The sequence below is a fragment of the Brachyistius frenatus genome, unplaced genomic scaffold (genome assembly GCF_029030835.1).
Source record: "Brachyistius frenatus isolate BFR_SWC_R1_liver_20210118 unplaced genomic scaffold, ASM2903083v1 Contig_81, whole genome shotgun sequence".
Classification (NCBI taxonomy): Eukaryota; Metazoa; Chordata; class Actinopteri; family Embiotocidae; genus Brachyistius; species Brachyistius frenatus.
The window spans coordinates 1,056,654-1,169,270 of NW_027210680.1; the positions used below are offsets into that span (position 1 = coordinate 1,056,654).

Consider the following 112,617-nt stretch of genomic DNA (forward strand, 5'->3'; position numbering starts at 1 on the left):
CTCATTTACAATCTTCTCAATGTATGTGCCCACGTTTGCCTAAAATTGTCCCTGATCGGGCAGAAATGTGTTACACAATCGGCCTGCTTTATTATGCTGCTGTAAGGGAAATTGTGCCGCACAGAAAAAGTATAATAATGCCATTTTCTTTTGCTCCTTTAGTTGGCTCATATTCATGAGCCTCACCTCTTGCCTTCTTCTTATAAAAGCAGCAGTGCAGCTGTGAGGAGATGTTAGCCTGGAGTTGTCCCACCTTGTTTTATTGAGCATCCGCTTTGTTTTTAAGTGGACGGCAGTATCACAACCTCGCTCAGTGGGCTGCAGCTACACATATAGACACGGTTACGTAACGAGAGCCACTGATAAACATGTGATCGGAATCGATGAGTGTACAGTAGCTCCGATCCTGCATCTGAGCCAGCAAATAAAGTCCCTGTGGGGTTAGAAGTGCGTGTGAAGCCCACACAGGAATAGGAAGAAGATTCATGCATCCCATCTGTCACAGCGGAAACAGTTTGAGGAAAAGTCGCTTTTTCCAACACGTTTTCTTCCTGAAGAGCCCCGTCTTCTTCTTTACCTGGATCATCTCAGGATAAGCAGCGTCGGATGTTTGTCAGATGGAGCTCCCGGACCAAGTTGGGAAGGCTGTTGGGTAAACAATAACAGTAACAGAAGCACGTGCCTGGTGGATGTCAAAGAGACATTGTTTTACTATAATATATCCCGGCCTGTGTAAACTAGTTTTAAAGTACACAGAGAAGCTCTGGAGTAGATCCAGAACATGTAAATTGATAACTGAAACAATGGTGAGCACAAATGACTTTAGCACAACTCTAATTCCCGAGTAGTTCCATAATCAGTTTACAGGTTGTTGTTTTTTTCTCTTTCTTTTTGTATACTATATTACAGGCTTATAGAAGAGACACTGTTTCGGAAATAGTCACACTTGGACAGCAGTATGTCTGTAATGTCCTGCCGTGGAAAAGAAAACACATCTGTCCGTCACCACGTCTCCTCATTGGAACAGAAACGTCAGAACAGTTTACACGGTGGTGTGGCTCTCCGCAGATCTCTGCCGGTCGGTTAGCGCGGGGACACGCCTGCAACAGACAAACACACATCCTTATTTGCACTGCATGAGTGTCAAGACAGCACTGGCTGCGCCACGGCGCAAACTCAAGTCTCCTGGGTCAAAATTAAGGTCTTTTTTTTTTTTTAAAGATCAGCGTAGTCGGACCCACGGAGAACAATTGGTGCATTTAATTTAGTGAGCTGGTCCACAAATGAGTTTTGCGCACACGCCCAACATATTTGGACTTCATGTTTAGCGACGTTTTGGTTGCAGCCGTCCCCCCCCCCCAGGGCCCATCACCCCAGGGCCAGGGCCCGTCACCACTATTAGAGGCACCTTACTCAATCCCCCTCGGCCTTGAGAGGTGTTCGCGCACGGCTGACATGTGAGATAAGGGTCTGGCGTCTCCAAATGAGATGGATTGGCGGGGCCGGTAATTATAAAGTGACGCGCAGTCCGGTGTTTTGACACCGGCACTTGCCTCGTTTTGTGTCCGCATACATACGCCACCTGTCCGGTGACGGTGACAGAGAAAACACCTGTGTGCGTCACAGCCGACGTTGGGAAACATCCAAGAAGCAGCAGCACATTTTGACAGGCAAGTTTTTGTTTTGTATCCGACGCAGTCCATGTTTCCTGTCTGACAATTTATTAGTTCCGGTGATTAAACTGCTACGTTACAGCATTTTATAAAACGATGTAAAACGCATCTAGAAATTCCAACTTTAACAACGATTAATATAAAACAATCTCGGTAAAATTTAGGAGGAAAATGATTAATTTTGAAAATAAATACACAAGACAAATAGATTCAAACAACAAACAAAACTTGTTGATGGTTACCACAGACGTAGACTTATTTTTTTTTTTTTTTTTAATAGAAATATAGGCCTGCTACTCGGAGAGCCTGTATTAAGATCCATAAATGATAACAGTAGACGTCTCTGCAGGGTTATTGTTTATTTCACGCATCTCTCTGCAGGTCCTTCTGCTGCCGCTCATTAAAAAGGGGTCGCTGCGGCTGCCATTTTTTTCCTCCTTCTGCATCAGATTGAGAGCGACTGAAAGATCGTTGTAAATTAAAGACGTCTCACTCTGATATATTTTCTATTTACAATTAATAATTGGTGTATTCTCAACGTCGCAAAGATTGAAACTACTTTTAGACAACGGGCCAGTCCATCCTTTCTCAGCAACTGTTACATCAGATAACTCTCTATGAAGTTAGTGTATTCACCTGTACAGACACTTAGACTAATATTAATCAATATTGAGCTACTTAAGAAAAAAAAGAAAGTTAAACTTTTTTTTATTTTTTATTTTTTTATCAGGCTATATGTTTGCATGCGCATAGAAATATAGGACACGGTCACGATGTAAGAGAAACTGGATGCAGCTGAAAACGCCGACAGCAAATGTTGACTTAAATCGAAAAGGAGCTTTTAAAAAAAAAAGAAAAAGGGGACGACACAATGTCAAGCGCTTTTCTTTCGCCGGTGAGTGCGTCGTCTTCTGTGAAGAATAGACGATCTTTGAGTCGCTGCTGGTTTTTGACAGCGGGGGGGGGGGGGAGAGAGCTGGTGAGGAGGAGAGGAGAGCAGAGAGGAGCCGTGTGGACCACAGCTTGCTTGTTGCAGCGGCTGAGGGGGGACGGACACACCAGCCGGGCACGGTACCTCAAACACACACACACACATATACACGCACACACACGCGCACACACACACCTTATCGTTTTCAGCAGCATCAACACACACACACACACTCAGAGACGGAGGAGGAAGCAGCAGCAGCAGCAGCAGCCGGGTTGCAGCAAACGGTGAGTTTAAACATTCATTTTTTTTTTTTTTTTTATTTCTAAAGATGAGGATTAAATATTCTCCCGGCAGTATCATCATCTGTCTCTTGAGAATAATGGTGCGGCGAACGTGTCGGATCGGAGCCTTTTCTATTTGCCACAGCGTCCCAGTGATGATGCTTTTCTAGGATGAACAGGTACAGATAATATAGCAATATGGAGGCGCCTGGAGCCGACTGTCGGTTTTTTTTTTTTTTTTTTTAATGTGGATTCTGCCGAGCATCAAAGACGGACCGTTGCAGTCTTGTGCACTCTCCGCACTGCATCTCGAGGAGCAACCTTCAAAGCAACCGGAGGGCGGGAGAGCAACGTCTCGTTGTATTGAATGGATTTGTGCGGCGGTGCATCAGGGGTTTTGTTTCCGCCGGCCGGCGCAGACAGGGCCCGCAGCGCTCGGCGGATCATTTGATGTCCGCTTGGTGATGCCGCCGGCTGTAACAGCTCGGCTCCTCCGGGTGTCATTTCAAGTGTTTGGATTTGAAGGAAGGGAGCACCGCTTTCAGGGCCTCGTTTTCATGTGCGAGATCTGGAGAAAAGAGACAAGGTTTCGCGAGGCTGCTGCTCTGCACCGATCATTGATTCTAACGCGCATAAAAATAAAAAAAATGACAGGCTTTCACAGGACAATTATTTGTGATATTTATATGACTTTCCCCCACCTCTAAATGTCATCTAATTCTAATCGGCTGGTTTTTTGTTTTTTTCTTCACAAAGAGACGCGTCTGAGTTTAAAGACACGATGGGAAAGACAATCTTTTTTCAGATTCGGTCACTAAAATGGACTTTGTGAGTTGAATTCATCATTTGTCACGGGAAAACCCCGTTTTTATGGGAACCGTCAAGCCCAGTTATGAGCATTTGCCGTTAAAGATGAGAGCCGTAACGATTAATTTAACCGATGAAGTCAATAAGTCAGACGACAGTAAATTGTCAGCAGGCAATTTCAGTCACTTATCGAGCAAAAATGGCCAAATTGGCTTCTGCTTTTAGCTTCTTATACGCGAGTGACGTGGACATTTTCAAACATTTCTGCTGTTTCGCAGACAAAAATCGCGTCAGTGAATTGTGAACACAACCACCGGGTTATAGTGACGGTCTCAGTTGCAGGTCAAGCGTGAGCTGTGACAGGGTATTTTATACTATTCAGCTGCGGGTGTGCTGTCATATTGATTGTTGCGACATATGGTACTCATCGTGGTTTTAAAGGTCTGTATTCGTGAGTTGGAGCAGCGGACACGTGTAAGTCTGCAGGGTTGGCTTGTGTCGCTCACTGAGAGAGAAATCGATAAGTCGTTTCATGCCGTGTTGATATTTGCAGTCAGCATCTGCTGTTGTTGTTGTTGTTGTTGTTGTTGTAACACTCGTTGTGTGACACAATATGACGGCGCGCTCTTGTCCTAACCCCCCCCCCCCCCCCCCCCAGTCATCCTCATCCAGTCCGGCTGCGACTCCCGAGCCGCTTCGCTTTCACTTCTACGTAGAACAAACTCTGCAGGCTTCTTGTTGCAGTCAATGGCAATGCAAATATCAGCCCGCTAACCTACATTTTGAAAGTCCCAGTCGGCATTTCAAGTTTGTATTCCTTTATTCAGGGGGAGGGGGACCGTAAGGAGCGCTGAAACTTCAAAGAAAGCACGTCTGACTCGAGCTGTCTCGCACGCTTTCGTTTCTTTTAAAATAGAAAAAGGTAACCAATAGATGCAGTTAATGGATCTTCTGTCAGAAGAAGAAAGAGAAAATAGATTTTAAGTGGTTGTAGCTTAGGCGTCTATCAGAGTCTTCTCTCTTACTGGGAAGGCAAAATTTACAGAGCACTTTTTTTTTCTTTTTTTTAAATTATTTGCTTTGTAACAGTAAAACTCCACACACACACACACACACACACACACACACACACACACACACACACACACACACACACACACACACACACACACACACACACACACACACACACACACACAAAAAAGGTCTTTTGATGAAATTTTTTTTGACAAGTCTCAAGGAAAAGCGTAGGGTATAAAAATGTCAATGAAATAATGGCTGAAGTCCATTAAGACACTTAAATAGAACAAGAGGACTGTTATTATAGTAACGCCTGTGTTTTTCTTACAGTGACAAGTCCAAATTTCTGCTGTTAAAAAAGTATTATATTCAAACATAATATGTCTGTCTGGCTTGTTTAAAGTGCTCATTTGACCAAGTACTCATTTATTTTTGATTTGGCTATAATTTAGTAGAGTAATTTTCTCCTGCATTTCATATTTGAAAAGAAATCAGAAATCAGATTGTAGCCCTGTGGCATGACAGGTGTTGCGTGCTGGCGCTGTGGGCGTCGTGACCACTGTCGGCCCGTGTCCCCCCCACCACCACCACCACCACCACCCCGTGAGACGCGAGACGACATGACTTCAAGTCTCCAGTGACAACTCCCCAGACTTGTCAGTGCAGAGGCAACACTGAGCCATTACTCACGGCAAATGCGGTGTCACCGTCGCTCTCCCATTCATCCACGGCCCATTAGCCGAGAAGTCAGGTGACGGAGCTCACGGTCGGTTTAGGTGCATTCTCATTCTGCCCAGCTGACGCCTTAAGTGGTGTCACAATCTCGAGGCACTCATTCACATTGCTTTCAGGCTGTACGGGGATCTGGGGGTGAGGTCAGATCTTTTATATTTCATGAAAACAAAACAAAAAACGTGTGACAGTGTAATCGCTGTCATCCTCTACAACTTGTTGCTTCATAGATTGAATAAGAGATGTCTGTTATGCCTACTTCAGCTTGTTTTTACTTGTAAATCTTATATTTACAACATTTTTACTTTCAAAAGCAGTATGAGATTTGAGGTACATTACCCCAAACATCTAAATTGGCAACTAACTAATTGTATGATGCCTTTTTTGTTTGTTTGCAATAGTGTTGCACATTTTTTTTGTATTTACATTATCAATAAATGAGTCCTCTTTATTTTATTCATGAATCACCTAGTAGTGGTTTGTTCTGTAAAATCTCAGAAAGTAGAGTTACTGTCTCCTAATGCCCGCTGCATTAAATATTATTTAACACAGAAGAGCTATGAATTTTTTACACTTGGGAACAATGAACCTGCAAACACTTGGCTTTTTGTCTTGGTTAAATAACTTAAGACAGTTAATCAGTTGTTAAAACGGCAAAGCAATGAAAGATTTTAGAGTTAAAGATGCACATACACAATTATTTTTAGAAAACTGCCGCTGCCAGAGACGGACGATATGAGATTTTTAGGTCAACACTGATCTTAGGGAATAAAACAATTCTGATATTAATGTAATAAAACGTGGCAATCATAGACTTATGACAAAGATATGTAATGGATGGAGGATATTTTACAGTTTAACATTAAAACTCATTGAAACGGTAACCTTCACTTGAAAGTTCCACCACCATGAAAACAAAACAAAACAAAAACCCAAATAGAAGAATTTTAAAATTACCCCAAGTATGTTTTTCTGCATTATTTTCTGTTAGGACAAGTTTTAATATTATTTAATATTAGCCAACATATACGCTGAAACCCGTAGGTGGGTTTCAGGTTTCGGCTCGTTGGCTTTAACGCCCGTGATATTATGAGGCAAGACATTATTTGTTTGTTGAAACATTGTATTCTCGACCGAAATTGTGGTTTGGATTCTCCAAACCCTGCACACCTTCAGGCACAGCAAGGAAACATTGCTTATTTTTGTGTCATTTATCCCCAGAGATCGATGGTTCAGTCCCCACGTAAGCAGGGAAGAATGCAGGTGCACATGTTAATAAAGTCATCAGGGGCAGCAATCCCGGGTTCCCGTCTCGGTCTAAATGAATAAACTCCTCCCAGATATTGCCGAGACCGCTCAGGAGGCTGCAGCCAAATGCACACAATTAGCACCGTGGATCCCGCCGTACACTTTGGGTTAACGGCTCCCTGCAGCGATGATGGGGCGGTGTTTGCGGGCGGGAGGAGGCACAAACACCAGCCCCCACCCTCGCCATGCCCCTCGGCTCGCAGCTGAACATGTTTGGGTGGCAGTTTTCATTAAGGAATAGGGACATATTAAATTAGCACGAGAGGCTGGAGATTGATTGAATTGGAAAATGGGAGTGAGGTGAAGCCGTGGCTCGAGTGCGAGATGCTGCTTCGGCTGGTAGATTTCTCAGAGAGCAGATGCTGTTGTTCTTCCTGCTTCCGTACGAGACGGATGGTTTTTTGTTGTTGTGTGCTTTTTTTTTTTTCCTTTTTGAGAAGATGATGTTTTTCATGGAAGAGAGGAGAGACCTCGTTTTTCACGACGAGGAGCCACGAGTACAGTAAATCAGCCGCGTTGTGTCGGACAGATGTGATTTCAGCAAGGCTGTTTAACGTCAGGTATCTTATCATCCAGATACTTTTCTACATCGGACACACTTCGCTGCACTCCAGTTTACATTGAATAATCCGAAACTGTAAATTCAAGGGAGTTTTTCTCTGCCAATGTGATTTGTTAAACAACAAACTGGAGCTTAAGCAGCAAATTCATGTGCAAATATTTTGATTATTGATTCATGTTTTTTTTTTTCAGGCAAATCCCCAAGCATTCTCTAATCTGATGGAACAACCAATTTGTTAATGTCCCCATCGACCTGGAAATTGTGATCGCAAATGATGATTGAAAAAATTTGATCACGACATTAATTGACAATAAAAGCAACATACAGTCCCACACAACATGTCACACGCAGTGTCTAAATATAAGGGTATTTACAGTTTATAGTTTATAGTCATGAATGTAGCTGTTTTGTCTACAATTGACTTGAGGGAGGGAAGGAGATGGAAAGGGACGGCTGCGTCCGTTGTCCGTCCACTACTGTACACCGTGTCAGTGTCACGTTTTGCCTTGCATTGGTGTGGAAAGTCCACGCACGCATGACCATGGTCGAAGAGTGAGGTCATCTCATGGAGGTTATGTGAACAGTTAATGTTGATTCCTTTAATGAATGTAAGTTGTTTACGGAACGTAACATTCTTAACGTATGTTCAGTAACTTATGTGACATGCATGTAGTTACTTGGGTAAAATGACTTATTGCCAGCCAAATGAGGAACTTTTCCTAACCCTGACCTTGTGGTTTGTGGCGCCTCAGTGGAAAGCATCTTACTTATCATGACCAGGTGTGGAAAAACAGTGGACTGACGAGTGTATGCCACGCTTTGGTGGGAAAGGAAAGGAAAGGAAAAATGGAGATGCGGGAAAAACGGGAAAGCAGAGGCCAAATAGGAAGGCATGATATTGGAGAATGAAGTGTGGAGAAGACAAGTGGAATTACTGAGCAGAAGGAAACCAGAGCTGCAGTGCAAAGTGAGGAAGGATGGAGAGGAGAAGAACGACGCGCTGCTGCGATCGCCAGCTGTGTCAGGACACATCGGAAGTAGAGCAAGAGACCGGTGATTAATAAAAGGAGACACGGCACGCTGCTCCTGAACTACTGGCACACTCGTACACATGCACTGACTCTTTAACCGTGGACTCAATGACACGGAAAAATTGCGGAAAAGGTAAATAATTACACTTTTCTTAGCTCATACACGTTTTTAGGGCTCTTATCAGGCTTTTTTTTTTTTCTTTTTTTCTTTTTAAAAATAGAGTGCCATCAGTCGGTGCGGGTCTGCTTATCGGCCGCAGATGACGAGTTGTGTGTGTGGATCAGGTGGGCAACAGATGGGAGAGTGGGTGAGAGCAGAGGAGTTGCCAGACTGGTAGTAGCTATCACTTGCTGAGTGTAAAAACGTGTCAGCATTTCTGTCTGAACGGCTGGTTTAATTTTATACACTGATCCATATGTAGGCAAAGATTATTTCTTTTCACTGCAGTTACATTTGAGCTACGTTAAAACCACTGAACAGCATAAGAAAAAGGCCACCCCCTCAAATTGAGGTCTTTTTATTCATGTTTTTTTTTATTTTTGAAGGGAGGACTTCACGGGCCACCATTTCCTTTTTATTACACACTTTTCACAGTTAATAAAGCTTTATTAAGAATCAAAATCAACCTCAACATTTGAATTATTTTAATGAAAGAAATACGATTTTAGCTCTTTAAAAGAGAGGGGGAAAAAAAAATCAAAATAGTTTTAAAACTATCGAGGCCATATGGTGATGCACTGTGCATGCTCTTACTTTTTAAACCAGTGTTGAAGAAACAAAGGAGGAGTTTTCAAATCCCAGTGGTGTGAGCTTATGTCATTGTACAGGAGGCTTAAGAATAATATTACCCCCATCCACCAGAATCTTTGTCACAGCTCTAAAATGATTAGTGAGGATTTAGGTCAAAGAAGCCATTAAAGAGCTGCTCTTATCACACCAAACAACCAATTGGATCAATGCACCGGCATCACATGACGGGTGTGAACCAACCCAGCCTTAACGGTGATTATTAAAGATGTTTTTACAGGGTATAATTGAATCAGTCAGCTATGACAGTTTTTTTTTTTTTTTTCTTCCACTTTGTATGCTGTTGTGGAGAACTGCATCTGCACTTTATAGACGAAAGCTGCATTTTGAGGTCGAATTTTTTTCCCCCTTAGCCCTGAGAAGAGCACGCTTTGATGGGAAATGTATCTTAAGGACTTCACGCATCATTTGTAGAGTGTGTAATTATGTATTGCTTTTTAAGCTGTTTCACTGGCCCGAGGCAGACGGTGTTCATACCATACCTACACAGGACCAAGATGGGTGTCATTTCCTACACCTTAGGGTGCGTTTTATTTCTCTACAGAACCTCAGTCTGGCGCCCAGTTGTTCAGGGGACACTTCGCGTTGATCATCTGCTAATCATCAATACGTGCACGAGATTGGAAAAGCGGCTCCAGTTCAATGGAGCCTGCATGTGTCCTCGATCCTACTCGTCTGACCCCAGTGCAGGCCGTTCTGAGGCCAGCCCGCCTTCAGTGAGAGTCCTCCGCGTACTGAAAGAATGTCTTTGTAGAAGAAGATAAACGGGGCAGCGAGCAGATGAGGAGGACTGAGAACAGACGCCGTTCTCAGTGTGGAAAAACCCATCTATCAGCATAAGATGCTCCTGTTAACTGATAAACCAATTAAAGACGGGCAGGCTGTAATATCTGGAGGCCTTAAAGAGAGAAAAAAAAAAACAGAGACATCTGCCATCTTTGTCATCTTTGAATACTTGAAACTTTAAATTTGATTTGAACTGAATGAGCTACATGCTCACATGGCCAAACTATGCAGCGTGAATGGAAACTCCCGCAAAGTTGGAAACAGCTCAGCTCTTGCATTGTCACCATAGGAGCGGATGTAGAAGCATTTTACATATCGTAACAAAATCTCTTCACACTGGAAATACAAGTGTGTTTGATAATAATTTGCCCTTCAGGTATAAACACTACATCAACCCATTTTAAAAGTACTTTTTCTATGTCAGCTGACCTGATGTAGACTCATGTGTATGACTTACTATAGGATAAGTAATTTCCTTTTTTATCCTTACTCAGCATCATTCGATGCTTCTGCATGTCTGCCCGTATAAGCCAATGGCATTTCACATCAGTAGGAAGGCTGCACCCTGCCACATTAGCTGCACTGTCTTCTCTGTCTCTTTCACCCTTCAAACTGCTGAGCTGGCTGGTTTTTGGGCTGCCGGATACTCTGTATACTCCCATCAGAGTGAGGCTGGGTTACTCACCTAGGCCTTTTGCTCCCTGACATAATGCATCCCTGGCTGCTGCTGCTGCTGCTTTTGTAGCACTTTAGGTTATTGCAGTTTGACATGCGATATGAGACACTTCCACTTTAACAGAAGGTGTAAGAGGACTCCTCTGTAGGTTTGTAATATTACAGTAAATATTACGTTTTGGTTGATTCTACCCGAGTTGATTTTTTTTCTCGGTTATGCTGTTGCACATCAGTTGAGCATGAATCAGGTTTTTTTTGTGGATCTCTGTGTTCACATTTGTCAACATCTTGACAGTCAGACAAGGACTGAAGCTTCCACCCACCTAACTGTAAAAACATTTTGATATTAACCATTTTGTTTGACCAATGTTTCTCTGACACAAAATATTGTAGAATCTTTCATATTTGAGATGATCAGCTTAAAACAAGTCTCCTGAAAATGACAGCTTTTGGATGCCACTGCACAATTGGGATACACAGTATGTTCATCTTAACTATTATTTGGTTGTAGATGGGATAAAAAAGTTCAGACACGGCACCCATGTCAACCAAAAACCATACTGGATTTAAATCTGGCCACTATCCCCCCTCACAGCAATCTCCTTGTGCAGTGATGCGCCGCCCCTCGTCCTCCTGCAACGTGTGGAACGCTCGCTGTGAGTCCCGATGTGTAAACGTATCACACACCATCTGCGATTTCTGCTCTATCTCCTCCTCTGTGTCTAAATGGTGAACTTTCAGCTTTAGATTCATTTTGCGGAATAGAAAAAAGTCACAGAGTCAAATCCAATTAGTAAGAGGTAGGGAGCAACAATTTTGCTGTTGTGAGTGAGAAAGTTGCCCATTTTCAATACACTGTGAGTGGGGGTGTCGTTTGCACCGAATGTTTTCCATCAAACGCCTCAGAACGTCGCAGTCGAACCCGGTGTTGACAGTCTGACCCTTGGGGAAGTATTCACGGCGCTCTTGTTTGCGCTCCTGACCTCATTCCCTCTCTTCGGTCTCGGACAGTGACGTTCTTCCGTCTTAAGACGTCAATGAAAGTCAAAACATGTCGCCTGGTTCATTGCTTCATTGCATGAGGCTTTCTGAAGCATTAAAGACTCTCTGTTGCCAATTACTTGAATTGGACACAAACTTCGATGTGTGCTCTCAGCTCAAGTTTCAGGTCCATTATGAAATCGCCAATGCACACATACCCGTGGTCACGAAAACATATGTAACACAGATGTTTATCATGCCAATGTTTATATCAAGGGAATTAATTTGGAATAGTTGTTCACGAAAATGATTACTTCCCCTGCTTCATGCACATTACTGTGCTGCACTCCGTTCCTATGCAACAGGAACAGTCTCTGAGCTTTTTAATTACACCTCAGAAACCATTTATGACTTGGAAGCAGGAAAATGATGTTACTTACAAATAATAATTCATTTTGTAGTTATCTCTCCTACTGAAGATATTGTGCTTAACATTTTTCTTAATAAGCAAACTGTTTCTTCTTGCACTTTCACCCAGATACTATAATGACATTGCTTTGAACCAGTAGCTATAGTTTTGTTGAGGCAGCTGTCTGATGTCTTTTTCCCTGTCTTGTGGAAATACATGGCAAATAACCCAGAGTGTGACAGTGTGGCATTTTATTTGTAATGTTTTTGGCATTATTGCCTTCATTTGATAGCTTAGTTATATAGATTGTTATGCAATTTTTTCCCCCCCCCCCTCCAGCTGATACCAATATGATTACATGTTTTGCTATGGAAATGCCATGAACACAAGCTTTTTGTTGCCGTAAAAGTGATGTGATAAAATATGACATTTGAACCCGTCCACATTCTTTAAATTGTAATTACTTCCATGCCTGGGAGGGATGCACACAACTCTGCATTACGCCTAGTTGCCCAGCTTTCTTTTCCCCTGTGTCCTCCCAGCTTTTTCCCACCGTATGCACACTGCTGGTATTGACCCTCAGCCCACTCCATCTCTCCTCCACTCTCCGCTCTGATCCATGACTCACAAAGCCCATTTAACCTTTACCCAGCTAAACACAAGCCAGCACTTGGTTTTTTTTTTACCCGCTGGCTGCAAGCACCAAATATCTCTTTTTTGCTGTTGTTTTTATGCAACTTTTGGGGAAGATGACTCCTGGATGACTGTGTTGTTTTGGTCTTTCTCATAAACCCACTTCATATTTTCAAATAGATGCAGCCCATATCTATGTACTTCATATTACTAGCAATATTTACCCATAAAGGGCAAAAAGAAAGAAGGAAGAGCCTCATAGGTTTTGATGACTGCACAAGCTTAGGAAACTCTTTTGCTTTGTTATATATTCATTTGAGCCAGTCATCCGTTACAGATATGTGTTATATTAGCTCGGAGTTATTCACCCCACAAAAGGTCCATTAACAGGTGGAAGAGCAGCTTCTTTGCTAAAATGGGTATCGCATACATTTCCCATGGTGGTTTCCTCTATGTACACACTTACATAACCAGGTAACACGAGCTATCAGGTGACGAGGGTGTGTCCTGTAACTGTTGGGTCACGTTAACTGTCAGTTTTTAGGTTAGCATACATTTAATACCGCCATTTTCTTTTTGTATTGTCCCATACTGTGTGTGTGTGTGTGTGTGTGTGTGTGTGTGTGTGTGTGTGTGTGTGTGTGTGTGTGTGTGTGTGTGTGTGTGTGTGTGTGTGTGTGTGTGTGTGTGTGTGACTTTCTTGAACACATGAATTGATTCATAAAAGTTTCAACCAGTTTAATTGTTTATTTGTACACATATCCTGATATATCACCTGATTTATTTTATAATACGTTGTATTTTCATGGTGTTAAATATGGCCCTGTCTTGATGTGAAGATCCCTACATCAATCTTTATCCGCCCTCAAAAGACACATTAGTTGAGGGAAGACATGACTGATGTATTTTGCGCCTCACATACAATCAATAGATCAAAAAGAATAGGACATACATCTCTTCTTTTGCACTGGAGGGCGGTCACATTGTGGACCACTATTCACTTCATAAATATTGCAGCAGCGACCAGTTTGCAAGTCATCTTTCTCTTTACCTCCATTCTCATCTTTTTCTGTGTCTCTTGTGTATAAATAGTGTAAGAAATACTTTTTAAATGATTGAAATAATATTAGGGAGAAAGACCAAGAAGCAGGCTGAAATATGGAACCACAATACAATCAGTAGTACTGTTGCAGTAAACAGCAGTGGGCTCATAATCTGTGGTGTTTTCTGTGGTGTTTTCTTGAGAGCATCAGAGCTGTTTAGTCAACTTGAGGGTAATTTTATTGGTCACTCTTCATTTGTTAAGTAGAGCTGAAACAGTGGGGTGAAATGTAATCTGCAATGATTTCAATAATGTATTCACCACTTCAGAAATTTAGGTAAACCTGATTCCAGCTTCTCAGATGTAAATATTTGTCCTTTTTTGCCCTTCTGCAATTTAACATCAATCATTTGTGTTTTGTTTCTGTTAGACAAAATTAATAATATTAAAAAGTAAATTGTGACATAATAATGGATTAATCAAGAAAATGAACAGCAGATTGATATTGGAAATCATCTTAATTCCTATTGTGACAATATTAAGCATGTCTGTCATTAATCATCATAGTATCATAATATAGTGCATTCATCCTGTGACAGGCAAATTGTATGTGTCACTTTTTATCATTTTGAAATTGCCACATAACATAATTTGTAATACAACTACAAAAGCACCTCTTGTACATAATGTGCAACACAGGGCTCATGCTACCTAGAAAGATTGACTAAGGTCCCTCCAGCTATGAATGATGATTCATGTTTGAATTATTGATATCCTCCCCTCAAATATAAATGCAAAAATATGTCTTTTATCTTCTTGCGTAGAAGCACTGACTCTGCTTTGGTGAATCAAAGCCGGGCCACAAAATACTATACTGATTGCTGAATTATTGAGTGTTTTTCCTATTTTGTCACTTGCACTTTAAATCCTCCATCATAGGGTCAAATTTGGGATGGCAGGGGATACGATGTCTTTGTTCTCTCGGTCAAATGGCGGAAGGATACGGGCTCAAATCAGGTTTTGGATTTGCTTGTTTTTCTTCCATCTTCTGACCAAGAAAATATTTTTTTCTCCATTGTCAATTTCCTTTTATGTTGTACTTTCAGTTTATTGGAATTTGGAAATTACTGACACAGTTTTTTTTTTTCTCAGTAACACCAAAGCATCTGCATGAACACACTAATTTATAATGTGGATCAAGTATCACAGGTCCATAAGTGTCAGGAAGTGAGGTCGTATTGACATCGAGATCATTGATCCTGGGATTAGTGTTGGGGACCTGGAGGGCGTCAGTGTTGCCGCAAGCAGAGCCCCCTGTTTTAGACAGTGGGTCACCGGGTCATTAACACAGGCAGGATAAAGCCGAGGGGGTTAACTCGGTTTGTCTTTATTTGCCCAAATCCCTGCAGTCAAAAGGAGGGGGGGTGTCAAATCTTACGTGAGCTAAATTATTTTCATGGTCAGTCATGTTTGAATGTTCAGGAGACACTCAGCTGCTAAATGTAACTCCAATCTATTGAAAAACTACAAACAATACACCAAGTAAATATTCAGTTTGTATATGGCAACATGGAAATAATAGTACTATGGAGACCATAGTGTAAATATTCACAATAAAAGGCATATCCTTTAAAAGACTAGTAAGTAGAATAGAGGACACATTAGCACAGTTGGAGTTGTAGACTGTCCCAATGTAAACCCTGGCCTGCTTTACTGTAAATTACACTCATTTGCTCAGACATCATCTGTTTTTAGAGTACCAAAGTGCTGACTGAGGTATTTGTATAGAGATCGCTACAGCCTCTCTTTTTTTTTTTTTTACAGCTGGGTTCGTGCCGTCTGGCCTGTCACGAGTGCAGCACCACTGGCCAACAAGGCAGCGGAGTCCTGTGGGCAGCGCTGAATAGCGTACGCTTGTGCGTATGCAACCAGAGATGGAGTGATAGTAAGCTGCTAGGGTCTGCTACTTTAGTTGTGGCATTACAGAGCCTGTCTTTATGTGGATATAAAAAGTTTGCCCCCGACTGTTATTGTTCCCGACTCAGATTTTCTACACCTTCATCTGTTTTAAGACGAGCTGTCAGACGAGAGCTGTAGTCATTTAGAGTTGTACTGGGGCTTGAAAGTGTTTTTGTTTTAATTTTCTCCAAGGAAGGAGAAGTCTCTATACATGCTAACATCAATGTTTTGTTGTCTACAGAAAGTACCTGCAGTCAGCTCAAGGACAGATCACCTTGCAGAGGTTGTGATTTATTTGAGTATTTATCACCTTAACAGGTTCGAATTTAGCGTCACACACATTCTGAAGGTTTGAGCCCAGAGAAAGAGAAAAACACAAGTTGCTTGTTCTGTATCAATATTCTTTGTCAGCACCCGAGCGCTCTTTAGATCTTCCATGTTGGCTGTTAACATAGCAGATGCTTTGTTATTGCTAACGGGATATTAACCACCACTTTGGCCTTTTGCTGCAGTACAACCAAACAGCATGCTTAATAGCAGGGCGATTAAATAGTAGAAACGGCTTAAAAAGAAACTACACCCGCAATAACATTTATTTATTCATTTGAAGGCAGCATGACAGGCCTAACATTGACACGTCACATTATAAAGCTGATTTATCAAATGTGTTCGCGAACCGATCCAGCAGATCACGAGCAACTTTAGCATTTATGTAAAGTCCTTAAATGGAGGTTAATTTATCTAAACTTGTTTTAAGTCAGACATATTTTATGTGATGTAGTTTTCTATCCAGACATCATTTTTTAAGGGAACGGAAATTTTTAAGAATATGGAAGAAGAATATAAACAGGGTGAATCTTGGAGTGTACTCACCGGAGATGAAGAAAGAAAAAAAGAGGTGCTGATTGTTGTAATTTGAAGAATGGGAAGTGATTGACAGGTGTAAATGAAACAGGACTTGAAATATAGATTTTTCTTTCTCTCCTAAAAGCCATGTTAGGGTGTGAAAGGATGGATATAGTCGGTTCAGCGAATGGTGTCAAATAATGAGGGAATTAGGACACACACTGAGAAACTTTCCTCAAAGGGTTTTTTTTATCTACGATGTCACAAATGAATCAAAATTAGCTCAACAACATAGCAATGTTTTTATCCAGATGGTTTTAAAATGGTATGAGTGTGGTATTGATATCCTGCAAACCTGTGAGTCTGTGAGTGTTTCAGCCCGATGTGGCTGATTTGTTTGTTTCGTCTGCTCGATTTGACTGCAGGTCAATGTCATGAATTTGTTTAATGGAAATCAAGTCAAAGGTAGGAAGCAAATAGTGTGTGTGTGTGTGTGTGTGTGTGTGTGTGTGTGTGTGTGTGTGTGTGTGTGTGTGTGTGCGCGCGCGCGCGCGTGCGTGCGTGCGTGTGTGCACTAATATATAAATACATGTGCGTGTCCAGTCCATGCTACAGTGATCCTACACACCGCAGTGAGGAAGCAACAATACTCCTGCGTTATATTGAACCATGACGGTATCCAAATAAGTCGTACCGAGCTCTTTCATTTGGCTGCTCAGGTGCGGCCGTGACTCATGACTGTCACGTAAGGCCTCAGGAACATTTGCACGTGGCTTCTATAGCTTCATTATCTGTTGTTGTTCCACAAAATATAGTCACATTAACAAAGCCGAGAGCGAAAGCCATGCGAGAGGCAAATGAGATTGTATTTGACCTAAAGACCCTTAAACAAATACAGCTCTTATAAATGCAAAAACAAAGCACACAAACAGGTTAACTCTTACATGAAAGTCGGCCCTTCCTGCATGCCGGTACTGTTTCAAATGGTGCTGCTGTTTTTTTTTCGTTCTTGTAGCCTCAAGTCCTTGTTCAGAAGTGGACTGTTAATGTCAAGTCGAGCCGGTCCGGTGGAGTACATGGTTTAGAGCTTTCACATTCAATGAGAGGCAACTGCAGACTGGAGTGAAATTAGTCGCTTTGTGTCAGACATGCACAGACACACAGATGATCCAAACTCCTGCAATCCTGCGCGGCCTACAGAGTCCCGCTGTTTTCACCGTCATTTGATGGGGCCTAAACACTTCAGGCTGTCCTACCTATAATGTTGTGCAGGGACTTTTATCACCGTTAACATCAAGTTAAATAAGTCAAATTTCAGAAAACACATGAATATAGTTATTGTTTTCTTTGCCAGATATATGTATGTTGGAGGAGATGCAGTTACTGGCCGTTTTTTTTGTTGACACCTTGCCCACCCAGTTCCACTGTCCAACAATACAAGTCGTAAAGAGGAGGTTGGTGCGGTTGACCGGGTGTCCAAAACACAGGACACTGACAGAGGAATGGGTTGTGTTGTGCGTCCCACATGTTGTCAGGTCTAAGATGCCTTTTTCAATATTTGCCAAAGATTACAATGTTTTCCTAACCTTTTCCGAGTGCTTGAGTGCCTTAAACATTAAATATTATGAGACAACATAAATGATAATATTTTAATGAGAAAGTAGCTATATTTTTTTAATATATCTGGTGTCCAATTTAGGTACTGTTTCAATTAGTTGTGCAAGATGGCTTTATTGAAATATTGGATATTAATTAAATGAAATATGATTTTCATATAATGGATTGAAAAAAATAATTCAGACCCTGTTATCCTATTTTATCTTTAAATCGACCCTCAATTTTTCCACAAGAAGTAGCTGTATCATGATATCAGATCAAATATACAGTGACAGGATTTTAGACATAATCCCCATCCCTAATCATGCGTTAGTTGTCAGGCGTGGATATTGTATTGTCCTAATGAACGTTTCTTCATTATGTTGACAGAATATGTAAGGCAGCTTTACATTTTTATACAAAACCTTTTTTTTTTTTACTGCAAATTGTCTTTGCAGGGATGACATGTCTGAAGTTTAAAACTACTGTCAGCAGACAACTTAGTTACAGTGCCATTATATAACAGGATGCGTCATTGATTATTAATGATGAACGCTTACTGATTTTTTTTTTTTTTATCAGATAGACGGACTATTGGTGAGAGAGGTTGCAGGCAAACTGTAATTCTAAATGAAAACCAAATGTAATCTGTAGTACTTTGTTCAGGCTGGAGATGAAGAGGTTTCTTGTCAAGGCCACAGACAATCTACACTGACACTCTTGTCCCCAGAAATAAAACATGCTATAGAAAGGTGTCCTAAATAGTCATCAAAGGAAACTGTACAAAAAAACCCACAAAAAAAAATCATACAAAAATATGGAATTGTAGTTGTCATAATTAGATACTCAGTCAGGCCTGGATCACAATCATATCTCTTTTGGCTTTAATTAAAAAGTCAATTCAAACAGAGGCTGAGCTGTCCCTGAACCAAGAGTATGTCTGGTAGGCTGTGTGATAATCTATCTCTGTGAAAAGGTTGTGAAAAAAAATTTGCATTTCCCTTTCTAATGTGGGGCACTGGAGTTCATACTGACATACAAACACCACACTTGACGGGCTGGCAGCAGAACATGGCCTCATCCATATCCACATATACACAAAAAGCTCCTTGAAAATAGGAAGCAAGATGAAACGCTGGCCCACATGTTTCCTGATATTTTCCAAAAATAGCAGATTCAGTAATGTCATCTCCTGCCATCACTCATATGCAGCTAAGATCTTTCATCTAAGAGTCCTCTGTTGCAGCATTGCTGCAGGACGCAACCAATCACGCAGCTGTGAGGTGCTTCTGTGTCTGGTGTGAGACTGTCAGCCGTAGTAAGAAGTAAGCTATGTATCAGTCTTCAGCCATTAAAAAAAAAAAAAAATCCCATTTCTTTAATCTCACTTGGTTACAGTCTCAGACAGATGTAACGAGTGTAATATGTGCACTCTTTCACAGAAAGCTTTTGTGCTAGCTCGTCGCTTCCTCGTCCCAGCTTCAAGCCTGAGAACAAGGTTTTTGTTAGGAGTCCTAAATTCATGAGATCACAGAGAAATCCCTCTCCGATGGTGTTACTAATATTAGGAGGCCTCAATCCTTTCTGCCTTCCTCTCTGTTGGGTCGAAGACATGCGGTCAATATTGGGCATCTCCCAGGCATCCTATAGGTCCATACCTTAGCTGTTTGCACACCCCTTGTCAATGGGGCTTTTGTTCTCATTCCCACTGTTCTCCTTCTCATCGCCCTCCACTCATTTCCCCCCTCATTGCTTTCCTCTGCATCTGTCTCCATCTTTGCTTTCACTTACATCCCTTTTGTGTAGTTGCCGGAGATAAGATGGTCTCCAGGGAGCCGGCTGCAAGAGTTTTTCAGCATGTTCCTGACATGTTGTGTCACTGACGGCCGAGTCGTGCTCCGTGAGGTTCTCCACGCTGACACGGGTTTGACCTTTGTACAGCCTGGTATCTTTTGTTGGGTATTGCTTCACATCTTTTTGCAGAAGGTGGTAGCGTACTGTTTTTTATATTTATATTTCAGATACTTTAGAGCCAATATATTTTTGTACAATAACCGCTGTTGAGCGGCTTTCTTTGGAAGTGTTCATAAAACTTATTTTCCTGTTTTGGGTTTACTTTTTAAATTCGCGATAGGGGAATCTGGACTGATCTTTGGGTGACCGGTTGGTTGAAAGATTGCTTACATGTTACGGGTTGTTGAAGGAGATATTTTTGTCGGCTGTCATATTTGCATGTTTCTGCTGTTCACACTGCGACATCTGATCTCATAGCGTCACGCAATTTTACCTGCAAAGCTCCAGAGCCTGTTGGCAACGTGTTCTTCTTCTCCTTATGCTGCTAAATGGCAGCTAGCGAACAGCTTTTGTGTGCATTACCACCACCTTCTGACGGGAGTGACGTATTACAAAATAAGGAACAATGATAATTACGGATACTCATGGATTTCTTTTATATTTAAAATACTATTCGAATGTTTAAACATGACGTATCCCTCGTATAACATGTACAGTATCAGTGAATAAATACATTCAGTTTGATATGCTGTTAGGCTGAGCAATATATCAACATCATAACACATATTGTGACATGAGACTAGGTATTGTCAGTCTTTGGATACTTTAATATTGTGACATGGCATTCATTTTTTTCTTTTCTGGGTCTTAGCGATGTCATTTCCTGAACTTATCAGACTGTTTTAACTGTGCTATTATTTGCCTTTACCCACTTAGTAACTAGATTCAAATGTTATATATATATATATAAAAAAAAATCCTATCAGCCAGCTGTAATGTGAAGGTATGTTTCCACAGACTTGTTCTTGATTGTACTTTTATTGAGATAAGATTAATATAACAGCTGTTATCTCTTGTGAAGTGCCACTGAGTTGTAAATGTTCTGTAAATGGAGCCCTATGTTGGGAGGGTCCTATATGTAGGAGTGCATGTTTGTGTTAAATTTGGTTTTATAGCCTTTGGGAGTCCCCCGCCCCCCACTCCACCCACCTCCCGGCACAGCTGGCAGAAATCTAGAAATTAACATAGAAATCAAACTCTCTGGCAGGCCTCTCTCTCACTGTGACTGATTGAACGTTGTCGGGCATCATGTGTGGAGGTATTTCATCTGCATTGATGGTGGCCAAACAGCACGTCTTTTTCAGTCATCTTGCAAATCACTTCTTTTTTTTCCCTACAGTCGGTGTGTTTGTTCTTCTGTTGCTCCAGACCTCCCACTCTTCAGCTCATCACTGTCATGTTTTGTCTCTCCCCCCCTCCTCCCCTCCCTTCCTCGCTCTCACTTTAATACACTCTTTCTGCTGTAGCTTTGAAAATGAGTCTGATGATTGGATCCAATCCCCAGAGAGCTCATACTTGGACATTTTTACAATATGCTCCCCTTCAGTAGGAGAAAGCTTAGCGGAGGATCAGCAGCAGAGGAATGCTACTTCCCACTGTTCCTTAATCTTGACTTTTCTTTCCTGCTCCGTTATCTGTGTGTCCGTGTGACATTCTTGATGACTCCATTGTGTGCACTGTATGGTGTTGAGTGGGAACAGCGAGGATGGGAGAAGTGTCTCTTTAACCTCTGGAGGGAAGAAAAAAACTTTCAGGAGGCAGTAAATCTCTCTGATTAAACCCAGCTCTCTTGGACTGCTCCTTTTGTGTAGGACTGGACTGTGTGTGCTGTCTGTCATCTGGAGGATGCTCCCAGACTGTTAAAATTAAAAAAAAAAACCAAAAAAAAAAACCTGGGTATAGTCATGGTAACCAACCCTCCCTCTTAGTCTGTCTCAACACACACACACAAACATTAAAAGGGAATGTGTGGTGGAGACTTCAAAAGCAGCTGGAAAGGCCAAGATGACACTGGCATGTGACATTTGTCAAAGTAACCAGACCTCAAGAAAGAGTGGATTTTCCCCTAATTTATCATTTTCATCAGCGTGGACGTCCTAAACTGTAAACTCTTTTCAGAGCTGTGAAAAGTACTTGGTATGCCAGTGCAAGAAGACAGTGAAGTCAGGAAGGCTTTGAAGTACTGCGTGACTTGAGTTTTAATTTTATTTGCTGATCTGAAGGTCCAACCCCTGAAAGCGTCAAACGGGAACTATCAAAGTGGAATATTCAGTATTGAATATCACGGACTGGTTAAACACAGCCATCAAAAACTGCAGCAGTTTCACACAAAACTGTGCATTTACTTATCGATGTCAGATTGGTGTGTTTTGGCTTTTTTTTTTTTTTAAATGCAAAAACATTTTTAATTTCTCTTTGCCCGAGGGAGTGATGTGTCTATACGACACAATGACACGGTGCACTAAACTCAACCTGGCAACCATTTTAATTAGGTCATTTGTCATTTTCTGTGACTATAGGAACATGTAGACAGATGTCGACACACACACACACACACACACACACACACACACACACACACACACACACACACACACACACACACACACACACACACACACACACACACACACACACACACACACACACACACACACACACACACACACACACAGAGAGAAATGAATAACCGAGGCCTGCCCAAAAGCCTCATCGTGCACAGATGGTATGTCTGATCCCGAACAAAACAAACCTTTAGGCTCCTACAGACAGACAGTTGTCGCTGCTGTCTACATATCTGACATCCAGTCACTGTGGATACGTGTCTGTTTTTCTTAAACTGAGAGGTGGATTTAAAAGCCTGCAAGCCTTTCTCTTTGTCGATGTGGGGCTGTTGGTGTAAAACAAAAATGTTGCCCATATACAGTAGCTTTTGTGTTTCCTGCTGTTTGTAAGGGTCAGCTGGTGTTTGGACATCAAACGTGACCAAGTCAGACTTCATCACTCGGGTTTAAGCAATACCTCGCACTACTTCCTCTGTCATGGGTGGGTGAGAACGGTCAGAGAAAATATGACAGAGCCTTTTAGACAGCTCCTGCTATTATTGTATTGGTAATAGTAGAGTTGGCACCAGGTTCCTAATTAACAAATGGGAGACATGGCTGTTTAAATGTAACTTTCCTTAACAATAAAGCCAGTAAGAGCATTAAAGGCTACAGAAGACAGCAGACAGGAAAGAAATTCTCACGTTATATAATGTTACAGCTACAGTACAAGATAAAAAAAATGATAATTGTTTGTTTCTCTTATTTGCAAAGACTTATGATCGTGTATGTGTTGTATGAGTGTATGTGTTTAACCTTCTTCTGAAAGGAGTAAATTAAGATTTCACTCTTGAGTTTAGGCCCTAATGAATTCATGATGATCATAAAATCACTGTGTTCATATACCAAAACTGCATATTGTATCTACTTGTAGAAATCCTGAGATTGGAATGTATTATGATGACTTTCAAGCATATTTTTATGCCTTTAAGCAGGTGTAACGACATTTTAGATCCAAAAAGTTGGAGGTCTACTTCGGACTTACTTCTAAATGTTCTGCATAAACCCTTTTCTGGCCATTTTCCAGCCCCACAATAACTCATGAACAGAAGGGGGAAGTCTTTACATTCTTGATCTTGATATTTCACATTTGGTCAGATACTCTATTGTTGACACTAATCTTGGGTGTTCACCATGAAACTTTGCTGATTGTATAAGTCTCTGCTGTCAGCTTGAAATTGATATCAAGAAATTTGGGATTACATGTTAGCTGCCAATGACCATCTCAAGCCACATTAAAAACGATGTCTGCCCGCATTTATTGGGGTTGTTACTAGTACATGTGTTTATTCTTATGCGTGTGTGTGTGTGTGTGTGTGTGTGTGTGTGTGTGTGTGTGTGTGTGTGTGTGTGTGTGTGTGTGTGTGTGTGTGTGTGTGTGTGTGTGTGTGTGTGTGTAATACTGTTTCAGAATCAGATGAAGTTGAGGTGGGTCGGGAGGCCAGGCGGTCAAAGCCGTGTGTGTTTATTGCGCTTTTCAGGCAGCTGCTACAGTCGCTGATTGTTGAGGCCCCTTCGCCTGAAGGATTACGACATACACACAAATTTCTATTCATGTCTGGGGTGAGTTATATTCTTTCACAGTCCCCCCTTTCTACCACCCACAAACCAAAAATATTCAAACACATGCAGCTCACTGGCTCCCCGTGGATCCATAAACTCAGGAAGCTAATTGAAACGGGAGATAGATAGTAAATCAAAGTAGTATTGCAGCAGGCCTTGGGACACGCAGCTTTCCTCATCACAAGTAATGATCACTCTGTCGGCAGTATAAGGACATACAGAGAAACGGTGGCCTTTATCTCCACAGCTTACGTTCCCATTCACACTGTTGTCATGGAGATATTTTAGTTTCTTGCCGAGATCTATTTTTACTTCCTGAATTCTTCTGAAGGTTAATCAAACAAATTCAAAACATTTGGTCAGTATGCACTGCTGTAATGTGACACTTTTGAGCGCAGTGCTTGCTAATTAACTCCTCTGCTGTCTTTTTGGACTAATAATACCAATAAGTTTTGTTCAAAATGCAGTCAATATGGGCTGGAATCAATATATTTCACTCTGTGTCTGTATACATCAAAAAGCTGGTAGCTTCACACTTTTAGCTGATGCATTTTTCAGCTCTCGCGGTGGTCAGTTACAAAAAAAAATGAACAGTCTTCCACACATTTTGTATATGTTGCATTGTGTCTCGTGAATTGTATTTGGTAGTACTGTTCACACACCTTTAACAGGTGCACCTGCTATTTGGATCACAGATGATGTAGTTTCTCTGTTTTGTTTCTAGTTTGCAGCTGATATCTGGACCTCTTTGGATAACATTTTATCCATATTTAGATCTTAGCGAAGTGTGGCCAGTGTTTGAATAGATACGAGTATGCCACCTTAGAAAAAGAGGGAGACCACATCATTTTTTGTGGCACAGATAAAGTTATCAATAAATAAAGGCTGCAAAAGGGGGAACAACTAACCCAGCGCTATCCAAAGGAACTGCTTACCGGCGCCTCTAAAGCTCACTATATTAACATGCAATGTCTTACTGATTTCATTTGTCAATCTGGCAAAATTGTCATTTTACACACCATATTTGTCCAGATTAAAACAAGATGCTAAGATAAACTAACATGCTGCAGGTCTTGGGTTGATCATCGTCTCGCATCAATAGACCCATCTCCACCGTGGAGAAATGATCTGGCTGCACCCATATATCATCCTGACATGGGGGGGGGGGGGGGGGTGGCTCTGACTTCGGACCAATCACAAATGTTAGAATACAGCGATGGTGCACTTGGTAATTATTGTTGGAGGGAACATTTGCACGTGGAGAGACGAGCCTTGGCATTAACACTGGCTAAATCCTCGACAACTGTAACACACAGGTAGGTAGGTAGGTAGGTAGGTAGGTAGGTAGGTATATACTTTATTAATCCCCGAGGGGAAATTTTTTCGCCACAACAGCATACATACAGGAGCAATAATAGAAACAATAGAATAAAATAATAATAGAATAGAATAATATAATAGAAAAGCAATAAAATAAAAAATATAAATATAAAATATAAAATGCACAGTACATACAGTATATATACAGTACATTAAATATCTATATATATTATATACAACAAACCAATAAACACAGTCAACATATATATATATATATATACATACGGTACAGTATATATCTATATATATATATATATAATATACATATAATATACAAGCAAGAGACCAAGAAACACAGTCAACAGTGTTATTGTACTGTGATGGATTTTGCCAGAGGTGAGTTATTGTAAAGTCTTATGGCAGTGGGCAGGAATGATCTCCTGTATCTGTCCTTGTGACAGCGGAGCTGGAGGAACCTTTTAGAGAAAGTGCTCCGCTGTCCCTGCAGCAGGTGGTTGAGAGGGTGGACAGGATTATCCAAGATGGACAATAGTTTGATCAGCGTCCTCCTCTCCACCACCTTTTCCAGACTATCTAGTTTGTAGCCGATGATGGAGCCGGCCTTCTTAACCAGCTTGTTGAGTTTGTTGGTGTCACCGGCTCCAATGCTGCTCCAATGCAGGTAGTGGAGGGGAAGGAAAATGTCGACTGAAATAGTCAACCAGTGGCACGTTTATAACAACATTTTACATCCGCTGAGTCAGGCCAGGCTGATAGTTCGCGTACGGGCATAAGAGCATCCCCCTGAAGGAAGTAATTACATGTGTTACCCATAATGTTGAACTACTGTATTTCTTTGAGAGAGACTGCATTCGTCGTTGCTGCATGGCAACCTTCTCTTGTCTCTTCTTTTGTCTCCATGGTAACGTCCTAGCGCATGGGGTCAGCTGTGCTGGGTTTTGCTCTTCTGCCACCTCCCAGCTCTCCTCCTCTCTCTTCTTATACCTTGTCTCCAGCCCCACTCCCCCCCCCCACTCTCCCCTTTCTGCGCTGTGATGATGAAGCGCTTTTAGATTTGCCACTTAATAATACATGTTTCTGGACCCTCCTCTTTATTTTTTCATGTTCTCTCTCTCTCTCTCTCTCTCTCTCTCTCTCTCTGACACTCTTGTTTCCATCGACCTCCTCTCTGCATCTCCTGCCACAGTTTTCTGATGTCTTGGTGCATTCCTGTCTCCATTCATTAACATCTCAGACCCCCCCCCCCCACCTCTCTCTCTCTTGCCTCATCTGTGTCTGCCCCCTCTTGTCTCAGTTCAGTTTGGTTCAGTTCTGCTGAGATAACATCAATGCAGCTGAGTTCAAATCAGATCTGTTCATGTTATATAATTCATTTAATTCAACCTGAAACAATATAGATTATTCAATCAGTACATTTTCATTTGACTTCAGTTCAGGTCGACTTAAATTCAGGGTCAATTTAATATTATGGGGCTGATATTGCACATTAAAAAAAATAATCTCCCCCTCTCCCTCTGTGTACATCGTTCTGCTTTCATGGTAACGGGTCATGGTGACGTGTTGGGCTGGGTCACTGGAGTTTCGCAGGGAGCTCAGTGGAGAATCCCCCCCCACCACCACCACCACCACCACCCTTTTTTACGTCACCTGATATATTCAAACAGCTCAACCACGGCCTATTAATGGCTACTCATATAAACCACCATCGTTCTCGTCTGAGCTAACTACTGTTTTAATGGCTTCACCTCTAAATGGACCGGCGTTCTTTGTCTGTCACATTTGTTTTGCTAATGTGAGATGAATAGAGAGTCTCTCTGGAGATTAGGATAATGCATTCGCGGTCACGAAGGGAAGCCTGTTGGGGGGGCACCATGTATGTCTGTGTCTGTCAGTGGGTAACCTTTCATTTGTGTGTTCCCTGCTGGAGGTAAAAGTAATAAAACTGACGGGGGGGGGGGGGTTGGTTATTGATTGAGGGGCCTCGTGTTCAGCCTGACACAGTCATTTACTGGCTATTCCCAGGCGGATGTGTCCATGTACTTGTGTGGTGCTTGTGTGTGACACTGGCCTTGTAAGATGAAGTAATTGAAGTCTGTTAGCTTTGAGGATTAAATAAATCCCTTTGTCAGTTTTTTTTTTTTTCATTACCTGCATTTGGTTGCTTTCATGAGAATAACTTGTTTTCAAAGGGATGCTGGTCCTTGTTTACGTAAATAAAAGCTGTGATAGACTTTGACTAGACATTTCTTAGCCAAATGAATTGTAATAACAAAATCACTGCTACATGAAGTCAGACTGGACATAATGTAGTTGTTGTATAGCTTTTATAATGTTTTGTTTTTCTTTCCTGGTGGACACTTTATTTGCTAATCCTTCATAATAGTCAAGAGTGTACACCGTTTTTCTAATCTTGGCTACAAACAACCCCATTCATGTATATTTTCCTCTTCTTTGTTGCAGGTTTGAAGATCCATCTGAAGACAGACAGCTGCTGAGATTTAATCCCCTCGGGTGAGTTAAAATTGTCTGAGTCTACTTTCAGTGCTCTGCGATTATCCTGTTTTTGGTAACACCCAATTTCTTTTGAAATGTTGATTTTGATACTGTTGTGTTCATTGGTATCAGCTCAGGGTACAACCAACACCATCTGCATACAGTACAAAGGCTTCAATGACAACAAAACCTGCTTATAAAGAGCCTTCTCTCATTCATAATGCCATTGCAGCTGGTTCATTGTTGCTTCTTAAGTTCTATGTGTTTACACTGATGATACCGAATGTGCCAGCCAGCTTTTCCTGCTGGGTTTTAAGGTTGTGATCAAATTCCTGACATGTTTTGTGTTTTAACACCAATTTTTCCTGATGTCTTGTCTGGTCTAGTGCATTTCATCTTGTGTATTATTAATGCATTTTATCTCGATAAAAAAAAGCTTCTGTTGTGTTATGTTCAGTATCACCCTGAGGGGATTATTACAATCTAGTTGGATTCAATTATCTACTAAATAGTCCCACATTAGATCTGTTTCTGACAGAGCTACAAAATATTGTTGTGTTTGCACATGAAATAACTTTTTGAGGACGTCCTAAGCTTTTCAAATTGTGGCTGTACTTCAAATAAGAAAGGTCAGTCAGCATGGATGAAAAGTGCTGAGTGTTGAAGCGTGACTCGCTGCTGGCAGTGACTGATTTATACCCTTTGCAGTCTTGGCTGTGGCCTGTTGTATCTGCAGTATGTTCAGTCAACAGTCAGTTAGATAGCCAAGAACTGTACATTAACGTTGTTGTAACTTCTGTGTGGCTGAGGTTGAAGTTGTTTAGGCTAGGTTTATTATGTGGATTTAAAAATAGGGAATTTTCATATTTACAACGACAGTCATTTTAAAATATAGAGTACTTCTGCACTCACATATACAAGTGTTGCTACGCACAGTGGTTATCCATGGATGTAAATCACACAATAAATATGTTATAAGGAATATAATATAAGGCATGCATTAACAAACACATGACCAGCCACTAACACACAGCACGCTGCATCCACCTTGTAGAAAAGCCATGAAACATATTTGTCAGCAGGGAGCAATAGTCGGAGTAAGTCGAGCACGCTCAGCAGCAGAGTATTACATAACACATCACTACAGTGTTTCTACCTTCCATTACTCTCATTGTTACCTGAACAGTCCCTGGAGAGCACTCTACTATATTACACTGAGCCATAATTTTAACAGTGAGTCATTATCACAGCAGTTTATTTTACTGAAAAGATGTCATGGAAAAGTGGTTTAAATTCAGTTAATGTAGGACGTGATGATGGATATCCTCTTCTCTCCCTGCCCTCCTCCAGCTTCCTCTCTCCTCCTGTCCACCCGTCTCGATGAGTAATCCTGATGAACAGATGGGTGGAAGAGAAAAAAAGAAGGGCATGCCAGCTTGTTGCGCTGCTATAACACTGTCAATCAGTCCCCTCCCCCTCTCACCTCCTGCCCCCCTTCCCATCTCGCCGTTTGTACTCTTGTCAACATTTCAGCCTCCTTTGCCTCAGTGTTCCTCTCCTCATTGTCTCTCCTTTCATCATTTTTATTCTGATATTTGGCTCTCCCAGCCCTGATGGCAGCTCATTCTCATACCAGAAACGACCCCTTCCAGAAAAAAAAACGCGTGAATTTCACGTGTGCAAAAACTCATGTCATCACACGTGACCACATGACACATGTGGAACATGTATCTTGCCCATAGGAAACATGCTTTTGGGACATTTTCATGGTGTAATGTGTGAAGCCCATTTAGATTCCCTAGCGAAAACCTTTCCACATATTTTCCCCATGTTACTATATGTTGCCACATGTGGTGATCATGTGTCATACACATGGGTCTCGTGTGGAAACGTGTGTGTTAACGGAGGAAGTCAGGTGACGTAATATGAAGAGTGACAAAGTCTGCGTATGGGGGCAAACACAGGACCCTGTGGTCATAGGACCCTAAGGTCAACGGTGGCCTATTTGAACATAAATGTATTTCACGCGGGTAACATAGTTTATGTCATGTACCTACGTATGATGTAAGATGCATGTGCACTGCTACATGTTATTGAGGTTGAAATCGACTGGTTGTGTGATTTTTGGTACGAGGCCGTGTTGCCGATTCTGTTTTCGGTTGGCCCATTGATCGGCCTGACAACGTGACTGTCCATATGACCATCCACCACCACCACGGCAACCACATACATGGGAAACTTAGCCATACAGGTTTAACAGTCCTGCCTCGAAGGATAAAACACAGTCGCATAGAAAAGCATAGAGCCACACACAGTAACTCATGTCACAGTAAAGCCCAGAGTCACGCACCAAGGCCACGTGCATCTCTCTGCTCGTCAATAACTTTTACCTGGCAATAACACCCGGGGAATACAAATGAGACTTGGCTTGTTTACAAGCCCAGCTGGATTTATGTGTCCACTGTCACATTGTCACACTGTATCAGAATGAGACTGACTATTGATTTCAGGTCCTTTTATTCGACATGCCCGCTGCATTTCAAACACACTTTTTTTTCCACAACTCGCACAGTCCCACCTGGGAGCTGCACACACCGCAAACGGTCTTCTTCAGCCGGTGCCTCGTACAGTGGATCTTTACCAGTGAGCTACGAATTGTCTCTATTTAAATATAATTCAGTTTTATTAGCATCTATTTAGGGTTTGAGAGTTAAAAAGCTGGCGCTGGTACACATTTTATACATATATGTAGAGTAGACCACTGGAGGTACTAGACTCGGTCAATTATGCACTGGCATAACAGGTGATGTCAGTTTGGAGACAAATACACTGGTTAGATAAGATGTCTGGATTTACTATGTTAAAATACATGACTGAAAAGACAGCAGTTGTTGGAGGAATGAACATTAGTAGGGCTGATTTATTTGTACAGAATTGTGTTAGGTTTAAAACATTTCACTGATTATTGGTCAACTCGGAGAGGATCTTATGTATGTTTGTGGCAATAATTGACATTTATAATCAATTTATGAATGCAGGGAGTATATATGCTGTAAATTGATTGGCTATCAAATTCTGTTGTTACATGTCAAGATTTTATGAGGGGTACTGAGCATCACTTGCTCTACCTGTCACGCACCATCACACACACACACACACACACACACACACACACACACACACACACACACACACACACACACACACACACACACACACACACACACACACACACACACACACACACACACACACACAGAAAGAAAATGACTTATGGATTGAGCCACAGCATGGCCCTCAGCTCTGGCTGAGCCCGTGGCTTTTGATGAGATAACCTTAGACAGGCGAGACATGCACTCAGATACACACACACACACACACACACACACACACACACACACACACACACACACACACACACACACACACACACACACACACACACACACACACACACAAATTCATGTGTGCACATGGGCGCGCACACACTAATTTGTGCACATGGGTACACACCTACCCAAACAAGCCGCGGGCAGCCAACAAACCGCCTGGCAAAATGTCCAAATGTCCATTTGTCCAGATATCACAGCGTTATAATTGGATGCAGCTAATTTTAATGGCAGCTATCGTCATGGATTTTAATAAGTTACACATGGACGAGTCCTCTGCTTTGTTTTAAAGCAATTATCATCTTCAAACCCATTTCCGGTTTTATCTTTTAACGTGTAAAAAAACAAGTTTTTTGTTATTGTGACCTCTTCCTTTTTGTTTTAAAATGCAGCAGTTTCTTGTAGTCCTTTGTCAGGCAGCGGGAATGAGACCTTCAGAGGTGTCCCAGCTTCCTATTTTCTCACCTTCTGAGAAAACTTTTTTTTTTTTTACAGGAACATGCCTGAAGCAAAGCTGTCAGGATTCACTCCATGCCAAGAAAGGACTGCTCACATTCCCTGAATAGAAAATAAGGGGAAAAGGAAATAACAATAAGACTCTTTTTTTTTTTTTTCCGGGGTCAAGTTATTCCTATCAGGGACTTTGGAGGGCTTGGGGAATCATGGGAATTCACTGCAGTAGGTTCAATTTTCAAGAAGTTATGGGGGAAAGGTCAGCAGATCATCAGCTCACACAACTTTCATACAGGAGCCATTTTACAATGTGGCATCCCTGTTGAATCATAGTTACGTGCTGTTCCCTGAAGCTTTAAATGTCAGTGTCAATGTCAGATGTATGATGTAATGATGCTCATACATCAGTATCATTAAATAACACTTTTAATCCCCAGCCAAACTATCCAACCAGTGTTCATCCCAGGTTGGGAGAAGGGTGGTAGAGCCGGGTCAGCTGATGCTCCCTGACCCATTCAGATGCACCACTGATGAGGGCACAAAATGTAATTTTAAGCCAAAACGAAGACAGCTGAGACCAAATGTCACATGTTTCAGCAGCTCGTGTGCCAAGTACATGTAATGACGATCAAATGTAATGCTTGTGGTGGTCAGTAATGCTACCAAATCACATTTCGGAGCCCTCAGATGTAGTTTAATGGGTTTTTTTTCATTGTTATTCACCTTCAATGAGAGCCTGGCTAAATGTTAAAAAGAAGGTTATGGATTAGGAAAACACAAATGAAAATATGACCATACTTCCAAAACCCCACCCACATCACACCACCAGTTTATTACTACATTTACATTTGCCATTTTGCACAAATTTGCTGACATATGTATATTTTATAGATATGCAAATTACACTGTCCCTTGCCTGTGATGAATCTTGTTTTTCGGATCGAGCAAAACTGGTTAGAAATGCATTTTCAAATTAATATTGTATGAGTTTGAAAAACCAGGTCATGTACATGTAAATAGTCTCCATCATTACAGAGGTACCCGGTGGCGCTGTGGTCACATCTTTTATTTCCGTAGGTGTCACCTTGTGCCCTAAAACACCCCCTGCCATTTCAGCATTATCCCAGTGGTAAACAACAAGGAAGAGGACAATAGCTCCCACGGGTCAGTGTTCGAGGTGTGGATGGGGGCAGCCGTGGCCCAGCGCATGCTGACCATCAGCACTTCACAAAGCCTCAGAGTAAAGCAGGCGCTGGGGGATTCTGCGGATGGTGCTAGAATAGCTGACCCTAAAAGGGAAGGCCCTATGTGTGTGTGTGTGTGTGTGTGTGTGTGTGTGTGTGTGTGTGTGTGTGTGTGTGTGTGTGTGTGAGATAGTTGTTGTGATCTGGTGGCTGTGGGTGATCCGGTTTGGGGGCTATTGGAGACAAAGGGCCTGCCAGTTTTGTCTTTTCATTGTAAAGAAGTGGTGTTAGCGGAGTGAAAGCGCCTCTTACATTAACTTCCAGTGTGGCAGACCAGCTTCTGATGGAGTCAGCAGTAAATCATGAGCCTCTCTAAAAGCAACTCTACCCTTTTGACGAGTTGCTGGTTCCGATTTTGACAAGAAAACCAAGGTAGAAGTAAGGCATGCTGGAGTGAGCAAGTTTATGTGGAGCATATAATATCTGCCCTGATTAAAAAAAATAATCAAGTATACAAACTGATCAGTGGAGGATTATCTTTGGTGCATGCTGTGTAAACATTTTCCTGGAAAGTAATACAGTAATCAGTAATACAAGTATACCATTACCTCACCCTCTATAGAAGCTATTGTATTTTTTACAATGAACTCCACACCTCAACCGTGCATTTGCCAGTGTCTAATATCTGTTTGACAGAAAACACACCTTCTCTAACACCCTGCATGGCTTCACTTTAGCTTTGTTTCCATTGCTCATATAAAGTCTCTACTTACCCTCCAAGTTAAGGAAAAGTGCAACCTTATCTGTCTTTTGTGCGAGGCGTAAATGTGTAAATGTAAACAATACTTAAGTCTATAAGACGATATGCTACACACGTGAATAGAATATCAAAGTGGATTTGTGCGGGAGTGCTACCTGTTGTTTTCTTCTTTCCACATCAAAAAGTCCAGTTGAGGCTTTGTCCCAAAGATCGGGCATTTTCTCACCTTTGTTAGTAGTAGATTGTCTGGCTGGTGTGTGTTTGTCGGGCAGGCAGAAATAGACAGAGCCAATAAAGTTATCAAATTGACAGATACAGAGACGGAGACTGAGAGTAGCTTGACGTTTCCTAGTCAGGGTCAGGCCTTTTCTAAGATGTTTACACAGAGGACTGGCCGCTTAGTGCGTCTCTCATGGTATGCGATACATCTGTCTGGTATTCGTTGGCTGTGCTTTCATTTTACATTCACTCTGCACAGACACTGGAAGAAGCATTTTTAAGTTCAAAGACTGCACCAAATGTCTTACAGCCTTGCAACTTTGTGAACGTAGCACAACAGATATAGAACATTTAGCTGCTTAAAAGTAGAATATCAAACTCAGGAAGTGATGGGGACAAAAATCTGAGTTTAAGGAGAATGAACGTAGGACTTTAATTCATCAGGTGGCCAGAAACATGAATCCAGTTTGTCATTTGAGTGTAAAAGTTGATTGTTTACACTGTTGCTAAGTGTGCAAAAGTTGACCAAAAAAAGTTCTGTTCAGTTTTTTTTTACTATAGCAGTACCGCTGGGTAATGCTTCTTTTATAAAAAAAAAAAAAAAAAAGAAAAAGGAATATTCCCTGATAGAGTGACACTACAGTAGGATACACTTTCCAGTGCAGGATCAGTTGTGAAAGTACAGCGAGACATTGAGGTAAATTTCTATCCTCAGGCACTTGCTGCACAAAGGCAATTGTTCAGTGTTGTAAGCAAATGATCTCTGTGTGGTCTGCACTGCTTTTGTATTCGCTTACAGGAAGTGGTCTCTCCTCCTTTTTATTTTTCCAATGTTTTTTCAGTAGCGCGATAGCTGGAGATTTTCGTCGCAGCTACCGGTATTATTTCAGTTTAGTTTTTGTCACGGTTTCATGGGCATTTTTGAAGAAGTTCACATGCGCATTCCTCTTCTGGAAACCCAGGACGGATGAACAAAATGCAATTTCTGCTTTCTCGAATACCAGCGGTTAAGTTGCAGTGGTTTGCGGTTGACGTTTTGGCTGCATTTCATTTCTACCTTCCGTTTCCACCTCACATTCTGGTGACCAGGTTATCGGAGACACTCAAATCACAAGAGGGCCACTGCAGTTCAGTACAGTGCGTCTCGATGCATGAACTGACTGGCTCCACAAAAGAGTGAAATATTGTCCTGAGAGACTGCAAGTTTTACTTTACAAACTGTCATACTGGTATCATTTCTGTATTAGTAGTGATGTATCCGTGTACTAAGTTGCAGACGAGGGAGCGTGCACGCCAGTCCAGCCTGGCTGAAAGCAGTCTGACTCAGTCTATTGTCTCAGAAATATCTCTGTCATCGTGATTTGATGTGACTGCAGATGATTGTGTGTCCCCCCCCCCCTCTAATTCTCTTCCTGCTTCCCTTGTCCTCCTCCCTCATCTGTCTAGTCAGGCTGTCGTCCCTCAGTGTGACTGAAGGCTATGCAGTGACCAACTTAGCAAGTTGCTTCTAGGTTTGCAAACTCAGAGGCAGAGAGACTGTTGGGTTTGTGTCAGCTTTCCTCATGTCATTTTATGTCATTTTAGAAATGTTGATGCTGAATACAGTGATCGCTTTTACCTAGGTTCATTTTAGTGAGTAAACCTGAGTTCAATGTCTTGGTCAAAAATACTGAATCCACACAAATGGCAAAAATTGGAACCGTTTGTTTTCGCAGGGTTTGAACCTGTCATCTCTCTGACAAGTCAGCATGTCACCCAAGGAGAAAGAAGGTTAAAAAAAAAAAAAATAGGCTCTCGTGTGTGCTGAATATCAAGCTACTCCTCGAAGCCAGTTAGCTTAGCACAATAGCTAGACGGGAAATGGTTATCAAATTAAGATAATTCATCTCAAGCTTCCCCAAACCTTTTCTTTAGGCTGCAATGTTTTTACTGTGAAGAGCTGCCACACGCACTCGCACGCAATCAGCTCGGTCAAAATACACAAAGCAAACGAGGGAATAGGTCTAGGCTGAAGGTCAGTGTGTGGTGTGCATAGCAATCGGCATACTGGTGGATTACATTTAGGAATGCACTTGGGGTGCAACCTCACCTGTGAATAAAATGGTTGTTTTTTTTTTTGTGCTCACGGTATATATGTTGTTGTGCTGCAGTGAAATATTGACTCACCTGTTAATGAAGACTCCGAGTATATCATTACAAACTCACACTATTAAGATTGAAAGGGTGACAGCAGTGTGAGGATATAGCGGTTTGCATTGACTTTTTGAGGGGTACATATATAAGATATCTGCCATCAGGATCCAATAAGATGTCCCTTTACAACATGTGCTGAAGACGTTCCTGTTCAGTCCGCAGGAAAAAAAAAAAAAAGAGTGTCAAATTCTCTAAATGCTCGAAATCTACTGTAACATGTACACACGAGTAAGATCGATGTGACAACCCGACTGCGTCACGCTCGTGGGCTTAGTTTAAGAAAGAGTTTCAAAACACAAAGTGACACATTGAAATAGAGGAGGGAAGACAGAAAGCGAGTGAAAGATCGAGGCAGGACGGAAAGGCAGAGCTTCAGGGGGACTCTTTTGACCTCTGGGCTTTGACCCCTGAGTCAGTAGGAAGAGGATGAGAGATGACCTGCCCAATAGCCAGATTCATCCCACTCACCCTCCTCCGTTGAGTCCTCTTTGTTGTCATCGTCTGTGGTTTTCTTGTTTGTAGCCTGTGAGAAAATGAGCAACGAGAAATCATTTTTTGCCCATTTAGCTTCAGGAAGAATGGAAGGCTGTGCACGTATGTGTGCGTAATTGCGCTTTTGGGACTATCTTTGGATGATATTGCTGCCAGACAAATGTCTTCCGCCACACTGCACAGTACAGCCTCACGGCGTCGCCTTTACCTCTGAAACATTTCACTCAACAGGCGCCGTAAACGCATGAACCTATTCGCCGTCGACCGTGCACCAAACAGGTATGAGAGAGTGTTTGTCCTCAACGCTTAAAGGTTAAAAGTTCACTTCTATAGCGCGTGATCAGGCAAACCGCGCGCTGTATTACCAACGTGAACATCTAAGCGATGGGCCAGTTAACAGCCAGTGACATTCAAGCTGTTGAAATATGGGCTGACATTTGCACACGGAAGCTAATTTGATGTACGTGTGCGTCTGTTTTCTGTTTGTGCTTATGCTTCGGGAGTCATCTGTGGGAGTTTCCTCTCTGGAGATGTTACCCAGGTCAAGACGTACAAACAGAAACACAGAACAGATGAATGAAGGGTTTTATTTTCATGTTGGAGATTTTGTTTTTTTTTTTTTTATGTAATAAAAAAATATATAAAAATAACTAGAAATTATAGAGAAATAATTTGCTTTAAAGGAATAGCTTAGGGAATACTTTTTGCTTTCCATCGAAGTTAGATGAGAAGTTATATGTCCACTAAATATACAGTTAGAACCAGCAGCTGGTAAAAAACGGCTGGCCTATTTAGTAACTTTCATTTGCGGTTCTTCTGCTGCCTTGCTGCCTTACTTCAGTGATGAGCTGACGTTACTGTTGGTTAGATTTTACAAATCTGCAGGCATCTACGAAGCGATGCTTCCTCATCATTCCTCTCAGTTGGTTTGGTATCATGAACATATCTATTCAGAAAGAGGCTCACTAGTCATATTCATTTTTAGTTGGCATAGAGAGCAGTTGTCTATCTTACTGACAGGGCAACGGAGCATATCCCCATGAAGTAAAGCACAAACGTTTGTGTTTACACACCGAAAGCTTTGAATGTAGCAGATCATTACAGATAAATTATGTCATGCTCAAATGTGTTCAAATAGGACGTGCGAAGAAGGTTGGTTGGGCGTTTCTTCAAAGACCAGCAAAGTAACTGATGTTCACAAATTACAACCTTATTTTTCTCTGAGGTTATATGATTTTTCTCCTCTGCTGGCTTCATCTCTATTTATTGTTGATTCTCTTCAATCACCATCATCTCATCCCTTCTCTTTTTGTAATGAGTGTGTTGAGCTTCACTGTGTCTTGGCCTGAGGACCAGCACAGCGCAATATGCCCTCTGTCACTGTGTGTGTGGGTGGGTGGGTGGGGGGTGGGGGGGATCTCTGTTGTAGCAGCAGGAAGCATTATTGTAATTAATCTGAAGATGGGCCATTCTATTTGCATAATCATATTTCCTTTTTCACAATGAGAGTAGAAGATTTTGCATGCATGGACTGCATCTAAAGCATTCAGTTGCGCGGCCTCCCCCTGTTTGTCTTTCCTCTCCATTAGGGAGCGTAATATCCAATAGGACATGTCAACGTAATTAGCTGTGTCCTGGGGTTGTATTAGCTCACACACTCTGCCGAGCTCAGCTGCATAAAATGTAACACACTGCTTTCTGAGCGTGTATTCATTACCATACTCTCCCTGTGTCCTCAGACATGCTCCCTCCCCTGCAGAGGGGAGATGCAGCAGTGAACCCCACAGTTTAACCTTCAGGTGTCTCTGAGGACTTGAATTAAAGTCCAGTTAAGTCATTGTGTTGTTTAAATATATTGCTGTTACTTTTATATTATAAGAAGGAAGAAAAAAAAAATGGTCTCAAAAATATCTGAATTGCTGTTTTATCTCAGTTAGCTTGAGGGGCGTGTCAGTATCTATGATTGACAGCAGCTGGCAGACTGACAGAATATGGGTGTTGCACCATAAGACAGAATAAACTGTTAATTAATTCATGTTAGCATCGAAGCCTGAAGTGAAACCAACTTTCAAACCCAGCAATGCCACAAAATGTGCCAAGCTTTTCCAAATAAGGCCCCACTGCTCTCTTTGCTGTATGAAACTACATGCTCTTCAAATTTCAACAAAATATATTCCATTTGAAGTTTAAACTATTGTAAAATGCACAACTTTTAACTGACAGATTTTTGGGCAAAATAATTTTGATGTATGCTGCCCACTAGAAAGCAAGAGTAATTCCTAAATGGTGGTGCTACGGCTTGGACCAATTGGGAAGCCACTGTTACGTCACCAATAGGTTTGTGAACTGATGTTTTGAGGCCTTTAGTCTGGCATTTTAGCAGTTGCCGTCTTCATTTTTCTTGGAGCCAGAAGTGGCCATATTTGGACAAGCTGGGAAGGAGCAAGAGGTGAATCTGACCCGCCCACCAAAACAGGCAACCGTACTGCACCTCAAACATGTCAATCAAACCAGGCACTTCAAACATACCTCTCTTTAAGGCCTGATATTTAATTAATTATGGAATTATTTTCAGAAGGACCACCAGAATGACTTATATTAAAAAAAAAAACTCATCAACTTCTCATGAAATACAAAGTCAATACATTTTTTTTGTACGAGTCTATTGGAGCCAGAGGTATTTTGAAGCCAGCCCCTCGTGACCCTCAGTGGTGTTTCACTTTAAGGCACTTAAGGCACTATGGGCTTCACCTTTCAGTCTGTGAGGCTACATCCATTGTTTTAGACAGTTTATGACTTGGACAGTAGACGTGGTGTACAGCTCATACAGCAAAGAAGAGATGAGCGGGCTCATGTTTGCAGCTCTGTTTCTGTCGGGTTTGTGGATGCTAGATTTAAATACTGTTTTGTGCCTCAGGCAAACATATTGACAATAGTCACTTGCCCAATCATAAAAATACTTTGGAAGATGCTAATTAAATGCTGACAAAACTGTCGGGCTCAGTGTGACCGTCTCCGGTACCTTGCCAATGACAGTACACATGTAACCAAAAATGTTTCATTTTATGTTATTTATCTCCCTGGATTAACAGAGGCCATAATGTATATTCTGTAAAAGAGACATTTGTCAAAAACTATTTATTTACAGGAGTGTGTTAATGTCATTGATGCAGCAGTATATCGTAAATCGGCTAATAAATTAAGGCCTGCTAATGTACACGTGACAGAGGTTTATGCACACTGCGAGACAGAGGGTAATAAAAGGAAAAACAACAAACACATAATTTCCAGTTCCCCGTGGCGTAGTTTACAAGAGCCCATTAATGCCAACATGATTTTGTGCGCCTGTGACGGCTGTACGCATCAATCTGCATCTCTTTGTTGTGCACCATACAACAGAAGATAGCGCTTGTGGGCCCGCACTCATGTGTAACTCGGTCCATATAGCACACTGACAAGGATGCTTCCGCCGATAGGGTGCGTTTGTGCACGCATGTGCCAATCTGTGTCCGCGGCAGAGTCGTGCTTGTTCTGGCCGAGCACACTCGCATGCCATATGTTTACAGGCAAGCACGTGGTAGACTTGGCATCTCAGTGGAGCACACGGGCTGTTTGAGTGGCTATTCTGTCTCCAGAACAATGTAACGTGAACGCGGCTAGCACCAAATAAGTCCACAAGAACTGCAACTGTACCTAAACATTTGAGAGTTTGTCTACTTTCGCAAAATATCGGACGCAACTGGAGTTCGTCGGCCCCGAGGAGCTCAGTGCGATGTACAAAAGGAAGCGAGGGCTGCACTTATGTGTATGTTAAGCAGCTGTGGCTCATTGGGTTCTTCATCACTGGTCAGGGTAAATATGGAGGGAGGACGCACATTCTCATTGCTTAAGTTGTTTAAGTTACAAGGACAGGAAGCAAGTTTGTTTTGACTTCTCCTCCTGCCAGAGTCTTTACATTGGCAGAGTGATGGCCTTAGAGAAGCCGCTTGCAAGTCTCGACTGAAAACACATCACTCAGGATATTGAGCCATGAGAATGTAGGTAAACTTCACAGAAAAATGCAACACAGTAAACTTTACATTGTCGCTCAGACTAAATATTTACACCCGTTTACCTATAGTTCATTTTACAGACTGTAGATCTCGTAAACATTACACACACTCCGTTTAAGACCTTTGTGTCTGAGAATGTTTTACACTGTTCGTGTGTTCATGTCTGTTGATTCTGAAAAGCTTTGACACACCTATTTGCCAATAATGTAGCCAAAAATGAAATAAAAATAAAAACAGAATAAGTAATATATATATATATATATTTTTTTTTATCCTTTCTTTGCACCTCTGTGTAGTGTGGATTCAGACTTCTTCATCCTGTCGACCACCCTGACTCTGCTGTTGAACCTGGGGAAAAGGTTTTCATCGAGACACAGACGCACCTGAACATGGACAGGAGTAGGAAGTGGTTGACAGGCTTCGGAGTTGTGCTATTGACACTCCTGAGTCACATGACTTCAGCACTTGAAGTACCTCTTGATCGTAAGTATTATCCTCATCGATATTACATTTACGCGCACCATAAATATCGAACATTGTATTTCTTTTCTGTAAATTGAGGAAATGTTTTCATGCTCTGTGGAAAAATAACAAAAATTGAATCCAAGACTTTTATATGTTGGGGGTACAATGAACATTTCTGACTCTTAACTAACTAACTGTACCGGCAGAGAGGGTTTTCTTGTATTTCAGCTTTGCATGTTTCAAGCATGGGATTGTGGTTTTCAGTTATGAATTGTAATTATATTTTGAAGGAAATCTGTTTACTTTAATATCACGCATAATGTGTGAAATTTTACCGTCTTCGACTACTTTTCTTGCATTCATTGCACCTGCTGCTGATTTACTCGCCAAGAACATTTGTAAAAAAGCCGAGCGATCAGGTGCAATTAAATGCTTAAAAGTACCTGAAAGTGCGACTGTTTCACCTGATCCTGTTGTTTACTCCTTGCAAAAACTAACACCTTTCCTCAATATTCTATTACTGTGGTACGGCATGTCACGGTGGACAAAAAGCTAAAGTACTGGAAGGATGTAAGTTGGCCCAAACACTGCTGTGACTTCTAGAGTGGAGTTTTTGCTTTTGAATTTGCCTTTGTGTGGTTTTAAGGTAGTGATGTGCATGCGGTTATTTCAACACTGTAACTGTACAGAGTGACTCGCTTGCTTTGGAGTGGTGCTTAGTAGATGTCAGTTCATGGGAGGGTAAGTTTCCTCAGATCGGGTTTGAGATAGCGGTTGTGTGTTTGTTTGCAGTGAGTGTTTTTCAGCTCCACATGACTTGATTGTCGAGTTTGGCTGAAGGTGAATGCGTGTTGCATGTTGCTTGCGCAGCCTCCGCTTGAACACATCCAGCGTTGTCCGGTGTATCATGTCTGTCAACGTGCGTGTCTGAACTGTGGCTCTGTTCATGTTTCTGCAGTGCCCCAACCCCCCACTATAACACTCCAGTCCCCGAAGGATTACATCTTTGATCCGCGGGAGAACATCGTCATCCACTGTGAGGCCAAGGGGAAGCCTCAACCCAGGTGAGAGAATCCCTCCAAACACTTACTGAATCATTTACATTTCAGTGTCATGGTTCATCTCTGGTAAATTATAGCTCTGTTTCTGGGGGCAACGTCACCTGGATCACCATAGCAACTGTTGTCTCGGAGACCAGGGGCTTGAGAAACACACCTGGAAGAGTGAATCAGCCACAGATTTGCCACCAGCCTCTGAATCAAATGAGTTTGAATCCCCCGAACGTCCCGCTATGAAATCAGTCATTTAAATCGGTTAGCAGGAATAAAACACAAAAAAACATGTTGATAATTTGAGTAAACGGACCATACGATGCATGCAATTTCCTGTTTGGTGTGTTTCCTTCTTGCCTCTACCACGGAAAATAAAGTGACATTTGTTGTTTGTTGATCCTAGCTTTTCGTGGACGAGAAATGGGACCCACTTTGATGTGGAGAAAGATTCCAAAGTCCTCCTAAAGCCCGGCTCAGGAACTCTGGTTATTGACATCAGTGGAGAAAAGGCTGAGGCATACGAGGGAACGTACCAGTGCACAGCTCACAACGAGCATGGTACCGCTGTGTCCAATAACATTGTCATCAGACAGTCCAGTAAGACATCTCATTATGTTCAATTACATTATTTCCAAAGGTTTTTGTAAATCCAAATAGATTCTAAGGAATTGAGCGCCATGTACATAATGCTAAGTTATTTTTTTACACTTTGAAAAAGTGTGGAGCAGCTAAATGCAAATAAGAATATATATGATCTGCAATATGTTTTTCCCGGGGAAGCTTTCAGTGCCTTTGTTTGATGTTTGTGACTCACAGGGTCCCCCTTATGGTCAAAGGAGAGAAATGAGGCCATTGTGGTGCAGATAGGGGTCTCCCTGGTGCTGCAGTGCCGACCCCCTGCTGGGCTCCCCCCACCTGTCATCTTCTGGATGGATAACAGTGAGTCATCTGCATGTATACATGTCTGCAGACGTGCACGGTGCAAGGACGACTGAATGTCACATTCATAAACAAGAGATTGCATATTTAAAACAGCATTCAATAACTATATACAATATTGATTCCATTTTGACCCACATATCTTATAATTGAATAGAATTGATGAAACAATTACCTGACCCTATGGAAAAGTAAAGACCTTTTTTCTCATAATTCAAACAAGCTTTTTACACTGATAGACTCTTTGTTTTCTCTCTTGCTTCCTGCCCTTGAAGACTTTCAGAAGCTGCCACTGGACAAGCGAGTGTCCCAGGCCCTGAACGGAGACTTGTACTTTTCCAATGTTCTCCCAGAAGACACCAGGAATGACTACATCTGCTATGCCCGCTTCCCCCATACACAGACCATCCAGCAGAAGCAGCCTATTTCAGTCACTGTGCTGGCCAGTAAGTGGAAACACTGAACAGGTCGATATCAGTTCAAATAAGCGTTTGATGTTCATCACAAATTATTTCTGGACTGAGAGCAGTTTCAGTATTTCACTGTATTATATAATCACTTTTTCACATTTGTAGTGTTTTTTTTTTTCTCCATGTGATAGATCTTGTGTTTCTCTTCGGTTTCCTTATGTTGCTCATGTGTTCTGCCTTTTCTGAACTGTATTGATGGGCTTCTGGCAATATTTGATTTTACAATGGCCACAGCAGTGTGACAGTACTTTGAATACTCAGGGAAAGGGCCATTGTAAAGTAAAACATTGCCTGTTTATTTCCTAGTTTTGCATGCTTATGATTTTCTGTTATATTACAGTGGAAACAATGAATGAGACTCTGGCTGCGTTATACAATATCACTGGTTTCTTTAGTGGTGAGTGCTGCTGGTTTATTTCCATTCAGCCCCATCAGTGTGAACCCAGCCCTGTTTTTACCCCCTGGCATAACCATAATCTGACATACACACTCACCTTTAACGTAGCTTCAATTCCCCTTCCCTGTGATTATATTAACATTTGCCGTTCTGTGGATTTTTCCCCATTTCATCCTTATGCAAATTGAAGATATAATGATAGAGAGAGTTAGACAATCCTGTGAGTTTTGTCAGCTTGAATAAAACTAAAATGCAGTTAATAGCAAAAGTCTTAGTTGCCTAACATGATTGAACAAGCCTCAAAGCTTAACATATCAGCTAACTGCAACTCACCTGGAATGACCAACTTTAAATCATTTTTTTTAGGATGGCCACAAATATATAGTCACTATTATTCTAATGTGGCTTTGCTCTTCTTTCACCTCCTCAAGTGGAGGAGGATTATTTGTTATTTTCTGACCTTTTCTGCAAAGTAATAAGGAAATCTAGGCGCTTCCACGAGGAACTTCTGAAGGATGTGCTCATATGTGTGTCTCGGGGTCGTTCTCTGCAAAGATCCCCTACGTTGCCATAGCAACAAAAAGACTCTCTCTCTCTCTCTCTCTCTCTCTCTCTCAGGGAGATCCCTCTTGCTCCCTTATTCTCTCAGATGTAGTTCACGCTGTGTGTGATGAAGCAAAAAAACAAACAAACAAAATATACATTGTTCTGGGTCATCAATCACTCACTCATTTTCTATCCCTTCTATCTACGGTGGCAAATCCCTTTCCATCAACAGTGTCCACGTTTGTTCTCCACAAAAATGTAAATGCACCCGAAGTTACAGTTTCACTTCCTGAACTGCTCGATTGTAAACGTTTGGATAAGAACATCTTTCAGGTGTGATGTTTTGTTCTGGTGCTGATCGGGTACTTGTGCTCTCGCTTGTTCAGACAGCCCAGAAGGGGAGCGTCGCCCCGGTTTTATGATGCCTCTTGGCCCTACCAGCACCAAGATGGTTCTGAGAGGGGAGACTCTGGAGCTAGAATGCATCGCTGATGGCTTGTAAGCTCATATCCTGCCACCTATCTCATCCTGTTTACTCTACCAGATGTTGCAGTGTGAAAAAAAGAGGTCGGGGCTTTCACGACACTCAAAACGTGTTTGACGTTGTGTCTATGATAGGCCCACTCCAGACATCTCCTGGCAGAAGGATGGAGCTGAGCTGCCGAGCAGCAGGATGTCTTTCCAAAACTTCAAGAAAACACTGAAGATTTCTGATGTGAATGAAGCTGATGGTGGTGACTACCGCTGTATAGCCACAAACAACCTGGGCACTGCATACCATATGATCAAGGTCACTGTCAAAGGTATGCAGATCAAGTCAAGTATTTTATTGTTGCATTGCAATATTTTATTGAACCAACTATTTTAATGGTGTACTGTGGAGAAATTTCCTTTTTATATTACATCAGAATATGTCAGTTATTTTGGTTTGTTTGTCTGTTTTTTTTGTTTTTGTAAATCAGTTAAGAACAAGGAAACAAATCTAGTAGCAAATACAAATTAACATTCACTAAACTAATTAAATAATGGGGCACATTTAACATGGATATTTTTTTTCTCCAGATGAACCTTTTTAAAAATTCACTGGACAACTAATGGTTCTCGTTGCTAATTTGCATCTCAATTCAACATTTGGGTAATGTTAACTTCAAAAACTGTTTTGGCACACCCTAAAGTCTAGTGACAGGTGTCCAGGATTAAAAAAAAAAAAAAAAAACACAATGGGGAATAAAATACCAGAAGGCCAACACTGTCCATCACATAATCTCACTTTTGTGGGCAGTGTTTTGGTCCTCAGACCTACGGCCATAATTTATAGTCTGTATGAATTTTGCCTTGTGAAGGATCATCTGGTTGATAAAATATAAAAAAAGAAATATTTGAAATATCCATCACGATTTTCAAATACCATAGTGACGTTGTTACGTTTACTCTTTGTCCAGCCAACAGTCCAATTAATTGACAAATTGTTTCATCTAAAATGAAGGTATTCTGGTGTGGTTGGATTGAATAAAGTTGGCAAAACAAAACAATCCACTGAAAGCTGATAGAGCTACGAGCTGTTGATTCACAGTGGGATCAGTAGTACTAGTAACACGTCTCAATTACAAGAGTGGTTGAATGTTAAAATAGAAATATTTCACAAGACTGCTGCATTTTAATATCACATTTACATACATGCAACCAGTTCTTCCCCCTAAATTAAGCAACATACAAAGTAAAGTGTTTTTGTTCATATTCTCTCAAGAATCTCGCTCATTGTCTTCATTCTTGTTCATCCTCCCCAGCGGCTCCTTTCTGGGTCAGCGCTCCCAGGAACCTGATCCTTGCTCCGAATGAAACTGGCATCTTGACTTGTCGAGTCAATGGAGAACCCAAACCAAAGATTAGCTGGTTTGTCAATGGAGTTCCCATAGAGAGTGAGTACAAAGGAAGCATGCTTTCAAAAACATGTGACATTTTAACTTTTCTCTAAAGCACATAAAGGAGTGTAGAAAACAACTTGCAATGGGAATTGAACCGTCACTTTTTTTTTTAAGGTTTGCAGTGGTGTGCAGATTAAGAGAAAAATTAGGAGATCAAATAGCAGAAAATGATATTTTCTTTTCTGTCTCTGGTCTTGTGCTAGATGCCCCTGAGGATCACAGCCGCAAAGTGGATGACGACACTGTGATTCTCAGCAATGTGCAGTCGGGCTCCAGTGCTGTCTACCAATGTAATGCATCCAATGAGTTTGGATACCTGATGGCTAACGCTTTCGTCAGCGTTCTTGGTGAGTTCAAACATATTTAATCAACATTAGGGTTGACTCATATTTTGAAGGAATGTGGGAAATTCAGTTTGAGGTTTTATTTTATTAGAACAATCTGTTTTATTATTATTTTGTATTATTTTATTATAACAATGTTGGTTTTTTTTTTCTCCCAATAGCTGAACCACCGAGGGTGCTCACGCCACCTAACCGAGTGTACCAGGTCATCACTAACAACCCTGCATTACTTCACTGTGCCTCCTTTGGCTCACCAATACCAACTATCACATGGTAAGAGTCAAATCAGTATGTCTGGGACTTTAAAACTATTTTCTGTTCTTTTTTGTTTTTGTTTTAAATTAAACATCATTTACAAAATAATAAAAAAAATAAAAACAGTCATTTTCAACTCTGCTGCATTTTGATTCAAAATGTTATGAGATTTATACATTTCCACGTACATTTTTCTTTCAATGCTTAAATCCACTATACTATATCTGTCTTGTTTGTTGTTTCTATGCAGGTACAAAGACAGTAAGATCAGCATTCAGAATGGTGACCCATATGTGATCCATGAGAATGGTACACTGGAAATCCATGTGGCACAGCCACTAAATAGCGGGAAGTACACATGCATTGCCACCAACAACCTGGGGCTCAGGGAGAACCATGTCTACCTGGAAGTTAAAGGTCAATATGGTCACAACTGAAATAGAGCTACTGGTGGTACAACTTGTCCTACTGAAAAGACCCCTAAAGCTCTAGCCTTTATATTTTAAGTCTCCTCAGCCATTAAGTTCTATTATTTATTCGTGTCAACTGTGGGGTTTTTTTTTTTTTTCTGTCTTCCAGAGCCCACCCGGATCCTGAAGCAGCCGGAGTACAAGGTGGTGCAGAGAGGAATGAGTGCTGTTTTCGAGTGTAAAGTCAAACACGACCCTTCCCTCATTCCCACCATGACCTGGCTTAAAGACAAGGGGGAGCTGCCAGACGATGAGAGGTACAACAGACCTTGACATTGTACACATAGTTTTAACCTCATTCATTCATTAAATCTTCACTCAGTGGAAAAACATGACGCGATTTAGAAAAGGTCACCTTGCTTGTTACTACTTTCAGGTTTGAGGTGGACATGGACAGTCTGACCATAAAAGACGTGACAGATGAGGATGAGGGCACTTACACCTGCATGATGAACACCACCCTTGATCAGGACTCAGCCAGTGCCATGCTGACTGTTGTCGGTATGTTCACCCCTTAATGCATTAAAACTCTCATGCACTCATGCAGTGTTGCAATCGTAAAGGAAGATTTTTAAATCTAATTTTTTTACATCGTCTTCTTTGTTTTAAAGAAATAGAGGGAAACGTGATACATTTTCTGACATATTTTTCCCTTCTTTCCTGCTCCTATTGTTTGTTTTTTCAGGTTAAAATCCCATCTCTGGTCTTTCAAGGGCACTAAATCTATAGTTTTTACTGCAGAAGGCTTTAGATATATTCCTCAAATCACATCACCAAAGTGATTTTTCTGCTTTTTCCGCTGACTCTTAAATGTCTGTCACTAACATCTAACCCTCTTCTTGCACTTTACTCTCGCTTCGCACTGTCAGAGGCAACTCCTACTCCAGCGATTGTCTACGGTAAACAAACGATGTCCACAGTGTGGCATTTTGTAGCTTTCATCAACTTTACCAAGCCATCGGTTCTTTTTGTAAAACAGTTTGTAGCTTCCATGTTCTCTCGACTTTTATTTTGTGTTGCCAGGGCTTGTTCTGTTACGCATTGTAACATTTCGTAGTTCAGTCTGGTTTAATATAGAGTACGTGTCGCAATCTTTTTTTTTTTTTTTTTTTAAGTTTGAATTCACCATTAATCGCCAGTATTTGGAAACTGCACAGCATGGTGCGTCCACACAGGTGCTTCCACTTGATCTGCCTGATTATACCTCTTTTCAGTGGCGTGTCCATATGCAGGTGATTGGCATATCCCTCGTTATCTAGTCTGGTAGCGCCACGTTAACCTTCAGTCTAATCAATCAGAAGTGAAAACACCTGTGTGAGTGTTCATCGTCTTAAAATGTTTATTTGCACAAATTGATGCACCTTTTTTAATGCAGCAATAGGAAACCTTGTTCTCCCCATAAAATGCTTAAAGATTTATTGTTAAATGAACAATTAGAGGTTATATTTTTGTCCGGAGGGGTCATAAAGCACCAACCATTTTACTTTTGTCATGAAATAATACAGGTAAAAAAAAAAAGTATTGTACAAACATACATGTGCTCTATTCCTTTGGTTAGTTAATGCTTTATTTTATGGGGCATATTCACAATGCCCATAAAATAGACTCTTAACACTAACAACAAAAGCCTGACTTAAGGTCAAAAGCCACAGCACACATAAAAATGAATTACATTAATTATCATTTGCAGTGTTTTGTTTTTGTTTTGTTTTTTTATTCAAAAAATGTATTGTGTCATTGTCAAACTTTCTGCCAAACCAGTAACATAAACTGGCTGTATTTAATAGAGAGAGACAGATTTTTCTGTGGTCCTAAGCTCTCTACTGTCTTTGCAGAGAAACCTGACCCTCCGACTGACCTGGAACTCACTGACCAGACAGAGAGGAGCGTTCAGCTCACCTGGATCCCAGGGGATGAACACAACAGTCACACACAGAGTAGGAATTGCTCAATGTTGCTGCCTGCTGATGCAGCATTTTCTTCAAACTATGCTGCCACATTTAAGACGACAAATAATTTCCATATTAGAAATTCGTTAAGTCAGAATCCATCAGATAAACAGAGGGTTTGGGCTTGTGGTTGTAGTAGTCATGACCAGTCAAATATTTTTTGCCTTGTTTCTTTGAGGCTTTTTGTCCACTGTTGAACACATTTTTGAACTTTAAATATTTGATATCTTGCAGAGTTTTTGATCCAATATGAGGATATTCTCCACCAGCCCGGAGTTTGGATCAACCTGACAGAAGTTGCTGGCACGAGCACCACAGCGCAGTTACACCTCTCGCCGTACGTTTACTACTCTTTCAGAGTGCTGGCTCTGAATCGCGTGGGCTACAGTGGGCCCAGTCATTCCTCAGCCCAGTACAGAACCAACCCTGCAGGTAATAATCATGGTCCCCTTGCAGAAAATAATATTCAGTTTTGTGTTAAACATTTTTAAATTAAATTAAGTCCTGATTTTTTGGGGTTTTTCCCAGCTCCTGATGAAAATCCATCTGGTGTTCAGGGAGTGGGAGTGGAGCCTGGGAGCTTGGTCATCTCCTGGACAGTAAGAAAGCTTTGATTGATTTGATTTTTAGTCACTATGAGCTGACTGTGAGCTACGTGTAGTGTGGCTCAAATATAATGGTAGTCCCATGTCTCTATAACACGCAACCATCGGTATTAGATAGGTCTCGGTGTCTTCCACGGGAATTAAGGTTACATGGCAGTGTTTTTTTTTTCTTTGACAATGAAGAAGTCTTAATATTTCAGTGTTATTTATCAGCCGTTAAAAATTATTCTCTGCAGCCATTGACAGGGTTCCAGTGCAATGGGCCCGGTCTGGAGTACAAAGTGCAGTGGAGGCAGAAGGACGTGGAGGAGGAGTGGTCGTCAAAAAACGTGGCCAACGTTTCTCAGTTCATCGTGTCTGCATCCCCGATCTACGTGCCCTATGAAATTAAAGTGCAGGCTTTGAATGATTACGGCAGCGGCCCTGTGCCCGAAGTAGTGATTGGGTACTCTGGAGAAGACTGTGAGTGAATATAGAATATAATTAGCTTTTTTGTTAGAAGACGATGAAGGAAGACGGAAAAGTTTGCATGTTGTTTGAGGTTTCAGTGACTGGCGCTGACATTATATTTTGCCCTTTTTGTTTTTAAGTTTTGTGCAGTAGGTTAGTCAGATATATGTATACATCTGAGTTGATGATATGTGACACTGATTAACATTTTTGTATCCCTCTCTCTGTTTGGCAGTGCCTTTGTCTGCACCTGATAATGTGCAGGTCATGGTTCATAACAGCACACTCGCAGAAGTACACTGGGAGCCTGTATCTTTCCCCTCAGTCCGAGGACAACTACAGGGATACAAGGTATGTTTTGATTAAATGATAGCTCAACACACTTAAGTGTTCTGTAAGATTTTGTAAATCCTTGCATGCTTACTCGCTTTAGTTTTTGCCCCCACACACTAAAAGTGAACCATAACTCGGCAACACCAACCCCATATAAAAAAAAAAAAACATATTAAACTTCCTCAGCTCAGCACGTGAGCCCCATCAGATTTTGACAAAATGAGCACCCTCTAGGAAGGGGGAAACTGTAAAACAGCAACATATTCGACTAAACTCTTAGTGTGTTTCTTCAAGGTATTATACCGTCGTGAGCGAGGCCGGCATGAGACAGAAGAGGACACGGAACAAGAGGAGCAAGTTTTAACTTTCAGTGGGAATCGCAGCGAGGGTCGTCTACCGGGCCTCCAGCCTTACAGTGTCTACAGCCTCTTCATTAAGGTCCTGAACAACAAAGGAGAAGGGCCTCCCAGCCCCAGCAAGACATTTGAGACACCTGAGGGAGGTGTGTATGGCTGATGCAGGTTTTGAGCATCACGCATGTAGAGAACTGATCTTCTTGTCTTGAAATTTATGTTGCATGTATTTGTTCTTCTGCCACTTTTCTGCCAAAAATATGCAATAAAAGGATGTTTTGTCATTATGAAATTTAAAGGGGTTTAGAAAAGGGGTTGTGATGCTCTCACACACTTAACCAAAAATACTTTGGTATACTTTAGCAGCTACCTCCAAAAGTAAATTGGTCACCACACTTTGAATGTTATTGCACCACTTAATCAACATCTTACTAATATCACACATGGTGTGTATCTTGTTTCCATCGTTAATCATACTATCACAGATCACATCCCGAACACCCTAGCAAACATGTAGCAACCCCCTTGTTATGCCCTAGCAGCTGGAATCCCCTTACCAACCTATTTATGTCCTTGAATTCTCATGGAAAAATAATGTGGAACAGCCCTAATAGTCATACAGACTCACGCAACCCCTCATGGCCAATATCCAATGCACTTATATGGTATATTAAATGTTAAATCCCACCAAAGGTATTGCATGCAACAGACCCTGACCCTGGTTCTGGTTCTATTTTTAGTTCCAGGGCGTCCTTCTTTTCTGAATGTGATCAACCCCAGTTTGGACAGTCTCACTCTGGAATGGGGTCCACCAATGAAGAGCAATGGGCGCCTCACCGGATACACTCTCAAATACCAACCAGGTAGACGTAGCAGTAGCCCGACAGATTATTTGTGTATTACAACAGTAATATGCAGCGGTTGTTAATATGCACCCTTTTTTTTTTTTTTTTTCTTCCCATTATTGATTGTTTCTCTTGGTCTCTGCAGTCAACAACACCAGTGAACTGGGCCCAGTCAAGGTCATGACCCTTCAAGCCAACGAGACCACCATTACCCTGAGCAACCTGAACTCCAGCATGCTCTACAAGTTTTATTTAAGTGCACGGACAATCAAAGGCCCCGGCCCCATCGTCACAGAGGAGGCCTTCACAGTCATGGACACAAGTGAGTCCCGTGTTCATAAGCAGCAAGTTAAGAGCACAATAGGAAGAAAAAGGTCAAAGTCTCTACATCAACCGCCTCAAAGCCACCATAATAAGGGTCAGACTCGCAGTGCTGTGACAGATATGAGGGTGTCGATGAAATGTACATCTATAACGAGGCTCTACTGCATTCCTTACTCAAGATCTTACACCCCCTCCATCTCTTTCTCTTTCTCTTCTCCCTCAAGCTCGTACTCAGCCCACTGTAGAGACGGGCAAAGGTAACTCGAGTTTGCCATTGGAAGCATCTGCATGCTAACTATTTCATCAGATATCGGAAACCAAAACAGACCTTAGTGTAGATATCGACATCCCTTAATTTCTGCATGTTACTTAGTACGTTTGGAAATTCCCTGTATTGATAAACGGGATTTAAGTGTGACAGACTTCCGTGGCATCTACAAGCAACCATGCTTGACCTATTCTGAAGGAATAGGCTGTATGTACTGTAACATAGTTTGAAATATAGGGTTTGTATGCATTAAAATTAGCTGTGCTTGCAGTCTTTACATTTTTTTTGTATTTGCCTTCTTCAGATGAATGCGGTTTCATTAGAGTTCTCCTGCATGCTTTTTTATGAATGCGTTTGTTCCGTTTTAGTGCTAACACGTTTTATGTACCTGCTGATGCCCATACATGAAGCAGAAATTTATTATAAGCAAATATGCATGCTGCAGTGTTGTGATTTAGAGCTTCTCAGTTCCTTTTTTCTGTCTTTCTTGGATACTACGCTTGAACCAGGATCTTAATTACACTCTGAATCACAGGATTGAGCGGCGTTGCCACATGTGTTAATCTCTACGTGTCAGCACTGTTTGTTGTCTGTTGTGGTGCATATGTTTGTGTTGTCTCACTCTTTTCCATGTTCTTTCAGGCCCCACAGAGCCCCCTCACCCAACTTCCCCCATCACTCAGTCTCTGCATTCCCCGTTTCAAAAGGGTACAAGTGCACTCCCTGTGTCCCTTATTACCTCCCCCAGATATCTACCCATAAGCTCAGTGCTGCAGAAATGGTCCATCTCAGTGAAGGTTCAAATCTAACACCGAAGAAAGTACTGTATTGCGATATTTTTACTTGTTTTATGAAATCTTTAAAGCTCAGCAAATATCTGTGTCTAGGTCCTCTTACCTGATTGGGACCTCAATATAAGACTGAAGTCATTACTGAGATGGATATTTTTGTAGCTACTAACTGACCTGTCTTTGATATTTTGGCAGAAGTAAACTAGTAAAAAAAAAAAAAAAAAAAAAAGACATTGAGGTCCTTTTTGTAATTGTTGACTTGACTTGACTTTTATCAACTTTTGTTGTCTTAAATTTCCAGTAATACATTTTTTTGTTTACATATTAAACAAAATGCAATGAACTAGACTAAACACCAGATTTATTATACACACTGTGATACTGTCCTGGATGGGCATGGATATGGACACTTGGGTCCCTATTAATATTTAAAAGGTTTTATTCCAGATTAGGATAACTTAATCTGTTAAATTCAGATGACTGTAAAAATGGTACCTCCAAAAAAAAAATAGCATTTTCTTTGTCTTTCTTGTGTGCTCAGTGCCTCCCGTGGGCCCTGCATTTGGCACAGTTAACACGTCCGTATCAGAGGACGGTGCAGTGATCAGTTGGGAATACTTTGGACACCATAAGAATGTATATGTGGAATATATTATAGAAAACAGTAAGGCTTCTCTTTGTATTTGCATTTCAGAACATCAGTGCATGCCGTGACTTTCTATAATTATATCAATCTGCTACATATTAATTTAACCTTCAAAACTAAAGTTCAAATACAATCACTTAAATTATGTTTCCCCCACCCCCAAAGGCTCCCTGAATCTAATTCCTTTCCATCCACTGCACCAATTCTAGGTAAAGAGGACTGGACAAAGGAGTCGGTAAACGGTTCGCACTCACATATGATAAAAGGTTTAAAGCCGGGGATGTCCTATAGGGTGCGAGTGGTAGCTAGAGACGCGGCTGACCCGACAGTCCACAGCACAAACGAAGTGTTGGTTACAGTGCCAGGTGAGGCGGCATGCCTCGGGATAGATGTTTTTTTTTTTTTTTTTTTTTGCCTGTTTGGTGTTTTTGTCAGCGCTGTCTCATCATCAGACGTACAGTGTTTACATTCAGACATGAATGTGCGGTAGTTAGTGTCCTAGTTAGTGAACAAGCATGTCAGTTGTCATTAATTCCTGTTGGTCTAATGCATGTCACGTTAAATCATCACTAAAAGGTCCATCATTCTACCGTTGGGACTTTTCTTTTTTTGTCTTGTTTTCAGTGCCTATGTGGTCATTGTGTATTAACTCATTTTAAAATCCCATTTCAGTGTTTACAGCCTCTGTTATTGTTGCTCAGCATGAACAGAAGTTCCAGCGTTTTTAGCAGCCTAGATTTAAATTTGAACAGACAAGTTATCCTCACTCTGCCTTCTTGTATTTATCCTCTTCGCTCTTTGTCTTTGTGCGTCCAGCTGTTCCCAGCCGACAGGTAGACATTGCCACCCAGGGCTGGTTTATCGGACTGATGTGTGCCATCGCTCTCCTTATCCTGGTGCTTCTCATTGTTTGCTTCATCAAGAGAAACAAGGGTGGCAAATATCCAGGTAAAACACAGGTTACTGATGTATACATAATGAGGTCAAGCTTTTTTTAACATGAATGAGTGGAAATTTAAAATAAAAAATACTGTGTAATCGACAGTGAAAGAGAAAGAAGATGCTCACCAAGACCCAGAGATCCAGCCAATGAAGGAGGATGATGGGACATTTGGAGAGTACAGGTAGGAGATGAATAATATTATTCAGTCGGAAAAGTACAACATGTGGCTCTAATAGCCCTTAGTAGACACAAGTGTATGAGATTTCTCTATTTATTTATTTTTCTTTCATTCATTTTGTCCCGACTTGGCTGTTTGTATGTAGAACGTTTTACCAGGCTGCAGAGACTCCCTCCCCACCAGACTTCATTACCAAACCCTCCCTAGAGGCAAGGCAAATTCTCAACGACCCCGTGTTGATTCCTATGTCAACCAACTCACCTGCACCCTGACCATCTAATCAATGAAAGCTTTGTATAATCCGAAATAAGGCCATTTTTTTAACAAATTATTCCATCTCTGGCCAAGACAATTGTATACTAACTGTTTCTAAAACAAGTGTGGAAAAAAGTATCATTAATAGTTGTAGTTTGTTTCATCACTTTCACCTCTTCTAGAAATATTAATGAAGAATTTCACTTCAAGACTTTTCAGGAATTAAGCGATCTAACAAACGTTCTATTTCATTTTGTTTTTTTTTAGCTATTAATGTGAATGTCATTGTGCATTTACAGTTTCCATGTGCATGCTTCGTCTGGCAGAATGGAAATCATTGTTTGTTTCTAAAAAAAAAAAAAAAAAAAAAAAAAAAAAAAAAAAAGCACATGAAAGAGTAGACACATGTGCGGCTCATGAATTGCTTTTCATGTGTCCCTCCATTTTTATCTTTCTGTTTTGGGGGTTTTAGGTCGATGGAGAGGTAAGACGACATGCGGTAAAACCAGCATGTGATTCAAGCAACCTATAAAACACATTTAAGACGTTTCTGACTTAAGTGAGAGGAAAGGCGAGGATAACGAACATCAACTTACGTCATCATACTCGTTACTGTGATATAATCAACGTTATAACCACAGTTACAGCATTAACACTGAAATTTAACTGTAAATATTATTATTAATATGCATTGTATTGAATACATTCGAGTGTTTGTAGACAAATGGAGCTTTAAAAGTAATAATGAGTCTTTGATTGCATTTTTGATTACTGCATGTAAACTGAAAGCATATTGACTGAACTCATTTCAGAAATTGCACTCTAATGCAGGTACGTTGCAAAAGACTGAACAGCACGCGTTCGCAAAATCCTCCTTAGCATTGCACCCAGGCTTAAACCACTACAGCACTAACACTATACATAATACTATAAATGTAGCTGAGCTGCTCCACTGTACAAGTACAGAACCAGAAAGTAAGATGTACCAGACTGTCCTATGTTTTTGTGCATTGTAAGAACTCTTCAGTTGTCAATGGAAGAAGCGAGTGCTCAGGTATGTTTTGGAGTACACTTGGGATAAATCAACCTGTATATATAAGACAGCATAAAGACATGCTCCCATGACATTGTCCATGTTGCATTTTGTACTTGTGCAGTGGAAAAGCCAGACTGCTTATGTTTCAAATGCTCATGCTTGAAGAGCCTGTCCTCTGTGGGCAGCAACAACTGCAGGAGAAGCTCTGCAAACTGCATGAATTATTTCTCAGTGACCTTCCTTTCAACATCGTCCTCCTCCTTACAGTGACACAGAGGACCACAAGCCGCTGAAGGGCAGCCGGACACCGTCCAACGGGACGGTGCGGCGTGACGAGAGCGACGACAGTCTGGTGGACTATGGGGAGGGCGGGGACGGACAGTTCAACGAGGACGGCTCCTTCATCGGCCAGTACAGCGGCAAGAAAGAGAAAGACACGCACGAAGGCAACGAGAGTTCGGAGGCCCCGTCGCCCGTCAACGCCATGAACTCATTTGTCTAACGAAGGGCCACAAGCCTGGCTGCAATGGTTGCTACGGCCACTCCTCGTCACCCTGGCAAATGTGACCACGGAGGCCATCTCTTTGGTGACAGTTGCTAAGGTGACAGTCGTTGCGGACACCTTTTACCCTGTGGTGGCTGTCACTCTGGTGGCCATGGCTACTTGTCACCAAGACTGCTGACACGTCCTCATCTCCACACCCGTCAGCCCCAGTCACACTGACCTCTGATCAACACACACTCAAACACGGCAAAGGCCGACACCCCCCCCCCCCCCAACTCGCCCTCCCCCTACCCTCCCATGACCATTAAAAGGTGTGAGACGAGGAAAGGAGAGAGAGCAGAGCAAGCAATACAGAAAAGCAGAAGGAATGTACCAGAGGGGATTTGACCACTCAGACTAAGCACGAGTGAGGCCAAGTGTCAGTGTGTGTCAGTGCCATTTGATGTCCTTTGCAAAACATACTCAATATGTTGTACCCAAATATATATATTTGATCAGTACATGAGCGACAGGCAGGCACATGTGCACCAAATCACATTCATAAACATCTGCATGGAGTAAATCATGATTCTATTAAGTATTTTACCACCCTTGTGTCAGTTGTTGCAGAGGTAAGCTGCGTGTTGTATATGGTGCACGCCTACAAGCAGCTGGGTATTTGTTTTTCTTTTCAGTCAGAAAGTGTTAAATGGCGTACGATATATAGAGGAAAAAAATGGCAGCAGCGTGAAACGTGTGACTCAAAGTAGAAGCTAGCATTTTTTTTTTTTTTTGAGACAGACGGACTGTTTGTACATATGTAATAGAATAAAAAGAAAGCTATATTTCAAGGTCAGGTATGTCCATTTGTAGTCATTGGAAACCTGGCTAGAAATGAACTCCGCGTTCGGTCACTCCTTTTCACACCAGCCAGCCAGCCAGAACTCCCGCACTTAATTCCAGCCGGCCTTTTGTTTCAGCTTTTTTTGCTTTTCTTTTTTGCTTGCATTTCTTTCCCCAGTCTGTTTCTTTACACCAAAACCTATGGTTCTTGTGACTGAACACAAGTGGAGGCGTGACCGATCTGGTGTCCTTGTCGAGTGCTTCTACCCCCCCCCCCCCCGCCCGCCCGTCGTGGCCACTGTGCAAGCCGTGTTTTGTCAGGCGATCGTGTCAAAACTTAACCGCTACCCCAACATTGTTTCCAATAGCATTTCTATATGTCTGCCTAATATACTGGCAGTAAATATGCTACATGTAGAGGTTTACTGAGAGTACACCTTGTAGTTTCTCGATATTTTGATGTTGGCGATCATGAAGCTCTCAGCACGCTTTCTAGTGCCTTTGTAGAGAAGATTGACCTCGATCCACAGAGTTACATCCCTCTTCATACACAAGACGGACCAGGAAGCAGTTAAAATAGTCCATGAATACATCTGATTACAGCTTTAAAAGCTTTGAGAGTATTCAAAACTACTTTAAACAAAAAAATAAAACATAAATAAGCTACGCGATTCAGCTGATAATGAAGAATCTGTTCACGAGGAAACATTAAAACTAAGACCGATTTATGAGCTCAAGTGAGTTGTGAGTATATGGGCTAATGTCTCATTTTTGGGGGGTCCAGGGTTCCTACACAGGGCTTAGAAAATTTCAGTTATGCAGTGGCATCAGTTGTGAGGAGTCATTTTCAGCTAGAGATTGATATGGCCTTGTTGACAATCATGTTATCCAGCCACCATCAGCTCATATGCTATAACAACCATGAAAACATAGCATCCGGCTAGGACTTTATCATTAAAATGAGAAATGTGTAGGAAACCTGAGGTCATGCGTTCATTTCCAACATTCTCCTCCTCACTCGTTCATCTTGTCGAGGAGCTGCTGCTCAGCGGCATTAAACTACTGCCAACCTACTCACCAGGTTAACTGCCAACAGGAACCAGACACACCACCTGATGTGATCTCACTGTTACTGGTAGCTCTGAGAAGTGAAGGGGTTTGGAAAAACTGCGTGATGATACTGAATGTGGAAACAGGTTTTATCTGTTTTTTTACGTGAATGAAAAATATTGCTCGTTTCACTGCAAATGGTAAACACACTGGTGACTTTGGTTTATGCATTTAACCTTCTGTGTACGTCGTCGCGTTTCAGAGCGCAGCACTCAGTGAGTTTTATATTACTGTAAATGAATGAAGCTTCCGTGTGAATGTTTGGGTGCATGAGTGTGTGTGTGTGTGTGTGTGTGTGTGTGTGTGTGTGTGTGTGTGTGTGTGTGTGTGTGTGTGTGTGTGTGCAGCACATGCATGCTACCGTGTTACAGCGTGTGTGACAATTGCTTTCTATTTCCATTGATAACAGTCTATAATTCCGATGTGTGTCAAGCAGTCTGCTCCCACGCTCAACGGGAGACGAGAGACTTTTTTTTTTCTTTTCTTCTTTTCCAGAGAACATTTCCATGTGTTAGCTTTATCATAACTTGCATCAAGTTTTTAGGTTGCAACGTGTCCGCTTTCCACGTGTAAAAATGTTTGTTGTGTTTTGTAAATAATGGCTTGAATTGAGCGTGTTGAGGTTGGAGGTGAGGGCTTGACCTCAGTCAACACTCCCCCTCACCCCCCACCCCCACCCCCGCCGCATTATGGGAAGGGGTGGCAAAACCGGCATTGTGTGAGAAGAGACAATTTACAGTTTTCACTCTTTCATTTGGTGTGAAATTAATTTTTGTTTTTCAACTCATCAGGTGAATTTGCTAGGTCAAACATTTTGCCTATCGGGTATCAAAAAAGGTTATTTAATTTGTGACTGAGCTCTTGTGACACCTGTATTGTTTCTGTCTCTGACAGTTCATGCACATTTTCTGTATTTTTTAGAATAACGGCACACGGTTAAACAAAGCTGTATCATTTCAAACAGATTCACGCGTCTAATTTAGGACAACATCTGGTGTCTGGATGCAGCAGGCTGGAGATCCGTTGTCCTGAACGAGACATCACATGAAAATGACATATCCTTTTAAGAGTGTTCCCTCAAAATAAAAAAAAATAAAACCAATTTGGAGCATACGAAAGGATGTCTGGCATGGACCCATAAGTGGACTGGCAAATTGGAGTGTGAAAACCCTGGAAATAATGTTCTAGTGACTGGTGAACATACAGTAGGATATACAGTATATGATATGATATGATATAATATGACCTTCTGGTTAATGTTGAAGCTACATGAGAAGCATGAAAGGCTGTCGAAATGGTTTACTCTACAATATAATATTGCAAAATATTTTGTATTTTAAATGAAGTTTAAAAAATGAAATAAATGTTGGTTTCAGGATTTCAAATGACTACTGTTTTTCTGTGACTATGCTCATGTTTGTGTGTTTGTGTGTGTGTGTGTGTGTGTGTGTGTGTGTGTGTGTGGCTCCATCTAGTGTATGAAAGTGGTAGTTTTTTTTTACCTCGAGAAATTAATCCTGACAAGATCAACACACATCTGGTGCTTTCGCTGTGTCTGTCTTTTATTTAAATATTCAGGGGAGCCTGTAGTTTCCTGTATGTATTCTGTCAAAAAAATTTAATCCATCAAAATATGACAGCTAACTGCTTAGATAACCATTACAATAACAGATTTTATTTGCCACATGTTCAAACTATGTGTGCAGTGAAATGCAGGCTTCCCAACTATCAACGCTGCTTAAAATCAACTGCAATCAATTGACTAGTAATTAGAATAAGGGTAAAAATCAGAATAAGAATAATTCTATAGTAGGTGATCAAAATGGCATGTTGTCCAAAATGTGGTCAAAAAGTCATACAATAGCATGGTATATCTTTTTCATATTTTTGACGACATTTTATAAGTATGACTTCCGTTCAATTTCTGGAAGCCAACACAGTGGTGCAGCTGTCAGCGTTGTTGTCTTCCAGTCTAAAGGTTCAGGGTTCAACTCCCGCCTTCGACTTTCTACGTGGAATTTGCATATTCATGCAAAACCAATTACCTAAAAGTAAAGGTTGTCATTAATAATGATGACTAACTTATGCATGTTGTCCATAATGTAAAACTTTACATTCAAGCAAGAACATGCAATCATTCACATTAAGTTCCAGGCCCCCTATCGAACCTAGAAGCTCTTGATTGTGAAATGACAACGATGGCTTGGAACTGCACCATTTTGCTGTCTTTATTGCATGCTTATATGACTTATATAACTTTTAAACATGTTATGGAAGAGTGATCAATGGTGCAGTGGTTGGCATTGATGCCTTCCAGTCAGAAGGTTGCAGGTTCGAGACTCGCTCTGGAAAGGATGATGTTATCATCTTTGATGAAAAGCCACATCCAGGCAAGAATCAAACCTGGAACCTTCTGACTGGGAGGCAACAACACTAACCACTGCACCACTGTGCTATCTTCCATAAAATGTTTAAAAGTCATATAAGTTATATAAGTCAGACAAACATGCACTAAAGGCAGCACAATTTTACAGTTGCTAGCGTTGTCATCTCACAATCAGGAAGTACTCGGTTCGATCGGGGGCTTGGGACTCTGTCTGTGGAGGATTGCATGTTCTTGCTTGGAGTGTGACTTTGTCACGTTTACGACTACATGATGTTTGTTTTACATCATGGACTACATGCATGATAACATGCATAAGTTAATCGTCCATATTTTGGACGACATACTTTACTTTTACTTATTATTTATGCAGGAACATGCAAATTCCACATAGAAAGTCCCAGGCAGGGATCGAACCACAGACCTTTAGACTGTGAGACGACAACGCTGACAACTGCACTATTGTGTTGCCTTTCAAAAATTGAACGGAAGTCATACTTATAGCATGTCCACACAAATAGCACAAAAAAGTCAGTTCTTTCACGTCGTCCGAAATATGGCCAAATAGTCATACTATAGCATGTCGTCCGATATATGAAAAAAGTCATACTATAGCATGTCGTCCTAAATATGGCCAATAAGACATACTATAGCATGTCGTCTGAAATATGACTAAAAAGTCATACTATAGCATGTCGTCCGATATATGATAAAAAAAGTCATACTATAGCATGTCGTCCTAAATATGAAAAAAGTCATACTATAGCATGTCGTCCTAAATATGACCAAAAAGTCATACTATAGCATGTCGTCCGAAATATGACCAAAAAGTCATACTATAGCATGTCGTCCGAAATATGAAAAAAGTCATACTATAGCATGTCGTCCGAAATATGGCCAAAAAGTCATACTATAGCATGTCGTCCAAAATATGATAAAAAGTCATACTATAGCATGTCGTCTGAAATATGACTAAAAAGTCATACTATAGCATGTCGTCCGAAATATGAAAAAAGTCATACTATAGCATGTCGTCCGAAATATGAAAAAAAGTCATACTATAGCATGTCGTTCAAAATATGATAAAAAGTCATACTATAGCATGTCGTCTAAAATATGACCAAAAAGTCATACTATAGCATGTCGTCCTAAATATGACCAAAAAGTCATACTATAGCATGTCGTCTGAAATATGACCAAAAAGTCATACTATAGCATGTCGTCTGAAATATGACCAAAAAGTCATACTATAGCATGTCGTCTGAAATATGGCCAAAAAGTCATACTATAGCATGTCGTCTGAAATATGACCAAAAAGTCATACTATAGCATGTCGTCTGAAATATGACCAAAAAGTCATACTATAGCATGTCGTCTGAAATATGACCAAAAAGTCATACTATAGCATGTCGTCTGAAATATGACCAAAAAGTCATACTATAGCATGTCGTCTGAAATATGGCCAAAAAGTCATACTATAGCATGTCGTCCTAAATATGACCAAAAAGTCATACTATAGCATGTCGTCTGAAATATGACCAAAAAGTCATACTATAGCATGTCGTCTGAAATATGGCCAAAAAGTCATACTATAGCATGTCGTCTGAAATATGACCAAAAAGTCATACTATAGCATGTCGTCTGAAATATGACCAAAAAGTCATACTATAGCATGTCGTCTGAAATATGACCAAAAAGTCATACTATAGCATGTCGTCCTAAATATGACCAAAAAGTCATACTATAGCATGTCGTCCTAAATATGACCAAAAAGTCATACTATAGCATGTCGTCTGAAATATGACCAAAAAGTCGTACTATAGCATGTCATCTGAAACATGGCCAAAAAGTCATACTATAGCATGTTGTCCGAAATATGAGCAAAAAGTCATATTATAGCATGTCGTCTGAAATATGGCCAAAAAGTCGTACTATAGCATGTCGTCCTAAATAAGGCCAAAAAGTCATACTATAGCATGTCGTCTGAAATATGGCCAAAAAGTCATACTATAGCATGTCGTCTGAAATATGACCAAAAAGTCATACTATAGCATGTCGTCCAAAATATGACCAAAAAGTCATACTATAGCATGTCGTCTGAAATATGGCCAAAAAGTCATACTATAGCATGTCGTCTGAAATATGGCCAAAAAGTCATACTATAGCATGTCGTCTGAAATATGGCCAAAAAGTCATACTATAGCATGTCGTCTGAAATATGGCCAAAAAGTCATACTATAGCATGTCGTCTGAAATATGACCAAAAAGTCATACTATAGCATGTCGTCTGAAATATGGCCAAAAAGTCATACTATAGCATGTCGTCTGAAATATGACCAAAAAGTCATACTATAGCATGTCGTCTGAAATATGACCAAAAAGTCATACTATAGCATGTCGTCTGAAATATGACCAAAAAGTCATACTATAGCATGTCGTCTGAAATATGGCCAAAAAGTCATACTATAGCATGTCGTCCGAAATATGACCAAAAAGTCATACTATAGCATGTCGTCCTAAATATGACCAAAAAGTCATACTATAGCATGTCGTCTGAAATATGACCAAAAAGTCATACTATAGCATGTCGTCTGAAATATGACCAAAAAGTCATACTATAGCATGTCGTCCTAAATATGATAAAAAAAAGTCAGACTGTAGCATATCGTCTAAAATATGACCAAATAGTCAAACTACTGCATGCAGACCTTTAGATTGTGAGACGACAACACTGACAACTGCACTGTTGTGTTGCCAGATAAAGATTGAACGGAAGTCATACTTATAGTATGTCGACACAAATAGCACAAAAAAGTCATTTCTTTAATGTCGTCCGAAATATGACCAAAAAGTCATACTATAGCATGTGGTCAAAAAGTCATACTATAGCATGTATTCTATAGCATGTATTCTATATATAGAATATATATATATAATACATATATATATATTCTATATATAGAATACATATATAGAGAGAATACATATATATATATCAGTATCTATCTAGCCATCTATCGATCTATCTGATCAAAGAGGAAAACTAAAGCTGAGGGGCCAAATGTCAGTTGGACCCCCCAATGTCGATACCACGGTTACGCTCTTGCATGACTGCACTAACTGTGGCACTTTGTCCACATCATATTGTTCCAGTTGCCTAAGGACATACTGTTCTTACATAACTTAATATTGTTATTCAATTCTGGGTGTGTCCGGGTGCAGTGAGTAACCTAGTTACAATCTTGTACTTGCGTGTTTTGTTTTTGTTTCCGATCAAATGATGGGTTTTTAAAGTAATCCATTAGTTCACCAGGATTTTGGTGTGTTTAGTTTCTTATAAATGCTCACTTAAATCCTTTTTCACGATGACTGTGTTTCCCTCGTTTGTGACGCAGCAGCACAACGCTCACGCCCGTCCCTCCCTCCCTCTCTCTCTCGTGGACCATTCGCAGCCGGCTACCACACATGACGTTTCACTGCCCGTGCGTCATCCAATAGAAAAAGTTCATCTGAACGGGACGCTCCGGCGGGTGGGCTCTGCGGGACGATGCGGTTCGGATCCGGATGCGCCAAGAGGACCGTGTACTAAAAATAAAATAAAATAAAAAAAATTGCCATTCTGCTTCAAAGGTAAGAAACGATATCACGTCAAAGTGTGCGCATGACCTCGGTAGCTCTTCTGTCTGAACCTTGGTGATAAGAAAACCGGGGATTTTCGGGCTCTGCAGGGCTCCGCTGAAATGGACCGGCATCGTAGTACCGCAATGCAGAGCAGTGCATTACCGGTGTCGCTCAGTCGTCATTAAAGGGTGAAGTGATGTAAGGGGCTACGCAGTTACTTTTAGAGGCTGCTGGGGCTTTTTTTGGGGGGGGGGGGGGGGGGGGGGACGACCGACCGCGACAAAGTCCAGCTTTGTCTAATAACAGACTGGTTTAGTCTCTCAATCTGCAGTTTTAGTCAAAGCCCGCTCCCGCTTTAAAAGGAGAAAGTCTGAATTCAGAGAGGAGAGGCAAGGTGAAAGTGTCAAACAGGCTACTGTCTGCGTCAAGGGCGCAGGCGGCTGTTGGATGCATCATGGCATCTTGCGTGGTGCGGGATGGATTGAGTGTCGGGCGAGAAGGCACCTCCCCTGTCACTCAAATGCTGTTCAGAAATGGAATTTTACGTGCTGTGCTGTCGTTGAAATGTCTGGCATCTACATGGAAATGTCACGCAAGTCTAAATTATTATTAAATACAGCAAATAATGATATTCAATTGTAGGCTATGTGCTCTGAATAGCAATTGAAAATTGAAGGTTGTTTGTTGCTGCAAATAAGGTGATGTGCACTGGGCCTGTATGTAGTTCCACTTGCGAGTAATATGAACAATATAGAAATGTGCTCCATCACTGAGCAGGGCAGTCTGCGTCCCGTCCACTGCATTTCTTCCCCCTTGTCTCCCGGACTGTAACAGAGGAACGCAACATTGATGAGAGTCCAGGAACAACCTGGTTTCCCTAGATGCCAAACACATTTACCAAAGGGACACGGCAACGTGGTGGTCAGGTGAAGCGATGACTTCTCTCTTCACGTCCTCAACAACTGATGCAATTTAGTCTCATGCGTCTCTATTTTGTCATATTCAACCTCTCATGATCTGAAGTAAACTACAAGTAAACTCAAGATTAAAACGAGCTTCATCAGCGTGTCCTTCTTGTTCATTTCAAACCACGCTTTGAAATGTGATTTCTTTCAGCCACAAAACCACAGCAAACATGGTTATTCAGCCCGTCGCTAAGACACTGGGCTTAATACATGTGCTGACCTAAATTTCACCGGTCTGTCCAAAGAGGATCTGTGATGGGATTACTGCCAGGGGAAACGCATGAAAACACACTCGCATGAATTGATCAGAATGAGAGTGGGACAACTAAAATCTAGAAAACCAAAGCCATCTAAAAGTATCATAACAGCTTTTGTGTTAAAGTTAGACTTTTAAAAAAAAAAAAAAAGAAGTTTTTTTTTATGTATCTGCATGATTTCAATTTGACCCGTGATGCTGTAATACCAGCGCGAGGATGCAGAGGAGGTCTCGCTTCAAAAGATAACGCTGAAGGCATTCTGCGTAGCTGTGCGACTGCAAGACGAGCGCTGCAGCCCAACACTGGTGCACTGTGCTGATATTAGTGTTGAGTCATCAAGAGAGCCCGCGAGGAAGTCTCTGCTGCAGTCTCTGCGGGCGGATGAGCGCCATCCTGGGTGTGTTGACTGAGGATGACGGGGAGGAGGGCTGTCCGGCCTGTTGTTCTTCCTTATTATTGTGCCTTATGGTCGCGCTGCCTTTTCTCGTCTCTCTTCCTCTCACAAACGAGAACGACTCTGCGAGGATATACAAGCATTCGTTGTCAGGCGAAAGCTGCCAGAGATATTTACCTCAGCAGTTTACCTTTCATTTCCCTTGTGTTTTGTTGGAATTCGTAAAGCTCTTTTTTTTTTTTTTTTAGAAGTATGTGCCCTGAACTTATTGTTTTAGTATATTTCTTTTAGCGTTTCAAAAACATTCCTAATAGAAGATTGCCGTTTTTCCTCGTGTCCTCTCCCAGATCACAGCCCCATGCCCTGTGACCTTGTCGGAAGATTATCAGTCGAGCTTCAATCTGATGGTTTAGACTCGTTTCAAAAGGTTTTGCGATGACGTGTGGACTCATCTATGACGGCAGAAAACGCCAAGTAGACTCACTCACCGCAGTAACGAACCGGTGTATTTTGTCACTAACTCCGGCTGTAGTTGCCGTTTTTGTTTGTTTGTTTGTTTGTTTGTTTGTTCTTAGCGCCCCTGCGCCGGTGACAGTGTGTCTGTACGTCCGTCTGTACGTCTGCCCTAGGCTCTTGAACAGTGATCGCTCACCAACACCCGGAGTGAATTTTTTTTTTTTTTTCCAAACGTGGCACAAACGTCAACTTTTTGCACAGGTGATTTTGTAGGTCGTCTGTGCGGTCGGGTTGAAGATGCGTTTGAAGTATCCACGTTTTGCAATTCGCGGCTTCTTTGCAACGTCATCCGTATTTGAAGCGTCTTCTGCTGTCGTCGCGACGACCTTTCCGTCAAAATCAGCTCCGTTGACCAAATTCTTTCGAAGTCTTCGCTACATGCAAGTCTGACATGGATGTAAACTGCAACTCGACTGGTTGCCGGAGAAGTACAACCACGAGGCGCCAATTCTAGTTTCTAAAATGACAACGAAATTAAAACGTGCATTCAGTTGTCGTTAGAAATCAGAAATAGAACTTTGCAGGATCTGATTTTGAACAACAGTTCAAAGTGATGGGTGGCAGAGGGGTGTAGCATTTAGCACGAGCATCTGACACTCCACCACCTGCTAATCCCATAACAACATCAGTCGTAGTTATTGGACCAGACTGTATAATGGGGTTTCTATTGTAAATGCCTGAAATGTAAATGTCACATTAACAATTGACAGTGACACGGTCAGATTATACGTAACGCAGTCGTCGGTTTTCACACTCCCGACTCGCGCTGTCGTTGCGGCAGCCTTCAAATATCCCTTTAGTTGGCTTTCCTAGGCCAGCACAAATGTTTCCCACAAAAGCAGCCTGCTTTTACGATAACCCCGAAATTATGTCGTATTCTTATTTTAAAGAAAGACTTCCATCACGTGCAAAAGCCTCACGCTTCATTCTAAAATAAAGACGTGGAGGCAGAGATTGTCTTGTGCTCCGTCGTCTGCATGTGGCAGTATATTAAGAGTTCTGACAGTTAAATGACTGTACTCATCCCCGTCCTATTTGGCCTCTTACCAATCCTGGGCTCATGCTTTTTTTTTTTTTTTTTATATATCCATGCTGCTCACGAGGGACGAATCGAAGGAACTATAGGATAGATCCTACAGTTCCACAAGTGCGTTGAATAAATTGTTGTCCATAAATGAAACAAAATCACGCTAAACGGAATAAAAAAAAACATTTATGTTTTTGTCTCCCGTGCCCTCTCTAGTTCATGCCCTCTCCATCGACTTCCTGCTGGTGTCCCTCCGTCCGTCCGCCGAACCTCAGGAGGCCGCAGTGAGCCGGTCTGCCGACCGCGATGGCTCCCACCGCTTTGTTTCTGCTGGCCCTCTCCTCCTCCGTCCGCCTCACGGGTGAGAGAAAGAGCGACGCCTAAAAATATCCCGCCCCGCTCTCGCTGAAGCGGCGGCAAGAAAACGATGCTTCCTGGTGGATCAGGTGTTGCACGCCTCAGCACATTAAAAACACTAACGATGTTTCTGCTCTTCCAGCTGCCGTCTTGTTTGGCGAGCCCAGAATTTTTGGGGGTGAGTTGAGTTTAACCTTATTTGTTTCCCCAATGGGAACAAAAAAACAACAACACTTGGGGTGATTTTATTTAAAATTAAATTTTTTTAAAAAAAAATTACAAAAACGAATCGTTTTGTTAAATTTGTCAGACGATGCTACCGGCTACGGCCCCATATTTGAGGAGGAGCCCGTGGATGTGGTCTACACTGAAGACTCGCCCGACGGGAGGATCTCCATGAACTGCAGGGCGCGCGCAAACCCACCGGCTTCATACAGGTAACTTACAGACATCCGTACAGACATCTACAAGTTGTATAGAAGTTGTATATAAGCCTGCTGATATTTGCGTTGCGGCAAGGTGGCGCCGTGATAATTGGGAAATCAAGTTGATGGAGCAGCCCGACGAGCACTACAGCCTGGTGGGGGGGAACCTGGTCATCACCAACCCGACGCAGAAGAAACATGCCGGGACGTACATCTGCGTGGCCAGGAATATCTACGGCACCGTCATCAGCAAAGAGGCCCGGGTCAAGTTTGGATGTGAGCATGTAAAAACCCCTGCTGCTGATCACAGCTAGCGAGACGTGTTTTTTTTTTTTTTTACTGAAGTCTGGGATTGTGTTTTGAAATCTCTGACAAAACGAATACGCGCCTGGCTGAAACTTCATTCCACTCTTGACAATAAGTTGACTCGAATCTGTTCCTCCTGTGTGAAGATTTTAAATGTTTCCTTGCCTGGTCCGGTAATTATCGGGACAATTTATGCATTTTATAATTACATCAGGCTGTTGATGTGGAGGCCTACTAATACATATAGATTTAAATTTGTTTATGTATTCCATTGGCTATTTTCTAGAAAAAAAATTCTGGGGGGGGGATGAAAGAAGAAACACCCGCTCAGTTGACGCCGAGGTCCTTCAGGACTAAAGCCTGTTCATTCACTTGAGTTTCTGGTGATACTGCACGATGAACAGCTTTTAACCAAAACATGTATTATTTATTTAATAAGAATATCAGAGCTGCATTCTTGTTTAAATTTGCCATGTTCCGTTTTCCTGTTCCATCCTTAACGCGTCATTTGTTTTTTTTCTTTCCTTTTTGTCCCTTTGTTACGTTGTCGTCTTCGGTGCAGCTGTGGGCGAGTTTCCTGATGAGGAGAGAGACCCAGTGTATGTCAAAGAAGGACAGGGAGCCGTCCTGCTGTGCGCCCCCCCGAAAGTTTGGCCACGTATGTCTCGCATCACTATTGTGAAGTAGAATTTTCTACGATGCAGTATTCCGTTACATCAAGCAAATAACAAAAGGGAAGAAATTATGGTCTGGAAAAGAAAGAAAGAAAGAAATGTGAATGTTTTTAAACGGCCAAGATTGTCTTATTGCCTAAAATAAATGTGTGTTATTGTCGTGTAAAAACTTGAAAAAAAAAAGAAAGAAAAACCCCACAACACCCGCAGGTCATTAACAACGTACAAATATTGTACAAATATGGTGACAATCAGGAATCGTCCAGAAAACCCCCCCCGCAAGAATACAGTAAAAATAGAGGACAAAGAAACTCATTTTCATTGGCCAATGTCAAATATGTTCGTTCCTTTAGTAGGAAATCATATATATATGGGAACTCTTCAAAACATGGAACAAGAACGTGAGCATAAATTATACACGGAGCACGAGATAGATAAATAAAACTCAGACATCTTTTCTGACCTGAATCAACTCCTTTATGTAAGAATCTGGACCCTTATATACCCTCATATACAGCTGACCTACGCAAAGCTTCCATTTTTCAGCACGCTCACACAACAGAGCAAATTGCTGTAGCTTTAAACGTAGACGCATAAGCATCAAGCTATTGGAAGATAAATGAATAGATGAGCAAATGATTATGAACGAACGATGAATGTGAATAAATGATCAACTGCGAGTTCACTGTCGCACCACGTTTTCATTCGAGTCTGGATTCAGTGTTCAAAGTACATTTTAGTGCTGCAAACAGAAGCAACTCGTCCATGTCCCGCTGTCTTTTTCTTTTCAGAGGAGGTGACCTACCGCTGGATCTACAACGAGTTCCCGATTTTCCTGTACACAGACCGACGTCGATTTGTCTCCCAGAAGACGGGCAACCTGTACATCTCAAAGGTGGAAGCTCAGGACGCAGGAAACTACTCCTGCTTCGTTTCCAGTCCCATCATCGGGAAGAGTGTCTTCTCCAAGTTCATACCACTCATCCCTTTACCCCCCGAAGATGGTAAGTCACTGTGCTGCAGCTGAACAATAAATTATTCATTATATTTTCTGTATAATAAATGATCTTTTTTTTTTTTTTTTGTCTCAGGCGAGGAGAGAAAGTACCCTGCAGACATCAGAGTGAAGTTCCCAGACACTACTGCCCTGCTGGCCTCTAATATTACCTTGGAGTGCTTTGCTCTTGGAAAGTACGTTTTTTATTAGTTGAGCCAATGTTTGTTAAAATGTATGGATTTAAGGATTATATGACATGTACGCTTTCCCATACCGTAGGTATGGATTCATGTTAATATAGACATGTTAAAAAGTAATGGGAAATTGTTGCCTTTTTTTGACAATGGACAAGTTTGATAAACTCAAACAAATGACACACAAGATTGACATTTTGTTGTCATTTTCATGATTTCAATTAATTGAAAACAGATCAGTCACGTGGCAAAACTACGTCCGCCATTGCTGTGCAAAAATAACTTCGAAAACAGGAGGTCAGGACCAGGCCTTTTGGAATAATGTGCTCTAGACAGACGAATCCAAGAGAGCCATCTGGCCTCTGTAACAACATGTTTGGCCTAGACCGAGCATGGCCGTGGAAGTCTTATGGTTTTGGGTTGCTTCACTGTCTAGACTGGGCAGCTTGCAGTCATTAATCTAAATTCTGCATAATATCAAAGAATGTTTGATGATAATAGGACATCATCTGTTCAAGGTGAACCGAAAGTGGACCCATTTAACAGGATAATCCACCAAAGACTGTCTCAAAAGGAAGAAATGGAGGGTTATGAAATGGCCTTTTCAAAACTGAGATTTGAATTCCATTAAAATGTTGAAATTTAAAAGGGGCAGTACATGCATGAAAATCTCACCTCAACTCCAGGAGTTTTGCATGGACGAGTCGATGCCAGAAACTAATAGACAGTTATGTAAAGTTTTTTTTTTTTTTGCTAAAGGTGGCAATGCTAGCTTCTAAGGGTGTAGTTCATTTTTCCACAGAAGAATATGACTTCTGATATTTTTGTTGAGTTCATGACTAAAACGGTGTTTCAAGTACATAACCTTTATCTGGAGGCACGGTCTCAACAAGAATCAGATGGTTGCTTGTCCATGTAAAAAAAAAAAAAAAGCCAACAATCTCAATTGGATGTACTTATTTTTCACATGAATGGATGTGTTGCTGGTATGTGCATTTGTACATGTATCATAACAACACAATATCTTTGTGCCTGTTCAGTCCCATCCCTTCGATTGTCTGGAGGAAGGTGGAGCACACAGACCTCCCAGCAAATCATGAAATCAGCGAGTCGGGAGCCGTGCTTCATCTGTACAATGTACAGTATGAAGATGTGGGAGGATATGAGTGTGAAGCCATCAACACTAAAGGAAAGGACTGGCACAAGGCCTGGCTCTATGTGGAGTGTAAGTAAAATGTGTGGCGTGCAATTGATTTAAATTACATCGGAGGTTATGTCCTGCAAAAACTCAGACCTGTACGTCTGTCATATAGAAACATTCAAAAGGGCCCTCTTTATATTTCCAGCTGCTCCGGAGTGGGCGGAGACAATTAACAACACTCAGATCGACATTGGCTCAGAGCACACCATGCGCTGTGTGGCATCGGGGAAACCCTTCCCTTTCATCCGCTGGTACAAAGATGGATATATGGTAACGGCTCTTCTTTTTGTTACTTACAGTTAAGGGATTTGGGGGATATCGGGTATGAAATTATTACTGAAGCACACGTTTGGGTTGTGTTTGTGTGTTTGTTTTTTTTAGTATGGGAAAGGTGAGCTGAAGTTTTCCAGTCTCACTTTTGATGACTCAGGGATGTATCAGTGTATCGCCGAGAACTACTGGGGCAACAAGTACGCCAACGCTGAGCTGCGAGTCATCGGTGAGCTCTCTCAAAAGAACTGCACTCCCACTGATTTATTGTATATTTGGAAATGTTCAAACATGCTTTAAAAGAGTTGAAGGACTGGATTGCAGCGGTGATCTAACATGAAACGGTTCCTAAACACAAAATTATACTTCCAACCTCCCTCCAGCCTGTGCTCCAACATTTGAATTCAACCCAATTAAAAATCAGCTTCTTGGAGCTAAAGATGGACGTGTGGTGATCGAGTGTAAACCAAGAGCGGCTCCAAGACCTCGGTTCACCTGGACAAAGGGCAAAGAGCTCCTCTTCAACAATTCACGGTCAGCAAATGAGACTGCGATAAGAAACCTCTTTACCCCTGTTTTTCCTCTGATCACTTTATTATTGTGTTCTATGGGATTTTTTTTTTTAAGTGCTTCTCCATGTTAGTTCAGCTTACCTTAACTAATTACATTCACTTTTAGCATTTCCATCATGTTTGATGGGAGTCTGCAGATCCTTAACGCCACCAAAAATGACGAGGGCCTTTATAACTGCTTTGCTGAGAATGACAGAGGAAAGGCCAACAGCTCTGGTTATCTCACCATCACGGGTCAGTGTGTTCGTTCATATATCTAAATCTTGCACTTGTGTGATGATTTTAATTTGTGATGTTTTTTGTGGTTGGTTTTTTTTTTACCTAGAGGCCACCAGCCTCACAGTAGCACCTGAGGACACGGAGGTTACGGTTGGTGACGAGGTGATTCTGAGTTGCACTGCTTCATATGACCCCATGCTGGACATCACGTTCATCTGGGCTATAGACTTCAGAGTCATCGACTTCGACGCCGAGTGGCAGCACTACGAACGCGTTATGGTAGGGAGATGGCTTACTGCAGCACAGTTTATAGGTTTGAAATTCTGCATACTGCATTTTCGGGCCTCAGCAAAGACTTCCGTTTCAAAATGTGTGACCTAATGAAGAATAACGTCCACTTTTATTTCTTTTTGCTTTCTGTTGGTCAGAGTGAGGACGGCACTGGAGACCTGAGAATAAAGAACGCTCAGATTTGGCACGAAGGTCGCTACACCTGCACAGCTCAGACCGTGGTGGACAAGGACGCCGCTTATGCTGACCTCAAAGTTGTCGGTCGGTAACATAATAATCTTGGCCTCTGTGTTGCGAATTCTTCACAAACCGGGACGTTAATGTTAAAAACGCTTTTATTTTGACGTCGCGGCCCGTTTCCGCTTCCGGTTTTACCGTACGCATCTGCTGCGCAATCATGCAGTTAAGTGCATGGATTGTCAGGAAGCGTTTGTTAAGGAATTAGGTGATCAAATAATAGCCCGACGTTTAGCTAAGTGGCTAACCTGGCTAGCGAGCCTGTATTACTGTGTATTTATGTTCATTAGTACTTTAGTTAAGGTTTACTATTTCTAATAACTCGGTTCTGTAATTCGTTTTCTTTGTTTATTTCAGAAACTCACCGTCACCATGTTACAATACTGCACCAATATACTGTACTGCCAGACTTCAGTCAGTAAAGCGTGACTCAAACAGATGTCTGTGTTTTCTCTGACCGGAACCCTGTAGTGGTCAATTTCACCTCACACCAGGTTTTCAGGGGTCGAATCCCCAACAATCTGTTTACATTTGTATTGCAATTTGGTTGACATTGATATCCCAAAAATAATCAGTGAAACCAAAGAATAAGTGTGATTAGTCTTCGTTTTGTTAAAAGCTGTTGCTGTTGGTACTTTTTATACACCTCTTCACACATTTGTCCATGTATCTTCATTTTTCTCCGGTCACCAAACTGCAGGTGTTCCCGGGCCTCCTGGTGTGATCCGGATTGACGAGATCGGGGACACATGGGTGAAGCTGCTGTGGACTAAAGGATCAGAGCACAACAGCCCCATTCTCCACTACACCATTCAGACCAGGCACTACTGGGCTCTTAATGAAGACGACTGGAGTGACGCCAGCACCTGTGAGTACTGCAGCAAGCGGAGGGGGGGGGGCTAACTCCCTCCACAGATGAGGTAAACTAGAGCATCCTTGTCTTTGTACAGGCCCCGAAACAAATGAATATGTTCCGTGATCTCTTTGTGTCCTTCAGCTCCAACCTTTCTTGACGGCACTGTGGAGAAGGCAGAGGTGACAGACTTGTACCCCTGGATGGAGTATCAGTTTAGGATCATTGCTACCAACGAGTATGGCCCTGGAGAGGCCAGTATTCCCTCCCTCAAGATCAAGACCTGGGATGCTCGTAAGGACTCCCAGATTATTTGTGACTCTGTCCTACGGGAGATGTCATAAAAATACAACAACGAATGATGCCTATCCTTTTCTGCTCAGCTCCAGTGATTTCTCCCACTGATGTGGCAGGATATGGAGGTAGAGAAGGTGAGATTGTCATCACATGGCAGGTGGGTGTCTCCATTTGAGCCTCGCAGTCACAAGTTTAACACTTTCATCGTTTGGTTTACTACAAACTATTTCCAATTGCGACCCTCAGCCTGTGCAGCCATGGTATTTCTACGGCAAGAAGTTTGGCTACATTGTGGCGTTCAAGGCTCACGATGGCTACGACTGGTGGTACGAAACCATCTCGGACCCCGAGACGAGACGATATGTTCACAGAGACTCCAGCTTCATTCCGACCGAGGAAGACTTCCAGGTGCGAGAGTTTCAAGTGAAGATCAAGTCTTTTAATGTGAAAGGAGACGGGCCCTACAGTATCACCAAAGTCATCTACTACCCAAGAGACGGTGAGGATATTATGTGCATGGCTTCACTTTTAAATGACGTTAATGGTAAACGGTTTGTTCAAATATTTTGATTTAGTTACAATTTTATTGGCCACGCTTTTCTTTCTTCTCTGTCCTCCCCAGTACCTATTGAATCCCCGACAGACGTCTATGCGAGGCCGGTGTCCTCCACTGAAGCTCTCGTGTGGTGGTTACCAGTGGTCGACACTGGAACAGGCCTACAGCAGTACATTGAAGGGTACCAGGTACAGAACCACTAACACAATGACTGACGATTTCTAGCACACCTCTACACAAACACACACACACATATATATATATAGCTTTAATCATTAACATACTATGTCGATCATGGTTTTGCAAAATTTTGCTAGATATTTGTCCACTTTTTGGTGACAATGCCAAGCTACCAAAAAGTGAAAAATGAATAAGCTGAGTGTGGACTGAAAAGCTGTCATAGTTACTTAATGGTAAAGATGAACTGCACTCTTTTGCCTTTACTATGTATGTAATCCCAACAACTAATTACATCTCAAATACAGGTTAAGGACAGCAGCTGGCCTTTGATAGCTTGTAATGGATAAAACACGGTAATAAATCTGGTAAACTTATTCAGAGCCCACACGAGTTAAAATATAATGAGTAGTTTACATTACAGTAAATGTATTGTTACTTTTAAATAAAAAATTATCAGGTAACTAAACTGTGACTGTAGTAGTGGTCGCTACGGCAACAGGATGACGGCAGAATAGAATAGAATAGAATAGAATAGAGATGAGTCGTGAGCCAGTGACTCAACTTGGCACTCAAAGAAATATTACATTGCCACTATACAGTATTTCGGCCTTGATGTCAGTGTTGATTAGCTTTCAGTGCACTGAAAACACCATTGCTTTGAACGTTTATTCAAGCGATTCCGATTAACAAGCAGATTCAAAAACCACGTTTCCTGCTAACCAGGTGAAATACTGGAGAAAGTATGATGATCCAGAGCCGGGAGCCCATCGTATATTTGTTCCTGCCGCTGTCAATCAGACCAGGCTGGAGAACATGCTGCCAGACTCACACTACCTCATTGAGGTTCGGGCCTTCAATGGGGCAGGCATGGGACCCCCTGGTGAACACTGCGAGATGTTCACAAAGAGGCCACGTAAGACCTATAACTCCCCGTCAAATGGACAATAAAAACACCTACAGTAATGTATATGATAATATGCAAATATACATGTGGCGCTAAATAAATCATTTGTTCACAGCGCCACCAGAGCCTCCCAGGATGTGGCGCTATGTCAGCTGGACAGGACAGTGGTTGTATGTGTGGTGGGATCATATCCAGTACGACTGGTTTGGCGATATTTCCTTCCCCCTGTACTACAAGGTGGGTACAAGCTCTGCTGTGTTATATTTAGCCTAATAATAAAACAAAGCTCAGACAAATGTTGAAAATCTTCCACATTTCTCACTCCACTCCACAGGTCATGTTCAGAAAGACAGGCTACATCTACGGGAAGGTCTACATCACTGGGTGGCACTTCATGGACTTCCCCATGCCTCAGGTTGGCGACTATGAACTAATGGTGCGCGGCCGTTATGAAGGAGGAGACGGCCCGGTCAGGAAGATCAGGATTAAGGGTGAGACTAAAGCAAATAAATGATTGATTTATACTTTTTGTCCTCTTTATCCACTTGTTTCACACCGTTTCTTCTTCTTCAGGTAAAGCATCTACAATCACGCCCACTCTAAGCCTTGTGTCGTTAATGCTGCTCGCGTTGTGCATTGTGGGATTGGAAATTTAAGCGTGCCACAAGTGACATGTATAATAGACCCTGGGAAGCAAATACATGGACCTAATAGAAGAGACAGTCCTCATCACCAAACAGTCTTCACTCTGATAGCCACTGGTTAAGATCCCACATCGTGCATCTTTCCTGCATTTTTGCTGATGTAACACAACACTGGAAGTTGTCGTTTCTGAAAAATGAAACTTTTTGCTGCGTTAGAAGAACAACAGAATACGTGCAGTCAAATTTGTATATCTCTGAAAAAGAAGACTCAAAATGTTTCCGTACAATCCAGATGTTTCGTTCAACTCAAGTCAAACTCATATTCAATATGAATGATGACGGATGAGGATTGTTGGATGGCGAGGAAAAAGTGCATCTACACATTTTTGAGTTGATTTTTTTTTTTTTTTTTACGAAAATGTCCTATTTTTCATCCATCCGTTAACTTTATTTCCTAATAATTTTGTGTTCAGTGTTGAAATGAACAAAAGTGTTATGTATTACAATCTCTCAGATCTTCAAAACAATGAATCATATGTAGAGCACTGTAAGCAATGTGTTAGGTTCAGAATGAGCAAAATGTTTGTCAGAAATTAGTTATGTATAGGTTTTATGACGATATAATGCCACAAGTTTTCTCCTCAGATCACTTACAAGACATCATGTTTTTCAATTATTGGAGCACAGTGATTGTGAAAAGATATTTTACGTCTTTAAAAAAAAAAAGAAGAAAAGAATGGGCACTGTGTTTTGTATAATAATATACACTTGTATCATAATCCAAAATCATACTTAATATGTTAAACAATGAAAGCATCATCTCTGACATATTTCTCTAAGACTAAGGATGATTTTTGACAGTCAAAAGGTTATGTTTGAATGAACAATGAGGGGTTGGACAGAAGTATATCACGTGTACTGTATCTGTATACTGATTTCCTGGATATCAGGCTGCAGAACCATTAAACAGAGTACAACAAAAACAGGCCGGTTCTTATGAAATTCTACGTCTCAGATTTGATATTAATCCTTTTGTAAATACCATTGGTGCAGTATGTTTGCTGTTGTACTGTCCTTAATTACAAATTTGAGGTATTTGTACTTCAATTGAGTATTTCCATTTTATGTAACTTTATACTTCTACTCTACTGGATCTCAGAGGAAAATCGTCTACTTTTTGTTCTACTACATTTGCCAGACAACTTTAGCTACTAGTTACTTTTAAGATTACAGTTTTATGTAGATTAAAGCAGTGATGTCACTAACATCAGAAGTATATTTATAGACACTTGCAGCTATAGTAGAAAATACTAAATACATTTAGAGAGATTTACATAAAAGAATTCTGCGTACAATTTATGGAAAACTTCTTACAACATTAACTGCATATACATCTGAGACCTAATTTTCTTCAAAATGGCTTCATCACAATTTTTTTCTCCATTATTAAAAGAGAAAAGGAGGCACAAAAACAGTGAGCAAGATGATCACACAAAACATGTTCAGACAGACTTAGAAAGAAGGTTTCAGCAAAGGAAAATGATCCAAGTTGAAAAGTTGAGACAGCACCTGATTCCAATAGAAATAGTCTCAAGGAAATTAGAAGTCACAAAGAAAGGGCAGGCTGCCATGATGGCTTTCAAGGAAGATAAACTACCTGAAGAGATGCCTGAGCAAAGAGCCAAAGACAAAAAGCAGTTGAGGAAGAACGTGGAAGAGAAAAGAGCCACAGCGCTCAAGTTAGTATCAGAGAATAGAGAGGCCAAGATAAGGCAAAAGGAAGAGAAGAAGGCAGAGCAAAAGAACAGCCGGGACTGGAAACGGGTCCAATTTAAGGCTGATAATTGTATCTCTCTGTAAAGAAGGAAAAGGCTTGCAGGGAGAGAGAAGAAAAGATCAAAATTTGCAACGCCAATTTTGCTCTCGCAGCAGAAAAACGTTCCCGTGCTGAGCAGCTGAAAAGGGAAGAACATGAGGGAGCAGTGAACTCTGCAGAACGATTTGCTGAAGAGGATAGACGTGTACAGTAGTATGTGGAGTCAGAACTTTTCAAAAACTGCAGGGGCCCCGAAACAAATTCCGTAATTTCATTTAGACGAGGAGAAGCGCTGGTGCAGCACTGCGCAGACATGTGAACCACTGCCCAGATTTAGTACTGACAAAACTCATTACATCAAAAACTATATAAACTACAACAAACTCCGGAGTATGGCAATAATGCTCCTTCCACCCATTGCCAATAAAAAAAAAAAACAGCAGCTGACAAAATCCCACAATACACCTGTTTCTGCTAACAGACAAGACTCCCATACACCTATTTCCACCAGCAGACACATGTTGACAGGAACCCCCCCCCTGCCATCCATTTGCACATAGTGGATAACCCGCTCTAACATCTCAGATATAGCCACCTGCATGTTTGTATGTTAATCAAATCAGTGTTTGTATTTACTCCAGGCGCTCCGGTTTCCCCCAAAAAATACTCAAATACAACAGAAAGTAGGCAAGTAATTTTAAGTACATAACCTGCAAATTCAAATAAAAACAAAAATTTAAATAAAAATTAAATAACAATAACATTATGTTGTGTATATACATACAGAATGTGCAACTTCTTTTCCAAGGCATTAAATAAATGATCTACCTTTATGTCAAAGGCTATTAACTTTGACTATTTTTTTTCCCATTTTCAATAGGCTACATCATTGCAGACAACTTTTGGCTGTCTTGCTCTTGAATTCTACTTTTTTTTTTAAATCATAAATTTGGTAATCAAGCGATTAAGGTAATATTCTCTTTTTTCGTCATTGTAAAAAAAAACATCAGAAGACTAAAACTCATTTCCAGTGTGAGCTCTCCCAGGGCCTGCAAACTAAAGTGTGAATGGTGATTTCAGTCAACAGATGGCAGTACATCCACATGCCATGAACACAAGCTTCAGTTCCAATCTCATAATTACAACAGTGTTTTTAACCCAAATGTGGCATACCCATTTTATTAAAAAAAAAAAAAAAAAAAGCTAAATATTTAAAAAGAAAAAGAATTACATTCTACAATTCTATATCTGCATTTGTTCAGATTCATTTTATTCACGTGTACCATATTGTTTTGCTCATTCCAAGTCCAGAGGATGTCCATAATATCTTGCAATGCTGTCATAGCCGTTTTGTTTTATGCCTGTGTGCCACTAAATGTGCTTCAAAGTAGGCTTGCTGGTATACAGTATAGTAGTCTCTGCGTGGGCTGCCTTTTATCTCTCCGTTTCCACCTCCATTACCAGTTTTTTCTCCCATTTTACCTCCTTCCCTTCAAACAAATTACATGGACACTGAAAATCCCATGTGAGGCTGAAATCAATGCTGCCATCATTTACAAACAATCAGAGCAGATGCACAGAGGTCTGCACAGAGGAGGGAGTCTTCCTCCAGAGAAGGATATTGAAAGGCCTGTTGTTGTGATACATGGTTCTTTCCGCTTTTATTAGCATGCTCGGTGTGGCTGTCCTCTGGAAAATGAACAAAAACATATTGCTCGTGGCTATGACAGCAGTAGCTCTTCCGAGTCCTGGGCTATTGTCATGAAATAAACACGTTCTAATTTAATTTCAAAAGATGCAGAATGCATGTCAAAGAATGAATACAGCTAATGCACCTTTATCCCCGTGAATGTTGTTGTTGTGAATCTGAATATTGTGCCAAGATATGTGCAGGACGAACTACCGTCCCTTGGACCATTACGGTAAATATGAAAGGTGATTCTGGTCAACTCACCTGATGAAGGAATTGAATGCCAACTGAACTCCACCACTGCCTGAGCTGTCTGAACAAAATACACTGGCACTGTAATTAGTTGTGACACTGTGCTTTCAGGGATTTCATCTGAGCTAAGTATTCCATGAATGGAGCAGCATATGATATCTTATTAAACTTACAATATACTGTAACTCAGCAACTCAAGTCTGTAAATTAATAAATTATTCAGTTATAGTCAGTGATATAAAATACCAAGTACTGTACTTGTATATACTTTTTATGTACAGTATTACACCAGTATTTCCAATTTCAGAGGGAAATATTGTCCTTTTTATGTTCATTACAGATTGTAAAAATCAGAACTGTTGACACTGAATACGTGCAATGCATTCTAGATTCAAAATATGATTCACTTCAATGAGCCACAATGTTAAAATTCTGCCTATTGCATCAATAATAATAATAAACTAATTAAATATATTATATAAAACATAACTATTCACTGGTCATAACCGTGAATGCATCTATTTTTTATTTTATTCTAACATGCATGTTGCCACCTCCCTTAAATTACTTTTTGTAGGACTTGTCACTCTGTTCTATCCTGTGTCTACTTCCACCACTTCTTTGTCTTTTACATAATTTTTGTTAATTTATCTTCAGCTGTGGGGAATGTCCTTTCAAATACTGTACTACAAGAAAGATGAAATGACAAAAAAAAAAAAACATGGCAACATAATTCAATATTTATCAGATAATTTTGCTGGAATGGTTCATGGTAAATGACCTCAAAAGTCAAAATGTCCCTGCAAACAAACTGTCATATTTTTTGTTTTTGTTCTTGCCTAATAAATTACCTCCATTCATGGTTTCTGACATCTGCGATTAGCATACCTGGTGTCTGTCAGAAACAAACTCCCATGATGCATTGGATAGCAGCTGATTATTTGCGTATTAGATATTCCCTTTGCTGCTTTCCGTTTGATCAGAAGAAGCTCTCTTGCTGTCAAGTTGAACCTGTGATGGTGGAAGTAGATACATTGATTTAGTAATAGAGCTGGAGCCCTTAGCGCTTAAAGCTGGTTCGGCCTGTGTTTATTTCTTGCCTTTCACACATGCTCATCACATTTTCATCAAATCCTCTCCATCTTTATAGCTCCATTTCCCTTGTTTGCATTATTCCCCTTCTCATGCATATACCTGGGGTTGCATTTTTACACAACAGCAAACTCCAAATGTAAATAGTGAACCAGTTTTCCATTATTTCGCGGCAGTTCTGCAGCACACAGGGTAATGATATGAACACTAGGCATAAAAGGTAAGGGAAAGCTCAATATTAAGTCTGTATTGCCAACAAAAGGGCCAAACCGGGACATATGCAAAGCAGCCTGCATCAGCTTTCTCACTGGCCAGTACATCACGTACACTTGGCAGGGGCCCCTGGCTGGCTTGCTAGTTAACCCAGACCAGAGAAGCCACTCCTGCCGGTCCCACCGAGCAACATCAGATGGCTCTCGGGGTTTGGAAAGAGCCACACTCACACTCCTGGACCAATTTGGCGTGGCAGAGTTGGCCTGCATTAGCAGCACAGCTAACCTAGTTAGCAGCCGGTAAAACCACGGCTGCCGGCTCCTCCTGCTGTTTGATTGGGTGAAATGGGTTGCGGTGTCAAGTCAGGAAATAATTGCCTCTTCTACGGACAGTTTATGACCCTGTTTACCGTGTGAAGAATAGTTCCTTCGCATATCTCTCTTTCTGGTGGAGGTACAATGTCAGGCTGATGGTTGATGTCAGTTCTCTCACACTATTAGTGAACAAAAAGAATGTGCACCTTGAGGCTGAAAGGAACCATTTTAGTTGTATTGTGTGGCATCGAGTAGGAATTGATTGCCTACTGTTCGTATGCTCTCAGAGAAAACACTTTTCCTGTCCTTTGGCTAAATTGAGAAACTTCATTGTGGAAATATTCCCTAGATACCTAATACCCAACAGTGCCGTCTAAATTCTGAAATAACAACACACAGGTTGCACTATTGTGTGACTTGGTTTTGTGTAGCTCATCACTCCCCTGCCAGATTTGTGCTCACTCTGCACTAGGACCTCCTAGTCTGCTTTGGCAGAGACGCCAAATCCCCTCTCTCTCTCTCTTAGTCTCCGTCTTGTGCTGGCAGACCGGATGCTTGCTGATGCTGATGCCAGAAAAATAGTTTTCAATCCTCTTTGAGTCCAATTAAAGATTAACAGCAGTGCATTTGCAGAGCCAGGAATCTTTCTTGTTGTAAATACCTTTCCAGCTTTTGTTTGGGAAACATCCATTCAGCACCATTGCTAAAATTGGGAAATGTCCTCACAAAACACATCATTAAGAGTGTCATTGTTTGACATCTGTAGCAGCACTTTTAAACAGGGATGTGTTTAGCTGCTGGGTTGAATTTATTCCAAGATCTAGATCCAGTGAAATACAAGATAAACAAGGGCAATGGAATAAAACTAAAAACTGTCTTCTGTGTAAAAGTGATGACATTTCCTCACTTTTTAGTGGCAGCACATAACGATGTTGGTCAGTCTGTTAAATAGGAATTACGATTATAACATTATAGAATTTAGTACCCACAGCATGATGACTTTCCTGATCTATTAAGTTACTGTGCCACCAAGAAACTGACATTTTGGTTTTGCTGTAAAATGTCTCGACAAATGTTGAGCAGACTGCAATGAAATTTTATTCACACGATAATGGCCCCCTAAGGATGGATCAAATCATTTAGTAATCCTCTCACTTTTTGTATCTATTGTCCATCATTTTGGTTTATGACTGAATACTCCCTTAGAGAAAAAAAACAAAACAAAACACGTTTCCCATGTTTTCCCACATGGGACACACGTGATCACATGTTGCAATATGATAACATGGGGGAAATATGTGGAAAAGTTTTCACATGGACATCTACATGGGCTTCACACATTACAAAATGAAAATGTTCCAAAACCACTTGTTTCCCATGGGCAAGATACACGTTTCACATGTGCACAATCGCATGTGTACGTGGTAACGAGTTTTTGCAAATGTGAAATTTATGTTTTTTTTTCTTCCTGTTATTGTAAATAAAAAAAATATCAGTTAGCTAACACTCAACTAAAATGGTCACTAAACAATTTACCTGCTAAACATCAGCATGTCAGCATTGTCATACAGTGAAAATATTACCACGCTAGTATTTAGCTCAAAGCAACGCTGTGCCTCAATACAGCCTCGCAGAGCTGCTCGCACACAATTAGGTCTTGTTTATGTATTATTTAGTGCAAACCTGCAGAGTTTATATGGCATTTGAACAGTCTGCTATTTCTGCTCTGATGTTATCCATCCTTAAATGATTGAAGCAGATAAATTAGTACAAGGTTGTCTATGTTTCTAATTACTGAGGAGAATGACCATCAGTTTCCAGTATCTAAAATTAACGAGTCAATCAAGGTAGACAGTCTGGAAGAGCTCTGGGTTCAAATGATTCATCACCCTTCTTATATTCCCTCTCAGTGTGATATTTTATTTAAAGTGAATCCACTGCTATGCTGTGCATTCATTAGAATTGTTGCCTTATTTACCCATAATGTTGTAAAACACTTTCAGTGCAAATTACGCATGCAACAAGTATGCAAATTAGCTTGACATCAAGTAATATGGATATACAACAAAAGTGCAAAACATCTGATAAAAGAGTAAGATGAGAATAACCTGCCAGAGGATTACCATAAAAAACTAAATTGAATGATTAGCTTGATCAGATACCTTGTTCTCGAAACTCATTTAGGTGGAATAATACTTACATTTGAAGATTGACTTCAATGCGAGTTTGAACGAATATTAAATTACTCAAATTAATGTATTTTTTGCAAAGACTCGTGCATATCAGCCCTGATTTCCGCTGTAACCAGGAGAGAAGCACTCTCGGCTGTCACAGGAGGCCATGTAGTGAGGGATGGATGTCAGGTTGATAAAAGAGGAATGGGATGCCTGTGCTGCCAGGAAGGAAAAGCTGGAGGGATGGAAGCAGAGTGTGTCAGGAAACAAGCTGCCAGGGGAAGGAAAGAAAAAAAAAATAGACAGAAAGGGAGAAATAGAGGGCAGAAGAAAAAAATAAAATAAGATAGACTTTGAAAGACTCCACAAAATAATGCGGCATCAGTCCGTCCCCGAGAGGCACAACGATCACCTCCATCCCTCCTCACACCCTCAAAATAACGACAGGATTTATTACACTCTCTATTCACACAGGGTAGATTTCTCCAAAAGGGAGAAGACGACATGAAAGTGGAACTGAGGTTTAAGTTTAGAGGCAGTTCTGAGTCGGTATACCCTCCAAAAATATCCTGTTCAACCTCTCCTTGCACTGCTGAAAGATGTCTGTCTGGGAGCCATGATGAAAATGTCAACTTCAAACATCTACAAACATTGTCTTCATCTAAATCTGAAGTGGGAACAGATGCACAGCAATATGGGGCCTCTGAGGTGTCTTATTATGTCTGCATATTTTGTTTATGCCTCTGTATGTCCTTTGCCTCCGTTTTAAAAGGCAGCTCTTTTGGGGATTTTGGCCTTTTTCTCCCCGACATCAAGCCAGATGAAAACCCTTTCACCCTCACGTCACAGCAGGGCTTGCAGATTGCATCAGGCTTCATGGGCTCTAACTCAGTTCAGGTTTAGTCTCAGAGACTCCATTGTCTGCATGGTTGTTACATAAAGAGTCATTAGTGGTACTGAATTTTTAAGTAAGTGAGATCCAGTCTGTCCCGTGTCTTCTTGCATTACATGCACCTGTGCACTGCACAGATTGTAATACAGATTGTCCATCTTGGCAAGAAATAGTATCCTCCGCCAGCCGTAGAATGTTTATCTCCACAGAAAAAAACAACACGACAGTAAATATGTCATTCCCTATAAATGATGACTTCTCTGTCTGGGCCAAACGGTAACAAACATACCACATTGTGAGCTTTAACGATGGTTCCCCCTTTCTTTATTGGAGAAGGTGACACCAATAGCAAATAGTTGTAATGTCCTGCTCAGGCAGATAAGGCCATTGTGAAGAGCATGGTTTTACGTTTCTACAAAATCCAGCCAATTTGACAACACATATTGCCATAAAGCCAAACACAGCATACTTTAAGAAAAAAAAAAGTGGAAAAGTGCGCCTTTTCGTTGATTTAAATAAAAATCCAGGCACACGGACCAGAGATGTCTGTGACGGAAACACAAATAGAGCCATCATCTACTTCCAAATGAGATTTCAATTAAGTGGGATCATTAAGTGAATAACAATATTTATTAAGGTAATGACAGTTTGAGTAAAACAGTTTGAGATGAGAAACCACTTTATGAAGCGCTGTCCCAAATGAAGGTAAGAGATGGGACAGGATCCCCCCCGAGCGTGGAAACTGGAGGTGGTAGAGTAGAGTAGGTGGATGACTGATGAAACCTTCAGCTGAGGCTCCCAGGAAAGCTGGGCGGATTAGGATGGGGAGGAGGAGGTCTTAAAGGTACAATGAGAGAATTACAGTGATCTTTAAAGAACAGGGACAAGAAACGGATTTCCTGAAAAACCCCGAGCAGAACATCATTGTGCAAGTGTAGTGATGGCAAGGATATGTACGAGTGATTCCGACAGTGGAAAAGATCAAGAACATAGATCAGCAGGATTAGTACATCTTTACAAATAACAATAAAGATGGTACTTATTGAATTTATGCACGAGCTTCATTATAGAATTCAGTTGAAATCCACTTCCTATATTGCCTCAAAAACTAAATTCCCCAAAAATCTAATAATAAAGACACATTTCGAAGCACTGCTCTGCCTTAGTACAGCTTCACAAGAGCCGTCAGCAGGCCTCTTTGGTCAAGTCCCCATTGACTTGAAACACAACATCCTTAAAGTGCTTCAGGATTTGAACCTCAGTCTGTGTTGTGAGAGTCATCATCCCCTTTCTGCCAACTCCAACACAGTTCATAAATATGAAGCTTCATTCATTAGAACAAAAAAATGCTGCATCCGAACATAATCCTGTCAGCAATTATGTTGCACCTGGTAAAACAATTTATTTGTACATGGAAGGCAGGTGATTTGTAGAAAGCAGACCTGTCATGACACGGAGGAAAGCTGATTAATTGATTTGGCTGGTGATTGGTACAAAGCTGCTGCAGTGTGTGTGGAGATTTTTGACAGTTGTTAATTAGAGGAAGCATCTGGACAAGCCAAGCAGAATAGCTGAAGCTGTGAATACCATTTGTTTTGCAGGTATTTGGTCATAAACCAAACCACTGGACAAACACAACCGTCTGTACCAAATTTGATACCAATTAATTTAATCATGGGCCACTGTGGCTCAGATGGTAGAGTGGGTTGCCCACTAATTGCAACTTTTGCAGTCCAATTCCTGGTTCCTCCTGTCCTCACACTGAAGTGTACTTGGTCAAAACACTGAACCATAGATTGTATATAAAAGTTGGCGTAGCTTCTGGACCTGAAAATTAGGTCAATGCTCAAGTACCTCAAACTGAAAATTCAATCAAGGGCAACTAGGGGTTGGCTCCAAAAAGGCTCTGGCAAGGACAAAGCAACCAAGAGACACTCACACCATTTAAAATAGACCAAAATTGAGGCGAAGATATTGTGACCTTTAAGACGGAGTACGAGTCAAGCTTCCAAAACTTCCCAATACATAGTCTCATAGCTGATGCTGACATACCATGAGAGTTTTTTTTTTTTAACACTTGACAAAGCACCATCTGAGCAACAGTAGATGTTATACAACTGTCTTCACAGGCTGTGCAGTATTTCCTGTGATAAGTAAATTGATTTTGACGTGTACGATCAGCAAAGCGGCTCTTCAAGTTACCCTAGTTCACACTCCGACATGATCACACATAATAAACACAACCTCAATGAGGCTACATTGCTGAACATCCTCCATGTGCCCAATAAACAGCCATTTTGCAGTACTTATGCTCACAAACACAAGAAAACACCAAAGGTGAAAGTGCTTTGTGTTGGAATGAGTTCATGTGTTACTGCCTTAATTGAGGCAGATGCATTTTTAATGACCGGTCCTAGCTCAGAGCTAGAGAGGCATCAAATTATGCTAAGTAAGGAAAAAATGCTAATGGACCCGGCTATGGCTCTGGGTTGCAGCTGAAAGACGAAACTTTGCAGTTTTTTTTTTTTAATGCCCTCTCCCTCTGGTGAAATCTTATAACCTGCATTTGTTTCATTCTTGAAAAGCTTAAAAGGTCTGATGAATTTAGAGGGTGCTGCCATAGTTTAGGAGTACACCAGAGACATCATTTTTCCCATTCATCTCCTCGTACTAAAGGACAAACCTTTAGTACAATCCTACTGGCCAAACAGCTCACAGCTTTATTAGCCATGATAACATTTGTTATCAAAGAACACATCCGTTTTCCTCGCCATTTCAGCAGTGTTTATCTCCAAGCTTCAGCTCCGACTGCACTCCTGAGGTGGCATTTTAACTCTGCTGTGACACCTGGAGAGAGTCAGGCTGATACCAAATAGGATATATTTCAGTGAGTGCATCTGACCACTTGTGTGCACATCCATGTTGTACAATTGTTATTGTGTGTATTTGACAGGTATACAAATGTGTTTGCGATACAGAGAAATGTGCACATGGGGACAGAGATGGAAACATGCATACACACACGTTGAATGATTTCCTTTGCTGCCATCTGTCAGTTATTGAAACCTCAAGGGACGTACGGTAGGCTGCAGCATGTAACACAGTTGGGTGCTAAAATGAACAGCTTAGCAGATGTTTGGGTTGCTTTATAGTAAGTTCCTACACCGACCTCCACAAGAAGACTGCCAGTTCCACGCCACATGAGAACGCTCGGCGTGCTCTTGTCATGTAACAATGTCACTTATTTAATGACACCCCCGCAAAATGGCTGGGAGGAACATCTGCCTTCTGTTGTTGACTGTCTTTGTGAAGGACAGGCTGTGCAAGCTGAAGATAGTCATGTCAAGACCTACAGAAGAGAACCCAGCACGGGTGTGTACAATGACAAAATGGTATTTCTACACAAATGCAACTTTGTGTCATCAAGTACACATCTGGAACTGGACCACATTTGGGTGGTTCATTCTTAACCCCCTTTTTTTTTTTTTTTTTTTACAAGATATTAGATAAACACAAAACATTCTTAGCCACCAAACCATTGCTCTTAAACACAATATCTGTTCATGTTGCGGTCATTTATTATCTTTGAACAATGTCTCAATAAACAGGTAACACTTCCCCAAACTTGAGGACACAAAACCAAAACAACAGCCTGAAAGACACAAACTAAAATAGATAAAATTTTTGGACAAAAACAACAGAAAACTAAAATTAATAACATTTTCAGCACAAACCAAGGGATAGGAAACCAAAACAATGGAGGTAAAAAAACACTAAAATGTTCCATAGAGCTGAGAGAATCTGCAAAGCAGGATGATAATTCTGTGGGTTTATCATTACTGACTGTATTTCGTTAAAAATGTGTAAAAATCTGTAAAGCTGCTCATATTTTTACATCAACAGTGGATGAAATTACTAACAATTGAAAAGGACTGTCATTGTCTCTACTGTGATGTTAGGATTTTCCCAGCTGGTGCACAGCTAAAATTTTGCTTAAAAACTGTAATTTTTGTTCTCCTTCGGGGACATTGGTGAAGAATGATGCAGGAAGGAAAAGGTTTGATTGGTTTGACATTTGTGCACCCAGTATGACATCACCACCATATTGTCAAGAACAATAGGTACCACGTCCTGTCACTTCCCAGTAGAAGTGATTCCACAGCCCTGCATTAGTCACTGATGGGTGACAGTGAAGCCCCGATCCATTGTTCCTGAACATTACACAAATTACCTCAGTCTGCAAGCTCTCTCCCTGCTGATGTCACCACAGCTCCTCTGTGAGTGTAAATTGGTGGTTAATATCATCCGTTTGAAGAAATAAGGCCTTATAAGCCTTTTCTTTGAGCACTGATACAGAGTTCTACTTTTGGATGGTTCTGTTTAGATAAAAGATTTTATGAAGCTCAAAGTTGTCCAACAGTGGGGGTTCGTTCCTTTTTAGATTGAGAGAATTTAGCCGTCATCCTCATCCAGACATGAGAAGTGTGTGAGCAAGAAGGGATTTAATGACTTACTCAAGGACACTTCACAAGGGTATGTTGTTATTTTGCAATATTTCCACATGTGCCCTGGAAACAGATGAAAAGCCTACAGTCATTAAAGCAGCTCTGTGAGACTAAGCTAATTGATAGGCTCAATTCAATCTCCCACACAGACTCAGTATGTGCATTCATGTGGAGGGTCCGCTGCATTAGGTGCCATTCCAAACCCACAAGAGTTAAGTCGATTGGGTCCTTAAACCCTCCGCCACCGAGTCTACTTCAGTGCAGCCTTACTGACTGCACTCACACACTGAGAAAGTGCAGTGCCTGTTTTGTGTCCAAAATGGAGCAAATCCTTCACACTTCGAAATGTGAGCTTTTTATTGACCTGATTTTTTTTCTTTTGTCCTATATAAAGCACTTTGTCACTGTTTATTATTATTATTTTTACAATTGTAAAGGATAACAGGAAATATGATTGAGGGGGGGAAAAAAAAAGGAGAATAGTGAGAGCATTTTGTAAAATGTTTTATAGTCTGCATGTAACTACAAAGGAATAGACTATCTGATATCTGCTCCTCATCCTGACATCTTCCAGCAAATGATAGATTGCTGATTAAATCACCACAGATGCTAATTAGACACCACGCTGACAAAAGTTTCCCGTTTCTGTCGGAGAGGCAAGGCTTTCCAAAGTTTGCTACATATTTATTAATTAAGCGTACCCTCTACAGTCATGTAGAAGGGTGGTAGGGTCAGATGTCAGCCTGCTAACAATGACAATGCTCACATGTTGATAGTGGATAGGTCCGCCACATTTATCATCTTAGCGGAGCATGTTACAGTGTGTCTGGCATTTTTCATTCATTCAACTGTCAATACAGTCAGCATAATGCTACATGTTTTGAGTCACGCTATACACTCACAAGATGATCAAAGTCTATATTCTCTGGGGACCATGACTCAGCAAAATTTTTTTTATTGCCAATCCACCCAATAGTTGTCGAGATGTTTTAGTCACCAAGGTGGCAGTTTGAGTCCAATGGCATCTCTAAGTTTATTAGTCGGTCAATCTATAAATTTAAATTGTACACTTCTCGGTAAGTCAAATAACTGCCAGCTGGTCATAGGTTAACAAGTGGGGCTTGTCAACCCCCTACGAGCAGCACAAGGCTTTAATTTTGTGCAAAGGTTAAAGTAGTGACAATTGTGAACGAGGGACACGACCCCAGTGTGTGTGCGGGAACGTCAGGATGAGGTTAAAGGTCAAAGGGCAGAGGCTTTCGGGTAATAAAGGTCAGGCGGTGATACATTACTGTACTCCTAATGCAGACAACTCTTCAAAAATTGATGAAAACAAAAAAACAACATGTTTATCATTCAATATATTATATATTCTGTACATTGATTTCCATCCATTTTCTTCAGCATTAGTTTTGCAGTATAGAGGTTATTGAAATTTATTGAATGATTGTATGTTTTCAAATGGCACAACAGGATCACTGTGGTGTTTTTTGGTTTTTCTTTCTATCATCTTCATTCTTCATTTGGATCCCCATTAGCATCACATCACCCTTTCTAAAATAGCTGTTCCCTACATAAATTTACCAAACATCTGAACAGAATCTAGGATGAGTGAGCAATTGCAATCAGTTACACCCAAGCAGAAACAAATGGTGACGTCACCCACTGGTTTGTGATCTGATTGGGAACCCGAGGACACTATGCCCCGCCCATCGTGGAAACCTGACTGCACCCGTCAAAAAAACCAATCACATCCCCAAAAATACTGCTTTTTGGGCACAATATCCAATTAATGATGGGATAATTTTTCCAGATGGAACGCCATTCCACACTGGCCTAATTTTTGAAACCCAGAAGCTACGTCCACTTTTATACACAGTGGGCTATATGGTGACACCCCTATTTGCGTACTTACATGGGAAAAGAAGCTTAGGGCAAAAGTTTTATTTGTGTCATGCAATCTTATGTTTTTAATCACTTTAATCTCTACCAAATTCAATACGTATCACATATTTCAGTCACGTTTTCTCCTTGACTTAAAAGATACCCTTGCAAAAACTAAAACTAAATCTGAAATACCAGTGGAGCATGAATATTATTTTGTGACCTATAACCTTTTGGAATGACCCCAATCACAGCATAGTCTGAGATGCAATAACAGTGATGAGTAATTATGGTTATTAGCAGTTGTTAGGGAGAAAAAGGCGAGAGGGATGTGTTGCTGTTATTCCATTCTTCAATGATAAACACAGAGTCGTTATTTATCCCCAAATCTTGGTTTAGCAAACACAATCTGACACTAACACACCAGACTGCATAATCTCACTGCTCTGGCCCAACACATAGTCACACATATTTTAGAGATATTCTCAGATAATGGAGCAATCTGCCAAATTCTGCGTGCAGAGCTTGTCACTGAAAATCAAACACAACACACAGCTGATGGATCGCATTTGGCTGCCCAGGTACAAAGCTTTTGTGGTGCGTCTGGAGCTTTTTGAAACCGATATTAATTAGAAGTAGCAACTGGACTAACCAACATGGAGAAAAACAAAATAAAACATCAGGAGGCTTTGACATCTTTTGAACAGCTTCACATACAAGACAGAATTTCGATATAGTGAAGTTTTGGGTGAAGAAAAGTGCTCTGATGTTGAACAAAAACTGTGCGTGAGGAGAAAAGTCCAGCCTTTTATTTTCTAATGAGTAATATCCGAAACCTTTTCCTCAACTTAAGATAGAAAGCATAGTTCTGAGGAGCATATTTGGATGTGTAGTGAAGAATAAAACTGTGACCTAAAGACCCTGAGGATGATGAAAGCAATGGGCTTTGGTGTGGGCAGCCAGACGAAAAAAGCTGCATATAAGAACTAGTTCCTCAGTCAGCAAGACTTGCAATTATCTCCACCACGTGCCAATCAGACACACTGCGCTGAAGCAAGAAGATCGCAATCAATCTCCAGTGCTTGTAATGAGAAACATATTTTTCTCTGCCAGTGAAAAGATAATCAGCAGCTGAATGGGTCAACAGGTCCTCTCTACAAGGATGTAGCGAAACAAATAACACACATCTCCATCAGCCTCTGCAGCTCAGCTTCATTGCGGAATCATCCAACAAGGTTACCTTCAGACCTGCAAACCCTGAACACATACTGGCTGTGATATTGATCAGTTAGTGTGCGAGCACAGAGTTATCGTACCAGCGGTTTTCCGAATGTACCCTTTGAAAAGCATGCACTGATTTAAATACATGATTTACAGGAAGAGTGTAAAACAATTGTTCATTCTTAATACCTTTCAATATAAGAGAAACAACATCTATGCATCTGGGATAAGAAAGAACATTTCTAAGTGCTGTCAAAATTCATTTTCATATAATGAATTACAAGAGTAATAAATGCACCAAACTTTCAGCCAAATTTCCACATTTTGGTGCAAAAAGCTTTTTAAAATTAACCCGAGGAAAAACATTACTCTAGAATATATTAGAGCCGCATGTTGTTGAATATCAGTGTTTAAATTCACTCATTATTCATTTCAGTGCTCTTTGAAGTATGTGTGTGCACTGTACATGGCTACATAATGTAATGCTTTGGGTCATTATACAGAGGGAAGGTACAGCCAATACAATTAATTTATATCTCTCAATAGGTCCTATTACCCCTTAAAATAGGCTGTCTATTGTAATTGTAAAACAATAGTAAGCTCAGAGATACGGCTCTTAAAAGGAACAGTAAGTTTATTCACCTTTTTTTCTTTTTTTTTGCATAAAGTTGGATGAAAAGACTCCTCCGCAAATCGCCACCTTAACGTGGTGGAAGGGTTTGAGTGGCTCAGTGATCCTGGGAGCTATGTTGTCTGGGGCATCAGCCCCTGGTAGGATCTCCCAAGGCAAACTGGTCTCAAGTGAAAGCCCACACCAAGAGCGGTTCAAAAAGACCCCCCGATGAATAGCAGCCCACGTTCTGAGGTCACCTCGCCTGGGTCAGGGAAACCGGGGAACCCTCCCAGAGCCAGACCCAAGAGGGGAGCTCGCATCTGGTGGCCGGGCCTTCGCTTATGGGGCTTGAAGAAACAAAATGGAGCAGCTACCCTGTGGACCCACCACCCTGTGGACAAGCATCGGGGTGGGGTGCAATGCAGACCGGGCGGTGGGCCGGGGTCACGGGCGAGCCGATCGCCGGCATAGACTAACTCTAGGGTCGCACCCATATCTGCCTGAGTCAAAAAGCTCCTCAGTGGCAAGGCACCGGGAGTGGATGAGATCCGCCCGGGAACAGTTTTACCCTCGCAAGAGGGGTGCATGTGTTTTGTGGACTTGGAGAAAGCTCTCGACCGGACGGGTGCTGGACCCGTTGCAACGGGCCACCCGGTCTCTGTACAACCGCAGTAGGAGCTGTGTTCGTATTCTCGGCAATATGTCAGACTCGTTTCCAGTGGGTGTTGGCCTCCGCCAGGGCTGTCCTTTGTCACCGATCCCGTTTGTGACCTTCATGAACAGGATATCTAGGCGCAGCCGGGGGGAGGAGAACGTTGAGTTCGGGGGTCTCCGGATCGCATTTCTGCTGTTTGCAGATGATGTGGTCCTGTTGGCCTCCTCGGACCACGAGCTCTAGCACTCACTGGGGCAGTTTGCAGCCGAGTGTGAAGCGGTGGGGATGAGGGTTAGCACCTCCAAATCTGAGGCCATGGTTCTCTGCCGGAAACCGGTGGATTGCTCCCTCCAGGTGGGGACGGAGTGCCTGACTCAAGCGAAGGAGTTTAAGTATCTCGGGGTCTTGTTCACGAGTGAGGGGAGGATGGAGCGGGAGATTGACAGACGGATCGGTGCGGCTGCACAACAGGCGGAAGATGATGGATGGCTGGAAAGCTCAATACCACTTGTATTTGTAAAATAAATAAAGAAGCTATCACCAGCAGCTGGTTAGCTTGGCACAAAGACTGACTTTTTTTCTCCGTTTCTGAACCAACTTCCCATCCAACATTTGGCAAGAAAGAGAAATGTCATGCAATTTCTTTAACACCCGAAAAAGATAATGAAAAAAAAAAATGAGCAAAAGCTAAGCTGTCTTTGCGCTAAGCTAATCAGCTGCAGGCAGCTTTCACCATACAGAAATGAGAGGATATCTCATCTAACTCTCGAACAAGAATGCAAATAAGTGCATTTCTTGAAATGTCAAACTATTTCTGTAATACATTTAGACATCAAGTCCTCTACTATACTGTCACTTACAGCTCCTTCAATGGAATTTGTATAATATTCTCCACAGACATTGACAATTACTCTGGACCCTCAGAATCCAACAGTGTTTTTTAATTGATGCAAGCATCTCAAGATTGCATTGATTTGTATCATTTTCAATTGTAAGGTTATCTAGTCCCCATGATGTTTCTCTACATGCGTGTGTGCATACACTGTGCATGTGTATATGTCTGTTTAATTAATGGAGGTTGGTTTAATTTGTAATTGTTTGTGACATGGAGGGGAATCCAATTTCAGATAATTGGAATCAGTAATTGAAATTTATGTTGCCACTTAAATTTCCTTCTACGCCTTTTATTTGCCCAATTAAAAGGAATAAATGGGTGCTCTAAGTTCGAAAGTGAAAAACATTAAATCCTATAAAGTGAAGCTGAAAAACATGTTAAATAATACATTCATTACGCTCTTCTGTTTTATATTTGGGGAAAATTCAATATCTCATTCCCTGCTACACAGCCTTTGAAGCTTACATATGTTTTTGTAATTGCGAGACAGCCGAAATCTTTCCGTTATGAAGAGTTTTCAACCGAACAGGTTGTCTCAGAGGTTCTCTTAAGTTAAAAAAACAAAAAACAACATTCAGCTTTTTACATGATAATAATTAATGTAAGCATCTTATAAAAAAAAAATACATATATTCCCAAGTATTTGCAGTTACATTTTGTAAACTGGATGCATAAAGATGACAAATAAAAAAGGGTGGATGGGATGAGCTTCCAGGTGACCTCAGTGCTCATCTGACTTCAAGTTTATGACCTGCGATGTCGCTGAAAAGACAAAGGCTTCTGCACAGAGACATGAATCCATATTGGGCTCTGTGTAAGGGATAATTGGACAAGGTGTTTTAGTTGCCACATATTACATTCGACGGTTGCTGCATGGACAGGCCCAATTGCTTTTACATGGAGACAGTAGAAGGTGGGAATTGAAAATCTTTAAACCAATATTCTCAAAAAGTATCATGGTACAATTTAAATGACTCTGCACACAAACTACATTCAGGACTCTTTATTTAATCGACTGTTCTCAGGATAAGAGATACATTGATTTGGAGTATTTGAATGGTATTAGGTTTTTAACAAAGGTTATAATCCCAGGTTAACTAAGTGCCTGAACCCATGTAAATTTGTAAAAACAAGCTCATGCATCAACCCAGTACATAGACACAGATCATTGGCTTAGTACAAAGAATCAGTACAGAAATCTATTTCAAAAACAATAATGCGTAAACTAGTGCCTGAATTAAACGCACTATTTTCCACTCGGATATACTTATTATGACGCATCAGATATCACATGATGACAAAAATGTATGCTAAAGCTGGGACAATTTAGGTTCCTCCGGTGGAAAGATATCTTATTTTTGCTTAATTTACAGGTTTTAAGTGGGCAGGGTTGTGAAAAGAGGATAGCTCCTTTTACACTGCCTGTTGAAGGCCAGAATGTTGCACCGTTATTTCACTTCCACCAATCTATATAAAATGTATTTTAACAACAAAAAAAACCCCACAAAAATACACAAGCACTTTGCCAGCTTTATTTGGTTTAGTGTAAAACAAATAAAGCAGGAGTAAAGAGGGATCTACTTCACAACAGTACTGCAGGATCTCTGTTTAAAACAGAGCTGATCTCAGTAACATTTGAAATAAAAAAAAAAGTTCACATTTCCCTGGTTGTTAGCACCGTCAGTCAAATATGATCGCTCTCTCGTAGTGCTCATGAAATAGAGTATTTTTTTTTTTGTTCCTGTGTGTTAAACAGCTTTTTTCCCCCTTTGCTTTACTCAAAAACGAAAATCGTAAAAAACAATTTTTCAGCGGCTTTAATAAACCTGGCTCACTATTTTTGCAAAGAAATCTCTAACACCTTTCCCCAAAGCTCTTCCAGTTTTGATTGATCTCGGAGAAGCAAGGATAATGTATGGTCCCCATTCATTACAGTCACCAACACTAAATTGTCAAAAAACCTTAGAAATGACAAGAAGTTTTTGAAGCACAAAGTACTTGTTGACAGCTGGAGTTTTTGTGCTAAAACGCTGGCAAGGTGTCATTTCATGGAGCCTTGTTTTGTATTGTTCACACAGTCTGGAGCTGGATAATTGTCATGCATTGGAAGCAGGGGAGCATGACAGGCACAGATAGACGGGGAGACACATCATATATACACACACACTGAAGTAGACACAGACACTACACAGCCATTTGTCTTGCACAGAGCAGGGCAAGCACAACCCTGTCCTTTGATCAATGTGTTTTTTTCCTCATCACTCCGTTTCTCTTACCCTTTACCCCTCACTGTTCATCATTCCTTCTTTAATGCCCTATAGCTCTCTCCTTTTTCCACACTTTTAATGTCTCATTTTCATCTCTCTCCTCTCTTTCTCCGACATTCATACTCGTACACACTTCTTTTTATAGCCTGCATACATACCACTTAAGGACCAGGTAGCATTTATGCTGGCTATTATATGAACAATAGGGGTCAGCATGCTTTCGGCATACATCATAAAATCTCTTGAAGTGGGACTTTTAAAGTGCTTTGCTATTAGAGTCAGATACCAGAGTGATATGTTATAGAAAAAAATAAAAGTGACACGATTCATTTTCTTGTGGATTAGTGTTGATAATTCTACGTGTGCCAAGATGTGCAATATATGCACAGGCATAGCAGTCTGATGTGTTTGTTACCATTTAGCACAACATATGGCTTTTAATAAACAGACACAAGAGGAGGTCCTCAGGTCTTGGGCAAAGCTGTTTTTGAACAGTCGACATGTGCGTATTTGAGCGCCTCATGTTGCCATCTGTTGGATTCAGCTTGATTCTTATGAGTTTAGATAAGATTATCTTGTCAGCTAATCACCTCTGTTTTACAAAATACCTCATGATCTGCATACTATTCAGGTATCAACAGAATTTTTTTTTTTTTCGTAAAATGACATTTCACTTGTAAGTTTTTCTCATTCGTTTCCAAAAAACCAAAACCTGGTAAACAGGGTTCACTAGTTGGGAAACTGACAAGAAGCACTGCTCACGGAAGAGAAGGGAAGGAACACCAAAAAAAAAAAAAAAAGAAAAAGAATGAAGTAGGGCTCTTTTGCGTACTGGAAAGTAGTTGTAATCCCATAGTTTATGTCTGTCGAAATGATGGAAAACCACAGAATGATGGAAAACCATAGAATGTGACCTGTAACAACCAAAAACAAAGTTGGGAGTCACTGGGAAAGTGGAATAGAAATTCTAATTTGAGGCTGGCTGGAGGGAGAAACCTTCAACACTGGTTTCAATAAAGAAAAAAAATGAAACTTTCACACTTCAAACACACAGTCCCACCCCCCCGGAAAAAAAAAAAACCACACAGCAAACCAGAGAGCCAACTGAAGGTGTTGGCCCCCTGAGACACTGAGACACACACACAACTGCGCACCAAACCAACCTCATAATATAACCTCCCAATCAGGCTGATTGCCACCAAGTGAGGGAGAACATCGCAGGTGCAGCAAGTTGCTCCTGATCAGCAAACGTGAGTGAGCCTAGATCTTAAGATCATTTTGATCACTTTTCAGTGGATTTTAAGAGATTTTCACTGAAAATAGTTGCTTGGTACTGCCAAAAAAAAAAACCCACAAAAACAACACAGGGGTGACGAGTTATAAAATAAGTACCAAAGTTGCTGTAAAATTAAAATAAAAACAGCTAAAAGATGCTGTAACGTGTAAAGTGTAAATTCTCTTGTCGTTTCCTCACTACGAATGACATGTAATGTAATGTTCACATCAAAATATCAATTGTAGCAGCTTTAAGTTCACTTAGTCTGTTTTATAAGCCTATAACTTCTACCAATGATACACCCACAACTGTTAGGTGTCTCGAAAGTGGTCCTCTTCTTCTTTGCTCTGTTATCTACTAAGATATGGCCGCTGGAAGATTTATGATGCATCTGCCTCCGTGTGAATGTGTTATATATATATAGCCACACTGGCAGGATTAAATTACTGCCCATACAAATCATTGTGATCTGGTTACAGCTGCCGTGTTCAGGTCACAATGGGTATTAGTTAATATTTAATCAAGTGCCATGACACAGCAGGCATTTTCTTATTTTTGCTGTCATCATATCATATGAGATGTTAATGGGACACCTCATGGTGCATGACATACACTTTTGATTAACTGGTTATCGATCAGTTTCATAGTGACTTTTCTTTCCCTGCCTCAGCGTGTTAAAAACTGTTTCCTACAAAGGTGAGAGGGAGGGTGAGTGGATGGATGGCGAACAAAGACAGTGATGATTTGGAGATCATGTAAACCCATATTTATTTGAAATGGAACAAAGACAACACAATGTTGAAACTGAGAAATTATATATTATAAAATAGATACTTATTGCGACTTATAACGACAAACTATGTTCACAGACAATGGTTTTTGGACGTGTGCTTGAGCCCATGCAGTGATTTCCACAACAGAATTGTGTCTTTTTTTTAATGCAGTGCTGTCTGAGGGCTCGAAGAGCACAGCCATCCAATATTGAGTTACGGCCTTGTTACTTGTATAACAAGATTTCTCCAGAATCTCTGACACTTTTAATTATATTATGCACTGAAAGAATCTTCAAATCCTTTGTCATTTCACCTTGAGGAACATTCTTAAGTTGCTGCACTATTTGCCCACACAGTCCTTCACAGAGAGGCGAGGTTTTATTTAGCTTTGCACAGCGTTTTCAGTCTTTTGTTGCCCGTCCGAACTTTTTTAAGACGTGTCGGTGGCATCAAATTCAAAATGAGCATATATTTTTCATAAAACAGTAAATTTCTGTTTCAACATTTGGATATATTGTCTTTGGTCTATTTTCAATTAAATATGGGTTTACATGATTTGCAAATCATCGCATTCTGTCATTTGTTTACATTTAAAACGCGTCCCAACTTTTTGGAAGCTTGAATGTCACCATCCAAATGGGCAAATAAATGCATGTAACACTCTGCTGTTAAGACCTGTTCCATCAAGCTGTGACTATGTTTGGCATGATAAGAAACTGTGACCTTTAATGGGGCCCTTCCTATTTTTATCCCTCTTGCTCTAAAAGCTTTGAGTGGTCTTGCTTGCCACTGCAGCACTTAAAGACACTCATGGATGCTGCGGGCCCCGAAAATTATCATAAAACAAAAGCGTGACCTCGTAGGTCAAGTAACCACACAAATAACACAGTTACATATAATATAGAATCATATTGCTCACACAAATATATTTTCTCATGTAAAATGGAAAATAATCATAGTCAATCACAGCAATTTCTCCTTGCAATACTATATGGTAATTTCTTGAGTGAATAGGGTGAGATGAGTCAAAGCTAGTTCAAATATTTATTTGTGCACTCACACACATGCTGTGCACAGCTGCACTGCTAAAATGCTATACAACGTCAATTATGTCTGCATGTGTTAGCAGCACACTTGCAGAATTCCTGTACTCGACCGAACTGCCTAGAAAACATAATATTAAAAAAAATGACTGCATTGCACTAGTGTTGCTCCAACACAGTCAAGTTGTATGAAATAAAATAACGCAGTATTAAATCCAAGAGTGATGGCTGATGAGGGTTTAGAGTCTGAGGAGAGGAATAAGACCAGCAGCTATTCACTCCATTGATATTTTAACCCTCATCCTGTGTGTGTGGACAACCTCAAACTTTATTGTCTCTTTTTGAAATAACAAAACTCTTCTGAAGGATTTTACAAGATGAGATGTTTTCACAGAACTTATCAGAAGAAGAAAACACAACAGAGATTGAGTGGTGCCTTCTGAACTCTTGACAGTTCAATGACCTTGTGGCTCCGCGGATGCTCTGGAACAGCTTCACTCTCAAGAGATTCAGTCTTTTCACCATTTTGATCTGTTTGACCGAAGAGGAGACCCCCCCCACTGGGACACAGGTTTACCCTAACACGCCCTTCTGCTCTGTTCTGATGAATTGACCACTAAAGGTCAACAAAGAAAGTGCTTTTTCATGGCAGGAGAGGTGCAGATTTAACTGACACAGGATCTGATGCAGCACAAGTTTGCAGATTTGGACCTTTTGTTATCATTTATGAAGTCTGACTTGATTGTAAGACACACATTTCAATTAGAGTACAATTTATTTAGATAAATCAAGTTTAAAAGTAAAAAATTGACATGAAATATGTTTGAATGAAACCCGTGAAGCCCAGTTCTACACACTACTCTTGAGCTAATGTTGCTGTAATGCAATTCTGAATTAACAAAGAACATAACCTTAATCTGCAAATTTTACATGTCTGTGTCGACTCCAAAATGTTTCCTCACCTTATTTCTCAGAGGGTTTTGTCACGATTAACTCTTCAGTTGCCTGACAGAACAGAACAGAACAGAACCTGTCCATTCTTGTTCTCAGTGCGCCAAATATTGACCATTTCCAAAGCTTGCTAGCATCTCAAAGACACACACAAGGTGGCCTTTGACGTTGGTGCCGTGACCGCCTATTTCAAAGAAAGACATCAGCTATAAAGAGTGAAAAAAGTCATGGGCGGTTGGATGGTTAGAACTCAGGACTTTCACCCATGAAACCAATGTTTGTGTCCAGACAAAAGGAAAAGTCAACATTGATTTATCAGTGTCCATAAGAAAACGTACATAATGTATTTAACTTACTTTCAAACGAAATGCGTCACCTTCTACTACCAAACGCAACCTCCTGCTCAAGCCGAGAACAAACAGTTTTTTAAAGACTGTTTGGCAGAAGTGTTTTATTGTTTCGAGAAGTCTTTCTGCACTTTTACTTTTACCTCATCAATCTTGACTTTCAATCAAGTTCAGTCAAACAGAAAACCCTTATTTGCTGTCGTGTGCCTTCAATATGTGACACACCGGCCAAACACACTTGACATCACTCCTTTGTCATTTTTGTGGTGAGAGGAGAACTCCTCAAATCAATCAAATCAAAATGTTCTAGTTTTTCTGTGGGCACAGTGAAAGAAGAAAAAGAAATGACATATCCAGTGAGTTGGTTCATCCAAGCACACACATACACACACTAACAGGTAGAAACATCATTACAGCATGACTCCGCCGTATGAGGCTATTTCAGTGACAGATCTCCGCTTAGCGCTCTTCTGTCATCAGCTCTGTCATATTGCATGGGCGCTATGACAACCACGGCATGATGTCAGGAAAGGGAGGTAATAAAAAAAAAAGAGGTCCCTATCACTACTAGTTTTAAACGATAGACATATGGCACATATTGCACTTGCAGGTGAGCTGCGTTAATTCATGAATATATTACAAGTCCAATCATACGTGACATGCTGATTTGTCTTTAACAAGCAGTTAAATGGCTGTAAAATGCTTCTGACAGCGTTATGACTTTCACTATTGGTATGTACCAATAAAAAACCAAACTCTGACCTTCTGTGCTTTTTTTTCCTGTCTAGCGTGGTTGTAAAAAAAAAAAAAAAAAAGGCTTCATATTGGATCATAAACAACTGACAAGGTTGCGGCTGGATTCGAAAAAAAAAAATAAGGTAAAAAAGAGTTGTGAAGATACAGTGGGTGGTTGTTCTCATTATTCCAGTCTTGTGTTAAGACCAGGTCATGCTAGCATGAAACCTATTTAACATATTTCACTGCTATTCAATTCATTCCAACATAATTGCTGGATTAGCTTTTTGGTGCAAAGTAAGGGCAGTGCAAATTTTTCATGTCGAGTAAAACGTCAATTAACTTTGACCTACAGATTTGCATCACTGACCAAGTAGTAAGCCATCGTGGCACTGTGAATACCCTGAAGGATCCACAATACAAAAAGCTATAGTAATGTAACTTCCCATAAAAGAGCATTTTCCGACATTTAAGAGCTTGTTACAGCCAGATAAATCTTTTCCATATTTCCCATTATACAGAGTTTTCTAATTTGGTGTCTGGTGTGACACTCCCAAACTGGCTGGATGAATGCATACTGGGCATGCTCAATAAGCGGAGCATGCGCAACAGACACTTACGTGTTAACTTTGTGTTTAACAAATGTTATCAGACTGAACAGATCAAATTCTGACATTGACATAAGACATTTCACGGCGGGATTGTAAAGCTCAAAATTTAAAAAAAAATGTAAGTGGATGTTGTCAATATCAGACCCTCATACAACCAGTACTAAAAAAACGTGTGTATGTGTGTGTTTTGGCTGGTACTTGTAAAAAAAAAAGGGGGTCTTCTCCAATCTTTATTAGCATTGTAAAGACTGAGGCCATCTGATCTTCCATCCCTTTGACCTCTGGGGTCATAACAGAGCTGGTGTCAGAGCTTTGTGTATGTGTCAAACCATCTGTGTTCAGGCTTCTTTGAACCATGAAGTATCAGTGTGTAATCTATGAAATGACCCATGTGTCGATGCTAACCAGATGGTTCACAATTGTATTTTTAACAAAAACTAATTTTCAAAGTTACGTTTCCTGTGTTTTAGCTCGAATTCTAATCAAATTCTTGGTACATTAAAAAAAAATACAAAAATCTGGGACATTTATCCTTAAAATAAAACACTATCAGTATAAACCTCTTCATGTTGCCACTCAATGTTAGTGATTTTGGGCTTTTAGGGTGTTTTGTTTTTTGTTCCCAATAAAGTCTGTATACTGCAGAATGAAATGAAATTCAATTGGACTGTGATGGGTCATCTTCTTCTCGTAAAGCCATTTTTCCCATTGTATGGCCATCAAGGGCATAGTAAATTGTTTATTGGTCACTTTGGACAGAGACTGAGACCAGCATGACGCTAAAGGCACGCCCATTCAATCAAGCTATAAATCACATTTATTCGTTTGTAGATCATTTTGAAGACTGAAAATAAAAAAAATAAAAATCTAGCAATATTGTGAGCATTAAAACGCAAACACAGCAACTGGGAACATTTGTGGACCCAGCATCCCTTTGGCTCTCCAACTGAAGCAACCAAATTAAATAGAACACAATGAAGGGACAGATTGGGTAACAGTTCAGTGTGACGCAGGGCTGCTTATATTTGTTAACTGTTGGTTTTATTAGTCATAATGTAGCAACACCAGCCTTCATTTGGCTTCATCTAAAAGGCTCCAGTCAACAGTAACATATCCAGAATGTACATTCAGTTTTGCCTTGAGGAGTAACTGCATCAGATTCACCATTTATTAGATGTGTTAATGTTTTTGTGCTTTAAAAAAAAAAAAGGAATAGATGATGCTGTTTTTAATAATGCCAATCTTAATTTTTGTTTTATTCATTTTGCAATACAAACAAAATATCTATTAAAGTAACCATCTGTCCATGATAAATTGACATGGGGAAGAAAAAAAAATCTATCTATCTATCTATCTATCGATCTATCGATCTATCGATCTATCAATATTTCATTCTATTCTGTATATATATGGATATACTTATATATAATTTTTCTTTATTAGTCATATGTACTCACACAGGAAAATCCAGATCACTAATGTGCAATATCCTGTGCAATATACAATCTACTTTGTACTACTAGTGTCACAAAACTATGCACACCATTGGTTGCAAGTCACACTGTGATTAAAGAAGTCAACAAATGATTAAAAGACAGACAATTATGTCTGTGTAACAGAAATTCCCACTGGCCAGCTGTAAAGATTTTCCCACTATAGATCTGCGTTCCTTGGGATTTGCCAAATTACTGTATGTTCTACAATCTGCACCTTATTAAACATATTGACTGTGAGGCCAACCGCTGCCAGGTAGCCCACCACACCCGTTGCCCCAAATCAATACAGTGTGCTTATTCACTATATGGGCTCAGGCCCCTGTTGTCCTGGATGCCAATGTAGAGCATACAACGCATTCAGATGGAAACCCAATGCATCCTTCTCCTGCCTTGTAAAGGAATTAATGTCAACAAAGCATCTGCGCATCTGTGAGTGAAAAGAGGATGGAGAGATTTTGCTCTCCTTCTAACCAGAATGTCTCCAGCAACCAAGAAAGATCTGATTAAAAGACTAAAAAAATAAATCGGGCTACAGCCCTGTGAAGGACGTCTCAACATGTGTCATTTTTGTGCTTTTTCTTTCCAGATGGAGGCATTGTCTCCAGTGCCTTTCTCTTCTTCCCACACCTCAGGTTGGCACATTGACATGAGCAGCACCTTAATAAACAGACATAAGGCGGATCAGGGAGACAAAGGCCACTTTCTTATCTTCCTGACAGGCAGGAGCTTGTCCTGCAGTCAGGATTAGACAGGAAAGGGGGAACCAGCAGCTGGAATCGGGAAGTGAGACTGCACGCGACATCGCGGACCCCACTTCGAGTTCACCGGCGTATGACTAATCTTGTGTCCTCTGACCGAACATGCTCTGTCTCTTACACCGCTTTATCACCGCGTGTGGGGAGCCAGATTAAGGCCACATTAATTCACATTGGGAAGCCCTTTTAAACTCAACCGGTGCGATGATAAAAATCGAAAAGGGCCGTGCTCCACCGAGGGAGGAAAGACGTAAAAGCGGAGGGGGTGGGGGGGAGGGAGGAAGACGGTAAGATCTTGAAGCAAATTTTTCAAAATAGAAATCTAGTGCCTCCCAGTCATGGAAAATGATTAATAACATTACCATAATTATGGTAAGCTACTTAGTTATTTTTGCATAACAAGTTACTAATGGTCTTGGTCAGCAAAATGTCAGCACTTTCACCAATTTCATTCCATATGTTTATTACACAATTAACAAGAAGAAATGCTTGAGTTTCGGTCAGAATTGACAGGTTTCAGGAAATCAACACCTCAATTCTCCAACTTAAATTACTCGTTGTAAATCTCAGTGAAAACATAGGTTGTGTATTTATTATATCTGCCTGAATGTGTTCAACATAAAGTTAATCTTTTCAAGCATCAAAAGGGCTCCAAACAGACAAAATTCACAGGCCGACAAAAAGAAATGATAAGAAAAGGTTTTCTTGCATTCTTGTCAGAGGAACTGATCTGATTGCCAATTTTGAGCAATGTGAGTTCAGATCTATTCGGTACCAAATTACACAATTTAGCAAACTCATGGAATCTAAAACGTAAAACTCTCATACATCTTGCAATCTTCAGTAATGTAAATACAATGTTTTACCCTCCTACTGCCTGTCTTAACTGATTTTATTAGTTATTATTATTATTATAACTAGCAGTAGTAATCTCGGCATCATGGTAAATGGCTTTCTGAGGATCTTAAATATAGGTTGAATGAAAGTTAAGTATAGGCTCAATTAGTGACATTATTTTTCTGGTAAAATTAGAAGAAGAAAAAAAGGATTTGTTATTGTTATGATGCTGTTTCTTTCAAGTAGCTAAGTTTGAAAGGTGGTCTGCTATTATTTTATGGTATCTTTTTTGGGAGGACATGTCAAAACTAAAGAAAGGACAGTAAAAATGAATGATATTTTCATTAGATTCACATGGTTTTTCACTAAATATTAAACAGCTACAATATTTCACTTATATGCAGGATTAAGTTCGGTGTACATATTTTGCAGTGATGTATTTCTTCAGTTTGTGTAACACTGAGTAACACAGCATCTGCATGCTTGGCCAAGCATGGCTCCAGTCCTTATCCGCAAAGCCGAGGGATGAGGTGTCCTTGTGCTTCTCGGTCTGCCTTTGAAGTTTTAGGTCAAGTCTGAGTATGGAAGTGGCTGCATGTGAATGTGTGTGTGGAAGATAGTTGGCCTTGTGCCCTTCTATAATCCGGCTAAGAACCTGGACAATAGAGGAACAGCTGGCTTGGCCTTCCTGCACTCTGCAGCATGGAGTGGAGGAGAGGATGATGATGTGCGCAGCGTTCGGATGGACAAACAAAAACAGAAAAAGTAGGATGTCAGTTGAATGGATGAATCCAGGTAACTATTGATTCATTTTGTACCTGTCTACTGTGTCTATAAGCCTGCCACATAGATCTCTATATTGATGTGTCCTCCCCTCTCCCTCCCACCCTCCCTCCCTCAGGTCGCCGGTGGCACTGTCTTGGCCCCGGTGCTTCATCCATCCTCATGGCTCAATATTGGCACAGATGTTGTGGAAAGTTTAAGGGGCCCGCTTGTGCCATTAGTCCAGTAGCAAGCCCTCGGAGCAGCAGGGGACGACTTCTCTAATCAGTTTTATTGGAGCTATGCTATTGGGTTAACACAACAGGGTCAGGCCCATAGCCCAGCAGCACTCCAGAGCAAATGTGTGTGTGAGCACACAGGGGGTATCTGTGTATGTTTATACCCTTAGGCTAGAGCACAGATAGTTGTCTTTTTTCCACACACACACACACACACACACACACGTTAGTCATGGTAAGACCTGAGATTCAGCTGTGTGGCAGATGAGCTCCAGCCAGTTTAGGTGCTGTGATCAAATAACTGCATGAGATCACGATGTGTTGTTACAAATACATAAATACTTGTGTTTTTGTTGGGAAATTATGGTAATCATAGTATGAATGAGCAAAAGGCAATAAGACCAAGAGGCTGCAGACATGCTAGCAGCTCTGTGAGGCTGTATGCAATACCAGAAAGGGCCGCTAGATGTTGACTCTAAAAAGCGTCGAGCTCCATAGAATCCCATTCAACTTCTCTCATGAAATACAAAGTCAATAAAAAAAAAATTCATTATGATGTCATTAACTAAATTTGCTCTTTCTTATTCGTTTTCTGGAGGTCCATCTGAATACATTCCCGTGATTAATTAGATATCAGGCCGCAGCGGAATATTCGGCAGCGTGTCTAGTTTGATTGACATGCTTGGGGGCCTGTCAGGCTTCTGCTGTAAGTGGCCAGGTGTAGTGTTCCTGAGTTCCCAGTCGGATTGAGTCAGATCGACCACGCACTGTTCATCCAAATGTGATTTCTTCTGGTTAGAAAAAAAAACAAGACGGTAACGACCAAAATGCCAAACTTCAGGCTTCAAAATGGCACTTCAAAATGGCATCCTCTGGTCGCCACATCTGACCAAATCTTGCAATTTGTGTAATAGCTCAGATATTTCAGTTTGGAGCAAAGTTGACATACCGCCATCGCCTTTCCTAGAGCCACACCAAAAACCAATTGAAAGTACAAACCAGCCTTAACCAGTTCAATTTAAAAAAAAAAAAAAAAATCTGTATTGTTTTTAAACTATAATTTTGTCAGGATAACTCCCGAGGTAAATTTCCTTTCATTTCTTCAAGTGAAATAAAGCTTCAATGCTTCGTAGGTCGATTAACAGTCATTGCTGTGTGTTCATGCAGCTCAATAGTCAGCGCGAAGCTGCTGAAAGAAATTTGAACCTGTGGTCCTGTGCCTAAGGACAGCTCCACCCTTGTGGGCTACTTGACGCTGCATGGCTAACATGGTGTGAGGTCAGCTGTTCAGACGCCAGTTTGACTGCTGGTTAATGGAGTAAAGAAGCTGTCACGGTTTCATATTCCACCCAGTCATGCTACTTTTGTGCTTATAAGTTGTTGTATATATTCAAGCGTGAAGTTAACCAAATGAGAGTTTAACACAGCGTCTGGGTGCCTGATTACAGTGGTTCAAGAGGCATCTTGAAATACTACCGTTTCTGAATAGCTTTGGTCAATGGAGCAATGAAAAATTAGTTTTTAGTGAGTATTTGAACAATTCTTTGTAAACTCCAAATGGCTTCATTCTCACATACTTTGTCTATACGTGGGAATTTGTGTGTATGCATCAGCCTCGCTTTGCTTGGCTGCTCAAAGGGTACATAACTCAAATTTGGACTTTGAAACACACTGTTTCTACTACAACTAACTAATGAATGATTTTTGTCCAACTGGCAAATTATAAACAAAAGGTCCCTCTGCGTTTTGTTGAATGGATCCTAGATTAGCGGTTTTGTCTTTTCCCTACTTTGGTGGATTGGCTGCCTTTTGTTTCTTTTAACTATGCTCATAATTTGATAATTAAATGGCTCGAATCACTGGCTCTCTTTTTTTTTTTTTTTTTGTCGCAGTCAGTCATTTTGTTTCAACAATCAGGATCAGGAGACAATTAGTGGAAGAGAGACAGTCATTATGAGGATTGTATCTGAACGTTGGCCTCCTGCAAAGTAATTACACAATAATGAATAGTTACAATGCAATTACTTGAACAAAAAAAAAAAAAAAAAAAACAGACAAGGACGTCACTTTTCAATTACCATCTTGTACCATTATTTCCCCTCGGCCTTTAGCTCCATGCTGTAAAAAGCACTCTAATCGAGTTTTTACCTCGATGAATGGTTCAGGGTGTTAAATAATGTATGGGTTATGGCTATTGAGAGCCTGTGTGGGTTACCCTCAGGGTCTTCTCACGCCATTGGCTTTGAGACGGCCGGCTGTCTCCACTGGCAGAAATGCTACTGTTTTCCATTGATCTTTTTAGACATGCCTTGCCATCTAAAAGTCAGATTAAAAGCAAACTTTATCATTATTATTATTATCTTTATCATATTGAGGATTGACTACATTCTTCAAAAAAACAAAACTGACGGTCATCTGTTAGTATTTTTTGGTTAAAAACTGACATTACAATCTTCTGGCATGTGTCTTACTTTGAGCACAACAAATGTGCTGCAAACTTTACAGCTGTTTTCAATTCTAAAACAAAATCCGCAGCCGTTTTGAACAACACAGGTGTCAATTTCTAAACGACACTACGAAGGACACTCTCAGATCATCACAAAACCAAGATGTATTAGTTTTCTCACATAAAGATGTGCTCCTTCGTGGACTCCGTGTCATGTCTACACTGATGTGCTTCAAGGCAACTTTGCGGGAGAAAGAGAGAGAAAAGTTTGCACTGGCAACTTATTTAACGACAGACTGAATGTGTGATCACCATTGCTGATTAGATCGGTACCCATGACTGACCACTGTCTGTTGTCAAGGATACCGGTAGCCTTTGAACAACTCAGCGGCCATTACCTGCTATATCTTAGAACTCAGAAGTTTCTTTGTAGAACTTTACGGTCAGATTTACTGGAGATTAAATACTGAAGCGGTTCAGAGCTCACCGAAGAAGTTTCTATTTTCAGAGAAATATGTGCGAAAGGGCCCATTTTCTTTCAATCACATCCATATAGAACATTATGCTAATGTGCTGTTACAGGCTTCCTTTGAAGTGCAACACTTTCCATCTGCAGCAAGCTATTTTTGGTTAACCTTTGGTTGACTCAGATCACACTGACGGGCTTTACCATAGAATATAAAATGACCAGTGCAGCTATTTGAAGCCACCTCCACCCTCCTCACCCTGAAGTTAACTACCTGTCCAAGGATTTATTGAGCATGCAACCTTGCAAGTATGACACCACTTTGCTGCTGTATTGCCAGTCTGGTTCTCGGACATCAGAGATATTTATTAAAACCTGCAATATTCCCTATATAATTTCTCATCCCTGGGTTTGAAATTCCAAGTCTCTTCAAGTTATACAAGTCTTTTCAGTTTTATATGGAAACGTAAGTCAGACGTCTGTCCGGCATTTCATTTGCACGAGAGCTATAATATAAGATAATGAAATGGAGGGGGGAGATAAAATGTGGAGATGATGGAAAGTGGGTGATATGAACAATAAAAATGATAGGCTGTAAATGACCACAATGGTGATGTCACCATCTGCAGAAATGCAGTGTGTCTCAGAATTACTTTCATTTCAGTGGAAAGAAGATTACATTTTTAGGCTTTTAAGGAATGTTTGTGCAGTGGGGTCCAAAAGTTAAAGACCACCAATAAACCAGTGAGACTTCTATTTTGCAATTATTTGAATTTTGAATTGCTAATGGATTTCGGTTTAACAAAAAGAAACTTGAATTTCAGAATATCTTCCCACCTTTTACAGCATGCACTTGACTTGGCATGGACTCCCGCAATTTGTGCAAAACCTGACAAGATAAATCATACCAGCCTAATCTGGCAATTTTCCAAAAAGCTTTGCTTAATGTGGCTGAAAGTGGTCACCTCCGTTTGGTCTTCTTTGGTCTTCAAGTTCTTGCAAAGCTTTGACATGTTTTTGGGGTCGTAGCACTTCTTCAATCCCAACCCTTCTTCACAAAACAAACCAGAGGATGGAGCATGTCTTTAAAGAATGGAGTGGTACTTCTCCTTGGTTAGGGTGGAGTCCGTTCGGTGTAGGCGTCCAAATCCACAGCAGGCAAAACACCCCCCGACTTGAATATTCCCAGCACCATGTTTCACGGTGGGTTTGATACACTGTGACATTATCCTCCCTCCTGTTCGTCTCCTCGCGTTCACCCTTTTTTTCTGCCAAAATGCTGGTATGTCTCAGCCCACACCAAATGTTGGGCCTTGTGTTTCTCCTCCTGAGATGTGGTTGAGAGACCATTACTCGTCTTCTGAGACCATTACGAGACAACCAGCCTGGACCCGGACTGGAGTCTTGTATTCTTTATTTGGCAAATTCTGTGAAGTTGCTTTTCTCTCAGGAAACAATACTTCATGTATTGATTTTCCACAAAGCATTGCCATGTACTATCCCCTTAGCGACTTAACGATTTAAATATTTTTTTCTTCATTTTACATTTCAGAAGTTTTTATGTTTTCAAAAAAAAAAATCCTCAAACTTTCTGATTATTTCAGGGTTTACCTAAGAATATAACAGATGTTCCATGATCTCTCAGACTTTTGGACACCGCTGTATATGTGTGTGACTTTGTTTTTCTATGTGCGTTATTGGACTTTCTGGACACGCGTTTAGCTCTCTGCAGTCGAGTTTGTCAGCAGATGTCAGCTTATGGGTGATCACAGTGGCAGTAGAAGCGCAGTCGGGTAATATTGGTAATCCCATGCTCAGACTGCAAACATCAGCACTATGAGAGAGTGGGCGACAGAAGACAGAAGACTGAAAGAAGAGAAGGAAAAATAAGATTACTCTCTTGCCGTTTTGAATATTAAAAGTTCATTAGTTAGTGATATCACCCTAAGAAGTCACCTTCAGAGGTTAGCAGGAAAAGGCGGTGACCTCATCAGAAAGGGACAAGAGTGTTCAAAGAGAAAGGGTTAAGTGTTATCTGGGGGGCTGTATCTGGATCTGCTCTGACGCCCTTGACTGAACCTCGATGGTCCCTGTACCTGCAT

At 40.9% G+C, this 112,617-nt stretch overlaps 2 protein-coding genes across 14 annotated transcripts; both read left to right on the forward strand.

Annotated features, from left to right (window-relative positions):
* The first annotated feature begins 2,678 nt into the window (after positions 1–2,678).
* On the forward strand, positions 2,679–60,340 carry LOC138627109 (neuronal cell adhesion molecule-like). Of its 13 annotated transcripts, none has more exons than XM_069709215.1 (35): positions 2,679–2,744; positions 15,507–15,627; positions 23,952–24,103; positions 27,905–27,955; positions 40,976–41,162; positions 41,697–41,714; positions 42,103–42,208; positions 42,600–42,793; positions 43,013–43,135; positions 43,411–43,581; positions 44,935–45,046; positions 45,167–45,351; positions 46,336–46,467; positions 46,677–46,820; positions 46,979–47,090; positions 47,323–47,489; positions 47,652–47,799; positions 47,919–48,043; positions 48,412–48,441; positions 49,378–49,479; positions 49,726–49,923; positions 50,020–50,090; positions 50,333–50,558; positions 50,782–50,897; positions 51,174–51,381; positions 51,973–52,095; positions 52,223–52,399; positions 52,626–52,658; positions 53,312–53,377; positions 54,002–54,124; positions 54,316–54,471; positions 54,923–55,054; positions 55,152–55,230; positions 56,786–59,256; positions 59,303–60,340. In XM_069709215.1, exons 5-34 carry the CDS (start codon positions 41,069–41,071, stop codon positions 57,018–57,020), a joined length of 3,906 nt encoding a protein of 1,301 aa, XP_069565316.1. In that variant the 5' UTR covers positions 2,679–2,744; positions 15,507–15,627; positions 23,952–24,103; positions 27,905–27,955; positions 40,976–41,068; the 3' UTR covers positions 57,021–59,256; positions 59,303–60,340. The 13 variants fall into 13 exon arrangements, with proteins under 13 accessions (XP_069565316.1, XP_069565314.1, XP_069565323.1 ...); XM_069709213.1 differs by lacking the exon at positions 2,679–2,744 and adding an exon at positions 2,757–2,891; XM_069709222.1 differs by lacking the exons at positions 2,679–2,744; positions 59,303–60,340 and adding exons at positions 2,757–2,891; positions 55,373–55,436 and having other exon boundaries at positions 56,786–56,865.
* Positions 60,341–64,822: 4,482 nt separating this feature from the next.
* cntn1b (contactin 1b) lies at positions 64,823–78,278 on the forward strand. The gene is made up of 24 exons (XM_069709179.1): positions 64,823–64,968; positions 68,335–68,479; positions 68,618–68,653; positions 68,786–68,912; positions 68,995–69,176; positions 69,769–69,864; positions 70,672–70,884; positions 70,972–71,071; positions 72,112–72,296; positions 72,418–72,542; positions 72,654–72,771; positions 72,926–73,076; positions 73,221–73,348; positions 73,440–73,612; positions 73,762–73,885; positions 74,562–74,729; positions 74,859–75,008; positions 75,098–75,168; positions 75,258–75,510; positions 75,634–75,755; positions 76,471–76,660; positions 76,767–76,888; positions 76,986–77,142; positions 77,225–78,278. Exons 2-24 carry the CDS (start codon positions 68,425–68,427, stop codon positions 77,305–77,307), a joined length of 3,129 nt encoding a protein of 1,042 aa, XP_069565280.1. The 5' UTR covers positions 64,823–64,968; positions 68,335–68,424; the 3' UTR covers positions 77,308–78,278.
* Positions 78,279–112,617: the final 34,339 nt, after the last annotated feature.

What these genes read in the sequence shown, in the direction of transcription:
- cntn1b (XM_069709179.1), top strand. Translation starts at nt 68,425, where the DNA reads ATGGCTCCCACCGCTTTGTTTCTGCTGGCCCTCTCCTCCTCCGTCCGC. An exon ending in CGAGCCCAGAATTTTTGGGG is followed by an intron (nt 68,654 to 68,785) that starts GTGAGTTGAGTT and finishes TAAATTTGTCAG; the next exon opens with ACGATGCTACCGGCTACGGC. An exon ending in GGCCCGGGTCAAGTTTGGAT is followed by an intron (nt 69,177 to 69,768) that starts GTGAGCATGTAA and finishes TCTTCGGTGCAG; the next exon opens with CTGTGGGCGAGTTTCCTGAT.
- LOC138627109 (XM_069709215.1), top strand. Translation starts at nt 41,069, where the DNA reads ATGGACAGGAGTAGGAAGTGGTTGACAGGCTTCGGAGTTGTGCTATTG. An exon ending in AAGGGGAAGCCTCAACCCAG is followed by an intron (nt 42,209 to 42,599) that starts GTGAGAGAATCC and finishes TGTTGATCCTAG; the next exon opens with CTTTTCGTGGACGAGAAATG. An exon ending in CAATGGAGTTCCCATAGAGA is followed by an intron (nt 46,468 to 46,676) that starts GTGAGTACAAAG and finishes GTCTTGTGCTAG; the next exon opens with ATGCCCCTGAGGATCACAGC.